Genomic DNA, 144,179 nt, shown 5'->3' on the forward strand with positions numbered 1-144,179 from the left:
AAAAACATTCATAAGAAATATCTGTAGTAAAAAAAATATTACTACAGAAAATGTTTCAGTCCAGAAAAGGAGAAGCAATTCAAACGGAAAGGAAAGGCCAATGAAAAATGTTACTGCTAGAGCAAGAGATAACTCTGTGCATGATAGTAGAAGGAAACAACAGTTTAGGGACATTCGTAAACGAATGTTCCGCAACAGGATAATTGGCAATTTGTTAAAAAATAATAAGAAAGGTGAACAGAAAGTGGTTTTTTATAAGAGAAAAAAAATAGTTGAGAAAGTCATTGATCAGGCATTTGAAATTAAACGTAAGTTATTTATTTTGATAATCAATAGAATTAGGAAGCTAAACAAGGCAATTTATGATTTCAAAAGAAATAGTAGATGGAAGAGAATAGTTAATCGTAGTAATTTTTGTGAAGTTTTTTCTGGAGAAAGGATGCATAGTTCAAGCTCTGAGGCATTTTTTAATGAGGAGAGTTATTTCCAGGATAATGATTTGGTGCATGCAGTTGACACCAGTGGTCGAGCTTATGAAGTGAAAGATGGTTGTCCAGTTGAAAAAGAAAAACTTGTGACAACAGAGATAGAAGAGGTGTTAGGTAATGAGGTTTTAGGAAGACGTCCTAAGGGTCCTGTGTACACCTGGAAGTGTAGTAGTATTTGCAGTGTACGACAGGATTCCATCAATTTGCTTTGTGATTTTATACGGTCATTTAATAAGAAAAGTTTGAAGCAGAAAATGAAGTTGTTGCAAGAATTAGATCCTTGCAGAGTGAGAGAAGTGACAGGTTTGCATGGGCATTCACTGGCTTGTCTTTCCAGGAGAGTATGCCAGAGTGTTTTTCATCATTTCAGGATGCTAGCAGTGCATCATAATAAAGTGAGGAAATTACTTAGAATGTTGTATTATGCTAAGAGTCCAGCAATTATGCTTAAACAATTATGTGCTGCTCTTTTGCATGGTTCTGAAATAGATGTGAAGAATATATGTGAAGAAATTGAGTTTTGTTACTTTGGAAGTAAAGAGGAGAATGTTGAAATTGACCAAAAAGAAGAGAGTAATGTGGAAGATAGTGTACAGGTTTCCAGTACAGATAATTTCCAGAGGGAAATTGCAACGTTTGAGGTGAAATCAAGTGAGAGGCCAAATTTCACTTGTGTGTGTTGTCGACGCACTTATTATAAGAATCAGACTAAGTTAGTGGATTTATATGCAAAAAGTGAAAGGGAAAATAATAGTGAATGGAAGGATTTTACAACATACTTGATGGTAGAAAATTGTTTTGATTTGGGATTGGATCAACGTGTATGTACTTATTGTTGTAACAAATTAAATCAAAACCAGATGCCTGCTAGAGCAGTTCATAATAATCTGGAATTGGTTGAGATTCCTTCTGCATTGAAGGATTTAAATACTTATGAATCTATTTTGATTCAAAGTATCCATCCCTTTCAGGCTATTGTAAGAATGGAGCCAAAGACAGGGAAATTGCCTCCATCAGATTTACAGAGAGGATTAAAGGGAAGAGTTATTTATTTGCCTCTAGATTTGAAGAAAAACATTAACACAATTGGAGTAGAAAAAGTGGAAGAGGAACCTCTGGTTATCTTAGTTAATGGGGTTCCGACAAAGAATAAGAAAATATGGCAAGATTTAGTGGATGTTAGGAAAGTCAAAAAGGCAACATTGTATTTGAAAAAAAATAATAAATACTATAAAAATGTATATGTTGCAGAAGAGGAAGTAAGTGAGGAAGAGGATAGCGATTTGTGTGCTGGTCAAATTGAGAAAGTAGAACCCTGTACTAGTGAAGAAATATATGAACATTATAGTGTTCATCCTTTGCATTCCAAGGAAGTCATGGGGAATGCTATTGAGTTGTTTCAAATGAAACAAGCCAAAGGGAGTCCCATTAGTGTTTGGGAGGAAAGTTTGGAAGCTCGGTGTTTCCCACAGCTTTTTCCAACCGGTCAGGGAGGAAGATATGATGAGCGACCTCATCAAATTCCTGCTTCTGAATACCGGACTTTGCGATTGTATGCAGGAGATGCTAGGTTTCGACAATGCATTCCCTATTTGTTTCATCTCCTGTTTGAAAGCGATCTGTCTGGACTGTCATATGCAGTGAACCACATCTTGAAAAGTGGTATACACATGCAAAACATCTCGGCAAGTGACTTTATGGATAAAGTCAATGTCCAAGACAGTATTTTGGATTCTCACCTGATTAATCTCATGGCGTGTCAGCGTGGTACTAATGAGTACTGGTACCGTCGTCATGGTGATTTAAAATGTATGCTGAGGAACTTAGGAACTCCCACATGGTTCCTCACTCTGAGCTGTGCCGAGTATGGCTGGGAAGACTTACTTGAATTTCTACGAGAGGCAAATGCAAACATCGAAAACATCGAATTCAAGACACCCGGAGAACTGTGCTCTTTGGATCCAGTCAATGTATGCAGGTACTTCAATCATAGATTTGAAGCTATGATGTCTTTCATCATGAATAAGAAGAATCCACCTCTTGGAGAGGTGTTGCATTTCTTCTGGAGAAAGGAGTACCAAGCAAGAGGTGGTCCTCATATACATATGCTGCTGTGGATCAAGGATGCACCTAAATTTGGAACGGATCCAGAAGAGTCAGTGATGAGTTTCATACAACAGTATTCTACGTGTGCTGTTCCAAACGCAAAGGAGAAGAAAAGCCTAAGAGAAAAAGTTCTACGTTTCCAAAGCCATCGATGTGGAAAGTACTGTCGTCGTAAATTCCGAAACAAGGACAAGTTCTACACCAAATGTCGTTTCGGCTTTCCACGACCGGTGATTTCTAAAGGAAGAGTAAACAGTTTGATGTCTTCGCTGCGACATAATGTGATGAAGAAATCACCTAAAAACACATACAATTTGAAGAGGAACGAAGAGTCCAAGTACATCAACGACTACAACCCGGTGATTTTGTCCATGTGGAATGCTAACATGGATATACAGTTTGTGGCTGATAACTGTATGGCTGTGGCTCAGTATGTGACATCTTACATCACCAAAAAAGAGAAGACAGAATTGAAGGATATGTGGGAGGACATTTCACATGAAAAGAGCCTCAGCAAGAAGTTGTACAGTTTCAGTCTGAAGATGTTGTCGCATCGAGAAATTGGAGCTTACGAATGCTCTGACCGGTTGTCTTCAGCAAGTCTCTATGCCAAGTCCAGGAGTATCGTTTGGGCGAGTCTTGGTCTTGCTGCAACGCGTAATCGAGTTCTGAAACCTGTGCGGGAAATTGAGTATTTGGCTGAAAAGGAGCCAAACAGTACCGACATTTTGAAGACCAACATGTTGGATACATATTATCCAAATCGAAGCAAACACCTCGACAATGTTTGTCTGTATGAGGTTCTTCAAAATTACATATTCAAGAGGAACATCAAAGAAGATACTGAAAAAGGAGTGTATGCTGTAATAGGAAGTGAGGGATGTCTGGTCAAGCAAAGAAAATGCCACTTGGTAAACCATCGAAAATTGAGTGGCGAATCTCCTGAAAAAAAGGAGTTTTTCTATTTAGCACTTTTGCAACTTTTCAAGCCTTGGCGTGCAGAAGAGGAACTGCTTGGAGATTTCCTCTGTTACGAAGACTCTTTCAATGCTGCCAAGGAGACCATAGAATGTCCTGCTTTTCCCAAATATGTAGAAATGTTGAATGCGGAAATTGAGCAGGAAGCAACGATTGCAGCCGAGATTGCCAGAGACAGTTCTCAGGACAGTCAGAGTTCTGCTTCATTGAGTCAGGATCCACTAGGAGGACCTGTTATCGAAAATGAAGCTGCCACTGCTATGAATGAAGTGGAAAGAGCCATGGCACATGCTCAGGAGGATGCGGTTAACTTAGAAGAGTTGGAAAGACAACTCAACGTTGAGCAGAGGAAAATATATGACGAAGTTACCATGCAAATTCATCATGGATTAAGTCATGACAAGAAAGAGTGCTCATGTACGTCGTTGAAGCCTGTCCGACTGTACGTGAGTGGAGAAGCGGGAACTAGAAAAAGTTTCCTTATTAAAGCAATTTCATGCTATTTGCAGGAAAGGACAGAGTCATCGCTGTCTTGTGTTGTCACCGCTCCAACTGGACTGGCAGCACATAACATTAAAGGGATTACTTTACATCGTTTACTGATGCTGCCAGTGGAGCATGACAACAGATTACAATATCACAAGCTATCTGGAGATGCTTGTTTTGAAGTTTCAAGAATCTTGAGGAAAATGAAACTTCTTATCATTGACGAAGTAAGCATGGTTTCCAATGTCATGCTTGCGTTTGTGCATTTGAGAATGCAAGAAGTTCTCAAAACAGAGTATGATGTGTTATTTGGTGGCAAACACATCATTGTTTTCGGAGATCTTCTGCAGCTGACACCAGTGAAAGGGCAACCTGTGTTCAAAATGCTCAAGCATGAAGATACCAGGAAGTGCCTAAGGAGCATTGGCAACGTCAATATATGGTTAAACTTCAATTATGCTGAACTGCATGAAAATATGCGTCAGGCGAAGGATGAAGTTTACAAGAGTATTCTACAAGATGTTAGAATTGGAAAAGTGACCGAGCATGGGAAAGAAGCTTTACATGCACGATTACTGTCAAATTTATATCCAGAACAAGATGTTGTGCCTGAGAATATTTTTCAGAAAATTACTGAGAAGAAATCTGGAATATGTTTGATGCCAACTCTTGCAGAATGTGCCAAATTCAACAACAAAATGTTGCATTTGGAAAAGCAGGAGATTGTGAAACTAGAAGCTATTGACAGAGTAGAGCATATGGGATCAACAATTATTTTGTCTGAGAATTTGAAATCAAAATTGGATTCATTAGAGAAGACTATATCTAAAACTGGAGGTTTTGAAAAGACTCTGAATGTGTGCTTGAACTGCCGTATTATTTTAAGAAGGAATTTACATGTTGAAAGAGGTCTGGTAAATGGATCAATGGGTAATGTTGTTGATTTTGTGAAATACAGAAATAGAGATGGAATTGAATTTTTAAAAATTAAATTTGATGGCATTGAGGAAGTACAGGTAATTGGTCGTTGCTCTGCTAGATTTTTGCTTGTAAAAGACTTATATGTTCGCCGTAAGCAGTTTCCTGTTTGCTTGGCATATGCGGTGACAATCCATAAATCGCAAGGTTTAAGTGTAGACAGTGCATTGGTGAATATTGGCAGTTCTGTGTTCAAGGAGGGTATGGCATATGTGGCATTGTCACGAGTTAGAACTTTATCGGGATTGTACTTGATTGAGTGTGATGTCACAAACATTTGTGCGGATCTAGATTGTGTTAAGGAATACAATAGGTTAAGAAGAGAGTATGCGCCACATTTGCCTCAATATCCTTTGTTTGAGAAACGTGTGGTAGGCCGGAAACGAAGAAATGTGACAAATACTAGGGAGGTTGCAGAAAAAAGATGAAAAGTCGATGAACCTGAAATTATAAGCAGAAACAAAAAGGATTCTGTTGAAGATGTTGTTGGTTTTCAATTTGAAAACAGTTCTGGTGTCAACTGCTATGCTAATGTAGTGGTTAATGTTTTGTTTTCTCTAGAAAATGTAAAAGAAGAGATTGTGGTCAATTCTGATCAAAGATTTTGCAGTTTGTTAAATTCTGTGTTAGAGAAATGTAGCACAGATAGAACAAAAATAGAAAGTGTGTCTGAAATTCGAAATCTGTTAGACAGATGTTCAGGACAAACACAATTCTCTCAAAATATTCAGCAAGATTGTCAGGAGTTTTTAATGTATCTACTTGATGTATTGCATGCTGAAGGTGTAGATGTAGATCACCTGTTTGGGCTTTCTTATCAATGGCAGCATGACTGCGAGAACTGCAGGGTATCAAGTAGTACTAGTGTAGACTCAGAAAGATTTATATATTTAACTTTGCCAGACAGTAAATCAGTCTCTTTTAATAAACTAGTAAAAGCAGCTGATCACAACATGGAGTGTAGCCAATGTAAATCTGAAATGATGTCCACATTATTTATACGAACATATGGCCAGTATGTTATTTTAATGTTCCAACGATGTAGGCCTGATGGAACAAAATTGACAACTTTAAATAAAAATGTTGTGGCTTCACAGTTGTCAATATCAGGAAGGACTTTTGTAACTGCAGCAATTATATATCATGACGGTCCTTCAATAACATCAGGACATTACACAGCTTATTTAAAGTCTAGAAACGGCTGGTCATTCTGCAATGATTCTGTTTTAATTTTCAAAAAAAAATTGCCGTATGACCTTAAAAACTCTTACCTGGTGTTTTTAAAACCAAAATTTTAGGGAAAGAATCTCGGGATGTGCTCTGAGGAATTTCAAGAAGTTCTAATGGCTCCTACACGATTTGGCCTTGAGGATAAGTGTAGTACAGAGACATAACTTCTTACCATAACACTGGACGTCATGTTGAAATAACTGCACTTTGAATGAATTCAGAAAAACTGTTTCTTTTTATAAGCAAATTCAAGCAGCCAATCAAAACATGGAGTAGAGGGAATGTAAGTCTGCAATGCTGTCTACTGTTTTATATTGCTTTGTGATTAAAAGTGATGTAGAGAATTTAATAATTGTAGTAGTCATAGAGATAGTGTAAGTCTGCTTCATAGTAAGCAGTATCAGTGTCATAGGAAATGTAGAACATGAGTGAGCAAGAAAGGTAAGATATTAGTAATCCAGGATTGGGAAAATGATCTTCAACATTTTAATTCTGAAAGTTGCGGAAATACAACATGACGGGATTGGCTTACAAGAATTCCAAGAGTTATAAATGGCTCTGACACGATTTGGCCTTGTGGAAACGTGTGGTAGAGAGCGAGAAGTCATTTATTGTATGTAACATGTTTTTGAAAACGATGGAGGTTTTCTTTCAGAAAGTGGCGGGTTGAAAGTAATAACAGCACAACAGAGTGTAAGCTGTTCATAGGACATCCTTCGCCGTCATGGAAAGTAAGTTAACTTTAAGAAGTTCTGAATTCTGATTTGTTTTGTTGTATGGGTTTTTTAAACACAATCATTTTGATTGTGTTTTTTTTCCCCCGCTGTTATATGATGAATACCTTCAAGTCACTGTTTTTAGTGAAATTTGATACATTCTGAGAACAGCAAAAAGAAACCATTTAACATGTATAATTAATTCTGTTCTGTTTGCATTTATGATGCACATGTAGAACTGTGTAGGAGGCATGGAGAAGGTGAGGCTTCTGTAAGTGTCAAAGTTGTTGCATACAGTGCTCATATTCTACGTAGTCTTTCATATGATAGACTACATTTCCACAATGAGATACCTAAGCAAAGGAAACACAGGTGATATGATTGTGGAATGAGGAAAAAAAATAGCACGTTTTTCAATTATATTACCTGTGTTTCTTAACATTACACATCACATTGTGTAGATGAGGTTTAGGCCTGTTCCTGGAGACAGAGGAGGTCTAACATTTGTCCAAGAGTGCAGTCGACATGACACACTTGGTTGGTAGGCCTGCACATGTATTTTCTTCTCTGTATTCTTCAACAAACCTAAATTTCATCTGCAACTCTGAGTAGGACTTACCTGAAACAAATCTGTGAATAGGTTACACCTTATCGGCATCTTGAAACAATGATTTAAAATGTTAGGCTGAGATTTATGATGACCGTGCGCCTCATTTGCTCCGCTGTGGGTCACTTTTGTGTAAAACATGCACCATGTTGCAAGATAGGTTTCAGTTCATCTCCAGCAAGATACCATCACTTTGAAATGTATATAATTAGCACTGTGTAGGGGACATGCAGAAGCTGAAGCTTTTCTGAATGTCAAAATTGTTGTATACACTGCTCAACTTCTGTGTACTGTTTGATATGCTAGACTCCATCTGCACTATGAGATACCTAAGCAAAGGCAACACAGGTAATGTGATTGTGAAATGAGGAAAATAAACTCCACATTTTTCAATTACATCACCTGTGTTTCCTAAGTTTACGAATGACATTGTGCAGATGAAGTTTAGGTCTGTCCACGGACACAGAAGAGGTCTAGCCTTTGTTCAAGAGTGAAGTGGACATGACTTACTTCATTAGTAGGCGTTCACATGTATTATCTCCTCTGTATTCTTCAATAAGTGTAAATTTGATCTGCAACCCTGAGTAGGCCTCACCTTAAACAAACCTCTGGATAGGCCACACCTTATTGTCATCCTGAATCAATTATTTAACATGTTAGGGACAGATTTATGATAGGTGTATGCCTCTTTTGCGCCACTGTGCGTCACTTTTGTGACGCAGTCGCGGTTGAAAAGATTTGCTATGAGGGGACAAAATTATAAAATGATGAATCTAGGCAGATGTGTCATGCTGTAAAAAAACAATGCTACACGAAACCGATGCAGCAGTCATGCAAAAGATGCACAATGTTGCAAGATAGGACTCACTTCATCTGCATCAAGATACTATTAGTTTAAAATGTATATTTTTAGGACTGTGTTGGGGCATGGAGAAGCAGAGGCTTCTGTAAGTGTCAAAGTTCTTGAAAAACGATTTGTCCTTCAATCTTTTCCCTTGTTTTTTCTAATTTATTAAAAACATGTTTTAATATTTTTCAAATGTTTGTTCTCTCTTTCACAGATTTTTTAGTATAAAAAGAACAAATGACTAATTTTTTTTTTTTTTTTTTTTTTTAAAAAACCTTTATTGTACAGAGAAGGCTCACAAATACGGGCCTACAACCCAGCGGGCCGGCCACCACATGTAAGGAACATATGCAGTAGTACAGAAGCGCAAACAGAATATCACAACAAACCATCCAGGAAGTAAAGGCTAAAAGCCATAGAGCAACCATCAGGGGCAGGATACGAGAAGGTTGATTTTCTAATATTGGAACGGGAATAACAGGATAATGACAGGTAGTAAGTCTCGGAGGGCCGTGGTGGGCCGCGAACAAGCAGCAGTATAATATACAGGATAAAGCAACAATGACAAATACGTATCGGTAAAGACCGGATGGGAGTCACGCCGTAAGAAGCAGTGGAGTCCGCCGTCCCGCGCCCACCCACCACAATAGGAACATATCGTAACAAACAGAATTGAAAAAAGCTTATCATATAAAGCCCTCCGTCACACAACCCAGGGGAAAAGGAAAAAAAACCCCCACGAAAGGGGGGAAAAAGGGAGGGAAAAAGAAGGGGAGAAAGGGACAAAAGGTGAAGAGAAGAACGCCACCTCAAGCATGCGCCCCGTGGCAAACGAAGCAGGAAACCACAATTCGATATACGGAACCAGTGGTAACCGGAGCAAAACCACATAGTGAGCCAAAGTCACAGTAAGATCGGAAGGCCCGTGCATCAAAAAACCCCCCCAGGGGGACACATGCCGAGACAGCGTCCCGAAAAAGAGAACACATAAGAGCCATAGAACCAAAAAAGGGAGAAAAATGAGGGGGGAAAACCCCCCAAAAAAGACAGACCCCCCCCCACCCCGGAAGCCCACCCTGCACCCCTGCAGAAGGCTATGGCCTACCCCCCAGCAGCGTGCCTGTCGCCCTAATCAGAACCCGAAATATAGAAGAGCAAAGGCAAGATGGAACCATAAAGACAAAAAGGGGAGAAGAAGGGATAAGGGAGGAAAGAACACGGGAGAGGGCCATAAGACAGAATCATGGGCTCCCACCCTCCCGTCCAAAACGAACATAGTCCTCGGGAAGACAAAGATTCTAAGGATACATTCTAGAAACACGACAAAAAGCCGACATGGTCATACCGTTACAGGCCGATCATCCAACCAGTACAAGGCCGCAGCGAACCTCGACCCCCGTCCGGGCCGCAGCAAGACAAACGGAGCTCAGCCAACCATCAGCAGAGGAAAGATCAGAGCAGGAAGGGGGGCCACCAGAAGAAGGAGGATCGCCGGCTCCCCAATGCCACCGGTCCCGTTCTCCGAGTCCGGGCGGAGGGACTCAAAATGGCCGGACCGGAGAACAAAGGGGGGACAAGCCACATATACGGTCAGCCCCGTCAACGGAGGGCAGCGCCTCCACCCCAGGCCGCGGGACCGCCTGACCAGGCCAGTAAGCCGCAACCGGCCTCTCTGCACAACCGCCTCATCGGCCGAGCCCACTGTGCCATCAAGGGCCGGCCATAGCGCTTCGCCACGTCCGGGCGCCGCCGAGGAGACTCAGGCCAGCCCGCTCCGGAGGTCCCGAAGCGAGCGAGGGCACAGTTCCGGATCCACGGCACCCAGAGACAACCGGAACAGACGGTAAGTGCCTGTAAGTCGCCTTAGATCCACAGCGTAGCAAAAAAGTTTCTTCCCGGGGCAGGATAAAGGCAGGATTTATGTTCCAAACAGGAAAGTATACGGAGCCGAGCTAAAGCGCGGCCATCTCGGACGCGAGCTTGGCTCCTCCCCCACAAATGACTAACTTAACGACAATTATAAGGTAAATGTTTTGTACTCTTTTTGTTATATTTCTATCACATTTAACTTCTATTACTTCCACTGCTTCATTTCTTTAAGAATCACTTTCCTGCCTTTGCTACTTCCCTCATTCCTTTCTCTATTACTTAATTACTCTACTCCTTCACTATTTTTCTTAGTCCCTCTCTTCTCATACTTCTTCACTCTTGGTCACTCACTCTGTCTCTATTACTTTCACTGTTTCTGACTGATCTAAAATTTTTTTTTTAAAAAGAACAGTAAGTATAAGGGAAGGAAACAGACAGTTATGTTAAAAGAAAGACAGCTATAGGGAGTAAACTAGGGATACTGTTACCCGCAATCCTCTGCTGATGATGTCACTGACCATGTCATGAATGATGTAATATGTGACATCATCAGCAGTGGATTACGGGTAATAGTATCTCTAGTTTACTCCCCTATAGCTGTCTTTCTTTTAACATAACTGTCTGTTTCCTTCCCTTATACTTACTGTTCTTTTTTTTAAAAAAATGTTTTGGGTTCGCTCCCGTTTCGCGTACCGGCGAGCGAACTGGGAAGCGAACCAAGAGAAATAGAGTTTGGCAGATTTCCAAATATTCTACCAATTTTTTAATAACGGGGAGGTAGTTCTGAAAAGAACTTTTTTTTTTATTGTTTTTGTTGTTTTATATTTTTTTTTATTATTTTTCTGAACATTTTTTTACTTTTTTTGAATTTTTCTGAACGGTTTTATATTTTTTTTGGTTTTTTTTGGGGGGGGGGACGAAAACGATTCATTGTAAAGGGCTCAACAGGAGCAACAAAAAAAAAAGAATTTATTGTTTGGGGCGTTTCGGACAAACTGGAAGATGATTGTCAATAGCTCTGTTGATCAGAGTGATGCTACTTTCTCTGTAGCAAATGAATCCATTGCAATGTACGCAGATTTGTTTTACTTCCCCAAATCTCATTTGTATATTTGGCACCATCTCCCTGCCCTCTGGTCCCGTCACTTCCGGTACAACAGATCTTCTGGCCATAATAGGGGGATTATCTAGATCGTTACGAAACTGTGCAGCACTGTAGTTGTTAGGATGCCACCTAGTCATATGGCGATGCATTGTGTAGTTTCCGTAACTGTATTTCTTCTCGGTCCCTCTGGACAGTCTATCTTGACATATAAGGCAAGTTACGTATCTTGCATTTACTTTTTTCTGGCCTTTGGGAATTTAAAAAAATTGCCAAATGAAGTTTTCTTTCCGGTGAGACCTCCTGGGCTCCTCAGGCAAAAACTGCCTCTCTTCCTGCTCTTCCTCCTCTTCCTCTTCTTCCTCTTCTTGCTGAATTATAACTTCAGCAGGTGGTCCTCTCTTCCTTGGATGTGGTGGAGGTGGTGGGGAAGCACCAGCTGAAGCTACTAAAGAAGCCATTGCTCACTGGTAACAAAGGGTCTTTCTCTCACAAAGATGAAAGTCAGAGTGAGGAAAGAAGGAGGGGTTTTTATCATTTGGGAAAAACAATAGTTCTCAACCAATGAAAAGTGTTAATTTTAGATTACATGACCTAGTCTTACATCATTAGGAAACCAAAAGTGAAATGAACCAATGAAAAGTGTTATTACCAAGTCACATGACCTGCTGTGTTTACGTTACGCGCTTTGCGCCGCCTCCCGGTTTGCTTCCGTGAACCTGCGCTTCGCGCCTCGGTTCGCGTACCAGTTCGCTTTCGGGTACGCTAACGTAGCACGTCATATGACGTATTACGCGACAACGCGAAACGTCATGCGGACGCGAGGCGTCACGATGTTGTTTTCTAACGCGGCAGTTGCGCTAAAGGAACGTTTACCGGTTCGCGGACTATTTTGCGGCATCAAGGTCAGCTAACGGGAAGCTTCCCGATTCGCGAAGCGGGAGCGAAGAAAAAAGAATATTTAAAAAAAAACTATTAATAAACATATAAAATATATTTTTGGATTTAAAGAAGAATACATTTTACAGCTACAGATATTAGCTTTTAAAAAACCAATGAAATTCACTGAAAAATCCATAGGTTATAGACCATATATAGTTAGGAATTAGCATTTACAAAACCTTGAAAATTCACTGAAAAAACCATAGGTTATAGACCATATATAGTTAGGAATTAGCATTTACAAAACCTTATTTTACTCACACAAAACCATTGAAATTCCATATATAGTTAGTTGCACTAACTATATATCGCGCACCCGCAATTCACTGCTGATGATGTCACATATTACATCATTCATGACATGGTCAGTGACATCACTGATGACATCACTGATGACATCTCAAATGACATCACTGATGACATCACTGATGACAACATCCAGTGACTGTATGTTTCTGTAAAGTTAAAATATGTCTTACATATTGAAGAATGAGTAGATGTATAAGTGTCTGGACGAAGGATTTAGTAGGTGCATGACTGAATGTATGAGTGAGTGATTAAATGTGTCTCACTGAGTGCATGGGTTAGTGACTAAACTGTCTTAATTTGTGCATCATTATGTCTTTTGTTCTGTAAACTGCTGCATGTGTTGATCAGTAGCTATATGAGTAACTATATGGGTTATTGATTGATTGCCCAAGTATTTGTATGGGAGACTGAGTGTGTGTGTGGCTGACTGGGAGGTGTGTGACTCTGTGCAGATCAATGTGTACTTGTATCAATGATTGTATAAGAGAGTAAGTATGTGTTAGTATATGTTTGAAAATGTAAGGTGCTCTATGTTTAACTGTATAGATTAGAAAATGGAAGTGTGATTGATTCTTTACAGGACTGACTAGGTGTGTGAGTAACTCCATGGATGAGTGGCAGAGTGTGAGTGTCTGTATAGGTGTATGAGTGCATATGATAGTGTTGTAAAGATGAGTGATTGTATGTATGAATGATTGTATGGGTGAATGAGTGAATGTGTGTGTAGACGTAGGAATCAGTGAGTGCGTATGTAGTAACTAGTATTGGTGTGTCAAAGGTTTCAAAAATTATACTCTGTATTTAACACTGGGTGTAACAGAGGTTACATTAAAGTGTGAGGAGATGCATTGTATTGTCACATGAATGATATCATCAGTGATGTGATCATTGATGTCAAATGAGATGTCATAAGTGATGTCATCAGTGATGTCATTTGAGATGTCATCAGTGATGTCATCAGTGATGTCACTGACCATGTCATGAATGATGTAATATGTGACATCATCAGCAGTGGATTGCGGGTGCGCGATATATAGTTATATAGATATATGGTTTTTTCAGTGAATATATATATATATATATATATATATTACCTACTGGCGGTCGCCAGTAGGTATATATAGTTAGGATTTTTTCTCTATGGGTTTTTTGAAAATTCTATGTCTAATAACTTTGGCGTTTGTGGACGGAATTGGCTGAAATTTTCAGGAAAATGGCACATTTTGTTTCTGAGCAGCCCCTGAAAATTTTGGGGGGGTTCGTCAAGGGGGGGCCGATAAAAAAGGGGGGTCCCAAAACGCGGTTTTCCCATGTTAATTTCCATAGGGCGGTTTGCCTCACTTTTAGCCCGAACGGCTGAATGGATTTGCACGAAACTTGGCAAAATTGTAGGGACTGGTAGCCCGATGTGCCTTTTGTAGGTCTCAATATATGTGCTCCAGTGGATTTTGAGAAATTAACGTTTAAATAAAGATATATATCTGTAACAGCGGACTGGGCAGCGGCCCAGGACGCGTACTTTTCGCGCAACGGAGCTTTGTGAAGCGAAGCTGATTGGTTCTCCGGCGTCTGTCAACATTCCAAACAGTCCGTAGCGGCCGCCATCTTGTCTCTCGGTAGGATCGAGAGACAAGAGGAGGCCAAAGCGAAGGGGCAAATGACCATAAGGGGGCATAGTACATTGTCGCTGACCCCCTAGGTTTGATGTGGAGGTTTTAAAAGGGCCCCGCGGGGCAAAAAAAATAAAAAATAATAATAATCGAACAGCTGAATGGATTTGCACGAAACTTGGCAAAATATTAGGGACTGGTAGCCCGATGTGCCTTTGCTAGGTCTCAATATATGTGCTCCAGTGGATTTTGAGAAATTAACGTTCAAAAAAAGATATATATCTGTAACAGCGCTCCGCTTCGCGTACTTTTCGCGTTACGGAGGTTTGCGAAGCTGATTGGTTCTCCGGCGTCTGTCAACATTCCAAACAGTACGTAGCGGCCGCCATCTTGTCTCTCGGTAGGATCGAGAGACAAGAGGAGGTCAAAGCGAAGGGGCAAATGACCATAAGGGGGAATAGTAGATCCTCGGTGACCCCCTACGTTTGATGTGGAGGTTTTAAAAGGGCCCCGCAAGGCAAAAAAAAAATAATAATAATAATCGAACGGCTGAATGGATTTGCACGAAACTTGGCAAAATTGTAGGGACTGGTAGCCCGATGTGCCTTTGCTAGGTCTCAATATATGTGCTCTAGTGGATTTTGAGAAATTAACGTTCAAAAAAAGATATATATCTGTAACAGCGCTCCGCTTCGCGTACTTTTCGCGTTACGGAGGTTTGCGAAGCTGATTGGTTTTTCGGCGTCTGTCAACATTCCAAACAGTCCGTAGCGGCCGCCATCTTGTCTCTCGGTAGGATCGAGAGACAAGAGGAGGCCAAAGCGAAGGGGCAAATGACCATAAGGGGGCATAGTAGATCCTCCCTGACCCCCTAGGTTTGATGTGGAGGCTTTGAAAGGGTCTCGCAGGGCAAAAAAAAAATATACCGTTTTTTTTAGTTTTTTTGCGTGTAGTGCGCCCGGTTCGCGAACCGGGAAGCGGTCTGGGGAGCGTACTTTCTTGAAAATTAGTGAAAAAAGTTAGAGTAAAATAATAATTGTGAGTGATCAGATGTAGGGTAGCTCTGAGAAGAGCTTTTGGGTTTATGGTACATTCAGGTACTTATAAGTAGGTACCAATGCACAGTCTTAAATTCAGAGTGAAAACTCTGTTGCCCTCATCTGAGAAGTGAACTCCATCTGCTCTGTAGATATCTTGCATGTAGTAACGCAAGTTATTGTTGTACAGGGAGCCCATTCCATGGTCTCTCATGTAAGCTGAAACAGATTTGTTTACATGCTTCCTCGATTTCTCAATTTGTGGACAAAATTGGTTCGACCACCTCCATCTCTGTCTTTGGCATATATTTGAATATACCAAGGCAGTCTGAGGAAAAAGTGCCATCAATTGCTCAAAGGTGTCCTTTAAAAGCATTTCCAGACCTACCCCAGTCAAAGTGCCCAAATCATTACCTCCACAGTGCACAATTAACAGGTCAGGTTTTGGCAAATGCATAAAGGTTTTCACCAATGGTATCAATTGGTGACATTTTAATCCTCTGTGGCCAAACCACTTAATTTCCACATCTTGTAAATTGAGGTTAGGTAAATTCCTGTTTTCAGCGTACCTTTGAGCCCAATAGATGTAGCTATGTCCAACAATCCAGACAGAAAACATGGCGAGAGAAGGTTCTCCTGCAGTCAGATGAAGTGTGGAAATGAAATGGCAGTTGAAAAAATGAGAGTGTAAAATGAAAAAAACTGAGGAGTTTCTGTGTTAATGAAGCAGTAAGAGTGATTGGTGGATTTTGATTGCTGAAAACAGAAAGTTAGTGTGCATGGATGAGTTCGTTGAAAGATGTATTTTGAGTGGCGAAGAAAAAATCATTAAATGAAAGAATGCTCTGGATATGCAGGTGCACTGAGAGTTCAGAGTTCAATTGCAACATTGTTGTGTGAGAGGTCTTGCAAGAGGTGGTTGCTATGCAGAAAAAGCAGAGAGGGGGCAGAGGGGGGAAGGGTTTTGCTTTGAAAAAAAGTGAGGGAAGACTTTTGATTGGGTGACATGAGAGATATGTGTGAGGAATTACAGCATTTCTGTGCTTTTGATAGCTGCAGACTGTGGAGTGCATACCCTTTGCTCTGCTGAAGACAAATTGGTGTGTTTCTGAGACTGTTTTGAAACTCAAAGTATTTGCTAAGGTGAGAAAAAATTTCTTTAATTTAGATAGAAAATAGTGTGCTTTAAGGAGAAAATTATGAAGAAAGTTGTGTTTTTCAAATGTTGCTTTGTCTCAAGTGTTTCACAAATAGATTTTGTTTCTTTGAGAAATTGTAATTGGAGAAAATGTGAAGTATTAGTACTGACAGGGCTTTTATGTGCATAGGAGCTGTGGAGTGTTTTCAAATTATGACTTGTAAATCGTTTTTGAGAAAAAGCAATGGTTTTAATATTGATGAGAAGGACATAATGGTGTCTGCTTCTTTATAAGGTAATTGAGAGTCTCTGATGTTATTTTTCCCATTTCAATGTAAGAAGTTTGTCTGTGGAGCAAATTGCTTGTAAATATGCTCCCACCTGTGCATGGCAAATTTAGATTTTGAATGTTTCCGTTACATAGGCATGTTAAAGGTGACTGAAACATGCTGCAAAGGCAATCAAAAAATGCTTTTATGTGTCTTAAGGACATTTTAAGTCATTTCCCCATGTGCAGTGTTTTCAAATTATGAGTTGAAAATCGTTTTTGAGGTAAAGGAATGTTTTCAAAATTTATGTGCGCCATATGACCCCAAATTTCTTTTTCAGGGGTGCAGCAGGGTGTTCTTGAGACACCCCTGCACCGTCGGAAAAATTCGTAATTTGCGATGAGGTAATTGCTAATCGCAAATTGCACCTTCATTCCTATGAGCCTCCTGCTGCATGGAAATGAATGGGTAATCTTGCTGAAATGCAAAGTCGAATCTGTATTTAAAAGGGTCTGCACCTCTGTACGGGTGTTCGCTATGTGAAGCACGAAAGTTTCACGGGCCGAACTCAAGGCCACCTCTCTCTGAGACAAAAGAGCTCTTATTCTTGCCATGCCGTTGAAATGTGCTCCCAAGGTTGGTATTTGTGGCCAGATTGAAAACTCCCTATGTTCATGTGTGGGAGGAAATAGAACATTTCTGCAGCAAATAACCCGTTTATTTACTGTTAAGATAAAATTAATACTTTTAATTAACCCAGAACAATCTTCATTATTGAGCATCAAATAACTACCATTTTCCAAGAACTTGAACGTGGGGATGATAGCAGGAACTGGTGTGCCTTGCAACACGCAAGCCATATTTGGTCGGTGTTTGTTGCATGAACAGTGTAACTGTATGTGCCTACACATTAGTGAATGATCTGGCGTCTCAGTGCATTCCTCTCCATTCAGATAAAGTTCTTGATCATCTTTGAAAATCTGTATGTGTATGGAAGCGACCAGACCTCATGAAGAAAACCACTACCTAAAGGTTAATAACGACCTATTGGTATATATTTCATACAATTTGAAAACTTATATAAAGCAAAAGGCAGTGTTATTAAACCGTGGATAAGGCACGTTGGCAAAGCAGTCAACCTTTTGGAGTTATACTGGAAATGTTAAAGGAAGAATTACGGAGTAGGGCCTGTAAATCTTTAATGGACAACGAGTAAAATTACTCCAACCATCATATTCCTCTAACTCCGGGATAGTATGGGTGTTTAATTTTTTAGAAGTAGCCAATCCAAAGCATTTGGTCTGGGAAATTGTTTCATTCACAAACAACATATGATTTGGGATGAGACATGCACGGTGGAAAGCCTCAGTGCCTTGTACCTGCCAGGTTCGTGAACCCCAAACTGATGTAGATCCTGGATATTTTTACTCTGTGTTACGTTAGCATGGGCTCATTACTGGTTTAAACGCCATTTTTCCTTTTTTGTAACTTCTGTACACGATACTTAGTTGTTGCTTTAGTTTTCAGCCTACCTGTGTCAAGATCTATGCCTGCTTCAAGCAGGCGCAGGGTTTTGATGTAGCTTTGTCCTATCTGATTGTAAATGCGGCACACCGTGGGTGGCAGAGCAGCGGTGCACGTTAACTGGTGCATCCCTGGGGATGTGCTAGTTAATATAAATCTGCCCCTTTACATTTAATTATGTGCAGGGGACACAGAGTAGGTGAGGTTTATCCAAGGTTAAGAAGAGATGAGTCCTGTTCAGTGAAAAATTGGAGATAGGCTTCAGTATATTATATACTTAAGTAGTGTGTTAAGTTTTTGATGACTGTTATTAATTTACTGTTGGGTAATAGTGGTTAATAACATTTTTTATTATATTTTACCACAGATTCAACTGCAGATTATTTCAAGATTTTAGGATGCCTAGCAAAGGAAGAGTAAGAAAGGCTGCAAAACGTCAAAGACAGCAGGACTATGGAATAATGCAGCAGTCCTCTAACAAAAAGATTTGTCAAGTCACCAAGAAAGCACCGGGTAAGAGTCGAAAAACAGTCATAAGAAATATGTGTAGTAAAAAAAATATTACTACAGAAAATGTTTCAGTCCAGAAAAGGAGAAAGAATTCAAATGGTAAGGAAAGGCCAATGAGAAATGTTACTGCTAGAGGAAGAGATAACTCTATGCATGAAAGTAGAAGGAAACAAGAGTTTAGGGATATTCGTAAACGAATGTTCCGCAACAGGATAATTGGGAATTTGTTAAAAAATATTAAGAAAAGTCAGCAGAAAGTGGTTTTTTATAAGAGAAAAAAAATAGTTGAGAAAGTTATTGATCAGGCATTTGAAATTAAACGTAAGTTATTTATTTTGACAATCAATAGAATTAGGAAGCTAAACAAGGTAATTTATGATTTCAAAAGAAATAGTAGATGGAAGAGAATAGTTAATCGTAGTAATTTTTGTGAAGTTTTTTCTGGAGAATGGATGCATAGTTCAAGCTCTGAGGCATTTTTTAATGAGGAGAGTTATTTCCAGGATAATGATTTGGTGCATGCAGTTGACACCAGTGGTCGAGCTTATGAAGTGAAAGATGGTTGTCCAGTTGAACAAGAAAAACTTGTGAGAACAGAGATAGAAGAGGTGTTAGGTAATGAGGTTTTAGGGAGACGTCCTAAGGGTCCTGTGTACACCTGGAAGTGTAGTAGTATTTGCAGTGTACGACAGGATTCCATCAATTTGCTTTGTGATTTTATACGGTCATTTAGTAAGAACAGTTTGAAGCAGAAAATGAAGTTGTTGCAAGAATTAGATCCTTGCAGAGTGAGAGAAGTGATAGGTTTGCATGGTCATTCACTGGCTTGTCTTTCCAGGAGAGTATGCCAGAGTGTTTTTCATCATTTCAGGATGCTAGCAGTGCATCATAATAAAGTGAGGAAATTAGTTAGAATGTTGTATTATGCTAAGAGTCCAGCAATTATGCTTAAACAATTATGCGCTGCTCTTTTGCATGGTTCTGAAATAGATGTGAAGAATATATGTGAAGAAATTGAGTTTTGTTACTTTGGAAGTAAAGAGGAGAATGTTGAAATTGACCAAGAAGAAGAGAGTAATGTGGAAGATAGTGTACAGGTTTCCAGTACAGATAATTTCCAGAGGGAAATTGCGACGTTTGAGGTGAAATCAAGTGAGAGGCCAAATTTCACTTGTGTGTGTTGTCGACGCACTTATTATAAGAACCAGACTAAGTTAGTGGATTTATATGCAAAAAGTGAAAGGGAAAATAATAGTGAATGGAAGGATTTTACAACATACTTGATGGTAGAAAATTGTTTTGATTTGGGATTGGATCAACGTGTGTGTACTTATTGTTGTAACAAATTAAATCAAAACCAGATGCCTGCTAGAGCAGTTCATAATAATCTGGAATTGGTTGAGATTCCTTCTGAATTGAAGGATTTAAATACTTATGAATCTATTTTGATTCAAAGTATCCATCCCTTTCAGGCTATTGTAAGAATGGAGCCAAAGACAGGGAAATTGCCTCCATCAGATTTACAGAGAGGATTAAAGGGAAGAGTTGTTTATTTGCCTCTAGATTTGAAGAAAAACATTAACACAATTGGAGTAGAAAAAGTGGAAGAGGAACCTCTTGTTATCTTAGTTAATGGGTTTCCGACAAAGAATAAGAAAATATGGCAAGATTTAGTAGATGTTAGGAAAGTCAAAAGGGCAACATTGTATTTGAAAAAATATAATAAGTAGTATAAAAATGTATATGTTGCAGAAGAGGAAGTAAGTGAGGAAGAGGATAACGATTTGTGTGCTGGTCAAATTGAGAAAGTAGAACCCTGTACTAGTGAAGAAATATATGAACATTATAGTGTTCATCCTTTGCATTCCAAGGAAGTCATGGGGAATGCTATTGAGTTGTTTCAAATGAAACAAGCGAAAGGGAGTCCCATTAGTGTTTGGGAGGAAAGTTTGGAAGCTCGGTGTTTCCCACAGCTTTTTCCAACAGGTCAGGGAGGAAGATATGATGAGCGACCTCATCAAATTCCTGCTTCTGAATACCGGACTTTGCGATTGTATGCAGGAGATCCTAGGTTTCGACAATGCATTCCTTATTTGTTTCATCTCCTGTTTGAAAGCGATCTGTCTGGACTGTCATATGCAGTGAACCACATCTTGAAAAGTGGTATACACATGCAAAACATCTCGGCAAGTGACTTTATGGATAAAGTCAATGTCCAAGACAGTATTTTGGATTCTCACCTGATTAATCTCATGGCGTGTCAGCGTGGTACTAATGAGTACTGGTACCGTCGTCATGGTGATTTAAAATGTATGCTAAGGAACTTAGGAACTCCCACATGGTTCCTCACTTTGAGCTGTGCTGAGTATGGCTGGGAAGACTTACTTGAATTTCTACGAGAGGCAAATGCTAATGTAGAAAACATCGAATTCAAGACACCCGGAGAACTGTGCTCTTTGGATCCAGTCAATGTATGTAGGTACTTCAATCATAGATTTGAAGGTATGATGTCTTTCATCATGAATAAGAAGAATCCACCTCTTGGAGAGGTGTTGGATTTCTTCTGGAGGAAGGAGTACCAAGCAAGAGGTGCTCCTCATATACATATGTTGCTGTGGATCAAGGATGCACCTAAATTTGGAACGGATGCAGAAGACTCAGTGATGAGTTTCATAGAACAGTATTCTACGTGTGCTGTTCCAAACGCAAAGGAGAAAAAAAGCCTACGAGAAAAAGTTCTACGTTTCCAAAGCCATCGATGTGGAAAGTACTGTCGTCGTAAATTCCGGAACAAAGACAAGTTCTACACCAAATGTCGTTTCGGCTTTCCACGACCGGTGATTTCTAAAGGAAGAGTGAACAGTTTGATGTCTTCGCTGCGACATAATGTGATGAAGAAATCACCTAAAAACACATACAATTTGAAGAGGAACGAAGAGTCTAAGTACATCAACGACTACAGCCCGGTGATTTTGTCCATGTGGAATGCTAACATGGATATACAGTTTGTGGCTGATAACTGTATGGCTGTGGCTCGGTATGTGACATCTTACATCACCAAAAAAGAGAAGACAGAATTGAAGGATATGTGGGAGGACATTTCCCATGAAAAGAGCCTCAGCAAGAAGTTGTACAGTTTCAGTCTGAAGATGTTGTCGCATCGAGAAATCGGAGCTTACGAATGTTCTGACCGGTTGTCTTCAGCAAGCCTCTATGCCAAGTCCAAGAGTATCGTTTGGGTGAGTGTTGGTCTTGCTGCAACGCGTAACCGAGTTCTGAAACCTGTGCGGGAAATTGAGTATTTGGCGGAAAAGGAGCCAAACAGTACCGACATTTTGAAGAGCAACATGTTGGATACATATTATCCAAATCGAAGCAGTCATCTCGAGAATGTTTGTCTGTATGAGGTTCTGCAAAATTACATATTCAAGAGGAACATCAAAGAAGATACTGAGAAAGGAGTGTATGCTGTAATAGGAAGTGAGGGATGTCTGGTAAAGAAAAGAAAATGCCACTTGATAAACCATCGAAAATTGAGTGGCGAATCTCCTGAAAAAAAGGAGTTTTTCTATTTAGCAATTTTGCAACTTTTTAAGCCTTGGCGTGCAGAAGAGGAACTGCTTGGAGATTTCCTCTGTTACGAAGACTCTTTCAATGCTGCCAAGGAGACCATAGAATGTCCTGCTTTTCCTAAATATGTAGAAATGTTGAATGTGGAAATTGAGCAGGAAGCAACGATTGCAGCCGAGATTGCCAGAGACAGTTCTCAGGACAGTCAGAGTTCTGCTTCATTGAGCAGGATCCACTAGGAGGACCTCTTATCGAAAATGAAGCTGCCACTGCTATGAATGAAGTGGAAAGAGCCATGGCACATGCTCAGGAGGATGCGGTTAACTTAGAAGAGTTGGAAAGACAACTCAACGTTGAGCAGAGGAAAATATATGACGAACTTACCATGCAAATTGATCATGGATTACGTCATGACAAGAAAGAGTGCTCATGTACGTCGTTGAAGCCTGTCCGACTGTACGTGAGTGGAGAAGCGGGAACTGGAAAAAGTTTCCTTATTAAAGCAATTTCGTGTTATTTGCAGGAAAGGACAGAGTCATCGCTGTCTTGTGTTGTCACTGCTCCAACTGGACTGGCAGCACATAACATTAAAGGGATTACTTTACATCGTTTACTGATGCTGCCAGTGGAGCATGACAACAAATTAGAATATCACAAGCTATCTGGAGATGCTTGTTTTGAAGTTTCAAGAGTCTTGAGGAAAATGAAACTTCTTATCATTGATGAAGTAAGCATGGTTTCCAATGTCATGCTTGCCTTTGTGCATTTGAGAATGCAAGAAGTTCTCAAAACAGAGTATGATGTGTTATTTGGTGGCAAACACATCATTGTTTTCGGAGATCTTCTGAAGCTGACACCAGTGAAAGGGCAACCTGTGTTCAAAATGCTCACGCATGAAGATACCAGGAAGTGCTTAGGGAGCATTGGCAACGTCAATATATGGTTAAACTTCAATTATGCTGAACTGCATGAAAATATGCGTCAGGCAAAGAATGAAGTTTACAAGACTATTCTACAAGATGTTAGAATTGGAAAAGTGACCGAGCATGGGAAAGAAGCTTTACATGCACGATTACTGACAAATTTATATCCAGACGAAGATGTTGTGCCTGAGAATATTTTTCAGAAACTTACTGAGAAAAAATCTGGAATATGTTTGATGCCAACTCTTGCAGAATGTGCCAAATTCAACAACAAAATGTTGCATTTAGAAAAGCAAGAGATTGTGAAACTGGAAGCTATTGACAGAGTAGAGCATATGGGATCAACAATTATTTTGTCTGAGAATCTGAAAACAAAATTGGATTTATTAGAGAAGAGTATATCTAAAACTGCGGGTTTTGAAAAGACTCTGAATGTGTGCTTGAACTGCCGTATAATTTTAAGAAGGAATTTACATGTTGAAAGAGGTCTGGTAAATGGATCAATGGGTAATGTTGTTGATTTTGTGAAATACAGAAATAGAGATGGAATTGAATTTTTAAAAATTAAATTTGATGGCATTGAGGAAGTACAGCTAATTGCTCGTTGTTCTGCTAGATTTTTGCTTGTAAAAGACTTATATGTTCGCCGTAAGCAGTTTCCTGTTTGCTTGGCATATGCGGTGACAATCCATAAATCGCAAGGTTTAAGTGTAGACTGTGCATTGGTGAATATTGGCAGTTCTGTGTTCAAGGAGGGTATGGCATATGTGGCATTGTCACGAGTTAGGACTTTATCGGGATTGTACTTGATTGAGTGTGATGTCACAAACATTTGTGCGGATCTAGATTGTGTTAAGGAATACAATAGGTTGAGAAGAGAGTATGCGCCACATTTGCCTCAGTATCCTTTGTTTGAGAAACGTGTGGTAGGCCGGAAACGAAGAAATGTGACCAATACTGGGGAGGTGTAGCAAAAAGACGAAAAGTCGATGAACCTGAAATTATAAGCAGAAACAAAAAGGATTCTGTTGAAGATGTTGTTGGTTTTCAATTTGAAAACAGTTCTGGTGTCAACTGCTATGCTAATGTAGTGGTTAATGTTTTGTTTTCTCTAGAAAATGTAAAAGAAGAGATTGTGGTCAATTCTGATCAAAGATTTTGCAGTTTGTTAAATTCTGTGTTAGAGAAATGTAGCACTGATAGAACAAACATAGAAAGTGTGTCTGAAATTCGAAATCTGTTAGACAGATGTTCAGGCCAAACACAATTCTCTCAAAATAGTCAGCAAGATTGTCAGGAGTTTTTAATGTACATGCTTGATGTATTGCATGATGAAGGTGTAGATGTAGATCACCTGTTTGGGCTTTCTTATCAATGGCAGCATGACTGCGAGAACTGTAGGGTATCAAGTACTACTAGTGTAGACTCAGAAAGATTTATATATTTAACTTTGCCAGACAGTAAATCAGTCTCTTTTAATAAGCTAGTAAAAGCAGCTGATCAGAACATGGAGTGTAGCCAATGTGAATCTGAAATGATGTCCACATTATTTATACGAACATATGGCCAGTATGTCATTTTAATGTTCCAACGATGTAGGCCTGATGGAACAAAATTGACAACTTTAATTAAAAATTTTGTGGCTTCACAGTTGTCAATATCAGGAAGGACTTTTGTAACTGTAGCAATTATATATCATGATGGTCCTTCAATAACATCAGGACATTATACAGCTTATTTAAAGTGTAGAAATGGCTGGTCATTCTGCAATGATTCTGTTTTAATTTTCAAAAAAAAATCGCCGTATGACCTTAAAAACTCTTACCTGGTGTTTTTAAAACCAAAATTTTAGGGAAAGAATCTCGGGATGTGCTCTGAGGAATTTCAAGAAGTTCTCATGGCTCCTACACGATTTGGCCTTGAGGATAAGTGTAGTACAGAGACATAACTTCTTACCATAACACTGGACTTTATGGAGAAATACGTGCACTTTGAATGAGTTCAGAAAAACTGTTTCTTTTTATAAGCTAATTGAAGCAGCCAATCAAAACATGGAGTAGAGGGAATGTAAGTCTGCAATGCTGTCTACTGTTTTACATTGCTTTGTGATTAAAAGTGATGTAGAGAATTAAATAATTGTACTAGTCATAAAGGTAGTGTAAGTCTGCTTCATAGTAAGCAGTATCAGTGTGATAGGAAATGTAGAACATGATTGAGCAAGAAGGGGAAGATATTACTAGTCCAGGATTGTGTAAATGATCTTCAACATTTTAATTCTGAAAGTTGCGGAAATGCGAAAAGACGGGATTGGCTAACAAGAAATCCAAGAGTTATACATAGAGAGCAAGAAGTCATTTATTGTATGTAACATGTTTTTGAAAACGATGGAGGTTTTCTTTCAGAAAGTGGCGGGTTGAAAGTAATAACAGCACAACAGAGTGTAAGCTGTTCATAGGACATCCTTGGCCTTCATGGAAAGTAAGTTAACTTTAAGGAGTTCTGAATTCTGATTTGTAATGTTGTTTGGGTTTTTTAAACACAATCATTTTGATTGTGTTTTTTTTCCCCCGCTGTTATATGATGAATACCTTCAAGTCACTGTTTTAGTGAAATTTGATACATTCTGAGAACAGCAAAAATAAACCATTTAACATGTATAATTAATTCTGTTCTGTTTGCATTTATGATGTACATGTAGAACTGTGTAGGAGGCATGGAGAAGGTGAGGCTTCTGTAAGTGTCAAAGTTGTTGCATACAGTGCTCATATTCTACGTAGTCTTTTATATTTCATTACTTTCACTGTTTCTGACTGATCTAAAAAATTTTTTTTAAAAAGAACAGTAAGTATAAGGGAAGGAAACAGACAGTTATGTTAAAAGAAACACAGCTATAGGGAATAAACTAGGGATACTGTTACCCGCAATCCTCTGCTGATGATGTCACTGAGCATGTCATGAATGATGTAATATGTGACATCATCAGCAGTGGATTACGGGTAATAGTATCTCTAGTTTACTCCCCTATAGCTGTCTTTCTTTTAACATAACTGTCTGTTTCCTTCCCTTATACTTACTGTTCTTTTTAAAAAAAAAAAATTTGGTTCGCTTCCGGTTCGCGTACCGGGGAGCGAACTGGGAAGCGAACTAAGAGAAATAGAGGTTGGCACAGTTGCAAATATTGTACCAATTTTTTAATAACGGGGAGGTAGTTCTGAAAAGAACTTTTTTTTAATTGTTTTTGTTGTTTTATATTTTTTTTATTATTTTTCTGAACATTTTTGTACTTTTTTTGAATTTTTCTGAACAGTTTTATATTTTTTTTGTTTTTTTTTCGGAGGGGGCAACGAAAACGATTCATTGTAAAGGGCTCAACAGGAGCAAGAAAACAAAAAAAAAGAATTTATTGTTTGGGGAGTTTCGGACAAAGATGAGCATGATTGTCAATAGCTCTGTTGATCAGAGTGATGCTACTTTCTCCGTAGCAAATGAATTCACTGCAATGTACGCAGACTTGTTTTACTTCACGAAATCTCGTTTGTATATTTGGCACCATCTCCCTGCCCTCTGGTCCCGTTACTTCCGGTACAACAGATCTTCTGGCCATAATAGGGAGATTATCTAGGTCGTCCTGTTCCTCTTCTTCCTCTTCTTGCTGAATTATAACTTTAGCAGGTGGTCCACTCTTCCTTGGATGTGGTGGAGGTGGTGGGGAAGCACCAGCTGAAGCTAGTAAAGAAGCCATTGCTCACTGGTAACAAAGGGTCTTTCTCTCACAATGATGAAAGTCAGAGTGAGGAAAGAAGGAGGGATTTTCACCATTTGGGAAAAAAAATAGTTCTCAACCAATGAAAAGTGTTCATTTTAGATCATATGACCTAGTCTTACATCATTAGGAAACCGAAAGTGAAATGAACCAATGAAAAGTGTTATTACCAAGTCACATGACCTGCTGTGTTTTCATTACGCGCTTTGCAGGGCCTCCCGGTTTGCTTCCAGAAACCTGTGCTTTGCGACTCGGTAAGCGTACGAGTTCGCTAACGTAGCACGTCATATGACGTATCACGCGACAACGCGAAACGTCATGCGGACGGGAGGCGTCACGATGTTGTTTTCTAACGCGGCAGTTGCGGTAAAGAAACGTTTACCGGTTCGCGGTCTATTTCGCGGCATCAAGGTCAGCTAACGGGAAGCTTCCCGATTCGCGAAGCGGGAACGAAGAAAAAAAAATATTTAAAAAAAAAGTTATTAATAAACATATAAAATATATTTTTGGATTTAAAGAAGAATACATTTTACAGCTACAGATATTAGCTGTTAAAAAACCAATGAAATTCACTGAAAAAACCATAGGTTATAGACCATATATAGTTAGGAATTAGCATTTACAAAACCTTGAAAATTCACTGAAAAAACCATAGGTTATAGACCATATATAGTTAGGAATTAGCATTTAAAAAACCTTATTTTACTCACACAAAACCATTGAAATTCCATATATAGTTAGTTGCACTAACTATATATCGCGCACCCGCAATCCACTGCTGATCATGTCACATATTACATCATTCATGACATGGTCAGTGACATCACTGATGACATCACTGATGACATCTCAAATGACATCACTGATGACATCACTGATGACATCTCATTTGACATCATTCTTGTGCTAATACGATAAACCTCTTCAGACTCTAATATAACCTTAGATACACTCAGTGTATACAGACACTCACACACTGCCACTCATCCATGGAGTTACTCACACACCCAGTCAGTCATGCAAAGAAACAATCTCACCTCCATTTCTTCAACTATACAGTTAAACACACCTTACTTATTGAAACATATACTAACACATATTTACTCTCTTATACAATCCCTGATACAAGTTCACAATGATCGATACAACCACTCACTCATTCAGTGGCTCTCATGCACAGTTATTTATATATGCCAACTCTCACATGGACTGTGTTTTACATATGTATTTAGTATGACATGTAGCATTGAGATATCCATTCACTCATCAATACACTCATGCACACAGTCAACTGCCCATGTAGCTGTTTCCACATGCACTCTTGAACTCATACACCTAGTGAATAAACTGCTCACACATCTATGCACAGAGTCACACACCTTCCAGCCACCCCCACACAAACTCAATCTCCCATAGAAATACTTGGGCAACCAATTAATAACACATATAGCCTCGCGTATAGCTAATGATCAACACATGCAGCAGTATACATCACAACAGACATAATGATGCACAAATTAAGACAGTTTAGTCACTAACCCATGCATTCAGTGAGACATATTTAATCACTCACTCATACAGTGAGTCACGCACCTACTAAATCCTTCATCCAGACACTTATACATCCACTCATTCTTCAATATGTAAGACATATTTTAACTTTACAGAAACATACAGTCACTGGATGTTGTCATCATTGATGTCATCAGTGATGTCATTTGAGATGTCATCAGTGATGTCATCAGTGATGTCACTGACCATGTCATGAATGATGTAATATGTGACATGATCAGCAGTGGATTGCGGGTGCGCGATATATAGTTAGTGCAACTAACTATATATGGAATTTCAATGGTTTTGTGTGAGTAAAATAAGGTTTTTTAAATGCTAATTCCTAACTATATATGGTCTATAACCTATGGTTTTTTCAGTGAATTTTCAAGGTTTTGCAAATGCTAATTCCTAACTATATATGGTCTATAACCTATGGTTTTTTCAGTGAATATATATATATATATATATATATATATATATATATATATATATATATATATATATTGCGAACACCGGAATCCCTCAATCCTCGGGATACACCAAACGAGAGCACACAGAGCCAGTATCTCGTGGTTAAGCCAAATTTATTCGGATTTCTCTGCAGAAAACAATAAGCTCACAAACGCGTTTCGGCGTTCCTGCCTTCGTCAGTGTGAGCGCGCGTTTGGTAGTTCGCCATTCTTAAACACCACCACAGTGATCATCTATCACGTGTCAATTGATCAACAACACAAAGGAAGGCACACCAGGTTCGCCGGAATTATCACGGCGGCCATCTTATAATGGTAACGCAAAGCAATGTATGCAGCCAAATTATAGAATCATATGACAATCAAATTATTCATATGTTAAATTCCACTTATTTACAAATCAATTCAAAAAGTAATTTCAATTCATTCATTCTCTTTGAATACATTTCGACTCATGATATGCATTGTACTATATGTCTCACATAAGTGAATTAAATGCACCTTAGGTGCCTTCTCAACTTATATATAACCATACATCGGTATATTCAGGAAAGGTTCACACACGAGGTTTCTCCATGCGTAACCTGCACCGTTGTCCTGCCCTGAATGGGCTACAAATCATAAGAAATTCATTCAAAACAATACATTTCACAGTGTAATGGGGAGAAGTAAACATTCCTCAGTTAACATGTATCACATCCAGGATCCAAAATTTCAAGAAAACAACACCTAGAGTAGGGTGGGGTGATTAGATGTGTGTCCACATCTCCTCCTCATTATTCATCCCACCCGGGGCCTTGGTCTGAAGCTGAATAATGAATCTTGATTCCAAGGTTCTCAATTTCTTCACCCAATTGCCCCCTCTCTCTGTTCTGACCAGCTGATCCAGTATAAAATATGTCAGTAAATTGCTGTTGCTATTGTGTTTCTGCTCGAAGTGGCGAGCTACAGGATAATTGGGGTCTTTTGTTGTGATGGCCCTCATATGCTCCAAGACCCTCAATTTCGTAGCTTTTATGGTGCTGCCTATGTATTTCAGTCCACAAGGACAGGTCAAGCAGTACACTGTGTAGTCAGAGTTACAGTTAAGTAATTTGGTGATCTTACTCTTAGTTTTCTTGCCTGGTATGTGATATTCCTTTACTTTCTGAGAATTCTTACAGGCCTTACACTTCATACAGGGATAGAAGCCAGAAACAGCACTTTTTTTCTTTCTCTTTTTCTCATAATGGCTATTCACCAAGAAATCTTTAAAGGAATTTCCCTTCCTATAGGTGACAAGGGGATAGTCAGATACCAATTTACCAATTACAGGGTCTGCTTTCAGGATCCTCCAGTTCTTCCTTAGTATGTTAAAAAAAAAAAAAAAAAAAAAAAAAAAATATATATATATATATATATATATATATATATATTCACTGAAAAAACCATAGGTTATAGACCATATATAGTTAGGAATTAGCATTTACAAAACCTTCTTTTACTCACACAAAACCATTGAAATTCGCATATATAGTTAGTTGCACTAACTATATATCGCGCACCCGCAATTCACTGCTGATCATGTCACATATTATATCATTCATGACATGGTCAGTGACATCACTGATGACATCACTGATGACATCTCAAATGACATCGCTGATGACATCACTGATGACATCACTGATGACATCTCAAATGACATCACTGATGACATCACTGATGACATCTCAAATGACATCACTGATGACATCACTGATGACATCTCATTTGACATTACTGATCACATCACTGATGACATCATTCATGTGACAATACGATGAACCTCTTCAGACTCTAATATAACCTAAGATACACTCAGTATAAACAGACACTCACAGACTGTCACTCATCCATGGAGTTACTCACACACCTAGTCAGTCATGCAAAGAATCAATCACACCTCCATTTCCTCAACTATACAGTTATACACACCTTACTTATTCAAACATATACTAACATATATTTACTCTCTTATACAATCCCTGATACAAGTTCACAACGATCCATACAGCCACTCACACATTCACTGGCTCTTATGCACAGTTATTTATATATGTCAACTCTCACATGTACTGTGTTTTACATATGTACTTACTTTGACATGTACCACTGAGATATCCATTCACTCACCAATACACTCATGCACACAGTCAACCGCCCATACAGCTGTTTCCACATGCCCTTTTGAACCCATACATCTAGTGAATCAACTGCTCACACATCTATGCACAGAGTCATACACCTCCCAGCCACCCACACACACACTCAGTCTCCCATACAAATACTTGGGCAACCAATCAATAACCCATATAGTTACTCATATAGCTACTGATCAACACATGCAGCAGTTTACAGAACAACAGACATAATGATGCACAAATTAAGACAGTTTAGTCACTAACCCATGCACTCAGTGAGACACATTTAATCACTCACTCATACAGTCAGTCATGCACCTACTAAATCCTTCATCCAGACACTTATACAGCCACTCATTCTTCAATATGTAAGACATATTTTAACTTTACAGAAACATACAGTCACTGGATGTTGTCATCAGTGATGTCATTTGAGATGTCATCAGTGATGTCATCAGTGATGTCACTGACCATGTCATGAATGATGTAATATGTGACATGATCAGCAGTGGATTGCGGGTGCGCGATATATAGTTAGTGCAACTAACTATATATGCGAATTTCAATGGTTTTGTGTGAGTAAAATAAGGTTTTGTAAATGCTAATTCCTAACTATAAATGGTCTATAACCTATGGTTTTTTCAGTGAATTTTCAAGGTTTTGTAAATGCTAATTCCGAACTATATATGGTCTATAACCTATGTTTTTTTCAGTGAATTTCAATGGTTTTTTAATAGCAAATATCAAAAGCTGTAAAATGTATTCTTCTTTTAAAGGAAAAATATATTTTATATGTATTTAATATAATTTTTTTATGTATATAAATTTTTTGAGGGAACGAATTTATCAACTATCATGCTGAAGAAGAGTGTGGGGAAAAAAAAACTAGGAGGAGGCCTAAGAGGAAAGAACAATCAGTTCAAAAATACAATTGCTTTAAAGCATGAAGTGCTTTTCCACACATATACATTTAAATAACCCATCTTAGAACATACAAAATATCTACAGAGGAGACGGTGTACATTGAATTTTAGACTCTTCATTGGTACCTACATGTTGGTACTTACATCACCCACACAACACAACAGCTCTATTCAGAGCTACCCTACCTCAAAGCACTCTAAAATATTATTTTACTATTTCCCTTGGTTTTCCCCTTGTTACGCTTTCCGGAACATATATGGGCCTCCTCAGCCACCCTCAGAAAACCTAGGGGGTCAGGATATGTCTCCCGTGCCCCCTTATACCCATTCCCAACATTGTTTATCCTCCATCTTGTGACTAAATTCGTCCGAAACACAAGATGGCGGACTCCCGTTACGCTACCGGTGAGCTACCCGGTTCGCGTACCGGGTAGCGCTTCCACCGCGAAAAATCGAAAAAAAAATATTTAATTTTTTTGCCCCGCGGGGCACTTTAATAGCCCCCACATCAATCCTAGGGGGTCAGGAGGGGTCTACCTTGCCCCTTTCATTCATTTCCCCCTTCATTTATTTCCACCTCTTGTCTCTCGATCCTACCGAGAGACAAGATGGCGGCCGCTCCGGACTGTTTAGAATGTTGAGAGTCACCGGAGAGCCAATCCGCTTCTCCTCGCGAAGTTCCGTTACGCGTCTGGTACGCGAACCGGGGCGCTAACTGGGACGCTGTCACAGATATATATATTTTTTTTAACGTTAATTTCTCAAAATCCACTGGAGCACATATCTTGAGACCTAGCAAAGGCACATCGGGCAAACAGTCTCTACAATTTTGCCAAGTTTCATGGAAATCCATTCAGCCGTTTGAGCTAAAAGTGAGTCCAACCGCCCTATGGAAAACTCAATGTTAAAAACACGTTTTGGGACCCCCCTTTTTTCTCTGCCCCCGCTTGACAAAACACCCCCAAACTTTCAGGGGATGCTCAGAAACAAAATGTGTGTGGGTATACGCTGATAGGGTGCTCATCACAAACATCGATGATTAGAGGTGTGGCTATTTTGGCAAAATGCAATTTGGGGGGGTGAAACGTAGCAAATCTGATGGGTCTGGTAGATGGGCCATAGTGGAACACCAGATGGGGATCACGCTCTGCGTAATTTATGGCCCAAACGAAGATGAGCCAACAGTCTATGATAAGCTGGAGATAGAATTGGCTAATTGGGCAACCCCGATGATAGTTTGCGGTGATATGAACATTACAGCTGACTGGAAACAGGGAAGCAGGTATATAGGGCGTAAACGGAAGGTAAAGAGAGCTCTCGACTCTCTAATACAGTCACATGGTTTGGTTGATGTGTGGGGAGAAAAAATGCCCGTGGGGATCCAGGATATACATATTTCTCACATCCCGCACAGAAATATTCTAAATTAGACTATTTCTTTGTGACAAAGGGAGAAATTTGTAAGGTTAGAATTGTCAAACTACCAAGAATTATCTCGGATCATAATCCCTTGATATTGACGTATAAGACCCCCAATATCCAAAGAAAAGTGTCAAAGTGGACTTTTGAAAGGAAACTTCTAAATGATGAAAGGTTTGTTAAGCACATTAAACAGTGGGCGAAAGGATTCCTTGAAATTAACAGATATAGCGCGTCTAGAAATAGCATATGGGAATCCTTTAAGGCCTCATTAAGGGGGGAGACTATTATCTGCGCAGCCAAATTAAGGAAAGAGGATAGAAGCTATGTGGAAAAACGCACTCTAGAATTAGCAGAAGCTGAGAAATGCCATATAGTGGAAATAGTCTCAGGTCAGGATAGCTCGGGAACGGCTAGAACTATGGCTCTGATCAAGGGGGAGATTTTAAAAATAATTACACAGAAGGAGGTCTGCAACTATCAGACACATAGAGCAAGGCGATATGAGACAGGCGAGCAAGCTGGTAGGGTTTTAGCCCTTCGTATTAGGCAAGAAACAAATAAAAATAAAATTGCGAAGATAAAATATAATGGTGTGGAACATACAGATCCCAAAGCAATAATGGAGGTATTCCAGAAATTTTATCAAAAATTATATGACCAGGAGACTGGGGTGGTACCAACTTCGCATGACTATGGGCCACCATGCCCAATGGTGGGAGAGGAGGATAAGATGCAATTGGACCTAGATATAACATCAGAGGAGATTAAGACTGCCTTATACGAACTAGCAGCGGGTAAAGCCGTAGGTCCAGATGGGTTACCACTAGAAGTTTATAGGGCTCTGGAAGATGAAATCCTTCCTATGCTTGTAGACCTTTTTAATGGAATAATCTGCTCTGGGAAGATCCCCGACACATGGAAACAAACTAACATCGTAATATTCCATAAGAAGGGGAAACCTGAGGAAAATCCCGGTTCGTATCGGCCAATTTCGCTGATAAATTCGGATGCAAAACTTTACTCGAAAGTATGGGCTAAAAGACTAGGGAGGGTTATCGGTCAACTTGTCTCACCCTGGCAGCATGGGTTTGTCCCGGGAAGGGGTACAACCGAACACACGGCGCGGGCAATCTCGCTATTTGACGCAATTGCTGCTACGGGGGGAGATATGGCCATGATCCTTTTAGATGCCGAAAAGGCCTTTGACCGTGTGGTCTGGGATTTTATGTGGGAGGTTTTGGCTAGAAGGGGCTTTGGAGAGAAATGTAGGAATGCAATTAAAGCTATGTACATGGATCCTGTAGCCAGAATTACCGCAATGGGTCTGCAATCAGAAGAAGTGGTGATTAGGAGAGGAACTCGACAGGGATGTCCCTGCTCCCCGATACTTTTCTCACTCTTTATCGATCCTTTTATTAGGAAAATCCTTGCTTCTGATAACATATCCCCAGTTATAATCAATGGTTATAGTACCAAATTATTGGCATATGCGGATGACTTGGCAATCACTACCACGGATCCGCAAACGGCAATGATTGAACTTACTCATCTCGCGCATGAGTTTGGACTATGTTTTGGTTATAGGCTTAATGCGGAAAAAACTATAATAATCGGCACAAAAAATATTCATAGAAGAGACCCAAGATATGTGGATTCTGCGATTTACCTTGGGGTAAGAATCAATGCTAATGTGGGGAAAATTATTCAGGAGAATTATCTGCCTTTACTTACCTCAATAGATAGAGAACTCAGAAGAATAGATGTCTTACATTTATCCTTGATCGGAAGAGTGAATGTATTGAAAATGTCAATGTTTCCGAAATTGCTGTATCTATTCCGTGCCATACCCTTACTGGTAGAAGAGTGCCTGCTAAAAAAAATGGAAGCTGTTTTTTCACAATTTGTGTGGCAATATGGAAAAACTCGGAGATCTTTGGCTCGACTTTCTGCACCATTGGAGGGCTATCTGCACCTAATTTGAGGTTGTACCATTGGGTTTGTTTAATGTTGCAAATGAACTACTTATTGAAATATGATGTCCAAGAGACTCCACCTGGCTCTTATAGAATTCCGTCAATATATGAACTAATAGTAGGAGAAAGGGCTCGGGGGCTCTTAACACGAGAAATTAACATTTTATACTTTAAAAGGAGTAAAAGCAAAGTAATGCTAAGCGCATGGGGCACTTGGAAGGCAATATTGAAATTTCTGAAAATCCCGAAGATCAATGGTACGATTGACTTATGGAGCTCAAAACCCTTTTCTCATCTTGGACAGAATAGAAATAGCAGTACATGGAAGATGCTGGGTATCAGATGTCTGGGGGATGTCATGTGTAGGGATGAATTACTAGGGTTTGATCTCCTACAACAGAAATTTGGTATTCCGGCCAGTCATTGGTGTTTATATAATCAAGTCAAGCAAACGATCAATTCATTTAGACCGAGATTAGCAATACAGGAGTTAAATCCTCTTATGAAGTATGTAATAAATGGTGGCAAGAGGATCAAAATAGGGTATAGCTATCTCTTGAAGGGGCTGGGGGACGATATTGGACAAATAGAGTCTGCCTGGGCTCAAAGAATAGGGGATCCAAACATAGATGTAGATTACGTTCTTGCATTGAATAAAAGGGTATTAAGAGCAACTAATTTAAAAGCGCAGCATTACAAGATGGTCTTTAACCTGTATTATACCCCCGCAAAGTTGTTTCAATGGGGTTTAAGACACAACGATAAATGCCCCAGGTGTAATCAAGGCCCGGCGGATTTACTGCATATTTTTTATTCTTGTCAGAATCTTACACCTGTTTTAACAGAAATGGAAAAAATTTTATCGGGGCTGCTAGAGCACCAAATATCTCTATCCCCAACCACTGTCTTGCTCGGCAGGGATGAAAACGTATTAATTGAACATGGAGCTGAAGCTTTTATTTTTCTATCAGTGGCTGTTTTTAGAATCTTAATTGCCGCGGCCTGGAAAGACCCGACTGCGCCCTCTTTTCAGATGTGGTTAACTAGGCTGCTAGGGATCCATAACATAGAGGAATGCCTATACAGCTTTAAGGGTAAAAGGAGGAAAGATTATGGTAAAAAGATCTGGGCTCCTCTTAGGAACTGGAGAGAGCTGAGATGAATAGACTTTTTTGAGCTGAAGGGAGAACGATCCTCCTACACTGTCAGGACTGTAACATTCTTGCATATTTCATGATTTTTATGAAGATACAGAAATTGGTATATATTAACTGTCTGATTTTATTACATGCTATCTAGTTTAAGTATATATGTGTAAATGTTGGATGTATGACGTTATAACGCATACTTTTACTCCGCAGACCATTACAACGCGACTTTTACTCCGCATACCGTTACAACGCATAGCGCCTTGGGGCGCTGGATAGTGGTAAGTATAATTTACTATTCTAACTCCAGTCCCCGTGGACCCTAGGGAAGGTGTTGGATAGTAAATTATACTTATTCCCTATCCTAGAGCGCCCCCCAGCGCAATGCGTTGTAATGGTATGCGGAGTAATGGTCGCGTTGTAATGGGTCTGCGGAGTAAAAGATCCGTTGTAACGGGTGTATACCGTAAATTTCTGATTGTATCACATGGTATCCAGTTTGTATTTGTAACTTTGTTTTATATTCCGATCCATCTCAATAAAAAATATTTAAAAAACCCAGAAACAAAATGTGCCATTTTCCTGAAAATTTCAGCCAATTCCGTCCATCAACGCCAAAGTTATTCAACATAGAATTTTGAGAAATCCCTATTCAAAAAAATCCTAACTATATATTACCTACTGGCGGTCGCCAGTAGGTATATATAGTTAGGATTTTTTCTCTATGGGATTTTTGAAAATTCTATGTCTAATAACTTTGGCGTTTGTGGACGGAATTGGCTGAAATTTTCAGGAAAATGGAACATTTTGTTTCTGAGCAGCCCCTGAAAATTTGGGGGGGGGTTCGTCAAGGGGGGGCCGAGAAAAAAGGGGGGTCCCAAAACGTGTTTTTAACATTGAGTTTCCCATAGGGCGGTTGGCCTCACTTTTAGCTCGAACGGCTGAATGGATTTGCACGAAACTTGGCAAAATTGTAGGGACTGGTAGCCCGATGTGCCTTTTGTAGGTCTCAATATATGTGCTTCAGTGGATTTTGAGAAATTAACGTTCAAAAAAAGATATATATCTGTAACAGCGGACCGGGCAGCGCTCCGCTACGCGTACTTTTCGCGCAACAGAGCTTTGTGAAGCGAAGCTGATTGGTTCTCCGGCGTCTGTCAACATTCCAAACAGTCCGTAGCGGCCGCCATCTTGTCTCTCGGTAGGATCGAGAGACAAGAGGAGGCCAAAGCGAAGGGGCAAATGACCATAAGGGGGCATAGTAGATCCTCGCTGACCCTCTAGGTTTGATGTGGAGGTTTTAAAAGGGTCCTGCGGGGCAAAAAAAATAATAATAATAATAATCGAACGGCTGAATGGATTTGCACGAAACTTGGTAAAATATTAGGGACTGGTAGCCCGATGTGCCTTTGTTAGGTCTCAATATATGTGCTCCAGTGGATTTTGAGAAATTAACGTTCAAAAAAAGATATATATCTGTAACAGCGCTCCGCTTCGCGTAACGGAGGTTTGCGAAGCTGATTGGTTCTCCGGCGTCTGTAAACATTGCAAACAGTCCGTAGCGGCCGCCATCTTGTCTCTCGGTAGGATCGAGAGACAAGAGGAGGCCAAAGCGAAGGGGCAAATGACCATAAGGGGGCATAGTAGATCCTCCTTGACCTCTTAGGTTTGATGTGGAGGTTTTAAAAGGGCCCCGCGGGGCAAAAAAAAAATAATAATAATAATCGAACGGCTGAATGGATTTGCACGAAACTTGGCAAAATTGTAGGGACTGGTAGTTCGATGTGCCTTTGCTAGGTCTCAATATATGTGCTTCAGTGGATTTTGAGAAATTAACGTTCAAAAACAAGATATATATCTGTAACAGCGCTCCGCTTCGCGGAGATAAAATTATATCTGTATTACCTAGCTGTTGCTAACACCAGTTAGCGAGGGCTAGTAGGAGATAGCAACCATCTTGGGCCCCACTTTGCATGTGAGTGATATTTATCACTAATGACATGCAAAGTGGGCGTGCCAAGATGTTAGCGACTGGAAACAGTCGCTAACATCGCTATCTCCTATTATCAACTTTTGGAAATATTCGATATAAGCGCGAATATCTCCAAAAAGTAGCACCTGCCCTGAGCAGTTCTTAGCCATGTTATCCAATGGGAGGTGGATAACATGGCTAAGAGCATTAGCTCGGTAATGCATGAATATCGCTGAGTTTTCAGCGATATTAATGCATTGCGGTCGTTTATTATCGTATTTGCGATAAACCTTGATAATAGCAAGGTTTATCTGCGATAATTTCTGACGATGCTTAGCGGTAAAAAAATCGTTCCTAAGCATCGCTAGGGATAAATATCGCTTAACTTTGGTAATATGCCCCAACGTCTGTTAACGTTCGATTCGAAGGAAATCAGGAAGTGTTGAAAAACATTGTCTGCGCCATCTTGTCTTTTTTCAAATGCCACACTTTTGTCGTGCACGGCAGCCATTTTAGATGCCTTGACCAGACCCACTCTCTGCACGCTGTCGATCCTTAGCATGGCTCCCCACCCTCGCAAGCATCTCCCCCAGGCAGTGGTCACCCCCGCTTTCTGTCTTATGCATGGGTAATAAACCTCCCCCCATCTGCGCTGCTCTTCCCTGAGAATCACACCCTGTGCCCGCCCGACACCTCCCTTTCGCCCTATTCACTACCGCACCCTCTGACACTCCTCTTCCTCTGTGTCCGATTGTCCAGGCCGGTCCTAGGCTATCAGCTAGCCCTGCAGATGTAGTTTATGGCCCCAGCTGTAAAGAATCACCCCTCTTCAAAGGAGTTATAGTAGATCAAGGCCCACGCTCGATGAGATTCGTCACAGCAGAAGCGTTCCTATTATCTGAAAACCATCCTGTATTGTGATTGGGGAGGGGACCGAGCCTGAAGCGGAAGATTCCAGGGATGACTCTTTGTACATCAAAGTTTTTACAATTATGTGTCACATTAAAAATATATAGCACTCCGACAAAGTAGTAAGATTATAAAACTTTAATAATTTATAAATATATACAAGAAAACAAAAATAGTAATAACATATAAACATTTTTAGGGAAAAACAACGAAGTAGCGGTCGGCTGTGCGAATAGTCCCAACGCAGCACAACGTCCAGATTTCCGGCGTGGGGCGTCGCGGGGGGTGGGTCATCAGTAGCAAACTGTTGTGCGAATAGTTCCAAGGCAGCAGAACGCGCTGAAATCTAGATGACACGAAAGTGATGTCTAGTAAGTTGCCACCCAGCAAATAACGGCGTGGGGCGTCGCGGGGGTGGGTCATCAGTAGCAAACTGTTGTGCGAATAGTTCCAAGGCAGCAGAACGATGGCACCAAGGTGATGTCCAGTAAGTTGCCGCACTGGTTTTGGTATCCTACAATGCTGCTCCGAATAACGGCGTGGAGCGCCCCGGGGGAGGCGGCGTGAACGGGCCTCTCCAGGTGGAGTGTCATCTGTTGTAGTGGGGCGCCCCTTTACCGTTTCAGTTGCCATTCCGTCCGTTTTTGGTCGACTGTGTCAAAAGCCGCAATTCAGCTGAGTTGCGCCCACTCTTGCGGTGCAGCGATAGGCGGCTGTCACAGGACTCTCAAAATGGCGGCAGGCTCTTTCCTTTTTGGGCCTGGTCCACTGAAATGGCCCTGGGACACCTTGGAAATCGGACGCTTGTCTGCTAGGTCTTGGACCCCATTCTCAAAAGCGTCCCCTCCGCCTTGAGGATTTATCAAAAGTTTTGGGGGCCCTCGACTCCTGTAGGCTTCTGGTGGGGAGCGGTTGCCATGATTGCTCGCGGAATGACCACGACGGAGCTACGAGATGGTGGTGCTCTCATGCTGACGCCAGCTTCAGTCTGAAACATCCAGAAACAAGGTGGGGCTTTCATCGTTTGGGAAAAAAAAAAGTTTTCATCCAATGAAAAGTGTTGTTTTTAGGTCATATGATCAAGCCTTCCATCATTAGGAAACCAAAAGTAAAATGAACCAATGAAAAGTTTTATAAACAAGTCACATGACCTGTTATGCGGCATAGGGTATAAAATGCGGAGAAAATACGTTGGCACGTGAGGCGGCGTCAGTAGCGGACCGATGTGCGAATAGGCCGAAGGCAACACAACGCGCCAAGATCCGGATGGCACCGAGGTGGTGTCCAGCAAGTTGCAAATCTTTGGACTGGGGTGAATGTGTGACATTGATCCACATTCTGTCCATCACTGTTGTGTTTGCAATTACCGCAGCAAGTTGAAGCACTGGTGTGGCCATCCTATAATGCTGAAAGTCGGCGTGGGGCGCCCCGTTGGCCTGTGAGTTTGCGTCAGTAGCGGACCGATGTGCGAATAGGCCGAAGGCAGCACAACGCGCCAAGATCCGGATGGCACCGAGGTGGTGTCTAGTAAGTTGCCGCACTGGTGTGGCCATCCTACAATGTTGAAAGTCGGCGTGGGGCGCCCTGTTGGCCTGTGAGATGGTGTCAGTAGCGGACTGATGTGCGAATGGGGCCAAAGGCAGCGCAACAATATTTTCTGAAGAGAATACACCACAAGGCGCTGAGATGCCAAGATCCGGATGGCACCGAGGTGATGTCTAAGTTGCGGACCGATGTGCGAATGGGGTCAAAGGCAGCGCAACAATATTTTCTGTATGGAAGATACCACTAGGCGTTGAGATGCCAAGATCCGGATGGTACCGAGGTGATGTCTAGCAAGTTGCTGTACTGGTGTGGTCATCCTACAATGCTGAAACTCGGCGTGGGGCGCCCTATTAGCCTGTGAGATGGCGTCAGTAGCGGACCGATGTGTGAATGGGGCAAAGGTAGCGCAAGAATATTTTCTGAATAGAAGACACCACAAGGCGCTGAGATGCCAAGATCCGGATGGCACCGAGGTGGTGTCTAGTAAGGTGCACTGGTGTGGTCATCCTACAATGCTGAAACTCGGCGTGGGGCGCCCGATTAGTCTGTGAGATGGCGTCAGTAGCGGACCGATGTGCGAATAGGCCGAAGGCAGCACAACGCGCCAAGATCCGGATGTCACCGTGGTGGTTTCATAGTTGAGAGGCACTTCATCTGCAGTGGGGCGCCGAGATCCGGATGGCACCGAGGTGATGTCTAGCAAGTTGCTGTACTGGTGTGGCCATCCTACACTGCTGATAGTCGGCGTGGGGCGCCCCGTTGGCCTGTGAGATGGCGTCAGTAGCGGACCGATGTGCGAATGGGGCAAAAGGCAGCGCAACAATATATTCTGAATTGAAGACACCACAAGGCGCTGAGATGCCAAGTTCCAGATGGCACCGAGGTGGTGTCTAGCAAGTTGTGGCACTGGTGTGGCCATCCTACAATGGTAAAAGTCGGCGTGGGGCGCCCTGTTGGCCTGTGAGATGGTGTCAGTAGTGGACCGATGTGCGAATGGGGACAAAGGCAGCGCAACAATATTTTCTGACTGACACCACAAGGCGCTGAGATGCCAAGATACGGATGGCACCGAGGTGATGTCTAGCAAGTTGCTGTACTGGTGTGGCCATCCTACAATGGTAAAAGTCGGCGTGGGGCGCCCTGTTGGCCTGTGAGATGGTGTCAGTTGCAGACCGATGTGCGAATGGGGCCAAAGGCAGCGCAACAATATTTTCTACAATATTTTCGGAATAGAAGACCCCACAAGGCGCTGAGATGCCAAGATCCGGATGGCACCGAGGTGATGTCTAGCAAGTTGCTGTACTGGTGTGGCCATCCTACAATGGTAAAAGTCGGCGTGGGGCGCCCTGTTGGCCTGTGAGATGGTGTCAGTTGCGGACCGATGTGCGAATGGGGCCAAAGGCAGCGCAACAATATTTTCTGTATGGAAGATACCACTAGGCGTTGAGATGCCAAGATCCGGATGGCACCGAGGTGATGTCTAGCAAGTTGCTGTACTGGTGTGGTAATCCTACAATGCTGAAACTCGGCGTGGGGCGCCCCATTAGCCTGTGAGATGGCGTCAGTAGCGGACCGATGTGTGAATGGGGCAACGGTAGCGCAAGAATATTTTCTGAAGAGGAGACACTACAAGGGGCTGAGATTCGGTTACCACCGAGGTGATGTCTAGCAAGTTGCCGCACTGGTGTGGCCATCCTACAATACTGCTCCGAATAACGGCGTGGGGTGCCCGAAGGGGGGGGGGGTGGTGGCGTGAACGGGCCTTCCCAGGTGGAGGCTCGTCTGCTGTAGTGGGGCGCCCCTTTACCGTTTCAGTTGCCATTCAGCTGAGTTTCGGCTGCTCTTGATGCTACAGCGACAGGCGGCTGCAACAGGACTCTCAAAATGGCGGCCTGTTCTTTGGATTTGGGCCTGGTCCACTAAAATGGCCCTGGGGCACCTTAGAACTCGGACGCTCGATTTTTTTTTCCTTTCCTGTACATGCAAAAAAAGGTAAATGTCCGGTACGTTACACGCTTCATCTGCCACGATGAACTCTCCAGAGGAACCGAAAAAAAATATAGTTATGGTAACTATACCATGCATCGTCTTATGGAGAGGTGGCACCAATTAATTATAGTGCTGCATAAAAGAGAGATTTGGAGGAGAACCCCTGACCTGCTAGTACATTCATCAAAGAAGTGACACTGACAGCATCAGAGGCAAGGGAAACGGTCCCAAACATTTAGAAGAACTTTGGAAAGATTAAAATGACATGTTTAGATTGTGGCAAATTAATTTCATGTGGACAGATGAGTGTTACTCTAATAAATACAGCATATGAACATCATCATAGTCGAGGGTTGGTAGAGACATTTTGACTATAGCCTGGACCTGCCCGTCCTCGCCCAAAATGGCGCCGGAATAAATGGGACTCGTAACTCCTTGTTGTGTACTGGTTGCAGAACCTTGAAATCACGAGATACGTATGCAGTTTTGAAGCACATGGCGGGCGGGGACGAGAATTGATTGAATATTTCGACATCCCTATTGATATTAAGTTCTGATGTGTTATTGATTACTGTACTATTGAAAGTTCGAATTAACGTCACCCATGGTACTTGCCCGCAAATGTATATGTAGATAATTTTATTGTAACTGGCCCTGTCGTATTTTAATTATAAAATGTACGTCCACCGATTCCGTAACTGTTAGACACCTTAGTTCTTGCAACCTAATGGCCCGCCCGTTATGTTCCTCTACAGTGTAAATGTCTACTCATCATATACGATTACAGTTTGCTCCGTGGCCGGCCCACGTGGTTATAGGCTCGTATTTGTATAATGAAATTTTCACAATAAAGGTTTTTAAAAGAAAACATGGTAGTAGTATATACATTGGTAAAGTTTTTAATAATAGTCACTGTTTTAGAATCATTAAAAGGCAAGTGAAATAAAGCAGACCAATTACATGAAGGGTAAAAGGTATAATACGAAGGAACGCAGTAAAGATAAATGGTCAAGGGCTGTTGTGTTTTCTACTCCTGCAACATAAAGTGATCGATAAGAATCTCATATTCAGGCGTATCAGCGACTAAGACAGCAGGTCGACCCTCCTTTGCTCAACGGCTCCGTCATGGGACGAAGAAACGCTCCTTTTCTCGAAAAAAGAATATATTTTACTTGCAGGACAGTTGTAAATTTTCCGGGAAAGTACATTAGCCTGGAACATTATAACATATATTTAAGAAAAAATAATGTTCGGAAGTAATAAAAAGCGTAATTTTTAGGTCATATGACCAAGCCTTTCATCATTAGAATAAGAAAAGTAAAATGAACCAATGAAAAGTTTTATTAACAAGTCACATGACTTGTTATGCTTACGTTACGCGCTGCGCGCCCCGGATGACTTCCGGATGCGCTAACGCGGCGCGTCATATGACGCATTACGCGACAACGCAGGTCCAGAATATAGTCAAAATGTCTCCACCAACCAGCGGTCGGAACACAACCCCTTTCAGCAGGCTAAATAGTTCTGTTAAATGACAACAGAAGGGCCAGGCAACAAGAACCATCAGTCAAAGAGGGGAGGGCTAGTTCTTCTCTACCGGGTTACATTGGGGCGCTACCGGAACTGATCGAATTGGTAGTCTACAGTGTTTCTGGATGTTTCAGACTGAAGCTGGGGTTAGCATGAGAGCAGCACCATTTCGTAGCTCCGTCGTGGCCATTCCGCAACCAATCATGGCAGCCGCTCTTTATCGTTATTTTGGGCGGGGTGGGTGGCGGAGCCGAGCTGTTTTGCAGCCATCATTGTGTGGAGTTCAGTTCATCTCACTAGTTTTGTATTTGTCATGAGGGGTTGTTCCTAATGTTTCTATTTTAGCGAGGTCAAAAAGAGATCCCATTAGTGGCCTACTGATTTTGCTCGATTCCTTTTCTTTTTTTTTTTACATGATTTTTCGTTATCTGCAAAGACTAAACAGAGTATTGCAACTCTGTGTTTGTTTGTAAATAGAGAATGAACCAGAGAGAACCAATTCTAAAACAGTAAATACTTGGATAACAATCAATCAAATGGAGAGAGAAGCAGGCACGACGTATTACAACGGGGGCAAAGGCCTGCGTTAACTACTCTTCACTATGTGCAAAGAGAGAGTACTCCTAATAGAAATGAGGGGGGGGCACCATTCAAAGCAGATCAGTGTGCATAAACACGAAAATGTTTTCACTTACCACGTACTTGACATTCGACAGCTTATGATATTTGCTATTAAAAAACCATTGAAATTCACTGAAAAAACCATAGGTTATAGACCATATATAGTTAGGAATTAGCATTTACAAAACCTTGAAAATTCACTGAAAAAACCATAGGTTATAGACCATATTTAGTTAGGAATTAGCATTTAAAAAACCTTATTTTACTCACACAAAACCATTGAAATTCCATATATAGTTAGTTGCACTAACTATATATCGCGCACCCGCAATCCACTGCTGATCATGTCACATATTACATCATTCATGACATGGTCAGTGACATCACTGATGACATCTCAAATGACATCACTGATGACATCACTGATGACATCTCAAATGACATCACTGATGACATCACTGATGACATCTCAAATGACATCACTGATGACATCACTGATGACATCTCATTTGACATTACTGATCACATCACTGATGACATCATTCATGTGATAATACGATGAACCTCTTCAGACTCTAATATAACCTTAGATACACTCAGTGTAAACAGACACTCATAGACTGTCACTCATCCATGGAGTTACTCAGACACTTAGTCAGTCATGCAAAGAATCAATCACACCTCCATTTCCTCAACTATACAGTTATACACACCTTACTTATTCAAACATATACTAAAACATATTTACTCACTTATACAATCCTGGATACAAGTTCACAATGATCCATACAGCCACTCACACATTCACTGGCTCTTATGCACAGTTATTTATATATGTCAACTCTCACATGTACTGTGTTTTACATATGTACTTACTTTGACATGTAGCACTGAGATATCCATTCACTCACCAATACACTCATGCACACAGTCAACCGCCCATACAGCTGTTTCCACATGCACTTTTGAACCCATACATCTAGTCAATCAACTGCTCACACATCTATGCAGAGAGTCATACACCTCCCAGCCACCCACACACACACTCAGTCTCCCATACAAATGCTTGGGCAACCAATCAATAACCCATACAGTTAATCATATAGCTAATGATCAACACATGCAGCAGTTTACAGAACAACAGACATAATGATGCACAAATTAAGACAGTTTAGTCACTAACCCATGCACTCAGTGAGACACATTTAATCAGTCACTCATACAGTCAGCCATGCCCCTACTAAATCCTTCATCAAGACACTTATACATCCACTCATTCTTCAATATGTAAGACATATTTTAACTTTACAGAATTATACAGTCACTGGATGTAGTCATCAGTGATGTCATTTGAGATGTCATCAGTGATGTCATCAGTGATGTCATTTGAGATGTCATCAGTGATGTCATCAGTGATGTCACTGACCATGTCATGAATGATGTAATATGTGACATGATCAGCAGTGGATTGCGGGTGCGCGATATATAGTTAGTGCAACTAACTATATATGGAATTTCAATGGTTTTGTGTGAGTAAAATAAGGTTTTTTAAATGCTAATTCCTAACTATATATGGTCTATAACCTATGGTTTTTTCAGTGAATATATATATATATATATATATATATATATATATATATATATATATATATATACCATTTCTATGGCAAAATGAAACCCCTCATTTTGTTCCTTTGCAAATTAAATGTTTTAAGTGTTAACACTTTATTCCAATCAAGATGACTTCAGGTGTGCCATACTTTTGTCATAAGTAAGACTGTTAGCGCTCTAGTTGTTCTTTAGAACACTCTGGGACATTCTGTCACTGGGCTATAGTTGGGCTACATCTGGCTGATATTTGGGCTACATTTGTTTTTTTTTGTCTCTGGTGGCCATCTTTGGGCTACATTGGGCTACATTGGGCGACATTGGGCTACATTTGGGCTCTAACATATATATAGCCCAATGTAGCCCAATATATATTTTTCAAAGTTAATTTTCGTAAAAACCACTGGAGCATATATCTTGAGACATAGGAAAGGCACATCGGGCTAGCAGTCCCTACAATTTTGCCAAGTTTTGTGGAAATCCATTCAGCCATTCGAGCTAAAAGTGAGTCCACCCGCCCTATGGAAAACTCAATGTTAAAAACACGTTTTGGGACCCCCCTTTTATCTCGGCCCCCGCTTGACGAAACCCCTCCAAAATTTCAGCCAATTCCGTCCATCAACGCTAAAGTTATTCAACATAGAATTTTCAGAAATCCCTATTCAAAAAAATCCTAACTATATATACCTACTGGCGACCGCCAGTAGGTAATATATATATATATATATATATATATATATATATATATATATATTCACTGAAAAAACCATAGGTTATAGACCATATATAGTTAGGAATTAGCATTTAAAAAACCTTATTTTACTCACACAAAACCATTGAAATTCCATATATAGTTAGTTGCACTAACTATATATCGCGCACCCGCAATCCACTGCTGATGATGTCACATATTACATCATTCATGACATGGTCAGTGACATCACTGATGACATCACTGATGACATCTCAAATGACATCACTGATGACATCACTGATGCCATCATCCAGTGACTGTGTGTTTCTGTAAAGTTTAAATATGTTTTACATATTGAAGAATGAGTAGATGTATAAGTGTCTGGACGAAGGATTTAGTAGGTGCATGACTGAATGTATGAGTGAGTGATTAAATGTGTCTCACTGAGTGCATGGGTTAGTGACTAAACTGTCTTAATTTGTGCATCATTATGTCTGTTGTTCTGTAAACTGCTGCATGTGTTGATCAGTAGCTATATGATTAACTATATGGGTTATTGATTGATTATCCAAGTATTTGTATGGGAGACTGAGTGTGTGTGTGGCTGGCTGGGAGGTGTGTGACTCTGTGCAGATCAATGTGTACTTGTATCAATGATTGTATAAGAAAGTAAGTATGTGTTAGTATATGTTTGAAAATGTAAGGTGCTCTATGTTTAACTGTATAGACAAGAAAATGGAAGTGTGATTGATTCTTTACAGGACTGACTAGGTGTGTGAGTAACTCCATGGATGAGTGGCAGAGTGTGAGTGTCTGTATAGGTGTATGAGTGCATATGATAGTGTTGTAAAGATGAGTGATTGTATGTATGAATGATTGTATGGGTGAATGAGTGAATGTGTGTGTAGACGTAGGAATCAGTGAGTGCGTATGTAGTAACTAGTATTGGTGTGTCAATGGTTTCAAAAATTATACTCTGTATTTAACACTGCGTGATACAGAGGTTATATTAAAATGTGAGGAGATGCATTGTATTGTCACATGAATGATATCATCAGTGATGTGGTCATTGATGTCAAATGAGATGTCATCAGTGATGTCATCAGTGATGTCATTTGAGATGTCATCAGTGATGTCATCAGTGATGTCACTGACCATGTCATGAATGATGTAATATGTGACATCATCAGCAGTGGATTGCGGGTGCGCGATATATAGTTAGTGCAACTAACTATATATGGAATTTCAATGGTTTTGTGTGAGTAAAATAAGGTTTTTTAAATGCTAATTCCTAACTATATATGGTCTATAACCTATGGTTTTTTCAGTGAATTTTCAAGGTTTTGTAAATGCTAATTCCTAACTATATATGGTCTATAACCTATGGTTTTTTCAGTGAATTTCAATGTTTTTTAATAGCAAATATCATAAGCTGTCGAATGTCAAGTAAGTGGTAAGTGAAAACATTTTCGTGTTTATGCACACTGATCTGCTTTGAATGGTGCCCCCCCCCCTCATTTCTATTAGGAGTACTCTCTCTTTGCAGATAGTGAAAGGTAGTTAACGCAGGCCTTTACCCCCGTTGTAATCCATCGTGCCTGCTTCTCTCTCCATTTGATTGATTGTTATCCAAGTATTTACTATTTTAGAATTAGTTCTCTTTGGTTCATTCTCTATTTACAAACAAACACAGAGTCGCAATACTCTGTTTAGTCTTTGCAGATAACGAAAAATCGTGTAAAAAAAAAGAAAAAGAATCGAGTAAAATCAGTAGGCCACTAATGGGATCTCTTTTTGACCTCGCTAAAATAGAAACATTAGGAACAACCCCTCATAACAAATACAAAACTAGTGAGATGAACTGAACTCCACACAATGATGGCTGCAAAACAGCTCGGCTCCGCCACCCACCCCGCCCAAAATAACGATAAAGAGCGGCTGCCATGATTGGTTGCGGAATGGCCACAACGGAGCTACGAAATGGTGGTGCTCTCATGCTAACCCCAGCTTCAGTCTGAAACATCCAGAAACACTGTAGACTACCAATTCGATCAGTTCCGGTAGCGCCCCAATGTAACCCGGTAGACAAGAACTAGCCCTCCCCTCTTTGACTGATGGTTCTTGTTGCCTGTCCCTTCTGTTGTCATTTAACAGAACTATTTAGCCTGCTGAAAGGGGTTGTGTTTCGACCGCTGGTTGGTGGAGACATTTTGACTATATTCTGGACCTGCGTTGTCGCGTAATGCGTCATATGACGCGCCGCGTTAGCGCATCTGGAAGTCATCCGGGGCGCGCAGCGCGTAACGTAAGCATAACAAGTCATGTGACTTGTTAATAAAACTTTTCATTGGTTCATTTTACTTTTCTTATTCTAATGATGAAAGCCTTGGTCATATCACCTAAAAATTACGCTTTTAATTACTTCCGAACATTATTTTTTCTTAAATATATGTTATAATGTTCCAGGCTAATGTACTTTCCCGGAAATTTTACAACTGTCCTGCAAGTAAAATATATTCTTTTTTCGAGAAAAAGAGCGTTTCTTCGTCCCATGACGGAGCCGTTGAGCAAAAGAGGGTCGACCTGCTGTCTTAGTCGCCGATACGCCTGAATATGAGATTCTTATCGATCACTTTATGTTGCAGGAATAGAAAACACAACAGCCCTTGACCATTTATCTTTACTGCGTTCCTTCGTATTATACCTTTTACCCTTCATGTAATTGGTCTGCTTTATTTCACTTGCCTTTTAATGATTCTAAAACAGTGACTATTATTAAAAACTTTACCAATGTATATACTACTACCATGTTTTCTTTTAAAAACCTTTATTGTGAAAATTTCATTATACAAATACGAGCCTATAACCACGTGGGCCTGCCACGGAGCAAACTGTAATCGTATATGATGAATAGACATTTACACTGTAGAGGAACGTAACGGGCGGGCCATTAGGTTGCAAGAACTAAGGTGTGTAACAGTTACGGAATCGGTGGACGTACATTTTATAATTAAAATACGACAGGGCCAATTACAATAAAATTATCTAGATATACATTTGCGGGCAAGTACCATGGGTGACGTTAATTCGAATTTTCAACAGTACAGTAATCAATAACACATCAGAACTTAATATCAATAGGGATGTCGAAATATTCAATCAATTCTCGTCCCCGCCCGCCATGTGCTTCAAAACTGCATACGTATCTCGTGATTTCAAGGTTCTGCAACCAGTACACAACAAGGAGTTACGAGTCCCATTTATTCCGGCGCCATTTTGGGCGAGGACGGGCAGGTCCAGGATATAGTCAAAATGTCTCTACCAACCATCGACTATGATGATGTTCATATGCTGTATTTATTAGAGTAACACTCATCTGTCCACATGAAATTAATTTACCACAATCTAAACATGTCATTTTAATCTTTCCAAAGTTCTTCTAAATATTTGGGACCGTTTCCCTTGCCTCTGAAGCTCTCAGTGCCACTTCTTTGATGAATGTACTAGCAGGTCAGGGGTTCTCCTCCAAATCTCTCTTTTATGCAGCACTATAATTAATTGGTGCCACCTCTCCATATGACGATGCATGGTATAGTTACCACAACTATATTTTTTTTCGGTTCCTCTGGAGAGTTCATCGTGGCAGATGAAGCGTGTAACGTACCGGGCATTTACCTTTTTTTGCATGTACAGGAAAGGAAAAAAAAATCGAGCGTCCGAGTTCTAAGGTGTCCCAGGGCCATTTTAGTGGACCAGGCCCAAATCCAAAGAACAGGCCGCCATTTTGAGAGTCCTCTTGCAGCCGCCTGTCGCTATAGCATCAAGAGCAGCCGAAACTCAGCTGAATGGCAACTGAAACGGTAAATGGGCGCCCCACTACATTTCAGCATTGTAGGATGACCACACCAGTACAGCAACTTGCTAGACATCACCTCGGTGCCATCCGGATCTCGGCGCCCAACTGCAGATGAAGTGCCTCTCAACTATGAAACCACCACGGTGACATCCGGATCTTGGCGTGTTGTGCTGCCTTCGGCCTATTCGCACATCGGTCCGCTACTGACGCCATCTCACAGGCTAATGGGGTGACCCACGCCGAGTTTCAGCATTGTAGGATGACCACACCAACTTGCTAGACATCACCTCGGTGCCATCCGAATCTTGGCATCTCAACGCCTAGTGGTATCTTCCATACAGAAAATATTGTTACGCTGCCTTTGGCCCCATTCGCACATCAGTCCGCAACTTAGACATCACCTCGGTGCCATCCGGATCTTGGCATCTCAGCGCCTTGTGGTGTCAGTCAGAAAATATTGTTGCGCTGCCTTTGGCCCCATTCGCACATCAGTCCGCTACTGACACCATCTCACAGGCCAATAGGGCGCCCCACGCCGACTTTTACCATTGTACGATGGCCACACCAGTGGCAAAACTTGCTAGACATCACCTCGGTGCCATCCGAATCTTGGCATCTCAACGCCTAGTGGTATCTTCCATACAGAAAATCTTGTTACGCTACCTTTGGCCCCATTCGCACATCGGTCCGCAACTTAGACATCACCTCGGTGCCATCCGGATCTTGGCATCTCAGCGCCTTGTGGTGTCTTCTACTCCGAAAATATAGTAGAAAATATTGTTGCGCTGCCTTTGGCCCCATTCACACATCAGTCCGCTACTGACACCATCTCACAGGCCAACAGGGCGCCCCACGCCGACTTTTACCATTGTACGATGGCCACACCAGTGCCACAACTTGCTAGACACCACCTCGGTGCCATCCGGATCTTGGCATCTCAGCGCCTTGTGGTGTCTTCAAATCAGAAAATATTGTTGCGCTGCCTTTGGCCCCATTCGCACATCGGTCCGCTACTGACGCCATCTCACAGGCCAACGGGGCGCCCCACGCCGACTTTCAACATTGTAGGATGGCCACAGAAGTGCGACAACTTACTAGACACCACCTCGGTGCCATCCGGATCTTGGCGCGTTGTGCTGCCTTCGGCCTATTCGCACATCGGTCCGCTACTGACGCAAACTCACAGGCCAACGGGGCGCCCCACGCCGACTTTCAGCATTGTAGGATGGCCACACCAGTGCGGCAACTTGCTACACACCACCTCGGTGCCATCCGGATCTTGGCATCTCAGCGCCTAGTGGTGTCTTCTATTCCGAAAATATTGTTGCGCTGCCTTCGGCCCCATTCACACATCGGTCCGCTACTGACGCCATCTCACAGGCCAACGGGGCGCCCCACGCCGACTTTCAGCATTGTAGGATGGCCACACCAGTGCGGCAACTTACTAGACACCACCTCGGCGCCATCCGGATCTTGGCGCGTTGTGCTGCCTTCGGCCTATTCGCACATCGGTCCGCTACTGACGCAAACTCACAGGCCAACGGGGCGCCCCACGCCGACTTTCAGCATTGTTGGATGGCCACACCAGTGCGGCAACTTACTAGACACCACCTCGGTGCCATCCGGATCTTGGCGCGTTGTGCTGCCTTCGGCCTATTCGCACATCGGTCCGCTACTGACGCAAACTCACAGGCCAACGGGGCGCCCCACGCCGACTTTCAGCATTGTAGGATGGCCACACCAGTGCTGCAATTTGCTGGACACCACCTCGGTGCCATCCGGATCTTGGCGCGTTGTATTGCCTTCGGCCTATTCGCACATCGGTCCGCTACTGATGCCGCCTCACGTGCCAACGTATTTTCTCCACATTTTACACCCTATGCCGCATAACAGGTCATGTGACTTGTTTATAAAACTTTTCATTGGTTCATTTTACTTTTGGTTTCCTAATGATGGAAGGCTTGATCATGTGACCTAAAAACAACACTTTTCATTGGATGAAAACTTTTTTTTTTTCCCAAACGATGAAAGCCGCACCTTGTTTCTGGATGTTTCAGACTGAAGCTGGCGTCAGCATGAGAGCACCACCATCTCGTAGCTCAGTCGTGGTCATTCCGCGAGCAATCATGGCAGCCGCTCCCCACCAGAAGCCTGCAGGAGTCGGAGCCCCCAAAACTTTTGATGAATTCTCAAGGTGGAGGGGACGCTTTCGAGAATGGGGTCCAAGACCTAGCAGACAAGCGTATGATTTCCAAGGTGTCCCAGGGCCATTTCAGTGGACCAGGCCCAAAAAGGAAACAGCCTGCCGCCATTTTGAGAGTCCTGTGACAGCCGCCTATCGCTGCACCGCAAGAGTGGGCGCAACTCAGCTGAATTGCGGCATTTGACACAGTGGACCAAAAACGGACGGAATGGCAACTGATGTGGTAAAGGGGCGCCCCACTACAACAGATGACACTCCACCTGGAGAGGCCCGTTCACGCCGGCTCCCCCGGGGCGCCCCACGCCGTTATTCGGAGCAGCATTGTAGGATACCAAAACCAGTGCGGCAACTTACTGGACATCACCTTGGTGCCATCGTTCTGCTGCCTTGGAACTATTCGCGCAACAGTTTGCTACTGATGACCCACCCCCCGCGACGCCCCATGCCGTTATTTGCTGGGTGGCAACTTACTAGACATCACTTTCGTGTCATCTAGATTTCGGCGCGTTCTGCTGCCTTGGAACTATTCGCACAACAGTTTGCTACTGATTACCCACCCCCCGCGACGCCCCACGCCGGAAATCTGGACGTTGTGCTGCGTTGGGACTATTCGCACAGCCGACCGCTACTTCGTTGTTTTTCCCTATAAATGTTTATATGTTATTACTATTTTTGTTTTCTTGTATATATTTATAAATTATTAAAGTTTTATAATCTTACTACTTTGTCGGAGTGCTATATATATTAAATGTGACACATAATTGTAAAAACTTTGATGTACAAAGAGTCATCCCTGGAATATTCCGCTTCAGGCTCGGTCCCCTCCCCAATCACAATACAGGATGGTTTTCAGATAATAGCAACGCTTCTGCTGTGACGGATCTCATCGAGTGTGGGCCTTGATCTACTATAACTCCTTTGAAGAGGGGTGATTCTTTACAGCTGTGGCCATAAACTACATCTGCAGGGCTAGCTGATACCCAAGGACTAGCCTGGACAATCGGACACAGAGGAAAAGGAGTGTCAGAGGGTGCGGTAGTGAATATGGCGAAAGGGAAGTGTCGGGCGGGCACAGGGTGTGATTCTCAGGGAAGAGCAGCGCAGATGGGGGGAGGTTTATTACCCATGCATAAGACAGAGAGCGGGGATGACCACTGCCTGGGGGAGATGCTTGCGAGGGTGGGGAGCCATGCTAAGGATCGACAGCGTGCACAGAGTGGGTCTGGTCAAGGCATCTAAAATGGCTGCCGTGCACGACAAAAGTGTGGCATTTGAAAAAAGACAAGAAGGCGCAGACAATGTTTTTCAACACTTCCTGATTTCCTTCTAATCGAACGTTAACAGACGTTGGGGCATATTACCAAAGTTAAGCGATATTTATCCCTAACGATGCTTAGCAACGATTTTTTTACCGTCAGAAATTATCGCAGATAAACCTTGCTATTATCAAGGTTTATCGGAAATACGATAAAAAACGACCGCAATGCATTAATATCGCTGAAAACTCAGCGATATTCATGCATTACCGAGCTAATGCTCTTAGCCATGTTATCCACCTCCCATTGGATAACATGGCTAAGAACTGCTCAGGGCAGGTGGTAGCTTTTGGAGATATTCGCGCTTATCTCGAATATTTCCAAAAGTTGATAATAGGAGATAGCGATGTTAGCGACTGTTTCCAGTCGCTAACATCTTGGCATGCCCACTTTGCATGTCATTAGTGATAAATATCACTCACATGCAAAGTGGGGCCCAAGATGGTCGCTATCTTCTACTAGCCGTCGCTAACTGGTGTTAGCAACAGCTAGGTAATACACATATAATTTTATCTCCGCGAAGCGGAGCGCTGTTACAGATATATATCTTGTTTTTGAACGTTAATTTCTCAAAATGCACTGAAGCACATATATTGAGACCTAGCAAAGGCACATCGGGCTACCAGTCCCTACAATTTTGCCAAGTTTCGTGCAAATCCATTCAGCTGTTCGATCCTACCGAGAGACAAGATGGCGGCCGCTACGGACTGTTTGGAATGTTTACAGACACCGGAGAGCCAATCAGCTTCGCTTCGCAAAGCTCCGTAACGCGAAAAGTACGCGAAGCGGTGCGGTGTTACAGATATATATCTTTTTTTGAACGTTAATTTCTCAAAATCCACTGGAGCACATATATTGAGATCTAGCAAAGGCACATCGGGCTACCAGTCCCTACAATTTTGCCAAGTTTCGTGCAAATCCATTCAGCTGTTCGATTATTATTATTATTTTTTTTTTTTGCCCCGCGGGGCCCTTTTAAAACCTCCACATCAAACCTAGGGGGTCAGCGACAATCTACTATGCCCCCTTATGGTCATTTGCCCCTTCGCTTTGGCCTCCTCTTGTCTCTCGATCCTACCGAGAGACAAGATGGCGGCCGCTACGGACTGTTTGGAATGTTGACAGACGCCGGAGAACCAATCAGCTTCGCTTCACAAAGCTCCGTTGCGCGAAAAGTACGCGTCCTGGGCCGCTGCCCAGTCCGCTGTTACAGATATATATCTTTTTTTAAACGTTAATTTCTCAAAATCCACTGGAGCACATATATTGAGACCTACAAAAGGCACATCGGGCTACCAGTCCCTACAATTTTGCCAAGTTTCGTGCAAATCCATTCAGCCGTTCGGGCTAAAAGTGAGGCCAACCGCCCTATGGAAATTAACATGGGAAAAACGCGTTTTGGGACCCCCCTTTTTTCTCGGCCCCCCCTTGACGAACCCCCCCAACATTTTTAGGGGCTGCTCAGAAACAAAATGTGCCATTTTCCTGAAATTTTCAGCCAATTCCGTCCACAAACGCCAAAGTTATTAGACATAGAATTTTCAAAAATCCCATAGAGAAAAAATCCTAACTATATATACCTACTGGCGACCGCCAGTAGGTAATATATATATATAGCGCACTTAATCATGGGCTGAAGGCTGAGTGTTTGGAGAGACGGCATCACATGTTTTTGAAGCGATATACATAATTGAAGTCCCGCCCCAGTGGGCGTCGCCACAGACCGTGGCATTGTGGTCTTCGTAGTTCTTCGTTTTCCCATGTGGGTAGTGTGCCATATCCTCAAGATTGTACAAAGTTTTACCCGAGTGGGTCGTGCTGCATCACACTCCTCTCTGCACCAGCGTCTTACTCCTTCCGAAACAGCTACCCATTCCCATCTCCACAACGCCAGGTGATGCTGCGGCTGGCCTGCCAAGACAGTGGGGTCCTTCCGCGGTCCAGGCTGAACCGCTAAAAATCAAGTCCACAAGGTGCCTGCTATGGAAGGACACACCAAACAGGTAAGACTTTGTACTGAAAAATTATTTTACTGAAGGATGCTGAGCAAAAGGGGAAGGCTGAGGCAAACACTCTGAATAACAGTCTTGTTCCCCGACGCGTTTCGTGCTAGCGCACTTAATCATGGGCTGAAGGCTGAGTGTTTGGAGAGACGGCATCACATGTTTTTGAAGAGATATACATAATTGAAGTCCCGCCCCAGTGGGCGTCGCCACAGACCGTGGCATTGTGGTCTTCGTAGTTCTTCGTTTTACCATGTGGGTAGTGTGCCATATCCCCAAGATTGTACAAAGTTTTACCCGAGTGGGTCGTGCTGCATCACACTCCTCTCTGCACCAGCGTCTTACTCCTTCCGAAACAGCTACCCGTTCCCATCTCCACAACGCCAGGTGACGCTGCGGCTGGCCTGCCAAGACAGTGGGGTCCTTCCGCGGTCCAGGCTGAACCGCTAAAAATCAAGTCCTCAAGTTGCCTGCTATGGAAGGACACACCAAACAGGTAAGACTTTGTGCTGAAAAATTATTTTACTGAAGGATGCTGAGCAAAAGGGGAAGGCTGAGGCAAACACTCTGAATAACAGTCTTGTTCCCCGACGCGTTTCGTGCTAGCGCACCTAATCATGGGCTGAAGGCTGAGTGTTTGGAGAGACGGCATCACATGTTTTTGAAGCGATATACATAATTGAAGTCCCGCCCCAGTGGGCGTCGCCACAGACCGTGGCATTGTGGTCTTCGTAGTTCTTCGTTTTCTCATGTGGGTAGTGTGCCATATCCCCAAGATTGTACAAAGTTTTACCCGAGTGGGTCGTGCTGCATCACACTCCTCTCTGCACCAGCGTCTTACTCCTTCCGAAACAGCTACCCGTTCCCATCTCCACAACGCCAGGTGACGCTGCAGCTGGCCTGCCAAGACAGTGGGGTCCTTCCGCGGTCCAGGCTGAACCGCTAAAAATCAAGTCCACAAGGTGCCTGCTATGGAAGGACACACCAAACAGGTAACACTTTGTGCTGAAAAATTATTTTACTGAAGGATGCTGAGCAAAAGGGGAAGGCTGAGGCAAACACTCTGAATAACAGTCTTGTTCCCCGATGCGTTTCGTGCTAGCGCACTTAATCATGGGCTGAAGGCTGAGTGTTTGGAGAGACGGCATCACATGTTTTTGAAGCGATATACATAATTGAAGTCCCGCCCCAGTGGGCGTCGCCACAGACCGTGGTATTGTGGTCTTCGTAGTTCTTCGTTTTCCCATGTGGGTAGTGTGCCATATCCCCAAGATTGTACAAAGTTTAACCCGAGTGGGTTGTGCTGCATCACACTCCTCTCTGCACCAGTGTCTTACTCCTTCCAAAACAGCTACCCGTTCCCATCTCCACAACGCCAGGTGACGCTGCGGCTGGCCTGCCAAGACAGTGGGGTCCTTCCGCGGACCAGGCTGAACCGCTAAAAATCAAGTCCACAAGGTGCCTGCTATGGAAGGACACACCAAACAGGTAAGACTTTGTGCTGAAAAATTATTTTACTGAAGGATGCTGAGCAAAAGTGGAAGGCTGAGGCAAACACTCTGAATAACAGTCTTGTTCCCCGACGCGTTTCGTGCTAGCGCACTTAATCATGGGCTGAAGGCTGAGTGTTTGGAGAGACGGCATCACATGTTTTTGAAGCGATATACATAATTGAAGTCCCGCCCCAGTGGGCGTCGCCACAGACCGTGGCATTGTGGTCTTCGTAGTTCTTCGTTTTCCCATGTGGGTAGTGCATATATATATGGGTAATATATCTATATATATAACCTACTTGCGATTGCCAGTAGGTAGTTATAATTAGAACCTAGTTTCCATAGGAAAAGCGTTTTTTGATTTGATAATAACTTTGGCGTCGTTTGACAAATCTTTCTGAAATTCTCGGAAGAAAAAATCTATTGAGGTCAGCTCCTATCCTGAAAGTTTGGGGGTGACTCGTCAAGCAGGTGCTGAGAAAAGAGGGGGTCCCAAAACTTGTTTTCTCCTTGTTAATTTCCATAGGAAATTTTGCGACGAGCTACAGCCCGAACTGCTGAAGAGAATTACCACAAATTTGGTAGAAAGGTAGAGCTTGGTTCAGAAAGTGACCTTTTTTTAAATGATGTAAATCCATCCAGTAGTTTTTGAGAAATTCAAAAAATAAGAGTGAAAAAATTATTTTCCCATAGGAAACTTTTTGCAAGGTACAGCCGAAACTACTGAACGGAATTACTCCAAATTTGGCAGAAAGGTAGTGCTTGGGTCAGAAAGTGACCTTCTTAAAAATGGTGTAAATTTGGTGTTCCTCAACTTAAAACGCACCACAGGGCGTATTTTCACAATGGTGAAGGAAGGGGGCGGGGCCTGAGGTCACATGTCTGCAAACACGTCCTGGCATATTTTAAGTAGGGGAATTAATTCCTATTCAATCCTAAGGTCCCCTGGCAGCTTACTAGCCCACGAGGTCCCCTGGGGGCCAACTAGCCCACCAGGTATCTCCAGTAAGCGCCACAGAGCTGCGTTGCAGAGAGGTGTAAAAAGGGGCATGGCCCCAGAACACCTCTCTGCAGCGCAGCCCCCTGGCGCATACTGGAGGTTTCTGGTGGGCTGGTTGGCCCCCAGGGACCCCCAGTATTCAAGGGGAATTTGATCCCCATCTGCAAACATGCCAGGGGGTGCATTTGCAGAGTGGTGCGAGGAGGGAGCGTGGCCTCCAGCGCGATCCCGTTTAAAAAAAAATTCTTTTTTTTAAGAACAGGGCTGTGTGGCCCCCTTCTTTTTCTAATTTATTGGCCCTGAGGACCCCATCCCCCAGCCCCTGCCCCCAATTATTTAAAAAAAAAAGTAGAAATAGGGAAGGGGGCTGCTTGGCCCCCCTCCCGAGTTCATAATTTGCCCCAGGGACCCCATATCCCGGGGCATGGCCCTTTCTTTTTATTATTATTATTTTGGAGGGGGGCTGCCTTGCCCCCCTCCTGTGGCTACTTATGCCCCCGGGGACCCCATCCCCTGGGGCCAGCCCATTTAATTTAATTTTTTTTCAATTTGTGGAGGGGGGCCGGGTGGCCACACTCCCGGGCCACTAATAGCCCCGAGGACCCCCATCACCTGGGGCTGGCGGTCTCCGTTGGGGGCCCTGGGGGGTCCCCAATTCCCCCACGGTCCTAGCCAGCTCTCCGCATCCTGAGGGAGCCGGCATTTGTTTTTCACATGGGGAACAGCTAACATGCTGCTCCCCCTGTGGAAAAGCAATCTGCTTTGCTATTTGGAAATGAGAGCAGGTTTCCTGTTGTCTCTTCCAAATAGCAAAGCAGTTTGCAATGACAGCGAGGCTCCCGCCCTGTCATTGCAAACTACAGTGTCCCGCGGGTGGACACCCCAGGACACTGCAGGGGGTGTCGGCTCCTAGGGCCCTCGAGGGCTCCAGGAGGGAGTCCGCATGGCCGGCTCCCACCTTTTTCAAAGCCCCGGAGGGTGGTGGTCCCCAGGGCTGGAGATCCATCATGGACCCCCCAATTTACATATTTAGAGGCCTGGGGAGGTGGTGGTCCCTGGGGCATCTGGGGGGCTTGAGCCCCGCCACAACAGGGTATTTTTTTTTTTTTAAAGCCCCGGCGGTGGCAGTCCCCGGGGCTGCGGGGGGCTTGAGCTCCCCTCCATTCTTTTGGAAAAGCCCCAGGGGTGGTTGTCCCAGGGCTGGTGGGACCTGAGAGCTCTCTGCAACAAATTTAAAGAAGCCCCAGGGATGACGGTCCCCGGGGCAGGGGGGCCTGCGAGCCCCCTACCTAATTTCAATTAGCCCCATGTGTGGCGGTCCATGGGGCTGGGGTTGCCTGAGAGCCCACCCACACAATTGAAGGAAGCCCCAGGGAGTGGGGGTCCCTGGTGCTGGGGGGGCCTGAGAGCCCCCGCACATAAATAAAAAAAGCCCTGGGGGGTGGCGGCCCCCTTTTACATAAGTATTGCCCCCCGGGCAAAGAAGCGCTTCATGTTTTTTTATCGGCAAGATCTGCGCATCCAGCGCAGATTTTTTTTTTTTTTAAAGAATTTTTGGGGCCTTGGGGATCCTTGTGGGACCCCCTGAACAGGCCTAGGAGTCAGGGTGTTTCTACCCTGCCCTCTTTTCGCGTTTTGTGCATTTTTTATTTAGGTTTCTTTTGCCTCAGTTCTACAGAGGCAGAAGATGGCTGCCAACACTTCCTGATTTGGAGTGTTAACAGCTAATTAGAATACAGCTTGTGTTCGGCAGGGTGCACGGATCCTGCGCGGCCATAGATATATATGTACTTTTAATTGTGATTTTCTCAGGAACTACTGAACGGATTTACACCATTTAAGCAAAAGGCATGAGTGTGAACTAAGGACTACCTCTTTGCCAAATTTGGTGTAATTCCGTTGAGCAGTTTGGGCTGTAGCCGCGATGAAGGTTCCTATGGAAAATTGCATGGGGAAAACACATTTTTGGACCCCCCCTTTTTTCTCGGGCTCCCGCTTCACGAATCACCCCGAGACTTTCAGGATAGGAGTGGACCAGAGCGCCCCACTAGTTTTGAAAATTGCCTACTCCCAGGACACTGTACTTTGCAATGACAGGGCGGGAGCCTCGCAGCTCCCACCCTGTCATTGCAAACTGCTCTTGCCTCAATGAAGCAAAGCAGATTGCTTTTCCACATGGGGAGCAGCATGTTAGCTGCTCCCCATGTTGAAAAGCAATGCTGGTTCCCGCAGGACGCGGGGAGCCAGCTGGGACAGTGGGGATGGGGGACCCCTCCACAGTACCCAAAGGAGAGAGTTAGCCCCGGGGGATAGGGTCCCTGGGCCTACAAGTGGCCCCCCTCCCAAAAAGTAAAAATATAAAAAATAAAAAAATAGAAAGGCCGGCCCCGGGGGATGGGTCCCTGGGGCCATGAGTGGCCTGGGAGGGGGACCACGCGGCCTCCCTCCCCAACCTTTATAAAAAAAAAAAATGTTAAAAATTTAAAAAAAGTAAAAGGCCATGCCTAGGGGGATGGGGTCCCTGGGGCCGAATAAGGCCTTGGGAGGTGGGCCACGCGGTCCCCTTCCACATTTTTTAGATAAAAATTAGGGGGCAGGCCCTGGGGGGAGTGTGTCCCCAGGGCAAAAAAATTGAAAAAGAAGGGGGACTACACAGCCCCCTTCTTAAAAGTTTTTTTTTTTAAAAAGACCGGCATTGCGCCGGAGGACACGCCCCCTACTTTTATCACTCTGCAAGCACGCTCCCTGGTGCGTTTGCAGAGGGGGAACAAATTCCCCTTGAGCCTACCAGGAACCTCTAGGATGCGCCAGGGGGCTGCGTTGCAGTGAGGTGTTCTGAGGCCACTCCTCTTTTTATACCTCTCTGCAACGCAGCTCTGTGGCGCTTAATGGAGCTAGCTAGTGGGCGCTAGTTGCACCCCAGGGACCTTCAGGATTCGAGGGGAGGTAATCCCTAACTTAAAATGAGCCTCGGAGCGTGTTTGCACAGTGGTGAAGGGAGGGGGCGGGTCTGAGGTGATATGTGTGCAAACAAGCCCTGTGGCGTGTTTTAGAGTTCAGGGTGAACTAGCCCATCAGGGACCTCCAGTAAGCGCCACAGAGCTGTGTTGCAGAGTGTTGACCACCTCTCTGCAACGCAGCTCCCAGGCGCATACTTGATGTACCTGGTGGGCTAGTTGGACCCTAGGGACCCTCGGGATTGAGGAGGATTGCATTCTCCAACTTAAAACACTCCACAGGGCGTGTTTGCAGACATGTCACCTCAGGCTCTGCCCACTTCCTTCACCATTATGCAAGTATTCCTCTAAAATCAGCCGAACTACGAATTCCGATTTACTCACCTGTTATCAGGAGAGACCTCAGTGCTTTGAACTCAGTATTGATCCTGAAAAGTAATTCTAACCGTACTTACCAGTAACTTGAATTTCCTTCCATAGGATATCATTGCCTGCTTTTTGCTGAAAAAGTTTCTAAGTGTCGATTTTTGAAATTTACAAATATACCTCTAAAATCAGCTCAACTAAGAATTCCGATTTACTCACCTGTTATCTGGAGAGACCTCAGTGCTGCATCTTTGAGCCCAGTGCTGATCCTGAAAAGTAATTCTAACTGAACTTACCAGTAACTTGAATTTCCTTCCATAGGCTAACATTGACTGGTTTCACTTGGAAATTCTTCTAAGTGTGGAGTTTTGGAACTTAAAAATATTCCTCTAAAATCAGCCGAACTACGAATTCTGATTTACTCACCTGTTATCAGGAGAGACCTCAGTGCTGCATCTTTGAGCCCAGTGTTGATCCTGAAAAGTAATTCTAACCGTACTTAGCAGTAACTTGAATTTCCTTCCATAGGATATCATTGCCTGCTTTTTGCTGAAAAAGTTTATAGGTGTCGATTTTTGAAACTTACAAATATTATCTAAAAATCGTGCCAATGAAATAAATTGTAATTACTTGCCTGTTTTAGATAGAGGTCCTTGATCTGAACCTAGGAGTCAAGCACAGGATTACAAAAGTAATGTGAACATACTATACCTGCAAATTGAATTTCCTTCCATAGGATAACATTGGTAATTTCAACAAAAAGAAAATTAAGAAAATAATATAACTATATTAAAATAAAAATATAAAACAATATAATTCAGTTTCAATATTTTAAACAATATTTTTTGTTCCATTTATATTAAAAATATATAATGTATTTTGAAAACTAAAATATTTAAAACTAAACAGTTAAAAAACTGTAGAAAATCAGTATACAAAATACATATAACTATTATTACATTTAAAAATTATCATTTAAGAAACCTTCGAAATTCACTGAAAAAAACATAGGTTTCTGACATGTTATAGTTAGGAATTAGCATTTAAAAAACCTTAGAAATTCACTGAAAAAAACATAGGTTTCAGGGCTGTTATAGTTAGCTGGACATTTCACTCGGACAAAACCATTGAAATTCCTCCGTTATAGGTATTTCTGCTAACTATAAATTTCGCGCCCGCAATCCACTGCTGATGATGTCACATATTACATCATTCATGACATGGTCAGTGACATCACTGATAACATCACTGATGACATCTCAAATGACATCACTGATGACATCACTGATGACATCATCCACATGACAATCAGATACACCTCATCATACAGTAGTATAACCATTCATCACTCACTGTAAAATACAGAGTACCCAATTTGAATCCATTGACACACCATTAAAAGTTTCTAAAAACCCACTCAGTGATTCCTAGATCTACACACACAGCTAATCACTTACCTATAGATTCACTTATACATGTTGTCAATGATCAATAGAACACTATCAAATATACTTATACACCTCTATCGACATTACACACCAGCACACATCCTATTCACTTATGCAGTCATCCTACTCACTTATGCAAACAATGGATCATACTTACCTTTACTCAGCTACACACTTATACAAACACCACTTCATTCATTCATATAGATAGTAACTCATACTTAGTGTGTTATAAAATCACTATTACAAGTAAACAGTTATCCATACAGTCACTCATACAATCACTGAGTCTTATGTATACTTATTTATATACAACTGTCACATACACTGCCTTTTTTTTCTAGTTTGTTGAACATGTACCATTGCGAGATATATTTGCTCATCACCACACCCATAAAGATATTCACTCACCCAAACAACTCTTATAACATGTAGTCATAACCTCATATACCTCAAATTCCTGTTCGGATATTTGATTTAGAATTTCATTTGTTTTACCTTGCTTTTAGCTGCGCTCCCCCCTGGCCCATTACTTGCATTTAAATGAGTAACCACACCGCTGTTTAGCGGATCCGGGATCACGGGGCCGCCATCTTGAGGAGGACGCTCCCTCTATCGCCAGGTCAGCGCTCTAGCGCTTCATTTTCATTGAGCCACACGCCTACTTGAGGCGAGGAACCGCCGGCGGTCAGCCTGGATAAGGTGACCCTGCCTGGGGCAGTCTACACCACTTAGCGCTCGCGTGATAGCGCTTGCTTGCTTTTAAAAATTCCTGTTCGGATATTTGATTTGGAATTTCATTTGTTTTACCTTGCTTTTAGCTGTGCTCCCCCCTGGCCCATTACTTGCATTTAAATGAGTAACCACACCGCTGTTTAGCGGATCTGGGATCACGGGGCCGCCATCTTGAGGAGGACGCTCCCTCTATCGCCAGGTCAGCGCTCTAGCGCTTCATTTTCATTGAGCCACACGCCTACTTGAGGCGAGGAACCGCCGGCGGTCAGCCTGGATAAGGTGACCCTGCCTGGCGCAGTCTACACCACTTAGCACTCGCGTGATAGCGCTTGCTTGCTTTTAAAAATTCCTGTTCGGATATTTGATTTAGAATTTCATTTGTTTTACCTTGCTTTTAGCTGCGCTCCCCCCTGGCCCATTACTTGCATTTAAATGAGTAACCACACCGCTGTTTAGCGGATCCGGGATCACGGGGCCGCCATCTTGAGGAGGACGCTCCCTCTATCGCGAGGTCAGCGCTCTAGCGCTTCATTTTCATTGAGCCACACGCCTACTTGAAGCTCGTCACTCAGCGCAGCGGTTACGCGCAGCGGGCGCGCCTTCGCAGCGCCTGAGTCCAGCCAGAGTCCTGCCCGTCTGCGCTCGTCCGCGCTGGGCCGGGCTCCGGGCTTGGCACACTCTTCTCCTTGGTGAGTAAACTATCATATTCATCATGATTCTTACATACTCATATGAAGAGTTGTATGCGCTACGCGGTGCTCTTAATAATAACTGCTCTATCTGCCCTTTCCCGCCTCACAAGTTCAGCTGTACTCGCTGCAGCTTCTCATTAAGAACCCCTACTAAATGCAGATCTCTTCAACACCAAGGTAGACGAAAGAGGCAGGCATGCTCCAGGACAGCTTCCACTCGCCCCCCTTTAAGATTTTGGAGCATCAACTGCAGATCCTTGCCACAACATAGATATAATATCCATGATTTTCTTGTTGAAAATCAACCTGATGCGGTATTCCTGACTGAGACGTGGCTCCGGGATTGCTCAGGTCCGGACATTGCAGATGCAATTCCTTCCAATTATGCCATTCTTCGTCAGGATAGGGTTTCTGGCAGGGGTGGCGGAATTGCAATTGTCTACAGGGATGTATACACTTGTAAATTGGTAGATGCCACTCAAAAAGATTGTGAATCAGCCCTATTTAAACTGACCATTACCCCCCAATTTACGTTGTCAGGATTATTGGTATACCGTCCCCCTGGGACAGCGAGCTCCTGGATAACATCATTACCGGATTTTTTAGCTCCAGTACTGCTCAAAGCGTCGAATTTCACGATCTTAGGGGACCTAAATATACATCTAGAAGACCACGAGTGTCCTTATAGAAATCAGTTTCTCTCCATTCTGGAAGCTTTTAATCTTCAACTTCAAAACACAGGTCCCACACATTGTGCCGGTCATCTATTAGACCCGATTCTGTCCAATCTTTCTTTAGACTGCTCTCGAGAAGCCCTACAAATTGCCTGGTCCGACCATTTAGCCGTCCCTTTCTCTTTAGATATGACTGAAACAGCAATAAGACCTGAGGTGGAAACTGCTAGGCCAGCTCGGAATTGGGGGAAGATCAACATGCCAGAATTCAATAAGCTGTTGATCAAAACACTTCCGTGCACTGAACTACCAGTTGCTGCACTCAATTGTGCCACTGTACTCTGGCTAACTAATGCTGTTAATTCGGCGTTACCGATGACATCGAAGTCTGCTTCCTTACATCATCCTCCGGCTCCGTGGTACTCTGAACAACTAAAATGCCTCCGCTCACAATGTAAGACCTTGGAGCGTAAATGGAGACAAGGTTATTCCCCCTCACGTAAAGTCATCTATAAAGAAGCCTTGAAAAAGTACCACAATAGCTGTAAAACTGCTAAAGCAGATTATACTAAAAAAAACTGTGACTGATGCACAAAATTGCCCAAAGGTGCTATTCTCTGTTGTTCAAAAATTGACCGGTGCAAATTCTACTCCTCCCCCCCCGGCACTTGATGCCGCCCAGTGTCAATCCTTGGCAGATTACTTTATAAATAAAGTTGATCTTATCTACGACCATTTTACCACACTCCCAGGGACTACTTTTACTGCCCCTGATATGGTCCAGGAACCGGTGAACACCGCCATTGATGCAGTAATCACTACTTGGCAGCCTTTAGATGCCATCTCCTTTGTCTCCTGCTTAAATAGTGTGCGATCGGGCTCCCCACGGGATGCTCTCCCGGCCAAAATATTAAAACAATTAGATCCCCTCACACACTCTATTATTATCAAACTACTAAACGCTTCTCTGAGTGAGGCCCATGTCCCCCAACCTTGGAAACACGCCATGGTTGTACCTTTATTGAAAAAAATGGGTGCAGATTCTTCCAACTCTGCCAATTTCCGCCCTATATCATTGTTGCCTATCTTTTCGAAGATACTGGAGAGACATATCAATTCCCAGCTTTCCAAACTGGTCGAAAACACTGCTTTTCTCCATCCTTCGCAGTCGGGCTTTCGGCCGCGGCACTCAACTGAGACTGCCCTCCTGGGGGTAACAGAGAGTCTTAGGCACGGTGTCGATCAGGGAAACACCATGGCGCTCATCCTGCTGGATTTTAGCGCAGCCTTCGACACCGTGTCGCATTCCATCCTTATTGACTCTCTGAAATCTCTAGGTGTGGCAGGCCAGGCCCTGGCCTGGGTGGTGTCGTTCCTTAGCGACCGAACCTTTCAAGTGTTTTCCCCTAAAGCAGCTTCCACCATCTGCCCATCTACCCGCGGCGTTCCCCAAGGTTCAATTCTTAGCCCTTTAATATTTAATATTTATGTTAAACCCTTGGCGACCATAGTAGAACAGGCTGGGCTAACCTTGTTCTCCTATGCAGATGACACCCAGATTGTCTTCTCCCTATCAGGGAGAGTTGAGAACAATACCTTCGCACTCAAGTCTGGCCTCATCCTTGTGGCCGACTGGATGCGGAGAAATTGTCTCAAGCTGAATGGGGAGAAGACCGAGGTGGTCATTCTGGGTCGGAACAAACATCTCTGGGGCCCCCGTCATTGGCCCATTGAACTGGGAAATGCGCCGACACCATCCTCTGCAGCTCGTAACCTGGGCGTCATTATTGACGACAGGCTAACTATGAAGCAACAGGCCACTAAGGTTGCAGTCATTTGCTTCTCAACGCTGCGGTGGCTTCACAAGATTCTGTGGATGCTCCCCCTCTCCTCTCGCAGAACCGTAGTCCAGGCACTTGTAACCTCACGCCTGGACTATGGCAATATTCTCTACCTGGGCGCAGATAAAGCTACCATACATGTGCTTCAGGTTGTACAAAATGCGGCTGCGCGCCTGTTAAAGAATGTCCCTAGACGCACTTCAGCCGCTGCCGCCTTGCGTGACCTTCATTGGCTGAGCGTCCCTGAATGTGTTAAATTCAAGGCACTCTGTTACATGTTCAAGACCAAGCAGGCTAGCGCTCCAGCTTATATTCAAGGATTGGTAAAACCTTACAGACCCTTGCGCCCACTACGGTCATCGGACACTGGCAATTTCATAGTGCCAAGATGTAAGCTGACAAAAATGGGAGGCCGTTCCTTTTCTATTTTGGGCCCAAAATACTGGAACTCCCTCCCACTGGCACTAAAGTTAGAGACCAACTTACTTCGCTTCCGTAGGGCTCTGAAGACACTACTTTTCACTAAGCGTAGCCAATAGTTGGTTGTGTCCTCAAGTCAGGTGCTGCACCGTCCTTTCTTCTACAGTCTATCCCTGGCGCCGGGAAACCCACTGTGGGTAGCTGTGCGCGATAAAAGCTTAAATAAATAAATAAATATACCTACTGAATTAACTATTCACACATCTTTGGGCAGTCACACATCCCCCATCGAACCACACACACATTCACTCTCCGATACAAATACTCAGTTAACTAATCATTAACTAATATAGTCTTTCACATAGCTAGTATCCAACTGGTGCAGCAGTTTACACAACAACTGACAAAGTGATACAGATATTCACACATTTTAGTCACTATCCGATATATTTAGTGAGACACTATAAATTAGTGCAGTAAACAATCAATCACACTGCTACTAAAACCTCTATCTAGATTTGAGAGGAATATTTATAAACCACAGTGCAAACATAGTAAGAGAAGCCATATAGATTATAGCCTGAGATTGATTTTCACAATTCTATTTTATTACTGTGTCAACTCGCCTTTTTAATCACAGAAGCAAATAGAATTGTGAAAATAAATCTCAGGCTATAATCTATATGGCTTGTCTTACTATGTTTGCTCTGTGGTTTACATCTGGACGATTAGAGATGTTTACTCCTTTTAAAAATGGCACGCGCTATGTAGCGCTTTTCGCTGGCCCATTCTGTTGCCAAGGTAATCTGCATTACGCTTTAAAATGTTGCCTCGCAATGTGTAGCACTAACAACACTGAAGAAGGAATTTCTCCGAAATGCGTTTGTTTACTTGAAGATTAAAACTGTGCTGGAATAAAGCGCTGCAAGTGCCGCTTTTCTTTTGAGAATACAAGAGGATGTTAAAGCATGCATATATATATATATGTATATACATATATATATATATATACACATATATATATATATATATATATATATATATATATATATATATATATATATATATATATATATATATATATATATTACCTACTGGCGGTCGCCAGTAGGTATATATAGTTAGGATTTTTTCCCTATGGGTTTTTTGAAAATTCTATGTCTAATAACTTTGGCGTTTGTGGACGGAATTGGCTGAAATTTTCTGGAAAATGGAACATTTTGTTTCTGAGCAGCCCCTGGAAATTTGGGGGGGGTTCGTCCAGGGGGGGCCGAGAAAAAAGGGGGGTCCCAAAACGTGTTTTTAACATTGAGTTTTCCATAGGGCGGTCTGTCGCACTTTTAGCCCGAACGGCTGAATGGATTTGCACGAAACTTGGCAAAATTGTAGAGACTGGTAGCCCGATGTGCCTTTTGTAGGTCTCAATATATGTGCTCCAGTGGATTTTGAGAAATTAACATTTAAAAAAAGATATATATCTGTAACAGCGGACTGGGCAGCTCCCGGTTCGCGGACCGGGGAGCGTACCAAAACTTCGCGTAGCGAAGCTGATTGGCTCTCCGGCGTCTGTAAACATTCCAAACAGTCCGGAGCGGCCGCCATCTTGTCTCTCGGTAGGATTGAGAGACAAGAGGAGGCCAAAACAAAGGGGGAAATAACCATAAGGGGGCATAGTAGATCCTCCCTGACCCCTTAGGTTTAATGTGGAGGCTTTAAAAGGGCCCCGCGGGGCAAAAAAAAAAAAATTTTTTTTTTAGTTTTTTTGCGTGGGTAGCGCCCGGTACGCGAACCGGGAAGCGTTCTGGGCAGCGTACTGCAATGAAAAATGAATGATAGACTTTTCAAATGCTGTATGTTAATTGATTGTTGTTTTTGTTGATTATTTTTTTTTATTTTTTATTTTTTAAGCATTTTTTATTGTGTTTCATAATTTATTAAACTTTCTAACATTTCATTGTCAGAAATTTCAAAATTATCATGGAATATACTTTGTAGTCTCTGAGGTTGTAAAATGTCCTCATTTGCAAGGAGGTTATCTACTGCTTGTACACGTTGCAGTAGTTCTTGGTCCCAAGTTTCATCCATAAATTCAATCTCATTTGGATCAATGATTTCTGTGTTGGACTCTGGAAGGACAATTTCAAATGAAATGTTTTGTTCACTTTCCATTTTCCCTGAAATTTGCATAAAAAAAAATATATATTAGTAGAGGTAGGGCACTGTTGGGATTAATTTTAGATAGGCAGTTTTTAACAGAGAATTTATCTTTGGGCAGTGTATAGTATCAGAGTGGAAGTAGGAATATAAAAAAAGTGTATCTAAATTTATAAGTACTACAGAGGGATAGTATATAACTAACAGAAAAAGTTTGCCATATTAACTTAAAGTGCACAATATACTTCAGTTTTAAAAATAACAACTTACCTTTAAAAAGAAGTTGAAGTTATTAATGAAAATCCTATTGAAATGTACACCAGGAAGTAGTAGTCAAAATGGCTGTGTTTCCTTCTCTTCCTTTATATATATTCGGGTACATAACCAATCAAATGTCAGGTAAAAAAAGTAGAAAATGAAAGTAACATTTTAATTGGTTGTCAATTCCAACATTTCAGATGTGTTTTGTGAAGTAATTTACCTCACGGTATTTAGAGAGGTCTACAGGCTAAATGGCTAAATGGAATTCCAATCAAATTTGTGAAAATGGTAGGGATTGGTATGTAGTATGAGCTAATCTATATTTGGTGAAATTGTCTCAAGTGGCTTTTCTGTGAACTACTTTCCCACCTTTTTTGATGGTGCGCTTCCCAGGGAGCGACCCGGTACGCGAACCGTTGAGCGCCCCGGTTCGCGTACCTTAAGCGTTCCGGGAGTCCACCATTTTGTGTTTCGGTCGAATTAAGATACAAGATGGAGGGCAAATAATGTTCAGAATGGGTAGAAGGGGGCACGGTAGACTTATCTTGACCCCCTAGGTTTTCTGAGGGTGGCTGAGGAGGTTTATATGTGCGAAAAAAAAACATTTTTTTTAAAAATTTTGCGAGGTTAGCTCCCGGTACGCGTACCGGGTAGCGCCCCAGGGAGTGTACTTTGTTGAAAATTAGTGAAAAAAGTTAGAGTAAAATAATAATTGTGAGTGATTAGATGTAGGGTAGCCCTGAGAAGAGCTTTTGGGTTTATGGTACATTTAGGTACTTATAAGTAGGTACCAATGCACATTTTTAAATTCAGAGTGAAAATTCTGTTGCCCTCATCTGAGAAGTGAACTCCATCTCCTCTGTAGATATCTTGCATGTAGTAACGCAAGTTATTGTTGTACAGGGAGCCCATTCCATGGTCTCTCATGTAAGCTGAAACAGATTTGTTTACATGCTTCCTCGACTTCTCAATTTGTGGACAAAATTGGTTTGACCACCTCCATTTCTGTCTTTGGCATATATTTGAATATACCAAGGCAGTCTGAGGAAAAAGTGCCATTAATTGCTCAAAGGTGTCCTTTAAAAGCATTTCCAGACCTACACCAGTCAAAGTGCCCAAGTCATTACCTCCACAGTGCACAATTAACAGGTCAGGTTTTGGCAAATGCATAAAGGTTTTCACCAATGGTATCAATTGGTGACATTTTAATCCTCTGTGGCCAAACCACTTAATTTCCACATCTTGTAAATTGAGGTTAGGTAAATTCCTGCTTTCAACGTACCTTTGAGCCCAGTGAATATAACTATGACCAACAATCCAGACAGAAAACATGGTGAGAGAAGGTTCTCCTGCAGTCAGATGAAGTGTGGCAATGAAATGGCAGTTGAAAAAATGAGAGTTTGAAATGAAAAAAACTGTGGAGTTTCTGTGTTCATGAAGCAGTAACAGTGATTGGTGGATTTTGATTGATGAAAACAGAAAGTTAGGGTGTACAGATGTGTTGTTTGAAAGATGTATTTTGAGTGGTCAATAAAAAATCATTAAATGAAAGAAAGCACTGGATATGCAGGTGCACTGAGAGTTCAGAGTTCAATTGCAACATTGTTGTGTGAACTTGCAAACACCAGAGTTTCTCCAAGAGGTGGTTGCTATGGAAAATAGGCAGAAAGGGCAGAGGGGGAAGGGTTTTCATTTGAAAAAAAGTGAGGGAAGAGTTTTGATTGGGTGACATGAGAAATATGTGTGAAGAATTACAGCATTTCTGTGCTTTTGATAGCTGCAGACTCTGGAGTGCATACCTTTTGCTCTGCTGAAGACAAATTGGTGTGTTTCTGAGACTGTTTTCAAACTGAAAGTATTTGCTAAGGTGAGAAAATATTTCTTTACTTTAGATAGAGAATAGTGTGCTTTAAGGAGAAAATTATGATTTATGTGGCGCAAATTGCTTGTAAATATGCTCTCACATGTGCATGGAAAATTTTGATTTTGAATGTTTGTGTTACATAGCCATGTTAAAAGTGACCCAACCATGCTGGAAAGCCAATCAAAAAATGATTTCATGTGTTTTAATGACATTTTAAGTCATTTTCTGATGTGCAGTGTTTAGAAATTATGATTTGAAATTCGTTTTTGTGGAAAAGGAATTGTTTTTAAATTCATGACAAGGATATAATGGTGTATGGTTCTTTATAAGGCAATTGACTGTCCCTGATGTTATTTTTCTCATTTTAGTGTAAGACCTTTCTCTGTGGCGCAAATTGCTTGTAAATATGCTCTCACATGTGCATGGAAAATTTAGATTTTGAATGTTTGTGTTAAATAGCCATGTTAAAAGTGACCAAACCATGCTGGGAAGGCAATCAAAAAACGCTTTCATGTGTTTTAATGACATTTTAAGTCATTTTCCCATGTGCAGTGTTTAGAAATTATGATTTTAAAATCGTTTTGGGGGAAAAGGAATTGTTTATAAAATCATGACAAGGACATAATGGTGTATGGTTCTTTATAAGGCAATTGACTGTTCCTGATGTTATTTTTCTCATTTTAGTGTAAGACCTTTCTCTGTGGCGCAAATTGCTTGTAAATATGCTCTTACATGTGCATGAAAATTTTAATTTTGAATGTTTGTGTTACATAGCCATGATAAAAGTGACCCAACCATGCAGGAAAGCCAATCAAAAAACGCTTTCATGTGTTTCAATGACATTTTAAGTCATTTTCTCATGTGCAGTGTTTTGAAATTATGATTTGAAAATCGTTTTTGGGAAAAAGGAATTGTTTTTAAATTCATGAGAAGGACATAATGGTGTATGGTTCTTTATAAGGCAATTGACTGTCCCTGATGTTATTTTTCCCATTTTAATGTAAGACCTTTCTTTGTGGCGCAAATTGCTTGTAAATATGCTCCCACCTGTGCATGGAAAATTTTGATTTTGAATGTTTGTGTTACATAGCCATGTTAAAAGTGACCCTACCATGCAGGAAAGCCAATCAAAAAACGCTTTTATGTGTCTTAAGGACAATTTAAGTAATTTTCTCATGTGTAGTGTTTTGAAGTTATGATTTGAAAATCGTTGTTGAGGTAAAGGAATGTTGTTAAAATTTATGTGCGCCATATGCCCCCAAATTTCTTTTTTAGGGTTGCAGCAGGGTGTTCTTGAGACACCCCTGCACCTTTGGAATAAATTCCTAATTTGTGATGAGCAAATTGTTAATCGCAAATTGCACCTTCATTTATATGAGCCTCCTAGCCCATGGAAATGAATGGGTAATTTGCAATTAGCAATTTTCTCAAAGCAAATTTGGAATGGTAAAGAATCGCTATTTATTCCTTAAAATTCGCTTTTTTGGAAATGCAAAATAGTTATATGATACATATGGCGGTTGATGTCTAACAAGATAAGAAGCTTACGGATATATTTATGATGACTGGTGCAATGAAGTAGAAATCACTTACTTCATTGGTAGGCCTTTACAATAAATTATCTCCTCTGTATTCTTCATCAAGCGTAACTTTAATCTGCAATCCTGAGTAGGCCTCACCTTAAACAAACCTCTGGATAGGCCACATCTTATTGTCATCCTGAATTAATCATTTAAAATGCTAGGAACAGATTTATGATAGGTGTATACCTCTTTTGTGCCACTTAGAAAACATTGTCCATGGGGAAATGACTTAAAATGTCCTTAAGACACATGAATGTGTTATTTTAAAACGTTTGCAATTTTTTTGAGTCACTTTCAACATGGCTATGTGTCTGAAACAGTCAAAATCTAAATTTGCAATGCACAGGTGGGAGCATATTTACAAGGAATGTGCTTCATGGGGAAAGGTCTTATAATGTAATATGGGAAAAATGACATTAGAGATACTGAAATGCCTTATAGAGAAGCATACACCATTATGTCCTTGTCATAAATTTGCAAACCATTACTTTTCCCCAAAAACGATTGTCAAATTATATTTTGAAAACACTGCACATGTGGAAATTACTTAAAATGTCAATAATTCAAAATTTGTGATTCCTTAAATGCAATGTATCAAAAAAAAAATATGTAAAAAATGATATTAAGGATTTGGAAACTACCACCAACTTCTAGTTTGTGGTAATTTGCGAATTCTTTTCAAAAAGCATTTTTTTCAACAAAAAAAAAAGGTCCCATATGACGCCCATACATGCCATTAGGGCATGTAGGTGTGCCATGTGCTCCCAAATTTCTTTTTCAGGGGTGCAGCAGGGTGTTCTTGAGATACCCCTGCACGCTTGAAAAAAATCCTATTTTGTGATGAGCTAATTGCTAATCACAAATTGCAACATTTATTCCTATGAGCCTCCTAGCCCATGGAAATGAATGGGTAATTTGCAATTAGCAATTTGCTCATTGCAAATTAGGAATAGTAAAGAATTGCTATTTATTCCTTAAAATTTGCTATTTAGGAAATGCAAAATAGTTTGATGGTACATATGGTGGTTCATCTGTAACAAGATAAGAAGCTTAGGGATACATTTATGATGACTGGCGCAATAAAGTGCACATTACTTACTTCATTGGTAGTCCTTTATATGTATTATCTCCTCTGTATTCTTCATCAAGCGTAACTTTAATCTGCAATCCTGAGTAGGCCTCACCTTAAACAAACCTCTGGATAGGACACACTTTATTGTCATCCTGGATTAATCATTTAAAATGCTAGGGATAGATTTATGATAGGTGTATGCCTTTTTTCTGCCACTGTGCGTCACTTTTATGATGCAGCGGTGGTGCATAATATTTGCTATGAGGTGACAACATTAAAAATTGATGCATTTAGGCAGATATGTCATAGTGTAAAAAAAAAACGTACCACATAAAACCCAATCAGCAGTAATGCAAAAGATGCACCATGTCGCAAGACAGGCCTCACTTGGGGCCATATGTATCAAGCTAATTAGCATTTGCAAAGATCAAAATTCTATGAATTTCGGCCTTTGCGAATGTTAATTAGACAAATGGTATGTATCAAACAACTTTGATGCAAAATAAGGAGTAGCAAAATTTGCTATTCCTTATTTTGCGATTGCACTGAAGCATTTGTAAATTTTGTGACTACTTAAATGCAATGTATCAAACAAAAACTATGTAAAAAATGACATTAAGGATTTGGAAATTATTGTGGTAAATTAGTGGTAATTTGTGAATTCTTTTCAAAAAGCTTTTTTTCAAAAAAACAAAAGGTGCCATATGACGCCAACACATGCCCTTAAGGCATGTATGTGTGCCATATGCCCCTAAATTTGTTTTTCAGGGGTGCAGCAGGTGTTCTTGAGACACCCCTGCACCCTTGGAAAAATTCCTACTTTGTGATGAGCAAATTGCTAATCGCAAATTAAACCTTCATTCATATTAGCCTCCTAGGCCATGGAAATGAATGGGTAACTTGCAATTAGCAATTTGCTCATCGCAAATTAGGAATGGTAAAGAATCGCTATTTATTCCTTAAAATTCGCTATTTAGAAAATGTAAAATATTTTGATGATACATATGGCAGTTCATCTGTAACAAGATAAGAAGCTTAGGGATAGATTTATGATGAGTGGCGCATCACCAGGGATGTGACAGTCATCCTGCGCCACTGTTCCGCCACCCATGTTGTGCTGCATTTACAATGCGGCGCAGCATGGGGCAAAAACGGCACAGATGCGTGACGCATCTGTGCCGTAAAGGTGGCGCATTGCTGGAGTTGTATCGCAAGTGCGATGCAGCTCCAGCAAGGCTCAGGGGTGCCCCATCTCTACAATGCTGCTTCAAGACCTATGCCAGCTTCAAGCAGGCGCAGGGTTTTGACGCAGCTTTCTCCTATCTGATTGTAAGTAGTGTGTTATGTTTTTGATCACTATTACTGATTTACTGTTTGATAATAATGTTTATTAACATTTTTTATTATATTTTTCCTCAGATTCAACTGCAGATCATTTCAAGATTTCAAGATGCCTACAATACTAAGACAGATAAAGGCTGCAAAACGTCAAAGACAGCAGGAGAAAAAAAAAACGCAGCAGTCCTCTAACAAAAAGATTTCTCAAGCCACGAAGAAAGCACCGGGTAAGAGCTCTAAATATTTCATAAGAAATATTTGTAATAAAAAAAATATTACTACAGAAAATGTTTCAATCCATAACACGAGAAGTAAATCAAATGGAAAGAAAAGGACAAATGAAAATGTTACTGCTAGAGCAAGAGATAAATCTGTGCATGATAGTAGAAGGAAACAACAGTTTAGGGAGATTCGTAAACGAATGTTCCGCAACAGGATAATTGGCAATTTGTTAAAAAATATTAAGAAAGGTCAACAGAAACTAGTTTTTTATAAGAGAAAAAAAAAGTTGAGAAAGTTATTGATCAGGCATTTGAAATTAAACGTAAGTTATTTATTTTGATAATCAATAGAATTAGGAAGCTAAACAAGGCAATTTTTGATTTCAAAAGAAATAGTAGATGGAAGAGAATAGTTAATCGTAGTAATTTTTGTGAAGTTTTTTCTGGAGAATGGATACATAGTTCAAGCTGTGAGGCATTTTTTAATGAAGAGAGTTATTTCCAGGATAATGATTTGGTGCATGCAGTTGACATCAGTGGTCGTGCTTATGAAGTGAAAGATGGTTGTCCAGTTGAAAAAGAAAAACTTGTGACAACAGAGGCAGAAGAGTTGTTAGGTAATGAGGTTTTAGGAAGACGTGCTAAGGGTCCTGTGTACACCTGGAAGTGTAGTAGTATTTGCAGTGTGCGACAGGATTCCATCAATTTGCTTTGTGATTTTGTACGGTCATTTAACAAAAAAAGTTTGAAGCAGAAAATGAGGTTGTTGCAAGAATTAGATCCTTGCAGAGTAAGAGAAGTGACAGGTTTGCATGGTCATTCACTGGCTTGTCTTTCCAGGAGAGTATGCCAGAGTGTTTTTCATCATTTCAGGATGCTAGCAGTGCATCATAACAAAGTGAGGAAGTTAGTTAGACTGTTGTATTATGCTAAGAGTCCAGCAATTATGCTGAAACAATTATGCGCTGCTCTTTTGCATGGTTCTGAAATAGATGTGAAGAATATATGTGAAGAAATTGAGTTTTGTTACTTTGGAAGTAAAGAGGAGAATGTTGAAATTGAGCAAGAAGTAGAGGGTCATTTGGTAGATAGTGTACATGTTTCCAGTACAGATAATTTCCAGAGGGAAATTGCGACGTTTGACATGAAATCAAGTGAGAGGCCTAATTTCACTTGTGTGTGTTGTCGACGCACTTATTATAAGAATCAGACTAAGTTAGTGGATTTATATGCAAAAAGTGAAAGGGAAAATAATAGTGAATGGAAGGATTTTGCAACATACTTGATGGTAGAAAATTGTTTTGATTTGGGATTGGATCAACGTGTGTGTACTTATTGTTGTAACAAATTAAAACAAAACCAGATGCCTGCTAGAGCAGTTCATAATAATCTGGAATTGGTTGAGATTCCTTCTGAATTGAAGGACTTAAATACTTATGAATCTATTTTGATTCAAAGTATCCATCCCTTTCAGGCTATTGTAAGAATGGAGCCAAAGACAGGGAAATTGCCTCCATCAGATTTACAGAGAGGATTAAAGGGAAGAGTTGTTTATTTGCCTCTAGATTTCAAGAAAAACATTAACACAATTGGAGTAGAAAAAGTGGAAGAGGAACCTCTGGTTATCTTAGTTAATGGGGTTCCGACAAAGAATAAGAAAATATGGCAAGATTTAGTAGATGTTAGGAAAGTTAAAAAGGCAACATTGTATTTGAAAAAAAATAATAAATACTATAAGAATGTATATGTTGCAGAAGAGGAAGTAAGTGAGGAAGAGGATAGCGATTTGTGTGCTGGTCAAATTGAGAAAGTAGAACCCCCTACTAGTGAAGAAATATATGAACATTATAGTGTTCATCCTTTGCATTCCAAGGAAGTCATGGGGAATGCTATTGAGTTGTTTCAAATGAAACAAGCCAAAGGGAGTCCCATTAGTGTTTGGGAGGAAAGTTTGGAAGCTCGGTGTTTCCCACAGCTTTTTCCAACAGGTCAGGGAGGAAGATATGATGAGCGACCTCATCAAATTCCTGCTTCTGAATACCGGACTTTGCGATTGTATGCAGGAGATGCTAGGTTTCGACAATGCATTCCTTATTTGTTTCATCTCCTGTTTGAAAGCGATCTGTCTGGACTGTCATATGCAGTGAACCACATCTTGAAAAGTGGTATACACATGCAAAACATCTCGGCAAGTGACTTTATGGATAAAGTCAATGTCCAAGATAGTATTTTGGATTCTCACCTGATTAATCTCATGGCGTGTCAGCGTGGTACTAATGAGTACTGGTACCGTCGTCATGGTGATTTAAAATGTATGCTGAGGAACTTAGGTACTCCCACATGGTTCCTCACTCTGAGCTGTGCCGAGTATGGCTGGGAAGACTTACTTGAATTTCTACGAGAGGCAAATGCTAACGTAGATAACATCGAATTCAAGACACCCGGAGAACTGTGCTCTTTGGATCCAGTTAATGTATGTAGGTACTTCAATCATAGATTTGAAGCTATGATGTCTTTCATCATGAATAAGAAGAATCCACCTCTTGGAGAGGTGTTGGATTTCTTCTGGAGAAAGGAGTACCAAGCAAGAGGTGCTCCTCATATACATATGTTGCTGTGGATCAAGGATGCACCTAAATTTGGAACGGATCCAGATGACTCAGTGATGAGTTTCATCCAACAGTATTCTACGTGTGCTGTTCCAAACGCAAAGGAGAAGAAAAGCCTAAGAGAAAAAGTTCTGCGTTTCCAAAGCCATCGATGTGGAAAGTACTGCCGTCGTAAATTCCGAAACAAGGACAAGTTCTACACTAAATGTCGTTTCGGCTTTCCACGACCGGTGATTTCTAAAGGAAGAGTAAACAGTTTGATGTCTTCGCTGCGACACAATGTCATGAAGAAATCACCTAAAAACACTTACAATTTGAAGAGGAACGAAGAGTCCAAGTACATCAACGACTACAACCCGGTGATTTTGTCCATGTGGAATGCTAACATGGATATACAGTTTGTGGCTGATAACTGTATGGCTGTGGCTCGGTATGTGATGTCTTACATCACCAAAAAAGAGAAGACAGAATTGAAGGATATGTGGGAGGACATTTCCCATGAAAAGAGCCTCAGCAAGAAGTTGTACAGTTTCAGTCTGAAGATGTTGTCGCATCGAGAAATCGGAGCGTACGAATGTTCTGACCGGTTGTCTTCAGCAAGTCTCTATGCCAAGTCCAGGAGTATCGTTTGGGCGAGTCTTGGTCTTGCTGCAACGCGTAATCGAGTTCTCAAACCTGTGCGGGAAATTGAGTATTTGGCGGAAAAGGAGCCAAACAGTACCGACATTTTGAAGACAAACATGTTGGATACATATTATCCAAATCGAAGCAGTCACCTCGAGAATGTTTGTCTGTATGAGGTTCTGCAAAATTACATGTTCAAGAGGAACATCAAAGAAGATACTGAGAAAGGAGTGTATGCTGTAATAGGAAGTGAGGGATGTCTGGTCAAGCAAAGAAAATGCCACTTGATAAACCATCGAAAATTGAGTGGCGAATCTCCTGAAAAAAAGGAGTTTTTCTATTTAGCACTTTTGCAACTTTTCAAGCCTTGGCGTGCAGAAGAGGAACTGCTTGGAGATTTCCTCTGTTACGAAGACTCTTTCAATGCCGCCAAGGAGACCATAGAATGTCCTGCTTTTCCCAAATATGTAGAAATGTTGAATGCGGAAATTGAGCAGGAAGCAACGATTGCAGCCGAGATTGCCAGAGACAGTTCTCAGGACAGTCAGAGTTCTGCTTCATTGAGTCAGGATCCACTAGGAGGACCTCTTATCGAAAATGAAGCTGCCACTGCTATGAATGAAGTGGAAAGAGCCATGGCACATGCTCAAGAGGATGCGGTTAACTTAGAAGAGTTGGAAAGGCAACTCAACGTTGAGCAGAGGAAAATATATGACGAAGTTACCATGCAAATTGATCATGGATTAAGTCATGATAAGAAAGAGTGCTCATGTACGTCGTTGAAGCCTGTCCGACTGTACGTGAGTGGAGAAGCGGGAACTGGAAAAAGTTTCCTCATTAAAGCAATTTCATGCTATTTGCAGGAAAGGACAGAGTCATCGCTGTCTTGTGTTGTCACTGCTCCAACTGGACTGGCAGCACATAATATTAAAGGGATTACTTTACATCGTTTACTGATGCTGCCAGTGGAGCATGACAACAAATTAGAATATCACAAGCTATCTGGAGATGCTTGTTTTGAAGTTTCAAGAATCTTGAGGAAAATGAAACTTCTTATCATTGACGAAGTAAGCATGGTTTCCAATGTCATGCTTGCCTTTGTGCATTTGAGGATGCAAGAAGTTCTCAAAACAGAGTATGATGTGTTATTTGGTGGCAAACACATCATTGTTTTCGGAGATCTTCTGCAGCTGACACCAGTGAAAGGGCAACCTGTGTTCAAAATGCTCACGCATGAAGATACCAGGAAGTGCCTAGGCAGCATTGGCAACGTCAATATATGGTTAAACTTCAATTATGCTGAACTGCATGAAAATATGCGTCAGGCGAAGGATGAAGTTTACAAGACTATTCTACAAGATGTTAGAATTGGAAAAGTGACCGAGCATGGGAAAGAAGCTTTACATGCACGATTACTGTCAAATTTGTATCCAGAACAAGATGTTGTGCCTGAGAATATTTTTCAGAAAATTACTGATAAGAAATCTGGAATATGTTTGATGCCAACTCTTGCAGAATGTGCCAAATTCAACAACAAAATGTTGAATTTAGAAAAGCAAGAGATTCTGAAACTGGAAGCTATTGACAGAGTAGAGCATATGGGATCAACAATTATTTTGTCTGAGAATCTGAAAACAAAATTGGATTCATTAGAGAAGACTATATCTAAAACTGCAGGTTTTGAAAAGACTCTGAATGTGTGCTTGAACTGCCGTATAATTTTAAGAAGGAATTTACATGTTGAAAGAGGTTTGGTAAATGGGTCAATGGGTAATGTTGTTGATTTTGTAAAATACAGAAATAGAGATGGAATTGAATTTTTAAAAATTAAATTTGATGGCATTGAGGAAGTACAGCTAATTGGTCGTTGCTCTGCTAGATTTTTTCTTGTGAAAGACTTATATGTTCGCCGTAAGCAGTTTCCTGTTTGCTTGGCATATGCGGTGACAATCCATAAATCGCAAGGTTTAAGTGTAGACTGTGCATTGGTGAATATTGGCAGTTCTGTGTTCAAGGAGGGTATGGCATACGTGGCATTGTCACGAGTTAGAACTTTATCGGGATTGTACTTGATTGAGTGTGATGTCACAAACATTTGTGCGGATCTAGATTGTGTTAAGGAATACAATAGGTTAAGAAGAGAGTATGCGCCACATTTGCCTCAGTATCCTTTGTTTGAGAAACGTGTGGTAGGCCGGAAACGAAGAAATGTGACCAATACTGGGGAGGTTGTAGCAAAAAGAAGAAAAGTCGATGAACCTAAAATTACAAGCAGAAACAAAGAGGATTCTGTTGAAGATGTTGTTGGTTTTCAGTTTGAAAACAGTTCTGGTGTCAACTGCTATGCTAATGTAGTAATTAATGTTTTGTTTTCTCTAAAAAATGTAAAAGAAGAGATTGTGGTCAATTCTGATCAAAGATTTTGCAGTTTGTTAAATTCTGTGTTAGAGAAATGTACCACTGATAGAAGAAACATAGAAAGTGTGTCTGAAATTCGAAATCTGTTAGACAGATGTTCAGGCCAAACACAATTCTCTCAAAATATTCAGCAAGATTGTCAGGAGTTTTTAATGTATATCCTTGATGTATTACATGCTGAAGGTGTAGATGTAGATCAGCTGTTTGGGCTTTCTTATCAATGGCAGCATGACTGCGAGAACTGTATGGTATCAAGTACTACTAGTGTAGACTCAGAAAGATTTATATATTTAACTTTGCCAGACAGTAAATCAGTCTCCTTTAATAAGCTAGTAAAAGCTGCTAATCACAACATGGAGTGTAGCCAATGTAAATCTGAAATGATGTCCACATTATTTATACGAACATATGGCCAGTACGTCATTTTAATGTTCCAACGATGTAGGCCTGATGGAACAAAATTGACAACTTTAATAAAAATTTTTGTAGCTTCGCAGTTGTCAATATCAGGAAGGACTTTTGTAACTATAGCAATTATATATCATGACGGCCCTTCAATATCATCAGGACATTACACAGCTTATTTAAAGTCTAGAAATGGCTGGTCATTCTGCAATGATTCTGTTTTAATTTTCAAAAAAAAATTGCCGTATGACCTCAAAAACTCTTACCTGGTGTTTTTAAAACCAAAATTTTAGGGAAATAATCTCGGGATGTGCTCTGTGGAATTTCAAGAAGTTCTAATGGCTCCTACACAATTTGGCCTTGAGGATAAGTGTAGTTCAGAGACATAACTTCTAATCATAGGATTGGACATCATGGAGATATATGTGCACTTTGAATGAGTTCAGAAAAACTGTTTCTTTTCATAAGCTAATTGAAGCAGCCAATAAAAACATGGAGTAGAGGGAATGTAAGTCTGCAATGCTGTCTACTGTTTTACATTGCTTTGTGATTAAAAGTGATGTAGAGAATTAAATAATTGTTGTAGTCATAGAGGTAGTGTAAGTCTGCTTCATATTAAGCAGTATCAGTGTCATAGGAAATGTAGAACATGACTGAGCAAGAAGGGGAAGATATTACTATTCCAGGATTGTGAAAATGATCTTCAACATTTTAATTCTGAAAGTTGCGGGAATGCCAAATGATGGGATTGGCTAACAAGAAATCCAAGAGTTATACATGGCTCTGACAAGATTTGGCCTTGTGGAATCTTGTGGTAGAGAGCAAGAAGTCATTTATTGTATGTAACATGTTTTTAAAAACGATGGAGACTTTCTTTCAGAAAGTGGTGGGCTGAAAGTAATAACAGCACAAAAGAGTGTAAGCTATTCATAGGACATCCTTGGACGTCATGGAAAGTAAGTTAACTTTAAGGAGTTCTGATTTTTGAATTCTGATGTTGTATGGGTTTTTTAAACACAATCATTTTGATTGTGTTTTTTTTTCCCCGCTGTTACATGATGAATACCTTCAAGTCACTGTTTTTAGTGAATTTTGATACATTCTGAGAACAGCAAAAATAAACCATTTAACATGTATAATTAATTCTGTACTGTTTGCATTTATGATGTATATGTAGAACTGTGTAGAAGGCATGGAGAAGGTGAGGCTTCTGTAAGTGTCAAAGTTGTTGCATGCAGTGCTGCACTTCTGCGTATTCTTTGATATGCTAGACTACATCTGCACAATGAGATACCTAAGCAAAGGAAACACAAGTGATGTGATTGTGAAATGAGCAAAATAAATTGCATGTATTTCAATTACATCACCTGTGTTTCCTATCATTACGAATCACATTGTGCAGATCAAGTTTAGGTCTGTCCAGGGAAACATAGGAGGTTTGGACTTTGTTGAAGATTGCAGTGGACATGACTCACTTCATTGGTAGACCTTCACATGTATTATGTCTTCTATTCTCTTCAACAACTCGAAATTTCATCTGCAACCCTGAGTAGGCCTCACCTGAAACAAAACTCTGGATAGTAGACATCTTATTGGCATCCTGAAGCAATTATTTTAAATTTTAGTGTCTTGCGACACTTTTCTGAGACAACAGCAATGCAAAAGATGCACCATGTTTTAAGATAGGCCTCACTTCATCTGCATCAAGATAGTGTTAGTTTAAAATGTATATCTTTAGGACTGTGTAGCTTCTGTAAGTGTCAAAGTTATTGAAAAACTGTTTGTCCTTCAATCTTTGCCCTTGTCTTTTGTAATTTTTTAATACATGTTTTTATATTTTTCAAATGTTTGTTCTCTCTTTCACAGATTGAAAGTATAAAAATAAAAAGTGAGGAATTTAACGACAATTATAAGGTAAGTATTTTGTACTCTTTTCGTTACATTTCTATCACATTGAACTACTATTAGTTCCACTGCTTCATTTCTTTAATACTCAGTTTCCTGCCTTTGCTACTTCCCTCATTCCTTTCTCTATTAACTACTTACTCAACTCCTTCCACTCTTTTTCTCAGTCCCTCTCTTCTCATAGTTCCTCACTCTTGTTCACTCACTCCGTCTCTATTACTCTTAGTGTCTTTGACTGATCACTGTATCACTATTTGTTCATAATGCTTTCTCTGTGTAGTTGAAGCACACTAAGGGGATATTATGAATGCAGCCAATAAAATGATTGCTCTTTTTATTGGCAGAAAACTGGTGCAAAAGCGGCTTTAGCGGCAGTTTTCTGCCGCAAAAGCAGCTTTAGCGACACATTTCTGCCGATAAAAGCTGCAAAACTTTTATTGCCTATGTTGATAATATGCCCCTATGTTATTTACATTAGGGCTATATTGTCCAGTATAACAATCAAAATTGCTCTCCAAAGACACCAGGCAAAGCAGACGCTCCCTCAAACAGATCACCAAGTGCAATTTACCCTACTTACAATCTAGCCTGTTCTCTGTCGAGACTTTAGCAATCTTTAGACCACAAGATAAGATTTTTTTACATGGAAGAGCCATACGTATTGCAATTCTACTTAAGAAACAAGCATTGGCATAGACAATAGGTCTCGCCTTTGGGACTTTATACGTGTTTAGCCATGCAACAGTTGATGTTGCTGCACCAAGGATATTATGCTGCATAACTAAAGACTTAGAAGGTCCCAAAGTCGATACCTATTGGCTATGCCAATGCTTGTTTTTCTTTCACTTCGTTATCTATTTTGTTTTTCACAATTATACCCTCTTCTGTCTGTTCTTTGGTAAATAGATCTATTAAATAGTATCTCTTCTTTACTCCCTATAGCTGTCTTTCTTGAAACATCACTCTCTGTTTACTTTCCTTATACTTACTCTTTTTTTTTTTTTTTTTAAATTTTTGGGTTAGCTCCCGGTACGCGTACCGGGAAGCTAAACCGGAAGCGAACCAAAAGAAATAGAGCTTGCCAGAGTGCTAAACATTCTAGCAATTTTTTTGGAAAGGGAAGGTAGTTCTGAAAAGAACTTTTTTTTTGATATTTTTGTTGTTTTATATTTTTTTTGTATTTTTTTTGTATTTTTTGTTTTTTTTGTATTTTTTGAACGATTTTATATTTTTTTTGGTTTTTTTGGGGGGGGGGGAAACAACAAAAAACAGGCGTTGAAAAGGGCTCAACAGGAGCAAAAAAAAATTACTGGGGGCGGTTAGGGCAATCATGGTGTTCATACGCCAGGTTCAGTGCATTGATGCTCATGTTGCCACAAGCTAATAATCCACGACAGCGCATACATAAGTGTATCATGTTCCCAAAATTGGGCTGGATATTTGGCACAGTTTCCCGTGCCTCCTCTGGTGATAAAGAAACCGATGTTGCTGGTCTCGTCACAGGAGTTGGTCGAGGATTGTCCATCATATCCCTTAATTCCGCCCGGCTGTAATTTAAGGGATGTTTCCTCGTCATATGCCTATGCATGGTATGATTACCGTAGCTGTATTTTTTGTCCGTCCCTCTGGACAATTGTTCCTTGCATATGAGGCATGTTGCATACCTGGCATTGACCTTTTTTTGGCCACGAGGGATGGAAAAAAACTGCCAGATGAAACTGGGTTTCTTTCTTGAAACCCGGGGCAACTCTTCAAGAAATTGTGGTTGTTCTCCCTCCTCATCCATCTCTTCATCTTCCTCCTCAGTGTTAATAACCACCTGGGGAGGTGGTCCTCTCTTCCCATGAGGAGGTGGAGGTGGTGGTGGGGGTGCACCAGCTGAAGCAATCAGTGAAGCCATTTTCATACAATCAAAATAGGTCTTCCAAGAAGCAAAATAGGTCTTCCTCTCACAATAATGAAAGTCAGAGTGAGGAAAGAAGGAGTGGTTTTCATCATTTGGAAAAAACAATACTTCTCAACCAATGAAAAGTGTTATTTTTAGGTCACCTGACCTAGCCTTCCATAATTATGAAACTAAAAGTGAAATGAACCAATGAAAAGCTTTATTAACAAGTCACATGACCTCTAACTTTCATGTTACGCGCTGCGGAACGCTCCCCGGTTAGCTTCCGGTTCGCTGCGCTTCGCGCCTCGGTCCGCGCCCCGGGACACTTCCGGGTGCGCTAACGCAGTACGTCACAAGACGCATTTCGCGGCAACGCGATACGTCGCGCTTTCGCGCCGCGGATCGCTTCCGGGGAGTTGCGTTTCGCGCCTCGGTCCGCGCCCCGGGGCACTTCCGGGTGCGCTAACGCAGTACGTCATAAGACGCATTACGCGGCAACGCAATACCGTCACTATGTTGATTTGTTACCGGTTCGCGGACGGGATCGCGGAATCGAATTGAGCTAACTGGAAGCTTCCCGGTTAGCGGACCGGGAGCGAAACAAAAAAAATATTTAAAAAAAAATTATTAATAAACATATAAAATATATTTTTGGATTTAAAGAATAATACATTTTACTTCTGTAGATATTAGCTTTTAAAAAACCAATGAAATTCACTGAAAAAACCATAGGTTATAGACCATATATAGTTAGGAATTAGCATTTACAAAACCTTGAAAATTCACTGAAAAAACCATAGGTTATAGACCATATATAGTTAGGAATTAGCATTTAAAAAACCTTATTTTACTCACACAAAACCATTGAAATTCCATATATAGTTAGTTGTACTAACTATATATCGCGCACCCGCAATCCACTGCTGATGATGTCACATATTACATCATTCATGACATGGTCAGTGACATCACTGATGACATCACTGATGACATCTCAAATGACATCACTGATGACATCACTGATGACATCTCAAATGACATCACTGATGACATCACTGATGACATCTCAAATGACATCACTGATGACATCACTGATGACATCTCAAATGACATCGCTGATGACATCACTGATGACATCTCATTTGACATTACTGATGACATCACTGATGACATCATTCATGTGATTATACGATGAAGCTCTTCAGACTCTAATATAACCTTAGATACAGTAAGTGTAAACAGACACTCACAGACTGTCACTCATCCATAGAGTTACACACACACCTAGTCAGTCATGGAAAGAATCAATCACACATCCATTTTCTCAACTATACAGTTATACACACCTTACTTATTCAAAGATATACTAACACATATTTACTCTCTTATGCAATCCCTGATACAAGTTCACAATGATCCATACAGCCACTCACACATTCACTGGCTCTTATGCACAGTTATTTATATATGTCAACTCTCACATGTACTGTGTTTTACATATGTACTTACTTTTACATGCAGCACTGAGATATCCATTCACTCACCCATACACACACACAGTCAACCGCCCATACAGCTGTTTCCACATGCACTTTTGAACCCATACATCTAGTGAATCAACTGCTCACACATCTATGCACAGAGTCATACATCTCCCAGCCATCCATACACACTCTCAGTCTCCCATACAAATACGTAGGCAACCAATCAATAACGCATATAGTTAATCATATAGCTAATGATCAACACATGCAGCAGTTTATAGAACAACAAAGATAATGATGCACAAATTGAGACAGTTTAGTCACTAACCCATGCACTCAGTGAGACACATTTAACCACTCACTCATACAGTCAGTCATGCACCTAATAAATCCTTCATCCAGAAATTTATACATCCACTAATTCTTAAATATGTAAGACATATTTTAACTTTACAGAATTATACAGTCACTGGATGACGTCATCAGTGATGTCATCAGTGATGTCATTTGAGATGTCATCAGTGATGTCATCAGTGATGTCACTGACCATGTCATGAATGATGTAATATGTGACATCATCAGCAGTGGATTGCGGGTGCGCGATATATAGTTAGTACAACTAACTATATATGGAATTTCAATGGTTTTGTGTGAGTAAAATAAGGTTTTTTAAATGCTAATTCCTAACTATATATGGTCTATAACCTATGGTTTTTTCAGTGAATTTTCAAGGTTTTGTAAATGCTAATTCCTAACTATATATGGTCTATAACCTATGGTTTTTTCAGTGAATTTATATATATATATATATATATATATATATATATGTATATATATATATATATATATATATATATATATTATCTACTGGCGGTCGCCAGTAGGTAGTTATAGTTAGGATTGTTTTCCATAGGAAATCCGCAACATTCTATTGGGAATAACTTTGGTGCCGGTTGAGAAATCAGCCTGAAATTTTCCTCAAATTTGCCTCGCGGCGCTCCGGTCCTTCCCTGAAAGTTTGGGGGGGATTCGTCAATCGGGGGCCGAGATAAAAGAAGGTCCCAAAACGTGTTTTCCCCATGTTAATTTCCATAGGGCGGTTGGACTCACTTTTAGCCCGAATGGCTGAATGGATTTCCACCAAACTTGGCAAAATTGTAGGGACTGGTAGCCCGATGTGCCTTTGCTATGTCTCAAGATATGTGTTCCAGTGGATTTTGAGTAATTTAGGTTAAAAAAAATATATATATCTATAGCCGCGCCCCGGGCGCGTACCGGCGCGCTACGCGAGTTCGCGCGCGGAAAGCTGATTGGCTCTCGGGTGTCTGTCAACATTCCAAACAGTCCGGAGCGGCCGCCGTCTTGTGTCTCGGTAGGATCGAGACACAAGAGGTGGCAAAAACAAAGGGGGAAATGACCATAAGGGGGCAGAGTAGACTCCCCCTGACCCCCTAGATTTGATGTGGGGGCTATAAAAGGGCCCCGCGGGACAAAAAAAATTTTTTTTTTGATTTGCGCGGGGGGAGTGCCCGGTACGCGCACCGGGGAGCGGACCGGGGAGCGTACCATGGGGAAAAAAGAATGAGAGAGTTTTTAAAAAATTTAGCCTTTTTTTATAAATTGGAGGTAGTTCTAAAAAGAACTGTTTTTTTTCTTCTTTATGTTGTTTTATATTTTTTCCAATGTTTTTGAACATTTTGTACTTTTTTTGGCTTTTATGAACTATTTTATATTTTTTAAGATATTTTTATGGGGAGAAACAAAAAAACAGGTAATTGTAAACGGCTCAACTGGAGCAAAAAGAAATCAGGAAAAAATTATGTTTTTTTGGGGCAATTGTGGTTGTCACCAGCAAAGAGGATGAGGTTTATGCTCTGCCCACCATAGGTGATGAGCTTACCACAAAAAATACATGTGATCCTAAAGTCACCAAACCGTGGTTGTATAGAAGAGATCATCTCCCTTGCCTCTGGTCCCGATGGAGTGGGTTGCTTTCTTTTGGAGGTGCTTGGTGAAGATTGGGGAGGGTTACTGGCCAGTTCTCTCACCTCTGCAGCAGCATAGTTGTTGGGATGCTTGCGCTGCATGTGTCTAATCATGGTGTTATTACCAAAGGAATATTTTTTATTAGGGTTCCCCCTTGAAAGTTCCATGCCACAGATTTGACAAGTCACCTTTGGCGCATTCACTTTCTTCTTGCCCTCTGGGATGGAAAAAAACTCCCATACAATATGCTGCTTTGGCCTGTATGGGGTATTGTCTTCTGGCAGCCACCTTCTCCCCTCCTCCACCTCCTCCTCCTCTTCTTCTTGACCACCAATGTGATGTTGTGGTGGTCTTCTTGGTGGTGGTGGTGGTGGTGCAGATGCTCCAGCTGCTGCTGCTACTGTAGCCATTTTAAAGTACAAAATATAACACAAAGATATCCAAACAGGTCTTCCTCAGTCAAAGGACAAAGTCAGAATAAGGAAAAAAGGTGGGGTCTTTCATCATTTGGAAAAAAAAACTGTCCTGAACCAATGAAAAGTGTTATTTTCAGGTCACATGACTCGGGCCTTCATCATTTGGAAACCAAAACTGTTCTGCACCAATGAAAAGTGTTATTTTCAGGTCACATGACCCGACGCGCTTACACTACGCGCCCACGGGTGCGCCCCGGGGCGCGGCGCGTAAGCGTGTCAGATGCTTACGTTGCGCGATGGTATGCGCTTGAGTGCTTCCGGGTGCGTTTACGTTGTGCGTATAGCACGGACGCGGCTACGCGATACGTCACGATGATGTTTTTGTTCGCGGCAATAGCGCTCACGGGACGCTCCCCGGTACGCGCACCGGGGCGTGCCGCAAAATTGCGCTGACCGGGGCGCTCCCCGGTACGCGCCCCGGGAGCGCACCGGAAGAAAAAAAATATAAAAATAAATTTTAAAAAAGTATTATATAAATATACAATATAGGATTCATTATAAAAATATTACATTTCATAGGTTTGAGGCCTTATATATACTTAGGAATTAGCATTTAAAAAACTTATGAAATTCACTAAAAAAAACATAGGTTTCACACCAGTTATAGTTATAGTTATAGTTACGAATTAGCATTTAAAAAACCTTTGAAATTCACTGAAAAAACCATAGGTTTCACACCAGTTATAGTTAGGAATTAGCATTTAAAAAACCTAGTAAATTCACTGAAAAAACCATAGGTTTCACACCAGTTATAGTTAGCTGGAAATTTTATTGACATAAAACCATTGAAATTCCACGTTATAGTTAGTTGGACTCACTATAACTTGCGCGCCTGCAATGCACTGCTGATGACGTCACATATTACATCACTCATGTCATGGTCAGTGACATCACTCATGACATGAGTTCTATATAGTCACTCATACATATACTCACTCATCATATGTAGTGATACACCTATACATCCTGTTACACACCGACAGTCATCCAAAAGTTACTCACACACATACTCACACATGCAAATAAACTATTGAACATCCATTTATTTGCATATACAGCTATACACACACTACCACCTTACTTCTAAGGAAACTTATACATACTTACTCTCTTAAACAATCACTTATAGAAACACATACCTATTTAAACAGGAACTCTTACAATCTCTCACTCTCACATATACTCACTTATATACATCAATACTCACATATACTAGATTAAAACATATGTAGTTACTGATAAAGACACTAGTGAGACAGTCATTCACTCACTAAAACACACATATACACACTCATGCACCCATACAGTCCTGAACATATGCTGTCTTCAAAACACATACAAACAGTGAGTCAGTCACTGGTGCATCTATGTGCTAAGTAATACCCCCACCAAACCATACAGACACTCATACTGACACTTAAAAAAACATATAATAACCCATATACACAGACATATAGCTACTCACCAACCCATGCAGCCACTTATACACAAAGTGAAACACTGATACATATATTTAAATATTTAAACATTACTCGCTAACATATGTATTCACTAAGATACACTTAATAAGCCAGTTAACCAATCAATTAAAAAAAAAATCCATTTAGACACTTATTTAAACATTTATTCTTCCATCGACCTTTACATATACATATATAAAACATATTTTTTTTAAAGAAAGACACACATTCACTGGATGGTGTCATCAGTGATGTCATGAGTGATGTCACTGACCATGACATGAGTGATGTAATATGTGACGTCATCAGCAGTGCATTGCAGGCACGCAAGTTATAGTGAGTCCAACTAACTATAACGTGGAATTTCAATGGTTTTATGTCAGTAAAATTTCCAGCTAACTATAACTGGTGTGAAACCTATGTTTTTTTCAGTGAATATATATATATATATATATCGCGTAATACCGCGTCTCGATGCAGGCAAAGAGCCGGCTCCACCCTGCCAGCAAAAGACGGCACAGACACGGACCAGTTTCTGTGCGTTATCAATTTATTGAGGCAAAGTAAGTCTCATGGCTTTTCGGCTCAAGACTACTTCCCCAAAGAGAAACAGCGGAGGCCAGAGGGGGTTCCTTTGAGGGCACTTTAATTCTTGAATACACAGGTTAGTGGCGGCGAATGCATTTCGGCGTAAATGTTGCCTTCCTCAGCGCCCTGCACCAACAAGAGTCCTGAAATTAATCCGACAGTCCTGCTTCACTTGATATACTGCTGACAACACTGAGCTCCTCCACAAGTGAAATCTGCTCACCTGTTGGAGATCGTACAGCATTATGCGAACTCCAACTCCAAGCATGCATCATGTTTATGCATCTGGGCCGGTGGTGTGGGGGGAAATTCCATGATGATACCGGCTCCAATGTCTTTTGCAGGCTCGGACGGCGTGACTTGTTCTTTTGCACCCAGGTACCAAAGCGCATCCTCGGGTCCCCTCGTACTGCTGCAGCCAAACAATTAAGGAAACCAATGTGCAGGGGCAGCTATGCAGCTGCACAACGCCCTGATGGAGGTGTAATACCTCAGACCACACGTGTTTCCTGATCGTCGCGGCGGACACCGGATCTCCCGATCCCTCGAGCCTTTTAATCACTGCAGAGCAGTGTGGTGCCAGCCTGTCCGGATCACTTACACAGCAGGGCCATCCGTACTGCGCTTCTGGCTAGGCACAGAATATATCCCAAGACTACTTCCCCAAAGAGAAACAGCGGAGGCCCGAGGGGGTTCCTTTGAGGGCACTTTAATTCTTGAATACACAGGTTAGTGGCGGTGAATGCAGTTCGGCGTAAATGTTGCCTTCCTCAGCACCCTGCACCAACAAGAGTCCTGCAATTGACATGGTCAGTGACATCACTGATGGCATCTCAAATAACATCACTGATGACATCACTGATGACATCATCCAGTGAATGTGGATTAATTTGAAATTTAAATATGTATCATATATATACCAATCTGTATTGAAGATTGAGTGGATATATAACTGTCTGGACAGAGGATTTAGTAGCTGTCTGGCTGCCTGTTTAAGTGAGTAATTAAAAGTGTCTCACTTAATACATGGATTAGTAACTAAACTGTGTGAATGTGTGCATCACTGTCTCTGTTGTTGTATAACATGCTCCATCAGTTGGTCACTAACTACATGAGTGTGTATATTAGTTATTGATTAGTTGGGTGAGTATTTGTATGGGGCACTGAGTTTGTGTGTCGTTTTATGGGGTGTGTGTAACTCTATGCATAGATGTGTGAATGGCTGATTGACTAGGTGTATAGGTTTAAGAGTGCATGTGGAAACCGTTGTTTGGGTGACCGAGTGTATTTATTTGTGTGTTGGTGAGCAAATATATGTTTTAGTTGTACATCTTCAACAAAGTAAAAAAATAAAAAGCATTGTATGTGAGAGTTGGTGTATATAAATAAGTATAAGAGTCAGTGATTGCGAGAGTAACTATATGAATGAGTGTATAGTTGTAAGGGGAAGTTGTGGGGAAGTGTGGCTCAATGGTTAGAGTGGCAGACCCTGATGCAGAGGACTAGCCCGGGACCAGGGTTCAATTCCCGGCTCGGCAGGGTCTAGGGCTCAATTTCCTCAGACCTGATATTTCTCACCTTGGTGCCTATTCTAATCATGGGTCCCACTCTGCAACTCTGGGCAATAGCTTGCTTAATCTCCACGACGGCCCCAACAACGCTAGGATGCCTGGCTTCACCTTGGGGGTGCCAAGGAGTGGGCACTTCACATGGAAAAGCCAGGAAGGGTTCCACAGCGGTATGCGTATAAGTGCCTGAGATACCCCTTCGGGGATCTGATTCGGGCGCTATACAAGTACTACTACATTTACATTGGTGATATTTTAGCATATTAACTGTGAGTTACTATGTGTTTGAATAAATGAGGTGTTGTCCTTTTAAAAATGGCGCATGCTATGTAGCGCTTTTCACCGGCCCATTCTGTTGCCATGGTAATCTTCATTATGCTTTAAAATGTTGCCTCGCAACGCAATGTGTAGCTCTAACTACACTGAAGAAGGAATTTCTCCGAAACGCGTTTGTTTACTTGAAGATTAAAACTCTGCTGGAATAAAGCCCTGCGAGTGCTGCTTTTCTTTTGTGAATACAGGAGGATGTTCAAGCATGCATATATATATATATTCACTGAAAAAACCATAGGTTATAGACCATATATAGTTAGGAATTAGCATTTACAAAACCTTGAAAATTCACTGAGAAAACCATAGGTTATAGACCCTATATAGTTAGGAATTAGCATTTAAAAAACCTTATTTTACTCACACAAAACCATTGAAATTCCATATATAGTTAGTTGCACTAACTATATATCGCGCACCCGCAATCCACTGCTGATCATGTCACATATTACATCATTCATGACATGGTCAGTGACATCACTGATGACATCACTGATGACATCTCAAATGACATCACTGATGAGATCACTGATGACATCTCATTTGACATCAATGACCACATCACTGATGATATCATTCATGTGACAATACAATGCATCTCCTCACATTTTAATATAACCTCTGTTTCACCCAGTGTTAAATACAGAGTATAATTTTTGAAACCATTGACACACCAATACTAGTTACTACATACGTACTCACTGATTCCTACGTCTACACACACATTCACTCATTCACCCATACAATCATTCATACATACAATCACTCATCTTTACAACACTATCATATGCACTCATACACCTATACAGACACTCACACTCTGCCACTCATCCATGGAGTAACTCACACACCTAGTCAGTCCTGTAAAGAATCAATCACACTTCCATTTTCTTGTCTATACAGTTAAACATAGAGCACCTTACATTTTCAAACATATACTAACACATACTTACTTTCTTATACAATCATTGATACAAGTACACATTGATCTGCACAGAGTCACACACCTCCCAGCCAGCCACACACACACTCAGTCTCCCATACAAATACTTGGACAATCAATCAATAACCCATATAGTTAATCATATAGCTACTGATCAACACATGCAGCAGTTTACAGAACAACAGACATAATGATGCACAAATTAAGACAGTTTAGTCACTAACCCATGCACTCAGTGAGACACATTTAATCACTCACTCATACATTCAGTCATGCACCTACTAAATCCTTCGTCCAGACACTTATACATCTACTCATTCTTCAATATGTAAAACATATTTAAACTTTACAGAAACACACAGTCACTGGATGATGTCATCAGTGATCTCATCAGTGATGTCATTTGAGATGTCATCAGTGATGTCATCAGTGATGTCACTGACCATGTCATGAATGATGTAATATGTGACATGATCAGCAGTGGATTGCGGGTGCGCGATATATAGTTAGTGCAACTAACTATATATGGAATTTCAATGGTTTTGTGTGAGTAAAATAAGGTTTTTTAAATGCTAATTCCTAACTATATATGGTCTATAACCTATGGTTTTTTCAGTGAATTTTCAAGGTTTTGTAAATGCTAATTCCTAACTATATATGGTCTATAACCTATGGTTTTTTCAGTGAATTTCAATGGTTTTTTAATAGCAAATATCATAAGCTGTCGAATGTCAAGTACGTGGTAAGTGAAAACATTTTCGTGTTTATCCACACTGATCTGCTTTGAATGGTGCCCCCCCCCCTCATTTCTATTAGGAGTACTCTCTCTTTGCACATAGTGAAGGGTAGTTAACGCAGGCCTTTGCCCCCGTTGTAATACGTCGTGCCTGCTTCTCTCTCCATTTGATTGATTGTTATCCAAGTATTTACTGTTTTAGAATTGGTTCTCTTTGGTTCATTCTCTATTTACAAACAAACACAGAGTCGCAATACTCTGTTTAGTCTTCGCAGATAACGAAAAATCGTGTAAAAAAAAAAGAAAAGGAATCGAGCAAAATCAGTAGGCCACTAATGGGATCTCTTTTTGACCTCGCTAAAATAGAAACATTAGGAACAACCCCTCATGACAAATACAAAACTAGTGAGATGAACTGAACTCCACACAATGATGGCTGCAAAACAGCTTGGCTCCGCCACCCACCCCGCCCAAAATAACGATAAAGAGCGGCTGCCATGATTGGTTGCGGAATGGCCACGACGGAGCTACGAAATGGTGCTGCTCTCATGCTAACCCCAGCTTCAGTCTGAATATCCAGAAACACTGTAGACTACCAATTCGATCAGTTCCGGTAGCGCCCCAATGTAACCCGGTAGAGAAGAACTAGCCCTCCCCTCTTTGACTGATGGTTCTTGTTGCCTGTCCCTTCTGTTGTCGTTTAACAGAACTATTTAGCCTGCTGAAAGGGGTTGTGTTCCAACCGCTGGTTGGTGGAGACATTTTGACTATATTCTGGACCTGCGTTGTCGCGTAATGCGTCATATGACGTGCCGCGTTAGCGCATCCGGAAGTCATCCGGGGTGCGCAGCGCGTAACGTAAGCATAACAAGTCATGTGACTTGTTAATAAAACTTTTCATTGGTTCATTTTACTTTTCTTATTCTAATGATGAAAGGCTTGGTCATATGACCTAAAAATTACGCTTTTTATTACTTCCGAACATTATTTTTTCTTAAATATATGTTATAATGTTCCAGGCTAATGTACTTTCCCGGAAAATGTACAACTGTCCTGCAAGTAAAATATATTCTTTTTTCGAGAAAAAGAGCGTTTCTTCGTCCCATGACGGAGCCGTTGAGCAAAAGAGGGTCGACCTGCTGTCTTAGTCGCCGATACGCCTGAATATGAGATTCTTATCGATCACTTTATGTTGCAGGAGTAGAAAACACAACAGCCCTTGACCATTTATCTTTACTGCGGTCCTTCGAATTATACCTTTTACCCTTCATGTAATTGGTCTGCTTTATTTCACTTGCCTTTTACTGATTCTAAAACAGTGACTATTATTAAAAACTTTACCAATGTATATACTACTACCATGTTTTCTTTTAAAAACCTTTATTGTGAAAATTTCATTATACAAATACGAGCCTATAACCACGTGGGCCGGCCACGGAGCAAACTGTAATCGTATATGATGAGTAGACATTTACACTGTAGAGGAACGTAACGGGCGGGCCATTAGGTTGCAAGAACTAAGGTGTCTAACAGTTACGGAATCGGTGGACGTACATTTTATAATTAAAATACGACAGGGCCAGTTACAATAAAATTATCTAGATATACATTTGCGGGCAAGTACCATGGGTGACGTTAATTCGAACTTTCAATAGTACAGTAATCAATAACACATCAGAACTTAATATCAATAGGGATGTCGAAATATTCAATCAATTCTCGTCCCCGCCCGCCATGTGCTTCAAAACTGCATACGTATCTCGTGATTTCAAGGTTCTGCACCCAGTACACAACAAGGAGTTACGAGTCCCATTTATTCCGGCGCCATTTTGGGCGAGGACGGGCAGGTCCAGGATATAGTCAAAATGTCTCTACCAACCATCGACTATGATGATGTTCATATGCTGTATTTATTAGAGTAACACTCATCTGTCCACATGAAATTAATTTGCCACAATCTAAACATGTCATTTTAATCTTTCCAAAGTTCTTCTAAATATTTGGGACCGTTTCCCTTGCCTCTGATGCTGTCAGTGCCACTTCTTTGATGAATGTACTAGCAGGTCAGGGGTTCTCCTCCAAATCTCTCTTTTATGCAGCACTATAATTAATTGGTGCCACCTCTCCATATGACGATGCATGGTATAGTTACCATAACTATATTTTTTTCGGTTCCTCTGGAGAGTTCATCGTGGCAGATGAAGCGTGTAACGTACCGGGCATTTACCTTTTTTTGCATGTACAGGAAAGGAAAAAAAAAATCAAGCGTCCGAGTTCTAAGGTGTCCCAGGGCCATTTTAGTGGACCAGGCCCCAATCCAAAGAACAGGCCGCCATTTTGAGAGTCCTGTTGCAGCCGCCTGTCGCTGTAGCATCAAGAGCAGCCGAAACTCAGCTGAATGGCAACTGAAATGGTAAAGGGGCGCCCCACTACAGCAGACGAGCCTCCACCTAGGAAGGCCCGTTCACGCCGCCTCCCCCCCCCCCCTTCGGGCACCCCACGCCGTTATTCGGAGCAGTATTGTAGGATGGCCACACCAGTGCGGCAACTTGCTAGACATCACCTCGGTGGTAACCGAATCTCAGCCCCTTGTGGTGTCTCCTCTTCAGAAAATATTCTTGCGCTACCTTTGCCCCATTCACACATCGGTCCGCTACTGACGCCATCTCACAGGCTAATGGGGCGCCCCACGTCGAGTTTCAGCATTGTAGGATGACCACACCAGTACAGCAACTTGCTAGACATCACCTCGGTGCCATCCGGATCTCGGCGCCCCACTGCAGATGAAGTACCTCTCAACTATGAAACCACCACGGTGACATCCGGATCTTGGCGCCTTGTGCTGGTTCCGGCCTATTCACACATCGGTCCGCTACTGACGCCATCTCACAGGCTAATGGGGCGCCCCACGCCGAGTTTCAGCATTGTAGGATGACCACACCAGTACAGCAACTTGCTAGACATCACCTCGGTGCCATCCGGATCTTGGCATCTCAACGCCTAGTGGTATCTTCCATACAGAAAATATTGTTGCGCTGCCTTTGGCCCCATTCGCACATCGGTCTGCAACTGACACCATCTCACAGGCCAACAGGGCGCCCCACGCCGACTTTTACCATTGTAGGATGGCCACACCAGTACAGCAACTTGCTAGACATCACCTCGGTGCCATCCGGATCTTGGCATCTCAGCGCCTTGTGGTGTCAGTCAGAAAATATTGTTGCGCTGCCTTTGGCCCCATTCGCACATCGGTCCGCTACTGACACCATCTCACAGGCCAACAGGGCGCCCCACGCCGACTTTTACCATTGTAGGATGGCCACACCAGTGCCACAACTTGCTAGACACCACCTCGGTGCCATCCGGATCTTGGCATCTCAGCGCCTTGTGGTGTCTTCTATTCCGAAAATATTGTTGCGCTGCCTTTGGCCCCATTCGCACATCGGTCCGCTACTGACGCCATCTCACAGGCCAACGGGGCGCCCCACGCCGACTTTTACCATTGTAGGATTGCCACACCAGTGCGGCAACTTACTAGACACCACCTCGGTGCCATCCGGATCTTGGCATCTCAGCGCCTTGTGGTGTCTTCTATTCAGGAAATATTGTTGCGCTGCCTTCGGCCTATTCGCACATCGGTCCGCTACTGACGCCGCCTCACGTGCCAACGTATTTTCTCCGCATTTTATACCCTATGCCGCATAACAGGTCATGTGACTTGTTTATAAAACTTTTCATTGGTTCATTTTACTTTTGGTTTCCTAATGATGGAAGGCTTGATCATATGACCTAAAAACAACACTTTTCATTGGATGAAAACTTTTTTTTTTCCCAAACGATGAAAGCCCCACCTTGTTTCTGGATGTTTCAGACTGAAGCTGGCGTCAGCATGAGAGCACCACCATCTCGTAGCTCCGTCGTGGTCATTCCGCGAGCAATCATGGCAGCCGCTCCCCACCAGAAGCCTACAGGAGTCGGGGGCCCCCAAAACTTTTGATGAATCCTCAAGGCGGAGGGGACGCTTTCGAGAATGGGGTCCAAGACCTAGCAGACAAGCGTCCGATTTCCAAGGTGTCCCAGGGCCATTTCAGTGGACCAGGCCCAAAAAGGAAACAGCCTGCCGCCATTTTGAGAGTCCTGTGACAGCCGCCTATCGCTGCACCGCAAGAGTGGGCGCAACTCAGCTGAATTGCGGCTTTTGACACAGTGGACCAAAAGCGGACGGAATGGCAACTGAAACGGTAAAGGGGCGCCCCACTACAACAGATGAGACTCCACCTGGAGAGGCCCGTTCACGCCGCCTCCCCCGGGGCGCCCCACGCCGTTATTCGGAGCAGCATTGTAGGATACCAAAACCAGTGCGGCAACTTACTGGACATCACCTTGGTGCCATCGTTCTGCTGCCTTGGAACTATTCGCACAACAGTTTGCTACTGATGACCCACCCCCCGCGACGCCGCACGCCAGAAATCTGGACGTTGTGCTGCGTTGGGACTATTCGCACAGCCAACCGCTACTTCGTTGTTTTTCCCTAAAAATGTTTATATGTTATTACTGTTTTTGTTTTCTTGTATATATTTATAAGTTATTCAAGTTTTATAATCTTACTACTTTGTTGGAGTGCTATATATTTTTAATGTGACACATAATTGTAAAAACTTTGATGTACAAAGAGTCATCCCTGGAATCTTCCGCTTCAGGCTCGGTCCCCTCCCCAATCACAATACAGGATGGTTTTCATATAATAGGAATGCGTCTGCTGTGACGGATCTCATCGAGTGTGGGCCTTGATCTACTATAACTCCTTTGAAGAGGGGTGATTCTTTACAGCTGGGGCCATAAACTACATCTGCAGGGCTAGCTGATACCCTAGGACCGGCCTGGACAATCGGACACAGAGGAAAAGGAGTGTCAGAGGGTGCGGTAGTGAATAGGGCGAAAGGGAGGAGTCGGGCGGGCACAGGGTGTGATTCTCAGGGAAGAGCAGCGCAGATGGGGGGTGGTTTATTACTCATGCATAAGACAGAGAGCGGGGGTGACCACTGCCTGGGGGAGATGCTTGCGAGGGTGGGGAGTCATGCTAAGGATCGACAGCGTGCACAGAGTGGGTCTGGTCAAGGCATCTAAAATGACTGCCGTGCACGACAAAAGTGTGGCATTTGAAAAAAGGCAAGATGGCGCAGACAATGTTTTTCAACACTTCCTGATTTCCTTCGAATCGAACGTTAACAGACGTTGGGGCATATTACCAAAGTTAAGCGATATTTATCCCTAACGATGCTTAGCAACGATTTTTTTACCGCTAAGCATCATCAGAAATTATCGCAGATAAACCTTGCTATTATCAAGGTTTATCGCAAATACGATAAAAAACGACCGCAATGCATTAATATCGCTGAAAACTCAGCGATATTCATGCATTACCGAGCTAATGCTCTTAGCCATGTCATCCACCTCCCATTGGATAACATGCCTTAGAACTGCTCAGGGCAGGTGCTAGCTTTTGGAGATATTCGCGCTTATCGCGAATATTTCCAAAAGTTGATAATAGGAGATAGCGATGTTAGCGACTGTTTCCAGTCGCTAACATCTTGGCATGCCCACTTTGCATGTCATTAGTGATAAATATCACTCACATGCAAAGTGGGGCCCAAGATGGTCGCTATCTCCTACTAGCCGTCGCTAACTGGTGTTAGCAACAGCTAGGTAATACAGATATAATTTTATCTCCGCGAAGCGGAGCGCTGTTACAGATATATATCTTTTTTTGAACGTTAATTTCTCAAAATCCACTGGAGCACATATATTGAGACCTAGCAAAGGCACATCGGACTACCAGTCCCTAATATTTTGCCAAGTTTCGTGCAAATCCATTCAGCTGTTCGATTATTATTATTTTTTATTTTTTTTGCCCCGCGGGGCCCTTTTAAAACCTCCACATCAAACCTAGGGGGTCAGCGACAATGTACTATGCCCCCTTATGGTCATTTGCCCCTTCGCTTTGGCCTCCTCTTGTCTCTCGATCCTACCGAGAGACAAGATGGCGGCCGCTACGGACTGTTTGGAATGTTGACAGACGCCGGAGAACCAATCAGCTTCGCTTCACAAAGCTCCGTTGCGCGAAAAGTACGCGTCCTGGGCCGCTGCCCAGTCCGCTGTTACAGATATATATCTTTATTTAAACGTTAATTTCTCAAAATCCACTGGAGCACATATATTGAGACCTACAAAAGGCACATCGGGCTACCAGTCCCTACAATTTTGCCAAGTTTCGTGCAAATCCATTCAGCCGTTCGGGCTAAAAGTGAGGCCAACCGCCCTATGGACCCCCCTTTTTTCTCGGCCCCCCCTGGACGAACCCCCCCCAAATTTTCAAGGGCTGCTCAGAAACAAAATGTGCCATATTCCTGAAAATTTCAGGCAATTCCGTCCACAAACGCCAAAGTTATTAGACATAGAATTTTCAAAAATCCCATAGGGAAAAAATCCTAACTATATATACCTACTGGCGACCGCCAGTAGGTAATATATATATATATACATATACATATATTCACTGAAAAAACCATAGGTTTCACACATGTTATGGTTAGCTGGACATTTCACTCATACAAAACCATTGAAATTCCCCCGTTATAGTTAACTATAACTCGCGCACCCGCAATGCACTGTTGATGACATCACATATTACATCACTCATGACATGGTCAGTGACATTACTCATGACATCACTGATGACATCTCAAATGACATCACTGATGACATCATCCAGTAAATGTGTGTCTTTCTGAAAAATAAATATTTTTATATATGTATATCTAAAGGTCGATGGAAGAATAAATGGGTAAATGAGGATCTAAATGGATGGTTTTTTTTGTAAAAAAAGTTTGCGTAACTCACTTATTAAGTGTATCTTAGAGAATACATGTATTAGCGAGTTATGTTTAAATATGTAAATATCGGTATCACTGTCTCACTTTGTCTATAAGTGGCTGCATGGGTTGGTGAGTAGCTACATGTGTGTCTATATGGGTTATTAGTTGATTTTTTGAGTATCAGTATCAGTATGAGTATGAGTGTCTGTATGGTTCGGTGCGGAGTATTACACAGTGCATAGATGCATGAATGAGTGACTCACTGTTTGTATGTGTTTTGAAGACAGTATGTGTGTAGGACTGTATTAGTGGATGAGCGTGTGTATGGTAAGCATGGGCGAATTTTGCGAATTCGCGATTCGAGAATTCGCGATCCGCAAAATTTTTAGATTGTGGCGTGTTCGCGGGGCGCTTTGCGTGTTCGTGGGGCGTTTTGGCATGTTCGCGGGGCGCTTAGCGTGTTCGCGGGATTTTTTTGGGTGAGACCGTGATGCGCCCTCTGGTTCATCACTGCCACCCTCTCGTTTTTTATGCCCTTCTGCCCTCTGTACCACTCGTTTTTGTGCCTTTCTGCCCTCTGCCCCACTCGTGTTTGTGCCCTTTTGCCCTCTGCCCCACTCGTTTTTGTGCTCTTCTGCTCTCTGCCCAACTCGTTTTTGTGGTCTTCTGCCCTCTGCCCCACTCGTTTCTGTCCTCTGTCTCACTCGTTTTTGTGTTCTTCTGCCCTCTGCCCAACTCGTTTTTGTGGTCTTCTGCCCTCTGCCCCACTCGTGTTTGTGCCCTCTGTCCCACTCGTTTTTGTGCTCTTCTGCCCTCTGCCCAACTCGTTTTTGTGGTCTTCTGCCCTCTGCCCCACTCATTTCTGCCCTCTGTCCCACTAGTTTTTGTGCTCTTCTGCCCTCTGCCCAACTCGTTTTTGTGGTCTTCTGCCCTCTGCCCGACTCGTTTCTGCCCTCTGTCCCACTCGTTTTTGTGCTCTTCTGCCCTCTGCCCAACTCGTTTTTGTGGTCTTCTGCCCTCTGCCCCACTCGTTTCTGCCCTCTGTCCCACTCGTTTTTGCGGTCTTCTGCCCTCTGCCCCACTCGTTTCTGCCCTCTGTCCCACTCGTTTTTGTGCTCTTCTGCCCTCTGCTCAACTCGTTTTTGTGGTCTTCTGCCCTCTGCCCCACTCGTGTTTGTGCCCTCTGTCCCACTCGTTTTTGTGCTCTTCTGCCCTCTGCCCAACTCGTTTTTGTGGTTTTCTGCCCTCTGCCCGACTCGTTTCTGCCCTCTGTCCCACTCGTTTTTGTGCTCTTCTGCCCTCTGCCCAACTCGTTTTTGTGGTCTTCTGCCCTCTGCCCCACTCGTTTCTGCCCTCTGTCCCACTTGTTTTTGTGGTCTTCTGCCCTCTGCCCCACTCGTTTCTACCCTCTGTCCCACTCGTTTTTGTGGTCTTCTGCCCTCTGCCCAACTCATTTTTGTGGTCTTCTGCCCTCTGCCCAACTTGTTTTTGTGGTCTTCTGCCCTCTGCCCCACTCGTTTCTGCCCTCTGTCCCACTCGTTTTTGTGCTCTTCTGCCCTCTGCCCAACTCGTTTTTGTGCTCTTTCGCCCTCTGCCCCACTCGTTTCTGCCCTCTGTCTCACTCGTTTTTGTGCTCTTCTGCCCTCTGCCCCACTCGTTTCTGCCCTCTGTCCCACTCGTTTTTGTGCTCTTCTGCCCTCAGCCCAACTCGTTTTTGTGGTCTTCTGCCCTCTGCCCCACTCGTATTTGTGCCCTCTGTCCCACTCATTTTTGTGCTCTTCTGCCCTCTGCCCAACTCGTTTTTGTGGTCTTCTGCCCTCTGCCCCACTCGTTTCTGTCCTCTGTCCCACTCGTTTTTTTGTGCTCTTCTGCCCTCTGCCCAACTCGTTTTTGTGGACTTCTGCCCTCTGCCCCACTCGTTTCTGCCCTCTGTCCCACTCGTTTTTGTGGTCTTCTGCCCTCTGCCCAAATCGTTTTGTGGTCTTCTGCCCTCTGCCCAACTCATTTTTGTGGTCTTCTGCCCTCTGCCCCACTCGTTTCTGCTCTCTGTCCTACTCGTTTTTGTGCTCTTCTGCCCTCTGCCCAACTCGTTTTTGTGGTCTTCTGCCCTCTGCCCCACTCGTTTCTGCCCTCTGTCCCACTCGTTTTTGTGCTCTTCTGCCCTCTGCCCCACTCGTTTCTGCCCTCTGTCCCACTCGTTTTTGTGCTCTTCTGCCATCTGCCCAACTCGTTTTTGTGGTCTTCTGCCCTCTGCCCCACTCGTGTTTGTGCCCTCTGTCCCACTCATTTTTGCGCTCTTCTGCCCTCTGCCCAACTCGTTTTTATGGGCATCTGCCCTCTGCCCCACTCATTTCTACCCTCTGTCCCACTTGTTTTTTTGTGCTCTTCTGCCCTCTGCCAAACTCGTTTCTGGCCTCTGTCCCACTCGTTTTTGTGGTCTTCTGCCCTCTGCCCAACTCATTTTTGTGGTCTTCTGCCCTCTGCCCAACTTGTTTTTGTGGTCTTCTGCCCTCTGCCCCACTCGTTTCTGCCCTCTGTCCCACTCGTTTTTGTGCTCTTCTGCCCTCTGCCCAACTCGTTTTTGTGATCTTTTGCCCTCTGCCCCACTCGTTTCTGCCCTCTGTCCCACTCGTTTTTGTGCTCTTCTGCCCTCTGCCCCACTCGTTTCTGCCCATCTGTCCCACTCGTTTTTGTGCTCTTCTGCCCTCTGCCCAACTCGTTTTTGTGGTCTTTTGCCCTCTGCCCAACTCGTTTTTGTGGTCTTCTGCCCTCTGCCCAACTCATTTTTGTGGTCTTCTGCCCTCTGCCCCACTCGTTTCTGCCCTCTGTCCCACTCGTTTTTGTGCTCTTCTGCCCTCTGCCCAACTCGTTTTTGTGGTCTTATGCCCTCTGCCCCACTCGTTTCTGCCCTCTGTCCCACTCGTTTTTTTGTGCTCTTCTGCCCTCTGCCAAACTCGTTTCTGGCCTCTGTCCCACTCGTTTTTGTGGTCTTATGCCCTCTGCCCAACTCGTTTTTGTGGTCTTCTGCCCTCTGCCCAACTTGTTTTTGTGGTCTTCTGCCCTCTGCCCCACTCGTTTCTGCCCTCTGTCCCACTCGTTTTTGTGCTCTTCTGCCCTCTGCCCAACTCGTTTTTGTGCTCTTTTGCCCTCTGCCCCACTCGTTTCTGCCCTCTGTCCCACTCGTTTTGTGCTCTTCTGCCCTCTGCCCCACTCGTTTCTGCCCATCTGTCCCACTCGTTTTTGTGCTCTTCTGCCCTCTGCCCAACTCGTTTTTGTGGTCTTTTGCCCTCTGCCCAACTCGTTTTTGTGGTCTTATGCCCTCTGCCCAGCTCGTTTTTGTGGTCTTCTGCCCTCTGCCCAACTTGTTTTTGTGGTCTTCTGCCCTCTGCCCCACTCGTTTCTGCCCTCTGTCCCACTCGTTTTTGTGCTCTTCTGCCCTCTGCCCAACTCGTTTTTGTGCTCTTTTGCCCTCTGCCCCACTCGTTTCTGCCCTCTGTCCCACTCGTTTTTTTGTGCTCTTCTGCCCTCTGCCAAACTCGTTTCTGGCCTCTGTCCCACTCGTTTTTGTGGTCTTCTGCCCTATGCCCAACTCGTTTTTGTGGTCTTCTGCCCTCTGCCCAACTTGTTTTTGTGGTCTTCTGCCCTCTGCCCCACTCGATCTGCCCTCTGTCCCACTCGTTTTTGTGCTCTTCTGCCCTCTGCCCAACTCGTTTTTTTGCTCTTTTGCCCTCTGCCCCACTCGTTTCTGCCCTCTCACCCACTCGTTTTTGTGCTCTTCTGCCCTCTGCCCCACTCGTTTCTGCCCATCTGTCCCACTCGTTTTTGTGCTCTTCTGCCCTCTGCCCAACTCGTTTTTGTGGTCTTCTGCCCTCTGCCCCACTCATGTTTGTGCCCTCTGTCCCACTCATTTTTGTGCTCTTCTGCGCTCTGCCCAACTCGTTTTTGTGGTCTTCTGCCCTCTGCCCCACTCGTTTCTGCCCTCTGTCCCACTTGTTTTTTTGTGCTCTTCTGCCCTCTGCCCAACTCGTTTTTGTGGTCTTCTGCCCTCTGCCCCTCTCGTTTCTGCCCTCTGTCCCACTCGTTTTTGTGCTCTACTGCCCTCTGCCCAACTCGTTTTTGTGGGCTTCTGCCCTCTGCCCAACTCGTTTTTGTGGTCTTCTGCCCTCTGCCCCACTCGTTTCTGCCCTCTGTCCCACTCGTTTTTGTGCTCTTCTGCCCTCTGCCCAATTTGTTTTTGTGGTCTTATGCCCTCTGCCCCACTCGTTTCTGCCCTCTGCCCAACTCGTTTTTGTGGTCTTCTGCCCTCTGCCCCTCTCGTTTCTGCCCTCTGTCCCACTCGTTTTTGTGGTCTACTGCCCTCTGCCCAACTCGTTTTTGTGGGCTTCTGCCCTCTGCCCAACTCGTTTTTGTGGTCTTCTGCCCTCTGCCCCACTCGTTTCTGCCCTCTGTCCCACTCGTTTTTGTGCTCTTCTGCCCTCTGCCCAACTTGTTTTTGTGGTCTTATGCCCTCTGCCCCACTCGTTTCTGCCCTCTGTCCCACTCGTTTTTGTGATCTTCTGCCCTCTGCCCAACTCATTTTTGTGGTCTTCTGCCCTCTGCCCCACTCGTTTCTGCCCTCTGCCCAACTCGTTTTTGTGGTCTTCTGCCCTCTGCCCCACTCGTTTCTGCCCTCTGTCCCACTCGTTTTTGTGCTCTTCTGCCCTCTGCCCAACTTGTTTTTGTGGTCTTTCGCCCTCTGCCCCACTCGTGTTTGTGCCCTCTGTCCCAATCGTTTTTTGTGGTCTTCTGCCCTCTGCCCCACTCGTTTCTGCCCTCTGTCCCACTCGTTTTTTTGTGCTCTTCTGCCCTCTGCCCAACTTGTTTTTGTGGTCTTTCGCCCTCTGCCCCACTCGTTTCTACCCTCTGTCCCACTCGTTTTTGTGCTCTTCTGCCCTCTGCCCCACTCGTTTCTGCCCATCTGTCCCACTCGTTTTTGTACTCTTCTGCTCTCTGCCCAACTCGTTTTTGTGGTCTTCTGCCCTCTGCCCCACTCGTGTTTGTGCCCTCTGTCCCACTCATTTTTGTGCTCTTCTGCCCTCCGCCCAACTCGTTTTTGTGGTCTTCTGCCCTCTGACCCACTCGTGTTTGTGCCATCTGTCCCACTCGTTTTTGTGCTCTTCTGCTCTCTGCCCAACTCGTTTTTGTGGTCTTCTGCCCTCTGCCCCACTCGTTTCTGCCCATCTGTCCCACTCGTTTTTGTGCTCTTCTGCTCTCTGCCCAACTCGTTTTTGTGGTCTTCTGCCCTCTGCCCCACTCGTGTTTGTGCCCTCTGTCCCACTCATTTTTGTGCTCTTCTGCCCTCCGCCCAACTCGTTTTTGTGGTCTTCTGCCCTCTGCCCCACTCGTTTCTGCCCTCTGTCCCACTTGTTTTTTTGTGCTCTTCTGCCCTCTGACCAACTCGTTTTTGTGGTCTTCTGCCCTCTGCCCCACTCGTTTCTGCCCTCTGTCCCACTCGTTTTTGTGGTCTTCTGCCCTCTGCCCAACTCGTTTTTGTGGTCTTCTGCCCTCTGCCCAACTCATTTTTGAGGTCTTCTGCCCTCTGCCCCACTCGTTTCTGCCCTCTGTCCCACTCGTTTTTGAGCTCTTCTGCCCTCTGCCCAACTCGTTTTTGTGGTCTTCTGCCCTCTGCCCCACTCGTTTCTGCCCTCTGTCCCACTCGTTTTTGTGCTCTTCTGCCCTCTGCCCAACTTGTTTTTGTGGTCTTTCGCCCTCTGCCCCACTCGTGTTTGTGCCCTCTGTCCCAATCGTTTTTGTGCTCTTCTGCCCTCTGCCCAACTCGTTTTTGTGGTCTTCTGCCCTCTGCCCCACTCGTTTCTGCCCTCTGTCCCACTCGTTTTTTTGTGCTCTTCTGCCCTCTGCCCAACTCGTTTTTATGGTCTTCTGCCCTCTGCCCCACTCGTTTCTGCCCTCTGCCCAACTCGTTTTTGTGGTCTTCTGCCCTCTGCCCCACTCGTTTCTGCCCTCTGTCCCACTCGTTTTTGTGCTCTTCTGCCCTTTGCCCAACTTGTTTGTGTGGTCTTTCGCCCTCTGCCCCACTCGTTTCTGCCCTCTGTCCCACTCGTTTTTGTGCTCTTCTGCCCTCTGCCCCACTCGTTTCTGCCCATCTGTCCCACTCGTTTTTGTGCTCTTCTGCCCTCTGCCCAACTCGTTTTTGTGGTCTTCTGCCCTCTGCCCCACTCGTGTTTGTGCCCTCTGTCCCACTCATTTTTGTGCTCTTCTGCCCTTCGCCCAACTCGTTTTTGTGGTCTTCTGCCCTCTGCCCCACTCGTTTCTGCCCTCTGTCCCACTTGTTTTTTTGTGCTCTTCTGCCCTCTGACCAACTCGTTTTTGTGGTCTTCTGCCCTCTGCCCCACTCGTTTCTGCCCTCTGCCCAACTCGTTTTTGTGGTCTTCTGCCCTCTGCCCAACTCATTTTTGTGGTCTTCTGCCCTCTGCCCCACTCGTTTCTGCCCTCTGTCCCACTCGTTTTTGTGCTCTTCTGCCCTCTGCCCAACTCGTTTTTGTGGTCTTATGCCCTCTGCCCCACTCGTTTCTGCCCTCTGTCCCACTCGTTTTTTTGTGCTCTTCTGCCCTCTGCCAAACTCGTTTCTGGCCTCTGTCCCACTCGTTTTTGTGGTCTTCTGCCCTCTGCCCAACTAGTTTTTGTGGTCTTCTGCCCTCTGCCCAACTTGTTTTTGTGGTCTTCCGCCCTCTGCCCCACTCGTTTCTGCCCTCTGTCCCACTCGTTTTTGTGCTCTTCTGCCCTCTGCCCAACTCGTTTTTGTGCTCTTTTGCCCTCTGCCCCACTCGTTTCTGCCCTCTGTCCCACTCGTTTTTGTGCTCTTCTGCCCTCTGCCCCACTCGTTTCTGCCCATCTGTCCCACTCGTTTTTGTGCTCTTCTGCGCTCTGCCCAACTCGTTTTTGTGGTCTTCTGCCCTCTGCCCCACTCATGTTTGTGCCCTCTGTCCCACTCATTTTTGTGCTCTTCTGCCCTCTGCCCAACTCATTTTTGTGGTCTTCTGCCCTCTGCCCCACTCGTTTCTGCCCTCTGTCCCACTTGTTTTTTTGTGCTCTTCTGCCCTCTGCCCAACTCGTTTTTGTGGTCTTCTGCCCTCTGCCCCTCTCGTTTCTGCCCTCTGTCCCACTCGTTTTTGTGGTCTACTGCCCTCTGCCCAACTCGTTTTTGTGGTATTCTGCCTTCTGCCCAACTCATTTTTGTGGGCTTCTGCCCTCTGCCCCACTCGTTTCTGCCCTCTGTCCCACTCGTTTTTGTGCTCTTCTGCCCTCTGCCCAACTTGTTTTTGTGGTCTTATGCCCTCTGCCCCACTCGTTTCTGCCCTCTGTCCCACTCGTTTTTGTGCTCTTCTGCCTTCTGCCCAATTCGTTTTTGTGGTCTTCTGCCCTCTCCCCCACTCTTTTCTGCCCTCTGTCCCACTTGTTTTTGTGCTCTTCTGCCTTCTGCCCAACTCATTTTTGTGGTCTTTTGCCCTCTGCCCCACTCGTTTCTGCCCTCTGCCCAACTCGTTTTTGTGGTCTTCTGCCCTCTGCCCCACTCGTTTCTGCCCTCTGTCCCACTCGTTTTTGTGCTCTTCTGCCCTCTGCCCAACTTGTTTTTGTGGTCTTGCGCCCTCTGCCCCACTCGTGTTTGTGCCCTCTGTCCAAATCGTTTTTGTGCTCTTCTGCCCTCTGCCCAACTCATTTTTGTGGTCTTTTGCCCTCTGCCCCACTCGTTTCTGCCCTCTGTCCCACTCGTTTTTTTGTGCTCTTCTGCCCTCTGCCCAACTCGTTTTTGTGGTCTTCTGCCCTCTGCCCCACTCGTTTCTGCCCTCTACCCAACTCGTTTTTGTGCTCTTCTGCCCTTTGCCCAACTTGTTTTTGTGGTCTTTCGCCCTCTGCCCCACTCGTGTTTGTGCCCTCTGTCCCAATCGTTTTTGTGCTCTTCTGCCCTCTGCCCAATTCGTTTTTGTGGTCTTCTGCCCTCTGCCCCACTCGTTTCTGCCCTCTGTCCCACTTGTTTTTGTGCTCTTCTGCCCTCTGCCCAACTCATTTTTGTGGTCTTCTGCCCTCTGCCCCACTTGTTTCTGCCTTCTGCCCAACTCGTTTTTGTGGTCTTCTGCCCTCTGCCCCACTCATTTCTGCCCTCTGTCCCACTCGTTTTTTTGTGCTCTTCTGCCCTCTGCCCAACTCGTTTTTGTGGTCTTCTGCCCTCTGCCCCACTCGTTTCTGCCCTCTGCCCAACTCGTTTTTGTGGTCTTCTGTCCTCTGCCCCACTCGTTTCTGCCCTCTGTCCCACTCGTTTTTGTGCTCTTCTGCCCTTTGCCCAACTTGTTTTTGTGGTCTTTCGTCCTCTGCCCCACTCGTGTTTGTGCCCTCTGTCCCAATCGTTTTTGTGCTCTTCTGCCCTCTGCCCAACTAGTTTTTGTGGTCTTCTGCCCTCTGCCCCACTCGTTTCTGCCCTCTGTCTGAACTGTTGGTGAATGAGTGGATGTGTATGTAGATGGTGGAAATATTGAATAGGTTGTTGTAACTGGTATTGGTAACTCCATTGGTAACTCCATTTTTTTTATTTTTTATTTTTTATTTTTGAATGTGTGAATGTGTGTATCAAAGGTTACATTAAGGTGAGAGGAGGTCTGCCACTCGGTGACACAAGTATGATGTCATCAGTGATGTCATCAGTGATGTCATTTGAGATGTCATCAGTGATGTCATGAGTGATGTCACTGACCATGTCATGAGTGATGTAATATGTGACGTCATCAACAGTGCATTGCAGGTGTGCGAGTTATAGTTAACTATAACGGGGGAATTTCAATTGTTTTGTATGAGTGAAATGTCCAGCTAACTATAACATGTGTGAAACCTATGTTTTTTTAGTGAATTTCAAAGGTTTTTTAAATGCTAATTTTTAACTATAATGTGTGTGAAACCTATGGTTTTTTCAGTGAATTTCTAAGGTTTTTTAAATGCTAATTTTTAACTATAATGTAGGTGAAACCTACGGTTTTTTCAGTGAATTTCAAAGGATTTGTAAATGATAATTTTTAAATGTATTAATTGTTATATTTTCTTTATACTGATTTACTACATTATTTTAAAATATTTATTTTTAGATATTTTATTTTTTAAATTACATTACATATTTTTTATATAAATTGAAAAATACATGTTTTTAAAAATATTGAAATTGTAATTTTTTTATATTTTTTATATTTTTTTAATTTATATATATTTTATATAGCAGGCAATGATATCCTATGAAAGGAAATTCAACTTACTGTAACTACGGTTAGAATTACTTTTTAGGATCAATAGTGGGCTGAGAGATGCAGCACTGAGGTCTCTCCTGATAACAGGTGAGTAAATCACAATTCGTGGTTCGGCTTATTTTTGAGGAATATTTTAAGGTTCCAAAACTCCACACTTAGAAGAATTTCCAAGTAAAACATGTCAATGTTAGCCTATGTAAGGAAATTCAAGTTACTGTAACTACGATGAGAATTACTTTTCAGGATCAATATTGGCCTGAAATATGCAGCACCGAGGTCTCTCCAGATAACAGGTGAGTAAATCGGAATTCGTAGTTCGGCTGATTTTAGAGGAATTTTTTAAAGTTCCAAAACTCCACACTTAGAAAAATTTCCAAGTGAAACCAGTCAATGTTAGCCTATGGAAGGAAATTCAAGTTACTGTAACTACGATTAGAATTACTTTTCAGGATCCGGAATGGGCTGAAAGATGCAGCACTGAGGTCTCTACTGATAACAGGTGAGTAAATCGGAATTCGTAGTTCGGCTGATTTTTGAGGAATTTTTTAAAGTTCCAAAACTCAACACTTAGAAAATTTTCAAGTGAAACCAGTCAATGTTAACCTATGGAACGAAATTCAAGTTACTGTATGTATGGTTACAATTACTTTTCAGGATCAGCAGTGGGCTGAAAGATGCAGCACTGACGTCTCTCGTGATAACAGGTGAGTAAATCGGAATTCGTACTTCGGCTGATTTTAGAGGAATATTTCGCTCAATAGTGAAGGAAAGGGGCGGGGCCTGAGGAGACATGTGTGCAAACACGCCCTGTGGCGCGTTTTAGGTTGGGGAATATATTCCTCTTCAATCCTGAGGTCATCTGTGAGCCAACTTGTCCATCAGGTACCTCCAGTTTGCGCCAGAGAGCTGCGTTGCAGAGAGGTGTTCAGAGGGCACGCCCCCTTTTTACAACACTCTGCAATGCAGCTCCGTGGCACTTACTAGAGGTACCCGTTGGACTAGTTGGCTCTAGGGGACCTCTGGATTCAAGAGAAATATATTCCCCAAGCTAAAACGTGCCACAGGGCGTGTTTGCACACATGTCACCTCAAGCCCCGTCCCCTACCTTCACCACTGAGCAAACATGCCCCGCAACGCGTTCTAAGTTGGGGGATTAAGTCCCCTTGCATACTGGGGGTCCCTGGGGGCCATCTAGCCCACCAGGAACCTCCAGTATGCGCCAGGGGCTGCATTGCAGAGAGGTGTAATGAGGCAATGCCCCTTTTTACATCTCTCTGCAACGCAGCCCCCTGGCGTGTTTGCAGAGGGGGAAGTAATTCCCCTCGCTTACTGGGGGTCCCTGGGGGCCAACTAGCCCACCAGGAACCTCCAGTGTGCGCCAGGGGGCTGCGTTGCAGAGAGGTGTAAAGAGGCCACGCCCCTTTTTACACCTCTCTGCAACGCAGCCCCCTGGCGCTTTTTCAGAGGGGTAACTAATTCCCCTTGCATACTTGGGGTCCCTGGGGGCCAACTAGCCCACCAGGAACCTACAGTGTGCACCAGGGGGCTGCGTTGCAGAGAGGTGTAAAGAGGCCACACACCCTTTTTACACCTCTCTGCAAGGCAGCCCCCTGGCACATACTGAAGGTTCCTGACCCCCTAGGCCTGCTCAGGGAGTCCCACAAGGACCCCCAAGGCCCCCAAATTAATTTTGTTTTTAAGAAAAATCCTAGGGTATGCATACGGTCCGCGTACCCTGCCAATCAAAAAACAAACAAACATTAAGGCACAACTCTGCAAACATGGCGCATTTGCAGAGGGGGAAATAATTCCCCTTGAATACTGGAGGTCCCTGGGGTCCAAGTAGCCCACCAGTAACCTAGAGTATGCTCCAGGGGGCTGCCTTGCAGAGACGTGTAAAGAGGCCACACCCCTTTTTACACCTCTCGGCAAGGCAGCCCCCTGGCGTATACTGGGGGTTCCTGGTGGGCAACTTGGCCCCCAGGGACCCCCAGTGTTCAGGGGAATTATTTCCCCCTCTGCAAAGGCGCCAGGGGGCGCGTTTTCAGAGTAGTGCCTTAATGTTTTTTTGGGGGGATTGGCAGGGTACGCGTACCCTACGGGTATCCTGGGATTTTTCTTAAAACAAAAAAAATGTTTTTGGGGGCCTTGGGGGTCCTTGTGGGACCCCCTGAGCAGGCCTAGGGGGTCAGTAACCTCCAGTATGCGCCAGTGGGCTGCCTTGCAGAGACGTGTAAAGAGGCCACGCCCCTTTTTACACCTCTCTGCAACGCAGCCCCCTGGCGCATACTGGAGGTTCCTGGTGGGCTAGTTGGCCCCCGGGGACCCCCAGTACTCAAGGAGAATTAGTTCCCCCTGTGCAAACGCGCCAGGGGGCGCGTTTGCAGAGTGGTGCATTCCTCACCTCAAACCCCGGCCCCTCCCTGCACTACTCTGCAAACACACCCCCTGGTGCGTTTGCAGAGGGGGAAGTAATTCCCCTTGAATACTAGGGTCCCTGGGGCCCAAGTAGCCCACCAGGTACATCCAGTAAGCGCCACGGAGCTGCGTTGCAGAGTGTTGTGAAAAGGGGCGTGGCCTCTTTACACATCTCTGCAAGGCAGCCCCCTGGCACATACTCGAGGTTACTGACCCCCAAAGCCTGCTCAGGGGGTCCCACGAGGACCCCTAAGGCCCCCCAATTTTTTTTTAAATCCCAGGATACGCATAGGTAAGCCTTCCCTGCCGATCCCCAAAAAAACCCATTAATGGCACCACTCTGCAAACGCGCCCCCTGGCGCGTTTGCAGAAGGGGAAATAATTCCCCTTGAATACTGAGGGTACCTGGGGGCAAAGTAGCCCACCAGGATCCTCCAGTATGCGCCAGGGGGCTGCCTTGCAGAGACGTGTAGAGAGGCCATGCCCCTTTTAACACCTCTCTGCAACGCAGTCCCCTAGCGCACACTGGAGGTTCCTGGTGGGCTAGTTTGCCCCCAGGGACCCCCAGTATTCAAGGGGAATTATTTCCCCATCTGCAACCGTGCCAGGGGGCTGCCTTACAGAGACATGTAAAGAGGCCCTGCCCCTTTTTACACCTCTCTGCAATGCAGCCCCCGGCGCGTTTGCAGAGGGGGAACTAATTCCCCTTGCATACTGAAGGTCCCTGGGTGCGCCCACCAGGAATCTCCAGTATGCTTATGTGGAGAAGCGTGGCTCAGTGGTTAGAGGCGGCAGACCCAGAAGCTGAGATCAGCCGTGGACCAGGGTTCGATCCCCCGCCTCGGCGGGTCTCGGGCTCAAAAATTCCACGAACTCGACAATTCTTGCTCCGGTGCCTACTCAACTCACGGGGTCACACTCTGCGACTCTGGGCAATAGCTTGCTTAATCTCCACTACGGCCCCTCGTGGCGGGATGCCTGGCTTTCACCTTGTGGATACCCTGCCGGGGTATCTCACAGGGGAAAACCAGGACGGGTTCCCTAAGCAAGCGCCTTGAGACCTTCGGGTGATTCGTGCGCTATATAAGTCGAAATACATTTACATTACATTTATGCGCCAGGGGGCTGCCTTGCAGAGAGGTGTAATGAGGCCACGCCCCTTTTTACACCTCTCTGCAATACAGCGCCCTGGCACATTTGCAGAGGGGGAAGTAATTCCCCTCACATACTGGGGGTCCCTGGGGGCCAACTAGCCCACCAGGAACCTCCAGTGTGCGCCAGGGGACTGCGTTGCAGAGAGGTGTAAAGAGGCCACGCCCCTTTTTACACCTCTCTGCAACGCAGCCCCCTGGCGCTTTTTCAGAGGAGGAACCAATTCCCCTCGTATACTGGGGGTCCCTGGGGGCCAACTAGCCCACCAGCAACCTCCAGTATGCGCCAGGGGGCTCTATTGCAGAGAGGTATAAAAAGGGGCATGGCCTCTTTACACGTCTCTGCAAGGGAGCCCCCTTGCCCATACTGGAGGCTCCTGGTGGGCTAGTTGGCCCCCAGGGACCCCCAGTATGCGAGGGGAATTACTTCCCCCTCTGCAAACTCGACAGGGGGCGTGTTTTCAGAGAGGTGCAGGGAGGGGGTGTGGACTCCTCCCGATCCCATAGTTAAAAAAAAAAAACTTTTAAGAAGGGGGGCTGTGAAGCCCCCCTTCTTTTTCTTTTTTTGGGACCTGGGACCCCATCCCCCAGGGCCTGCCCCCAATTTATTTATTTTAATTTTTTTTAATTGGAAGGGGGCGTGTGGCCCCAATCTCATGGCCTATTTCGGCCCCGGGGACCCCAACCTCTGGGGCATGGGCAACATTATTTTTTTATTTTTTGTGGAGGGGGCTGCCCCCCTCCTATAACCCCCTTAAGGCCCCGGGGAGCCCATCGCCCGGGGCCTGGCCTTCCTCATTGGGGGCCGTGGGGGGGGTCCCCAAGCCCCCCGCGGTCCCTGCCAGCTCCTCGCATCCTGCAGGAGCCGGCATTGCTTTTCTGTATGGGGAGCAGCTAACAGGTTTCCTGCTCTCTCTTTCAAAAATCAAAGCAGTTTACTGTGGTAGGGTGGGAGCCGCGAAGCTCCCGCCCTACCTACTGGTGGTGGCCAGTAGGTAGATACAGTTAAAACCTAGTTTCCATAGGAAATCTGCAACATTCTATTTGGAATAACTTTGGCGCCGGTGGACAAATCTTCGCGAATTTCTTCAAGCAAATGGTCTGCTCCGGTCCGCTCCTTCCCTGAAAGTTTGGGGGTGATTCGTGAATCGGGGGCCGAGAAAAAAGGGGGGTCCCAAAACGTGTTTTCCCCATGCCATTTTCCATAGGGACCTTTAGCTACAGCCCGAACGGCTGAACAGAATTGCACCAAACTTGGCAACAAGGTAGAGTTCAGTTTGGAGATCACGCTTTTTGGTAAATGGTGAAAATCCGTTCAGTAGTTCATGAGAAAATCATAAGTAAAATCATAAGTATATCTATAGAAGTTTACCGTACTCTGTACTGTACTCTGTACAGTACGCGTACCTTCCCGAGCACGAGCTGCATGCTGATTGGATGTCAACTGTCTGTCAACACTCCAAACCAGGAAGTGTTGGCAGCCATCTTGTGCCTCGGTAGAAGCGAGACACAAGAAAGCTGAAAACAAACTAGCAAAACACGCAAAGGCGGCAGGGTAGACACATCCTGACCCCCTAGGCCTGATCAGGGGGTCCCACAAGGACCCCCAAGGCCCCAACATTTAAAAAAAAAATGTTTAAATCACCGGATACGCGTAGGTATGCTTCCCCCGTGAAAAAAAAAAAACCTAGTTTGCTTTTTTGAAAATTAGCCCCTGGGGGGACCAAATCCCGGCGGCAAAATGAGAAAAAAAGTGTGGGGGTCCCAATCCCCCACACACTGACCCGGGGACTGCCACCCCCGGGGCAAAATAGTTATGATAACGGGGGGCATACAGCCCCCCCCACAGCCCCGGGGACCACCACCCCCGGGACAAAGATATTATTGATGGGGGCCTCCGAAAGCTCTCACGACAGTTGAAGGCTGCCCAGGCACTCACTTCTCCCGATCGGATCTCTGCTGCTCTCGGGGTCTAGGAGCCAGGGTACGTGTGCAGGTGAGTGACCTCGAGACCCCCAGACTATGCCAGGGGGAGGAGTGGGTGCGAGTGCGACCCTGGCACGGGGGAGCTAAGAAGTGTTCAAAGCGCTGGCTGCCTGCACTGCGGGCGCACAAAGGGGCCCTTGTGTGTAGGGGAGTACGGGTGCTGAGGGCTGTTATCGCCCAGAATGTCACCGGGAGGAGGGCTTGGCACATTCCCGGCCTCTGAGGGTGGTTTACAGTGAGGGTGCTGGGTTCATCCCCGGTGGCTGTGTCTTTCCACAGTCGTTGCCGGGACTCTGAGACTCGCTGGGTGCCCCGGGGTGGAGGAAAGAGCACAGACTCCTTCGTAAACTTCAAAACTTTCAAGAGAGTTTGGGGACGGAAGTTGTCTCTGCTTCCCCGGCTGCCGCCCGATCAGATGCCGTGTCCTAGATGCGTGGTGTGATTTTCTGTTTTAGTCACTCTTAAAAACATGATAGTAATTTATTTGTGGCATGTGCGGCATCCCGTGCCCGGGTTCTGATGCAAACAGCGTCTCTCTTGCGCTTTCTCACATTGGGTGGGGGTGAGGTCCGGTTCTCGGTGGAGGGCGAGGGGGGTGTTTAGTTGTGTATTCTCAGGGTGGCACACAGTGATCGAGTGCCGAGCCTGTAGTGTAACGCGTACGATTCCTGAGAAGTTGCCCGTTCGAAAAAGTCACCACAAATCAAAAATATTTTTTAAAAAAATTGGAAGATTCTCAAATTGGATACAACCATAGGACCAATAGTGTGAAATGCTCCACAAATAACATACAAATTTAAAAGATCGTTTGACTCACAGTCATTTCAAAACGGAGAAAAGGAAATCATCGTTACAAAGTACTGGTTTCAAAAAATTTTACAACAGCAAGGTATGTCAAATAGCCAATAATGTGCAGAATGTGATCATGGCAAATGGAACAACTTGGGAAATCAAAGAACTCATCACTTGCAAGACTCAATATGCAATATATGTCATCGCGTGCCCATGTCATCTAAAATACGTGGGCAGCACAAAATGTGAATTAAAGAAAAGGATCCTAGAACATTTAAGAGCAACCCTACATCAAGATAGAAGCAACGCTGTGGCCAAACATATGGAAATTCACCATGACAGTAATTGGAAAAGTTTATCTTTCTACGGAATTGACACAGAGAGAAAGTCAACATGGGGAGAGGACAGAGTAAGACCATTGCGAATGAATGAAAGAATCAAGCAATCCACATGGTTTGAATCAAAGTGAAGAGATGTACATAAATTTGTTAATAGTGTAAATGGAATTTTGATATTGAACTGCAATTGACATCAGTGGGTAACATCAATCCCAGTCTTCTTTAACATCATGTGGGCATAAGAATAATTTGAATATGCCAATGTTTTCTCTGGATACATCTTATAACCATGAATAGGTTACTACAGGTGCCTTTGTGAATAAAAACATCGTACCTCTTTAGTTGTTTCTCTTTCTTAATACTCCGAAACCTTTTGTATTGTATATAAACTGCTCTTCTAAGTCCGGTACCCCTCTGTCCATAACACTTATATACCCAGGTCCCAGTGACTTTTTTTGGGTCCCAACCCTGTTCTTTGTAACAGACTTTTTCATTGGGTGATGAAACACAAACCACATTTGTATGGTGGATGACATTCTTTTAGCAGATTCTGCTCTAGATTTAGTACTTTTTACACTTCAGACTCAGGCTTCACCTCTCTGATGAGGCCTAGCAAAATTGAAAGCAACGAAATCCCATAATGAATGACTAGACCTATATGTCATACTAGCATTTGTGGAGAAGTGTGGCTCAATGGTTAGAGCGGCAGACCCTGATGCAGGGGGTCTAGCCCGGGACCAGGGTTCAATTCCCCACCTCGGCGGGTCTTGGGCTCAAAAATTCCACAGACCTGATAATTCTAGCCTCGGTGCCTATTCCAATCATGGATTCCCACTCTGCAACTCTGGGCAATAGCTTGCTTAATCTCCAAAACGGCCCCCACAACGCTAAGGATGCCTGCCTCCACCTTGGGGATGCCCAGGAGTGGACACCTCACAGGGAAAGCCCGGATCAGTTCCACAGCGGTGTTCGTCCAAGCGCCTTGAGACCCTTGCGGGTGAGTAGTGCGCTATACAAGTATCACATTTATTTTCCCAGTGTGCTGCAGGCAAAGGAGCCTTTTTAAGAGTAGAATGGGCTGATATGACCCAATAATGCACTCAAAGACACATTATTTTCTCCATCAGGTTAGGGCTGGTTTGAACATGTTTGCCATGGCTGTTTTGGTTTTCAGTCCAGTTCTGCACCTGATTACATGGTAAAATGCACTGTCCTTAGAGCAGGCTTGAACCCTGATAGACCGCACTTGCACTGATTAGAGCAAGTTATTGAAATATCGTTTTGTGAATTGAAACCATGACTCCCTGTTTCACTGTAGAGGACCTCTCTTTGAAGAGCGAGAGAGGTATCTTGCTGCAGATGGCTGCCATCTGTTACTGCACCCACTGTCTCAGAAGCTCTATTTGACCCCATGCATCCCTCTCCGGGGTTCCCCAATGTGAGGCCACTGTTTGTGCACCGCATACATGTGGCACACACTCAGTGAGCTTCCCACCTGTTTTTTCTGGGACTGTAATACTCTTATACAAATAAAATCCGAAAGAATTATCCTTGATACTAGAGGCAACCATAGACATGAAAGTTTAGATGGTCAAACTAAAACTATAGTATAGTTTCAGAAAATACTAGGCATTGAAGACTATGCAGCATTTGCGCCAATTTGGAATTCCGCTGGTAAGCCAGCCATCCTGGAAGATAGGCTTAATTCCCATCTGTTAAAAGAAGGTCTAAAATAATGGCGGCAACTGTGGGAGCAGTCTGATCTGATCTTGTGTGATGCATTATTATAAGTGCAGTAAAAGGCCACGTCTCAAACTTTCAATTCCTCAAAATGGCATCATAGTGGCAACTCAGGTAAGGAACACAGGCAAAGTATAAAGAACAGATACAAGATCCACAACCACTAAAAAGTGGGATTTCAACATGATATTGGGAGATCATCAATGCAGATCACAAGCAGGAGAGGATCCTCAACATCTATGGGATTCACGCCTGTCAATGACGGAGCTACTGGATTTATGACAAACATCTCTGAATCTTCTTTACTCAACTGTCAATCAATCACTACATTTATAAAGCGCACTACATACCCGTGAGGGTCTCAAGGCGCTGGGGGGGGGGGTGCCGCTACTGGTCGAAGGGCCAGGTCTTGAGGAGCCTTCTGAAGGCCAGCAGGTCCTGAGTCTGTCGTAGGCTGGTGGGGAGGGCGTTCCAGATCTTGGCGGCGCGGTAGGAGAAGGATCTGCTGCCGGCGGTGGTTTTCTGGATACGAGGAACTGTGACGAGGGCGAGGTTGGCTGAGTGGAGGTTTCGGGTGAGGGTGTGGAAGCTGAGACGGTTGTTGAGGTATGTAGGTCCGGTGTTGTGTAGGGCTTTGTGTGCGTGGATGAGAAGTTTGAAGGTGATCCTCTTGTTGATGGGAAGCCAGTGCAGGCCTCTCAGGTGGGGTGTGATGTGGCTGCGTCTGGGGACTTCGAGGATCAGTCATGCCGAGGCGTTCTGGATTCGTTGGAGTCGTCTCAGGAGCTTGGTTGTTGTTCCTGAGTAGAGGGCGTTCCCGTAGTCGAGTCTGCTGGTGATGAGTGCCTGTGTGACGGTTCTTCTCGTATCAGGAGGGATCCATTTGAAGATCCTGTGGAGCATGCGGAGGGTGTTGAAGCAGGACTTGGAGACGGCGTTGACTTGTCTGGTCATGGAGAGGGTGGAGTCGAGAATGACCCCCAGGTTGCGTGCGTGGTCTGTGGGTTCCGGGGCTGTGCCTAGCGATGTGGGCCACCAAGAGTCATCCCTGGCTGATGGGGTGAGTCCGAGAATGAGGACCTCCGTCTTGTCTGAATTTAGCTTCAGTCTGCTGTTCTTCATCCAGTCGGCTACGGCCTTCATTCCTCTGTGGATGTTGGCTTTGGCGGTGTGGGGGTCTTTGGTGAGGGATATGATCAGCTGGGTGTCTTTGGCGTAGGAGATGATGTTGAGGTCATGTAGTCGAGCGACTTGGGAGAACCATGCCATGTAGATATTGAACAGCGTCGGGCTGAGGGAGGATCCCTGTGGTACGCTGCTGATGATCTCGGTGGATTTCGAGCGGAAGGGTGGGAGGCGGACGCTCTGGGTTCTGCCGGAGAGGAAGGATGTTGTCCGAATTCCGGCATCATGGAGGCGTGCTGATAGGGTGCGGTGGCAGACTGTGTCAAAGACTGCTGATAGGTCCAGGAGGATGAGGGCGGCTGTTTCTCCTTTGTCCATCAGGATCCTGATGTAGTCAGTGGCGGCGATGAGGACGGTCTCTGTGCTGTGATTGCTGTGAAAACCGGATTGGGAGGGGTCCAGGATGTTGTTGTCTTCGAGGTAGCGGGTGAGCTGTTTGTTGACAATCTTCTCTGTCACTTTTGCCGGGAACGGAAGCAGGGAGTAGGGCCGGAAGTTCTTGAGGTCCTTGGGGTCCGCCTTGGGATTCTTCAGAAGGGCGTTGATCTCGGCGTGCTTCCAGATTTCCGGGAAAGTTGCTGTCTCGAAGGAACTGTTGATTGTTTTTCGGAGGTGGGGCGCGATGGTTGTGCTGGCTTTGTTGAAGACGTGGTGAGGGCAGGGGATCCAGAGTGGATGGAGTTCATGATTTTGATGGTGTCTTCCTTGCTGACGTTGGACCAGGCGGTCAGGCGGCTGGTGTGGGTGGTGGACGCAAGGGTGGTGGACTCGGTGGTGGGTGCGGGGGTGTCGGAGTTGAAGCTGTCATGGATCTCGGTGATCTTGCGGTGAAAGAAGGCGGCCAGGGATTCGCACAGGTCTTGTGAGGGTGGGATGTCGTTGGTGTTGGATCCGGGGTTGGAGAGTTCTTTCACGATGCTGAAGAGCTCTTTGGTGTTGTGTGCTTTGTTGTCTAAGCGGTCCTTGAAGGCGGTCCTCTTGGCGGTCCTGATGAGTTGGTGGTGTCTGCGGGAGGCGCTCTTGTGGGCTTTGTGGATGTCTAGTGTTCTGTTGTAGAGCCATTTCTTCTCCAGCTTCCGACAGGTGCACCTGGAGATCCGGAGGTCTTCGGTGAACCAAGCAGCTTTCTTGTTGGTGTGGTTGGTTGTGGAGGTCTTGAGAGGGGCGAGGGTGTCGGCGCAGTCGTTGATCCACTGTTTGAGGTTGGTCGCGGCGGTGTCAGGGTCGTGGAGTCGGCGGGTGGTCTCAGAGCGAGGGTGGTAGTCAGTTGGTCCTTGGTGATCTTGTCCCAGCAGCGGCATGGCAGCTGTTGGGTGCGGTGGGTTTCCTGAAGGTGAAGTGGACGCATCTGTGGTCAGTCTAATGGGGCTCAGTGGTGTGGTTGAAGGAGACGTGGGGGCTGGTGGAGAAGATGGGGCCCACCGTGTGTCTGGCGGCCTGGGTGGGTGTCGTCAGGAGTTGTTTGAGTCCAAGGTTGGCAAGGTTGTCGATTAGGGCGGTGGAGTTGGCGTCGTTGTTGTTCTCGAGGTGGAAGTTCAGGTCCCCGAGGAGGATGTAGTCCGTGGAGGCGTGGGCGTGGGTGCTGACGAGGTCGGGGATGGTGTCGCTGAACTGTGGTCGGGGTTCGAGTGGTCTGTAGACGAGAGTTCCTCTGAGGGTGGTGTTGGGGTCGGTGTGGATCTGGAAGTGCATGTGCTCGGCGGTGGTGAGGGTGTCATCGGTGTTGGTCGAGACTCCGAGGGTGTCCTTGTGGATGATGGCGATTCCCCCTCCCACTCCATTGGTGCGGTCTCTGCTGGAGATTTTGTAGCCATGTGGGATGGCTATGGCGATGTCTGGTGCCGAGGTGCCGTTCAGCCAGGTCTCTGTCAGGAAGGCGACGTCTGGAGTGGTGGTGTCTAGGAGGTCCCAGAGTTCGATGGCGTGTTTGCGAGCGGAGCGAGTGTTGAGGAGGATGCAGCGGAGGAGGTTGGGTTCTCTGGTAGATGGTTTGGTGGGTTGGATGCTGGTGAATCTGCAGTTCCGGTAGGCGAAGGGCCCTTGGGTGCGCTTTGGGGTGGCCTAGTAGCAGGGGTGGTCTAGTTCAGTGTTGAGTGCGTGGAGGGTGCTGAAGTCGTAGCGCAGTCTGGTGTTGCGGGGGGCACGGAGTCCAGGGGTCCTGGCGCTGGGCGCGGTCCAGGCGTGGACGGGCGCAGACGGGCTTGCCTTTGGCGCGCCCGCTGCGCGGCCACCGTGCGGCCTCCATAAGAGGCAAAGTGGGAGGGAGGAGCAGCTGGGAGGCAGGAGCCGGGTGGCCAATGGGCGAGGGCTGGGAAACCAGGAGGGAATGGGGCGGGGCCGCGGGGGAGCAACAGCGGGGTGCGGGGGTGCACAGAGGGCAAGGGCGCGAGGAGCGCCTGAGAAAAGCAATACTGAAACCAAGTTACAATATGAAAAAACACAGCAAAAGCACAGGGGAAAAAGCACAGCAAAGAAGCACAGGGGGAAAAATGCAGTCACCGGATACTGGGGGCGAACCCTTGGCAGCGGCGGAGCAGGGGGCAGAGACTCGGGCCCTGCTACGAGGAGCCGTGCGGCGTGGGGGGTGACCTGGGGACAGGTCACCCCCCACGCGAGAAATCTGATGCCACAATGAGACCTCTATTTTACACCCTACACAAGATGCACTGGACTCCACAGACTCTTACAAAATGTGTCAATGGTAAAACACCCTGCAGTGTGGCACGGCTCTACAATGGTTTGCTGAACTTTTGTCTAACAGAACACAGACTATCAACCTGGGCCCCAATATATCACGCCCAGTTGAGCTAGACAAGGGGATACCCCAGGGCTCATCTTTTAGCCCCAAACTATCTACAACTATGTGGCCCCCCTTGACAGAATCACCGGAGCTTTTGGATTCAAACCTCTTTCGTATGCTGATGTTACACAATTCATAATCTTGTTTAATAAAGACCTGAATAATGCAAAATCATGTTTTGCAGCTGGGATGCAAACAAATGAGGCCTGGATGACAGAAAACTGTCTCCAGTTGAATACCAGCAAAACCGAAATTATGCTGTTTGGCAAGGCCCACCAGCTCTGGACCCCCTGGCAAAACCTTTAGTCCAAGCGTTGGTTATTCGTTGCCTTGTTTACAGTAATACCCTACTGGCTTCCATAAATGCGACGCCACTTACAAAACTTCAAGTTGTCCAAAATACAGCAGTTTGTTTCAGAATCTTCCATTCAGGGCGGCTTCCTTTCCTCTTTTTCTCTCGCTTCACTGTTTACCCGTCCACAAAATAACTATTTTTAAAATCTGCTGTTTAACACACAAATCTCTAAATGGTAAAGGCCTAAAATATCTTTTTGAAGCTTACACCACACCAGGGAAACTTTTAAGATCAGCAGATAAAGTTTTGCTTACTGTGCCACCAATTAGAAAATTACGCTCAGGTGCCAGATCTTTCTCTTATCTTGCCCCTCAAAGATGTCAATTTTTGAGGATATATTAATAACATATCTCTCATAACCTGCATGATTTAATGCTCAACACTCCAGCAAGCAGCCTACATTTAGCACCAGGAACCTCCTTGAAGTATGCATGTGCTTTATAAATCTCGATCATCATCATCATCTTTTGTATTGTTACCTTTACATATGCGGAAATGCACTGACCACCTTAAACTAAGAAAAACTTTTGAAGACTGAGCAGTTTATGGTCTAGATGTTTTCTTTATTGCCTGGGACTCTGGGCTGCACCGAGGTACCCCTCACTGTCAGATGTAATCTAGGATTTAATCTGATATCTTTTTCAGATTAAAAAACTGGGCACAGGGTTTATTTTCGTTGAGGCCATCAATATGTGTCTTAAATCGAAACATGCAGCATTGTTCTTTTTCGAAAAGTTAGGATTCCTGTTATACTTGTTCTAGGATTATCCAATGGTAATCCCTTAAAGTGTGCTTATGTTCCATTTAAATGGGCTGACATATTTGTTTGTTGTGCACCCACACATCTGAGGTGGATCACTGAAATAATATCGACTCCCAAAATATCGACTACCCAAAATATCGAGGAAAAAATATCTACAACAAAAATATCGAGTTTGTATGTACAAACAGGTAAGTACAAATATATCGACTACAAAATATCGTTTACAAAAATATCGTTGTAAAAAATATCGACTTTACTAAAAACAATGTTTAATTACATTAATATAAAAAATTAATTACTAAAATATAATTAACAATACTTAAAATAACTTTTAATAATTAAATAATTAATGAAAGTAAAAAAATATTTAGTTTTGATCATATTTCTTCAAACATATATATATAGTAACAAAATTTAATTAAATAATAGGCAATATTGTATATGTACCCCAAAAACCCAAAAATGACCCTGAACCCTAAAAATACCCCTTTACCCAAAATCTAAAAACTGACCCTGAACCCTAAAAATACCCCTTTGCCCAAAAACTGAAAACTGACCCTGAACCCTAAAAATACCCCTTTGCCCAAAAACTGAAAACTGACCCTGAACCCTAAAAATACCCCTTTACCCAAAAACTGAAAACTGACCCTGAACCCTAAAAATACCCCTTTGCCCAAAAACTGAAAACTGACCCTGAACCCTAAAAATACCCCTTTACTCAAAAACTGAAAACTGACCCTGAACCCTAAAAATACCCCTTTACCCAAAAACTGAAAACTGACCCTGAACCCTAAAAATACCCCTTTGCCCAAAAACTGAAAACTGACCCTGAACCCTAAAAATACCCCATGCCCAAAAACTGAAAACTGACCCTGAACCCTAAAAATACCCCTTTGCCCAAAAACTGAAAACTGACCCTGAACCCTAAAAATACCCCTTTACCCAAAAACTGAAAACTGACCCTAAACCCTAAAAATACCCCTTTGCCCAAAAACTGAAAACTGACCCTGAACCCTAAAAATACCCCTTTACCCAAAAACTGAAAACTGACCCTGAACCCTAAAAATACCCCTTTACCCAAAAACTGAAAACTGACCCTGAACCCTAAAAATACCCCTTTGCCCAAAAACTGAAAACTGACCCTGAACCCTAAAAATACCCCTTTAATTTAACATAATTAGCAATTAATCAATTAAATTAAATTAATTACCAATTACATTTTAATTAATGAAAAAATATTTTTTAATTAACAATTAATTAAATATTACTACCAATTATTAAATTTACATATTTAATTAATTATAATTAAATTACTTCCCACCCTATTCCCCTATAAACCCACAACCCGCTACAGAAAATACATTATTTTAATTTACATAATTAGCAATTAATCAATTAAATTAAATTAATTACCAATTAAATTGTAAATAATTAACATATATTATTTAATTACCAATTAATTAATTATTACTACCAATTAATAAATTTACATATTTAATTTATTATAATTAAATTACTTCCCACCCTATTCCCCTATAAACCCACAACCCGCTACAGAATTAAATTAGACAATAATTTAAAAAAATTATTAATTAAAAATAATTATAAAAAAATGACACTTTTCACATATATTATAACATAAAAACCCTATAAATAATTAAATATTATTTAAAAAACTATATTTTTTACTATCTAGATTATATACTTGGATATTTTCACTGTCTATATTATTTACAGTCGATATTACTTCACTTACCTTAAAAACGATATTTTGGCTGTCGATATTCTGTCTAGTCGATATTTTCTCCAAACGATATTTAAAACTCGATATTCTGTCCAGACGATATTTTGGAGTCGATATTATGTCTGTGCACCATCTGAGGTTGCTGCAGTTTTCACAGATCCTTGTCTTGATTTTGCAGGTGGTCAATCCCGATATAATATAGGTTGCAAGGTCATGTTATCATTTAAACCTCTTGTTCGCAGTTGTATTTGCTGAAATGTCTTAATTTCCATGTGGTATTGTTGTTACTTGTGATCTTTTTTGTTGCTTGAGTGAGATGGCAGACACTGCAACTACCACACAGGTGATGTCACTTTATCTGGGTTAGGAACACCTGATTTTCCCTTCTCTTGATTTTTCGTGGTCATTTGAGGACTAGAATGTCTGCGTCTCCATCCGTGTGAGAACATGGGTTTTGGTATTGTTAGAACTCCACTTTTCAATGTACATCAGTGTTTTTAAATAATTTTACTCACTTGATTTGATGCTACACTGTAACTTGTGATGCATATCGGTCTTTCCTCTTTTGCTTTTGGAGATAAGATCTCTAATAGTGCATCCCTGTTATTGTTCCTGACTTGTTTCATGGCGTGTGATGAGATTTTCTGTGGGTATTTCCTTGTTCCAGTTTCAATGAAAAACTGTCTGCCTGGTTTTTTTTTTCTTTACATTCTCTTCATCTTTTAGAAGCAACACAGTAAGTGCTCCTGCATCACTCATAGGTTGCAGCACACCCTGTCCCACAGTGGAACGGGAATGACCCAATGATGAAGCATGCCACCAAAGGGAAAACCAGGGTGGGTGAGGGTTTTCCAAAGAAAACATTCTGTTTTCCAAACCAGAAGTGGAAACAAATTCTAAAAGTGACGGATGGGCTCTTTCTGTTTATGGCCCTAGGAGTGTGCCAGGCTAAGGTGGACAAACTGTTCAGCTTATTAATTTTCCCACTTGTCCTACTGCCAAAAGTGGGGCCTGGACAAGGGGGGCATCTCCACTAGTTTGAGCTGCCCAAATCAGCACATCACAAGGTGAGAGCCTTTTAAGCTGACCGCCAAGAGGTGCTGTTACTGCCAGGGGGAGGTGTTAAGCAGCTCCACCCAGAGCAGGCTTTGTCTCTGACCGCCAAGAGCACAAAGGCTCTCACCCCATGAGGACAGAAACCTGTCTGGAGGTGGCTCTCTGGCAGGGACCAGTCAGCAAATACACTAGAAGTTGGTTGTTTATCTAAGGTGCCGTCTGAGTGCATTTCATAATAAGTCCAACACTACCATCAGTGAGGGTATATTACGTTGAGAACTTTGGTACCAAACTTCCCAGTTTTCAGTAAAGCCATCATGGAGCTGTGGAGTTCATGTTGACATCCTCCCAGCCCATGTTTTCAAAATGGCTTCACTGCAATTACAATGTCAGTGAATTGCACTGTAGGGGCATATTGCTCATGCAGCTATGTCCTCACCTGTAATATGATGCTCCCCATGTTAGGGCTGAAAGGCCTGCAAGGGGGTTAGTTATCCATGCCACTGGCAGTGTTGGGGGCTTGTGTGCCAAGTCGACTCTTCAGTTTGGTCTGCACCAAAACACGCAGCCTGCAATGACAGTGTGTGGATGCTAAGGGGGGGGGGGGGTCTCTGGGGGTGCAATAATACATGCTGCAGCCTTCCGAGTCCTTCTCTAGTCAACAGGTCCTTGTTGGCAAGGGTACCTTTTACAAAAGACATTCATGTGGTCCAGAGATGTGGCAATAAAGGAAAACAAACGTACAGGTTGGGGGAGGAACACAAGTGTTGCGGCCTGGTTAGCATGGTCCCAGCAGACACTCAGTCAGGTTAGGATCAGGTATCTGGCAAAAGGTTAGGGGATAACTATGCAAAAAAGGTCACACAGTGCAGCGCAGCCTCTTTGGGTGCTGTGCTGCGTTGCGTTACACCTCTGTGAATCTGGGACTAAGTCTTTAAAACCTATATTATTCAATCGAGCTGTTGTTCTGTTCTTCTTGGAAAAAGTAAATAACTCTGACTGCATTATCTGTATTAGTCTACTCCAAAAAAAGGGTAACGCAATTTAAGAAAGTCAAACAAATAGCTTTTTTTTTATAACAAGAGAAGCAACCCGTTCATCTCGCTATTAAACATGCAAAGATGTATTCCTTAGCAAAGTTCCTCCGAGAAAAAAACACAAGGCCTTAAAAACAAAATGTAACTTTTCTCAGAGGTATCCATGGCAACCTAATAGCTCATGTCAGCATAATAAAAATGCAAATAAAGGTAAGTAATCCTCAAATGGAAGATAGCGACATTTATGCTTACTGTCAGTTAAGACGCTGCTAATTAGATTTAGTTGCTTGAAATGTAGAGTTTTATGAGGAAACGTAATCTACTCATTTTAAAGCCAAGATATTCAGAAGGCCCCAGTAAAACGATTATTATGCTGTGTATTAAACATGCAGTTCTAAAGATAAATAATATATGAACTAAAATAGCTTAGATCTACGGAGCATAATGCAGGAAGATTCACAGTTTAGATGATAACTGAAATTTGTTTGATATTGAAAGCTTTTCGGAATGCATCAAGCTGGGTGTTGCTGCTTAACAACTTCAATTTATTAAGCTCCTGTTCTTGTTCAATATGACATGCTAAAATGCCCCCTAGCAGAGGCGTTCCATCTGCCCCAGAGTAAAGATCTAACACCTCGACAGTCTCTGTTGCAAAATGAACATCTTTTTTACCGTTGAAATCTTCTCCTTCCCTGCCATGCTTTATCAGGTTCCTATCACCACCTCCGTTGTTGCTCTTATCTACAAATTTCTGTCCTTTCCAGTCTACTTGTCTTTAAAAATATTCTATATTACTTCCTCTACGTTTAGTCCAACCTTTTATTGTCACCGTTTACGTTATTTACTCAAAAGAACTCCTCACAAGTTATTTGTTTGAGGTAATGTAACAGTGGGCATTACCTTGAGTATTGTTTTTAATCGGGGTGAGTGTTTTTGTTACATTTTTTACTTGATTTTGGTTTGACTGTTGCTAATAACTTGTTTTTGCTCTCCCACACTCTGCATTTTCTTTATACTGTCTTATTGGGCATGTGGAGCAGACGGGTGGGTCAAGACCTAATTCTGAGCCCCTGTAGCCCTCCATTTGTTTTCAGTCACCATGTTTGGGACACAACCTCATTTTCTTGTGTTGCGTTCTAGTTTGTCAATTGCTAACATAGGATTATGCGGGCACAGAGCATCCCAAGCTCTGAACAGGATTCAGGCAGTAACCCTTGCACACACTAGCGTAATGATGGTCGTGTGAAAGAGGATTATTAGTTGGGTTGCTTGTTAGTCCACTGCAGGTCATAATGTCACGTTCTTGTAAGGTCCAGTAAAAGTTTCAGTAATTTAAACCTGAGTTCAACCCCTGGTAGATATGATGCCGAGCATGAAGGCTTAACTTAAGAGAATGTGTAAAGTCTTTAGGAGTACCAAAAGGATTTAAAAATCGTACTCCTATTTATGAAAATATAGATTATTTTAATACACTGAATGAGAGCAAAGTGACAAAATTCCAATATGGGAAACTGGAGATATGAATTTGCAAAGTTTTAAATTAAATGAGCACCCAAAAGCTCATAGGACTAAGTGCGGGCAACTGGTCGTGGTAGACCATGACAATGGTAAGCTTTAAGGCCAGTCACGATTTTGCACCAGTTGGATATGAGGACCACGTTGGTCCTGGTCAAAGAGTTACTTTCAGACTTGGAATTTTTTATGGATAAAAAAGTTGTCTTCAACAAGTTATCACCAGGGAAACAGCAAGCTGGATCTGGAGTGTGGCTCAGCGGTGGCAGGTTGCTAAAATATACTGTAAAAGCACACCTAAAATTAACAAGAAAATAACACTGGTTTTAATTAAATGTGCAGAATTAATGTGCAAACTTCGATAAAAATAATGTATACAGAATGCATTAAACTGTAAGCTGTTCTATTTACTCATACTAGGCCTAAAAGCAAAATGACTCAAGCAATTCCGCTTGAAAAATTGGCCGGAATGGAAAATGCTGAATGCACATAAAATGTTTGATTCCTGACCACTCCATTAACATGTTTTCATAAAAATTGATAAGCTGCCTTTATGTTTTCAAATATTCTCACAAAATGTTTTTACTTATATGAAAACAATTGTTTACAAATAAGTACTTTTTGTCACTTAATAGTTCATTCATTAAAATGCAGAGTTTAAAACATGAATCTGACTTTGTAACCTACTTGTTTTTCCCCCTTAATCATGATAATGCAGAAATCTTTTCTTTTCATTAATAAAGTTTTGATTTTTTCATAGTTTTCTGGTTAGAAAACTGCCAATAAAAAGTTAAAAACTTCGCACATGTGTGGGAAAGCAAGCATGAATGAGGCAGACTTCATATGAAAGCATAGTTGATATCATTTAGTCGGAAACATTGTTGTGTAGATCCTAAAAATACATAGGATCTGTGTGCTTAGACAACATAAACTAAGGCATAGTGTTAGGACTTCTCTCTCCTCACGCGTTCTTTACAGAATGTTCCCTGCGTGGAACACACAGTTAGTTCTATTCATGGCAGTTGCTGCCGGGGAGTTGCTGAAGCTGGACGCACAATAAACCGTGGTTCAACTTACCTGCCGTGTGGACCTGACTTCTTTACAGTGGCGACGATCGGGTCCAGTTTCCAGCCTCTCCAACCCTGTTGAGGATCTCTGCGCCCACGTGGGAGTCTCTTCGTCCAAAGTTGAGGACAGCTCACCCTACTCTTCGTCCAGGACTGGGGTCGACGTCTCCTTGTGGGGGCCTTCTTTCAAGCGGTCCTGCTGTGTCCAATTTCCTGTGGAGCCCCCGAACCTCCCCAATCCAGGTACTTTCGTTCTGTTCCTCCTACGCGAGTGTAGCTCGCACTGTTCTCGCGCTAACACGCGAACGTGCCTGACCTGCCTGGCGGCGCCTTAGTGACACTTCACGTTGCGTGCGGCGGCCATTTTAACCCGCATCCTAGCAACCAAATGCTAGCTGCGCAACGAAATCTCCGCTGATGCGCACAGCATACTGTTTACGAGCGCTCAGTCTTCAGTGCCTTGAATTCATCGCTGATGCGCACAGCTCATTTAAACACCCTTGACCTTCTCTTTGTCTTAAATTCATCGCTGATGCACACAGCTCAATCAAACAACCTTAACCTTCTCTATAACGCTGTAGTGCAATGTAACACTATCACCTTGTATGCAATACTGAATATACAAATCCTTTGCCCATTCATTAGCGCAGTGTTGAACACACTGAACAGAGTTCCTCCTTGTTAGTTATTGAGCACAGAGTTCCTCCTTGTTAATTGATGAATATTTAATCTGATCATTACCAATCCAGCATGTTTGCATGATACATTTGGATGAGTTTTTTTTTTTCTTCTTAAAAAAAAGTTTCTAATTAATTACTGTTGTGTGTACTGTGGCAGCAACTCACCCACGCGACGGATCGTATTTTGGCTCCTCCTCCTTACCTACAAACTGCTGGCACTCCCCCTATTCCGTGGGAGCAGTGGAAAGACACTTTTGAAGCGTATTTAGAAGCTATCGATGGCGATACCTTCACTGGCAAAAAGAAAAAAGCCCTACTTATTTATAACCTTGGCAATGAAGGTAGGAACATATTAAAAACCTTGACTCTTGAAGTAGTCAGCATTACAGTTAGTGGTGGCGATGCTGGAGAATCACTTCTCATTGACGAGTATGCCACGTTGATCAAAACTCTAGACAAGAGGTTCTCTCCTAAGAGAAACGTTCTACTTGAACGCCATAGATTTCTTCAGCGTGCCCAAACCCCAGGCGAATCAATTGACGATTTTGTTGCAGCACTTCGCATCTTAGCAATCAACTGCAACTACAGAGAATTCAGAGATGAAATCATACGTGATCAACTTATCGAAAGGACTTCCAACAAGAAAATTCAAGAGAAGTTGCTTGCTTCTGGCGATCCTGATCTAGAAACTGCTCTTACTTTAGCCAAAAGTATAGAACATTCCCAATTTTGTGTCAAAGAGATGAGTTCTTCCTCTTCATCAGCAACATCTTCCACGGAAGTCAAACTCTTGAATTCAAAGCCTTCTTTAAAACCCAAAACATCTGTTTTGCCTAGTATTACTCGTTCCGTTCCTTCTAACAATTCTTCCAGAAACAGACCTGCGCAGAGAGAATTAATATGTTTTCGTTGTGGCAGTAGGTCTCACCTAGGTTCAGCCAAATTTTGCTTTGCTCTCAATCAAACATGCTACAAATGTGGGAACAAGGGTCACTATTCCCGGATGTGCAAAGCTATTTCCACGAATAAGCCTGTTCCCTCTGTAAAACATATTTCAGAAGAATCTGATGAAGAACGTTATGAACTGTTGATGCTGTCTTCGACATTGCACGAGGCCGGAGTGGTAGAACTGTCCGCTTTGTCTGGCCTTCGGAAAAGGAAGTCTCCTTCTTGTTTAATAACTGTGGAAGGTGTTGTCTGCAAATTCCTTGCAGACTCAGGTTCTCCGTTTACTTTGTTGAATTTTACTGACTTTAGCAAACTTTCAAATGTAATTTTAGAACCTTCTAGTATCAAGATTTTTGCTTATAATAGCAAGCGGGTTGAAGTTTTGGGGAAATGTTCTGCTAAACTTGAATTTCATGGCGATCACATTACTTGTGTTATGTTCATAGTTAAGGATGGTACCAATTTGTTGGGGTGGGATGAACAGGGAGATTTAAACATTATTTTAGATCCCAATCATCCAAACATGGTAATATCCCGCAATGAATTGTGCGAATTCTACTCTGCAATGTTGGGTTCACCAAAGGCTCTTGCGGTATCGCATGTGTCTAGCACCAAGTGGGCTCTCATGTTTCCTGACGTTTTTAGTGGTGAATTAGGCAAGCTCAAGAGTTTCCAACATAAGATAATTTTAAAAGAGAGTGCCATTCCTGTTGCCCATAAGGTACGGAAGGTGCCTTTGAGTTTACGTGCAGAGTTGAAGAAAGAATTAGAGCGGTTATGCGCTGCTGGTGTAATTGAACCGATAGAAGGTTCTGAGTGGCTTGCTCCCATAGTTTTGGCGAGGAAGTCTGACAAATGCTTGAGGATGTGTGTTGACCTGCGTGATCTCAATGCCAACATTTGGATTGACCGGCAACCACTTCCAAACATCAACGAAATGTTAGCCACCCTTGAAGGTGCAAAATTTTTCACCTCCCTCGATATTTCATCTGCTTATCACCAAAATGAGCTATGCCCTGATTCCAAGCATCTCACCTCCTTTGTAACTCCGGAGGGTGCTTATCGTTACATCCGCATGCCATTTGGTTTGGCTTCAGCCTCGGCTGTTTTTCAAAGGCTGATGAACAACCTGTTTAAAAACATTCCTGGAGTTGTCTTTTTCCAGGACGACATTCTGGTTCATTGCAAAACTGAACTTGAACATGATGAGCGAGTTAAACTTGTTCTCAGCATACTAAGATCCAGTGGGTTAACTTTGAGGGAAGATAAATGCAAATTTCTTCAAGATGGAGTAGACTATCTTGGTCACCACATTTCCCAGAATGGGGTTGAACCAAAAGTCAAAATTATTGATGCCATTCAGAATGCTCCTGTTCCTACGAACAAGGATCAATTACGTTCATATCTCGGTTTGGTGGAGTATTACTCTAAATTTGTTAGGAATATCTCTACCAAAACTGCTGCTATGCGTGCCCTGCTCAAGAAGAATGTCAAGTTTGTTTGGGATAATGATTGTGATAGCAACTTCAATGTCATCAAACAAGAGATTATTGAAGCTCGCCCTCTGAAGTTGTTCAACATCAATAACTTATGCATTCTTTCCACCGATGCTAGCAATGTGGGTTTGGGGGCTGTCCTCATGCAGAAAAGGGGTGATGGTCGCGAGGAAACTATTGCTTTTGCCTCCAGAACTCTGAGGGGTGCTGAAGGGACTTATTCAACTATTGAAAAGGAGGCACTAGCAATGTGGTGGGGTGTTTTGCATTTCAAGAATTTCTTGTGGGGAACAAATTCATCTTGAGGACTGACCATAAGCCCTTGATTGACCTATTCACGACCAAAGGTGGTGGGAGGGCAACTCCTAGAATCTCTAAGTGGCAATTTAGATTGCAAGAATTCCAGTATCAGCTTGAATATGTAGCTGGGGCGAAGAATTTAGTTGCTGATTACTTATCCAGACTACCTCTCTCCGATGGTGACGACTGTGTTGTAAGTGATGATTTGGAGGTAGTTTGTGCTGTTGGTTCCTTATGTGACTCTGTTGGGTGTGCCCTTTCGGAATGCGAGTGGTTGGAGGGTGTTGCTTCTGATGATGACATGCAGGTAGTTATTAATCTTCTCTCCAAACCTTGGCCGTGCGAAAAAGCTTGTCCTGCCACTATTATTCCCTATTTACGTGTTAAGGATGAGTTGTCTCTTGTTGATGGAATTTTGAGAAGAGGTGGGTTATTGGTCGTTCCGGTTTCCATTCGTGGGAAGATTCTTAACTTAGCTCACAAAGGTCATCCAGGCATCCGGTCCATGAAACGCAGGGTGAGGCAGGATTTTTGGTGGCCATCTGTAGACAAAGATGTTGAACATTTTGTTCGTGAATGTTGTGAATGCATTGTCAGTGATAAGTCACAAGCCACTCGTCCTCTTCCTGTTGAACCTATTGTTGCGAAAAGTGTTCCCTGGTCCAAATTGGCTTTGGATATTGCCGGACCTTATGGTCTCGTTGGCTCGACTCCCAAATTTATCTTGGTATTGATTGACTATATGACTAAGTGGCCTGAAGTAAGGTTTGTCGACTCCATCAGTTCTTCTGTGGTAATTTCATTTTTACGTGATGTTTTCTCTAGAGAGGGTTTCCCTGAGGAAATAGTTTCGGATAATGGCACGCAGTTAGTTTCGGCTGAAATGTCTTCCTTTTTCAAGGAGGTTGGTGTTAAGCATGTTTGCACGTCACTTTATCATCCTCGCAGCAATGGTTTGGTTGAACGTTTCAACCGTGTTGTCAAGGAACATCTTCAACTGGCTTTAGTGAACGGGTTGCAGTGGCGCCAAGCGGTTGCCGACATGTTGTGGGCTGTAAGGACTACTCCACATGCTTCAACCGGGGTTGCTCCTTTTACCTTGCTGCGTGGTAGGATTGCAGGTACTAAGTTAAACAAGGAGTGGATGTCCAGAAAGGTTATGAGTACTGCTGAGTTAGCTAGAGTGGCTGATGTCAGGGTTTCGGTTCAGAGCAAGTACTGTACCGAATCAACCGTATTGTCTCCTTGCAAGGTGAGGGTAGGAGATTGGGTGAGGATAAAGAAACCTGGGTTTCTCCGTAAGAGGGAGTCACGGTTTTATTCTCCCAAGAAAGTGACTGCCGTAAGAGATTACGTTGTGGTGTTGGAGGATGGAAGGGTTTGGAGTAAGAGTATGGTTTCCATCGTTCCCGGGTCCATGGTTGAGAGGGTTGGGAAGCGGTTGGGGGTCAGTATTCCTCCATCTGATTCCAAGGCGGGTGGTATTTCTCCATCTGATTCCAAGTCGGGTGGTGTAGTGCGTTCTGGTGGAAATCTTCCACGTAGAGAAACGTCCTCCAGAGTCAGATCTGTTCCTGCCAAGATTCAGGATTTTGTGATGAAGTAATCTCTAAACCACTTGGTCGTTGCAAAATATGTTGAGATATTTTCACATGAAGTTTGTGTTTCATTGCTAATGTTGAAATCTATTTACATTGTGTTTTCCTTCTTTATCTTCTATTCTTTTCTATTGCATCTTCATTCTCTCTCAGTCATTCCTCTCTTTTGTTTTCTCTGTGAAGAAAGGGACGTGTGTTAGGACTTCTCTCTCCTCACGCGTTCTTTACAGAATGTTCCCTGCGTGGAACACACAGTTAGTTCTATTCATGGCAGTTGCTGCCGGGGAGTTGCTGAAGCTGGACGCACAATAAACCGTGGTTCAACTTACCTGCCCTGTGGACATGACTTCTTTACACACAGGTGTCCAGACGGATTCCAGACACCCCCAAAGGATATGTTAACCTTTAGACCAGCGAATTCACAGTGCCACCATAAGTCCCCTAACCTTACCAAGGAGCAAATAGGTTCTGGCAACTATTGGACACAACAACCCTTGAACCTTTAGGGATTGTGGAAACAGCGCAGTACTTTTTTCTCAATCAATTGTGCTCACTCAGTCTCAGAGAGATACATAGAATAAACAATGGGGACATTTTCAGTAAGCATTTATTGAACCAGCGTCATTCAAGTATAAACATGTTGCTTAGACAATCATTAGACAGAAGCAAATGTAAAAGAATACAATCACCAACAGAGTAAATAAAAGGTAGAATCTTACCATGGTGCTATAACAGTGAATTTATGCAGGCATATAAACGTGAGAGTAATCAAGCATACTCATACGATGCAGCCCTACCTAAGTGTACCTAGCATGTATGTAGGTATAAAACCAAGAATCTCCTAGGAAAGAGCTAACCCTATTACCTGATGGGAGAGAATGAAGGGCCACGTCTTGGTCTCTAGCTGGACACCCCACAAGGGATGTCAGTCCACTGCATGCTGAAGCTTCTACATGCAGCGATCTAAGCGTCTTCTGTCAGTGTGGAAGCCTCTCCTCTGTCTATCTAGTGTAGGTATGCTTCTTTTGTACAATTGAGATAGCTTTGGGGTTCCTAACACCATCAATATGTTGTGAGTATGCAAATGAGCCTAAACAAATGCCTTTCAGTTATGCAAATTAGTTCTTACGCCCTAGGGTGTAGATGACCATGACTTTTATGCAGAGAATGTTAATCCTGCCATGTAAGTCATGTGCCGGGGACTTTTCTAAGAATCCTCATACATAATAAATTAGGCTAGTTTCAAGGAAACCGATCAACATTTATTCATCAAATAACTGGGTAAAAGGTAAGCGCTAGAACAATTATGCAGAGCAAGGTAGGACAAATGTAGGTGAAAAGTCATTTAGCTATTTAGGCTATTCTGATTGATAACCTACCCCACACTTTATCCCAGACTCAGACATATTTGGCATTTCTTTGAGACTCTACTGAGTTTTTTCAACATCTCTTTATGGGAAATTCTTTGCCTTGATAACTTTTTATCTTTTTTTTGCTGATTTAAATGCTAAAGCTTTATGTTTTTCTCTCACTGTCTCACAGACTAGAACCCTTTATGTGCTCTGAATAACTCCATTTGTGTACAATTCCTAGAATAGGTATTCTTTTCTTTAAAAAATGCGCTGTTGATGCTTTTATTGATCGGTTTGTTTAACCAATATTGATTTTATATTTCTGTCATTTATTTACTATTGAAATTAATCTGAATGTATCTTGTAATTTTCAATAAAGTTGATCTGCTAAGGATTTGATAAAAAAACCTTTAAACATTTACCCACTATTGTTATTGACTAATAATTACCATTGTTATTGGGAATATTATTTGATATATAGCTTACATCCTCTTCTTCTCTAAATCAACAGCAAAGATCCATTGCACTAGAGGTGAGCGGAAGGGATTAACCCTGATACTGGTAAACTATGTCCTATGATTTTCTGCTTGAAAATATTTGGTAACAAAGGTATGGTTACGTATGAGAATAAGAACTATACATTTTGTCCCTGAGTTACAGTAATACCCAAATCCCATAGCCCAAAGCCCAGAATCTGAAAACTGACAAGGTGCAGTTTGAAGGCAGTTGCTGTATTGGAGGTGTGAGTATCAATAGGGTCGTACATTGCAGTTGCTAATGTTATTGTTCATTAGTTTCTTTTAATCTTTATTTCGGCTCATTCGGCCATAAAAGATACATAAACAACAATAACACATTTTGCCCAGTGGATACAACATACCAGTGGGAAGCAGAAAATATACAATTCATCAATTAATATAATAAAATCATCCAGAGTAAAATAAGCATAAAAAGAAAAGGATTATATTAGACAATAAATAACTATAAAACAGGTATTTTGAATAGTACCACCACCAGCCAAGATCAGGGCAACCTAACCTATATACAAAGTGCACCCATTTTGTATCTACAAATCAAGAGCCAAGTATTTGCGGGTGTGACTAACACTCCATAGAAATCTACTGACACAAAATACTGTAAGGCGACCTGTGTCTGTTTTAATGATCTTATAAGCTTCCAGGTGTGATCGTATACCTAGAGCTTTACACAAGGGTTTGATCCATCTTTTCCTTGCTAGATCGTAGGCAGTGCAAAAGAACAATATGTGGTTGTCGTCCTCTCTTTGTTTTAACTGACAACATGTACAATTTGCACTTTTTGTTTGCCCTATTGACTTATCCCATCTAGCTAATACTGAATTTGATTTGAGTATACCATATCTAAATTTTAAGTATAAGCTTTTTGCAAGGGGTGGTTGAATCTCATTTAAGAAATCTTCAAAATGTGGAGAGTCCTTAAAATCAAGAAAGCTACGTGTAATGGATCCACATGGCTGATCGTTTGGGTAAATATGTGTTATATACATTGTTATTGTTGATATTGTCGAGTATTGCATTTGGATGATTAATTGAGGTTTATGTGCTTATTGTGAAGAATGTGAAAAGGTTATTGAGCTCCATGTAGCCTAAGATCCCAGGATATAGATACGGATATTAAGAAAAGTGTCGAATACACTTTATGGTCTTTCATGTTTGCTAGAGATTTATGGTGCAGGTCGTGTGGTACTGTTGACTGCATAGTTGAGACAGGGATTATAAAGTACTGTTAAATATCGATTGATGTTTGCAGCACCAAATTGTGCTAAAGGTGAAGCTACATTGATTTTGGCAGCAACATATTGTGTTAAAGGGGAAGCTACATTGATTAGGGTGATTTCCTGCCAGGTCGAGATTTTATTTGTGAGTGTGAAATTCTTTTTGTGTGAAAAAGTTGGAGGGTGTAAGAACCTTAATATTTCGATTGTTGAATTACTTTATGTTTTCTTTAATGGAGCAAGCAAAGATTGTTTATTTGTGTTCATTTAGCAGCTGGAAGGAGCAAGTTTATATGTCATAGTGTGCAGTGCTGCGATTAGTTGGTTGGTGTACAGTGGCACTGTGTTTGGTTGATGATGACACAGATTGCTGCGCTGTTATAGTTCAATTGTTGTGTAAGAGCTGCATTGAGATTAGTTATTGAGTCTTCAATTGCTAAAGCTTTTACAGGAGTGGAGATAAGAATCTGATGTTTACAGAATGCACTCAAAACACTTGCGAAGTAGAATTAAGTTATTTGCAATTTTTTGAATAATATGGAATGTTTTAAAGGTCTTAAGAGTGTTGTGATTTAAGATGTAACAATTCAGGTATTTGGAAGGTGGAGAGGCAACCCCCAAAGGTACACATGCAGATTAAATGACAACAAATGACAACAAATGTGGGATTACATACATGCTTGAGGCACGCTCAGCCTGCCCTCCCAGACCCTCCAAAACACAGCGAGTCCCCGCTGTCAGAGGGGGAAAACGCCCACACCGCCAGCGCGGTCAAAGGCGAAGCCACGCCCACTGCGAGGCCACGCCCACCGGACTACTTAAACGCTCGTAACAGCGCAACACTCATTTCTGATTAATTTCCCTCTGAGGCGGAAAGCCGGAGGTTAGCACGCTGCACCTGAATTGTATTTTAAACTCTGTCACTATTGTCTTCACTTACTGTTGATTTTAAAAACTGTAATTGACCACGAAGCTCACCTGAGCAAAAGCGCCGTACTCACGCGCTCAGCCTGCCCTCCCAGACCCTCCAAAACACAGCGAGTCCCCGCTGTCAGAGGGGGAAAACGCCCACACCGCCAGCGCGGTCAAAGGCGAAGCCACGCCCACTGCGAGGCCACGCCCATAATACCTACTACAAATGTGTCGGCCATTCCAGCGCAGCGGACGAGCGCAGCGGGAGCGCCGTTTGCGCGCCGAAGGCGCGCCTAAGGCAAGCCCGTCTGCGCCCGTCCGCGCACGACCGGGCCTAGGGCCAGACCCCCTGGCACCCAGAGCCTCCACCAAAACCACATACTCCCGTCGTGACCTTTTAAGCCTCAGACCTTCCATCGCCCCCTCATGCAGATATATCCATGATATGAATGGACCCTTTGTCAGCTGCACGAACTGCCAGCCAGCCCAGCTTAAACTCCCCACACGAGTGCTGAAGCCCGCAACCCTCAAACTTGCCTCGCTGAACTGTCGCTCCCTCCCTAAACATGCGACACCAATCCACCACTTAATAGAAGACTACGAGATTGACATTCTCTTCCTAACGGAAACGTGGCTCACCCCACACTCTGACTCGGACATAGTGTTAGCCACACCACCTGGATTCCTCATCCAGTCTCTCCCTCGACCACTAGGTAGAGGTGGAGGTATTGCCATCATCTACCGAGACTCTTTCATCTGCAATTCCAGCGACGCACAAATCTCAGACTCTGAAAGCCTTCAATTCTCAATCAAACTAGACCCTACGAATTCCCTTTCAGGGATTCTAGTCTACCGTCCCCCCGGCCACCCTGGTTCCTTTCCCAATGCCCTCTTAGACACTGTAGCTACACAGGCTCACTCCGTCACGAATTTTATTTTAGTGGGAGACTTGAACATCCACTTCGAAGACACTTCAGATTCTGGAGTAGTCGACCTGATCACTGAACTAGCGGCCTCGGACCTCCGTCTCCTTAACTCAGGAGCCACTCACATTAAAGGCCACCTGCTGGACCCAGTCTTCACCAGCTCCCCCGCGATGCAAGCAATAGACTCCATCCCCCTTCCCTGGACGGACCACTTCTTGGTCCTATTCCAACTTCCAGGTTCCCTTAGGAAACCTCAGAAATTGCCCACTTTCACCAGAGGCAGGACTTGGTCCAAACTCCCCATTGAAGAATGGGCCAATACCCTGATATCTACTGCCCCGATTCATGAAGATATCCCGGACAACGCCGATAGTAACTTCAGAAATTGGATCACGACCTCCCTTGACTCCGTGCTCCCACTCAGAATGCGCGAAGACAAAACCAACAACACGGGTTTTGCACCGTGGTTCACCCCAGAACTTCGTCAGCTCCGCAAAAACTGTAAAAGAGCCGAACGGCTTTGGAGAAAAGACTGGCATAATGCCAGCAAAGAGGCCTACCACTCCTCAGTCAAAATCTATAAAACTGCTATTAAGCTCTCCAAAGCCTCCCACTATGACACCCGGATAAAGGAAGCCTCAAATTCCTCTAGGGAATCCTACCTCATCGTGAAGGAGCTATTGAAAGTTCCCATCTCTCCCTTGTCCACCACCCCCCAGGTAGACAGAAGCAATGACCTAGCCACATATTTCAACAATAAAATTGCCCGTATCCTCACATCCCTCCCTCTTCCTAGCTCCCCCACCCGCAGAAATATTACTCAGCCCCCCGGTCAGACGGGAATACGTCCCCAACTTGAGACATTCAGGCCAGTAACGCCTAACGAGGTGGAAGCAACCCTGAATAAAATAAAAAGCGGATCTCCTTTAGACCCTGCACCCTTGAGATTTCTCAAAAACGTGGCCCCCGCTATCACCCCTACACTCACGGAGCTTATCAACTGCTCACTTGCACAAGGATCAGTCCCCGACAGCTGGAAAAGTGCAGTGGTGAAGGCACTCCTTAAAAAACCTCAGCTTGATCCAACTGATATGGCAAACTCCTCCCGGGGATTAGCAAGATTACCGAGAAACTGGTGAATAGTCAACTCTCCCGATTCCTCGAGACAAATAACATCCTACGGCAATCCCAAACCGGGTTCCGTCCGGGACACGGTACAGACACCGCCCTTCTTGCCGTCATCGAGGAAGCAAGGCGCATTCTAGACTCAGGAGGATCAGTGGCAGTGATCCTCCTGGATCTGAGTGCCGCCTTCGACACGGTCAACCACCGTGTCCTCCTCCATCGGTTGGCGACAGCAGGGCTCACCGGGATGGCACTCAGCTGGATAGAGTCCTTTCTCACCGGACGCACGTTCCAGGTCTGGGACGGTGAATACCACTCGTCCACACTTCCACTCACCAGCGGGGTTCCTCAGGGCTCCTCCCTGAGCCCCACGCTTTTCAACGTGTATATGGCCCCTTTGGAAGATGTGGTATCACCATTCGGGATAAAAATCGTGAGCTACGCTGACGACACACAATTGGTCGTCTCCCTATCCCAACTAGACGACCACCCAGACAAATTACCAAACTGTCTCACCGAAATTCACGGGTGGATGTGCGAATCG

This window comes from Lissotriton helveticus, chromosome 4_1 (assembly GCF_964261635.1).
Source record: "Lissotriton helveticus chromosome 4_1, aLisHel1.1, whole genome shotgun sequence".
Taxonomy (NCBI): Eukaryota; Metazoa; Chordata; class Amphibia; order Caudata; family Salamandridae; genus Lissotriton; species Lissotriton helveticus.